This window comes from Elephas maximus, chromosome 9 (assembly GCF_024166365.1).
Source record: "Elephas maximus indicus isolate mEleMax1 chromosome 9, mEleMax1 primary haplotype, whole genome shotgun sequence".
In the NCBI taxonomy this organism is placed as follows: Eukaryota; Metazoa; Chordata; class Mammalia; order Proboscidea; family Elephantidae; genus Elephas; species Elephas maximus.
The window spans coordinates 123,479,949-123,624,127 of NC_064827.1; the positions used below are offsets into that span (position 1 = coordinate 123,479,949).

At 42.6% G+C, this 144,179-nt stretch overlaps 2 protein-coding genes, 1 long non-coding RNA gene and 1 pseudogene across 11 annotated transcripts; 1 reads left to right on the top strand and 3 right to left on the bottom strand.

Moving 5' to 3' along the window:
- Positions 1-6,283: 6,283 nt before the first annotated feature.
- SECISBP2 (SECIS binding protein 2) lies at positions 6,284-47,673 on the bottom strand. Of its 9 annotated transcripts, XR_007518625.1 has the most exons (18): positions 47,099-47,505; positions 46,153-46,298; positions 40,247-40,496; positions 39,872-39,995; positions 38,296-38,522; positions 36,266-36,347; positions 34,098-34,306; positions 32,489-32,611; positions 31,115-31,204; positions 29,307-29,439; positions 24,783-24,949; positions 23,981-24,104; positions 22,238-22,388; positions 21,349-21,569; positions 20,994-21,100; positions 20,586-20,708; positions 17,014-17,168; positions 16,540-16,627 (listed from the first exon to the last, which is right to left on the bottom strand). XR_007518625.1 is itself a non-coding variant. In XM_049895565.1 (17 exons), the coding sequence occupies exons 1-17, from the start codon at positions 47,576-47,578 to the stop codon at positions 15,837-15,839; spliced, it is 2,535 nt and encodes an 844-aa protein (XP_049751522.1). In that variant the 5' UTR covers positions 47,579-47,673; the 3' UTR covers positions 6,284-15,836. The 9 variants fall into 9 exon arrangements, 8 of the variants coding, with proteins under 8 accessions (XP_049751522.1, XP_049751516.1, XP_049751517.1 ...); XM_049895565.1 differs by lacking the exons at positions 20,586-20,708; positions 20,994-21,100; positions 47,099-47,505 and adding exons at positions 6,284-15,940; positions 47,543-47,673 and having other exon boundaries at positions 16,435-16,627; XM_049895559.1 differs by lacking the exons at positions 20,586-20,708; positions 20,994-21,100 and adding an exon at positions 6,284-15,940 and having other exon boundaries at positions 16,435-16,627.
- Positions 47,664-79,054, top strand: LOC126082729 (uncharacterized). Its single transcript, XR_007518628.1, has 3 exons — positions 47,664-47,748; positions 53,920-54,007; positions 77,776-79,054. It is a non-coding gene; the product is annotated as an uncharacterized LOC126082729 (long non-coding RNA).
- Positions 51,822-57,555, bottom strand: CKS2 (CDC28 protein kinase regulatory subunit 2). The gene is made up of 3 exons (XM_049895592.1): positions 57,353-57,555; positions 53,316-53,443; positions 51,822-52,164 (listed from the first exon to the last, which is right to left on the bottom strand). Exons 1-3 carry the CDS (start codon positions 57,409-57,411, stop codon positions 52,112-52,114), a joined length of 240 nt encoding a protein of 79 aa, XP_049751549.1. The 5' UTR covers positions 57,412-57,555; the 3' UTR covers positions 51,822-52,111.
- A 492-nt stretch (positions 79,055-79,546) lies between the features above and the next one.
- Positions 79,547-79,736, bottom strand: LOC126082534 (cytochrome c oxidase subunit 7C, mitochondrial-like; annotated as a pseudogene).
- Positions 79,737-144,179: the final 64,443 nt, after the last annotated feature.

Genomic DNA, 144,179 nt, shown 5'->3' on the forward strand with positions numbered 1-144,179 from the left:
GCCTGAGACAGGTGGGGTGCTTCCAGAGGCCCTGGCCGGGAGACGGGTGGAAGGAGGTTCATGGGTCAGCATTTGGACCTTTCTGGAGCCACATCTGTGGGCCAGGTGCCAGCTGACAGCCCAGTGCCCCCTGCTCAGATGCCTGGTTTAACTCTCTCCCTCTCTCTTCAATCTCCTGTGCATTCAGAATGAGGTGGATAGTTTTAAAAAGGATAATGGCACGTAAGTAACATTTTTAATACCTTCCTATGATCAAGTGCATGTCTAAAAATGCTGATGCTTACCAGTGTCCTTGTGCCAGGAGGTGTGTGTGCCACCTGCTTTCCGTACCTGGTGTGTAATGCCCCAGGAGCTGCAGGGTTTCTGGGAGGTTTGCTGCTGAGGTTTCTTGCCCGTGTGGTTCAGCTCAGGCCACTCAGATCCTTTGTCCCAGGGGCTCAGGTGCGAGAACCTTCCAGAATCCCTGGTGATCCATCTCTGTGGCCCCAGTCCTCCAGCTGGATCCCAGGGCATGTCACCTGTCAGACAGGGATATGAGAGGAGGGAGGAGATTATGCTTTTTTAGAACTGAGTCTCATGTCTATCCAAAGAAATATCTCTCATTACTTGATCAGGATAGCTCACGAGAGTCAGTATTTAAAATCAGAGTCTGCCTGGATGCCCATCGGAGCCCTGGTGGTGCATTAGGCTGCTGACCAAAAGGTCGGCAGTTCACATCCACCAGCAGCTCCTTGGAAACCCTATGGGGCAGTTCTGCTCTGTCTATAGGGTCGCCATGAGTTGGAATCAACTCGACAACAATGGATTTGGTTTTTGGTTTTGGTTGCCCATCAGTTGGGAAATGACTAGAGAAGATGTGATACCATAGATATTTTCAGTAGTTAAAAGGCAGGAAAAATGCATAATATACAGTTGTCCACGGCCTGAGTTCTAAACACTGAGTGGGAAAAACAAGTTATAGAATGACAGGGTTAAAAAAAAAAAAGCCTGCACAGAAAATAGCCAAACAAGCCCACCAGGGCTTGTCCACAAGGCGGGACCTTCAAAGCAGCCCTTAGGGGCTGGAAGAACGAGGCTGTTGTGCAAAACACCTTTGGACACACTTTTCAGAGTACCCTTGAGCATCTATGGCATGTACTTTTTTTTCCTTCAAAATAGCACTTTATTTTTTTGATTATAAAGCATAGTTGTTTGTTCTAGTGAAATTGGAAAATACAAAGAAAAAATCTCAGCAACCCTAAATTTAACTGTTTGGACACAGCCACCACCTGCACAATGGCTGTCTTCAGGCCTTTTCTCTGTGTATACATATGAGCCTGCGTGTAGGTGTGTACACACGTATGTATACACACACCTGTATGTACATACATGTATGCACACATGCATGTTCACGTTTTTTCATTTAACACAATGTTGTTGCACTTTGCCATGTTACTGAGTGTCCTTGAAGGAAACCCGTTTTATGAGAACCTCGCTGGCCATCGTGTCATTTATATGCCCCTGGTTGGGCATTTCCCACCTTCTCACTGATACGAGCAGGGCTCCAGTGACCTCTTCGGTATGGTCCTATCCTTTCCTCAGGATTCGTTCCTAGGATTGTCCAATTAAAGGATCTGAACTTAGGCCCTTGGGATGGGAGTTCGTGATGAACCAGAACTGTGTGAGTTATTGATCAAGGAGGTGGAGAGAGGTGAACAGCTGCCACATTTGGTGAAGACGGCAGTAGTCCTATGGGAAACTCCAGAATAAAAAGAACTTTAGTTAAAATGGAAAATACCTTCCTTAAAAAAAAAAATTGTGACAGAGAAATTGAAAGCCATCTCTGGCCAGCACCATGAGTCTTGATCACCGCGCCCCCCACAGGCAGCCGTGGGGACTTCCCCGCTCCCCAGCGCTCATGGCTCATGCGCGCGCTCCACACAGAGCCCTCCCAGGGGCAATGGCGGCGCTGTTGGTGCAGGATGGTTTTAATCCTGTCACTCTGCAATTGTTCTGCCTGCTCACTATTTTTGAACTCTAGCCACAGATACAAAGATCTAGGTCCTTCCTTTTAAGTACTGAATGTACTCCTGATTAAAAAAAAAAAAAAAAAACCGTTGCCGTTGAGTCAATTTGAGACTCACGATACCACTTATTTAATCATTCTCAGGTTGAAGGCATCTAGGTAGAATCTAATTTAAAAAACTGGTTCTCATGAGGTATGCTGACCATATAGTGGGGATATGGGGGATGTTTCTTTGAGCTGACACTAAAGTCAATTCTAGAAGTATAAAAAGGCCTTCCGTGCAGTGCTAGGCCCTGGGCTGTCGGCCTGACCTGTGTGTCTGTGAGAAAGGGAAGCTGCAGGGCATGTGGGCGGGACAAGCCCCCAGCCTTGGATGACACGTTTAGCTGGCCCCACAGCGCTACCCAGACTGGGAGCAGCAGGTACAAAACAGAAGGGACCTATTCCCCTTGGCCCAGGGTGGGGCCAGGATCAGAGCTCGGGATGTGAGGAAGGAGGCCGTGCCTACAGGCCACTTGAGGGCAGGTCTGGTTGCTTGGGCTGGCTGCTGGGCTGTCTGGGGCCCACCTGGCCCTGTCCAGCTTCCAGCTCAGCCCAGGGTCTGCACACCCTGGACAGGATTAGACTCACAGGAGCTCAACGAGTGTCAGCTTGGCTCTTTCACACCCTTCTCAGACCTCTCTTCAATCCAAGTCTATTGGGAGGCCCTGAGTGGAAAGCAGATTGAGGTGGAGTTGTCCGTTCTGGTATTTTATAGGGGCAAGGAGTTGAGTCCGTCTCGGCCCAGCTGGCTGCTCTCCGGGCCCAGCGTTAAGTCTGTGAATCACCCACTGCCCAGCCCCCACTTCCCAGATGAGAAAGTGGCCCAGGCAGGGAGGCGGAGAGCTGGGTCGCTGCTGGGTACCAGTGGGAGCTCTCGGACCAAGCTTCCCCCCACTGCACTGGAATTAATAAAACGTCCCTTGGCGGCCCTGCATGGGACCCTGCTGTGCTTAGGGTGGGGTTTCTGGAGGGGCAGCCCGTTCCCCCCCTGCACAGCTGGCCAGCGTGGCGTGTGGGAAACTGCCTTCCACAGGCCCGTCTGCTGCCTGGGCGAGGAAATGCCTGGATGCTAGCCTGCTCCTGGCCCCACCCCCCAGGGAGGAGACCTGGGAAACACCCCCACCCCACTCTGCCCATCAGACAAACCAGAGCCTGCCGGGCTGCACCCTCCTGGAAGGGCCCTCACCATCCTGGAGTCTGAGAAGCACTTAGAATAGTTGGCCTCCCTGTCTTTTTTGTAATTAAAATAAAAAGCCCCGAAAGAAAACAGGGGACTAGGCAGTGCTTAAAGAGCAGCAGCCGTGGTGCCGTGGTGCGGCTCCCATCCTAGGCCAGGAGCTCTGTCGCCAGTGGCAGAGGCAGGGCCCCAGGACACGTCAGTCCTGGCCCTGCAGGAGCCTGGCTGTGAACCTGTCGGTGGGCGGGCCTCCCTGGGGGCAGGGGCTTCTGTGGAGAGTGGGCCCAGCCTGTAGTATTGGTGCAGGTTCCCTATCGTCTTCCAGTTCCCAGTGCACGTTGACCACTCCCTCCAGCACTTCCCTAGGTTGGAGTGACTCATTTTGATGAACTGTGGGGTAGGCAGGACCTCGCAGGCGTTTCTCAGCACCCTGGCACCCTCTCCGGACACACTGGGAGACCCCTGGGTGATGCCCATTCTGCCCCACACCTGCCTCTACCTTTGGCTTGGGGGAGGCTCTCCATGCCTGGCCAGGGCCCTGTGCTACCCCCTCTGACGGTGCCGTCTCTGGGCCATGGAGAGCAGAATGGCCCTGGGGAGGAGAGGGCCTTTGGGGCGGAAGGAGGCAACATCAGGCCAGGTGGGACAGCGTGGAATACCCTGGTCCCCCAGAACAGTCACCAAGGCCTCCACCAAGGTGGGGAGGCCCTGGGAACTGCTGGCCCAAGTATGTTCTGCAAGACATGGGCCTGGCTCATGTTTTCTGAAGAAAGGCAGGGTCTATGGCACCACGAAGCCCATGGTGGAGTCAAGGTGCTGGGCACTTGACTGTCATCCTCTCGCTGCCCTCCAGGAGCCACAGCCTGGGAACCACCCCTGGGCCCCAGGCCCATGGGAAGTACCAGGCAGCTGAGTTGAGACCTGCCCTCAGTTAAGTTCAGGTCTAGCTGGGACAAGAGAGAGGATCCTCACTCCCCATGCCAGGGACAGTTCATGAGGCACCTGCATGGATGCTCAGGGGACACAGCAGGGAAACGGTTTGTGTGTCTCCAGGTCCTTCAGATGTTCGCTTTGTCTGGGAGAAGAATGGGCAAGAGCTGGAGACCTGTGTTCCTGTGCAGACCCACACGCTGTCCGATGGCAGGGCCCACGTGCTCAGCTGGCTGCAAGACTCCATCCGAGAGAGCTCTGAGTACCGCTGTTGGGTTCTGTCCTCAGCAGGAAACAGGACCTCAAAAGTGCGGGTCACTGTGATGAGACACGGTAAGTGGGTGCCTGGCCCTGCTCCCCACTTGCAACGTGTTATTAGTCTTCTACTAAGAAAGACGAGGATTTAGCTCTTTCACTGTCTTGGTCATATAGTGCTCCTGCAACGGAGATGCCACAGTGGGCGGCTTTAACAGACAGAGATTAATTCTCCCACAGTCTAGAATGCTGCAAGTCCAAATTCAAGGTATCGACTCCAAGGGAGGCTTTCGCTCTCTATCGGCTCTGGAGGAAGGTCCTCGTCGTCAATCTTCCCCTGATCTAGGAGTTCTCCCGCACAGGGACCCCGGGTCCAAAGGCTGTGCTCTGCTCCCGGCACTGCTTTCTTGGTTGTATGAGGTCCCCCGTCTCTCTGCTTGCTTCTCTTTTATATCTTACGAGATTGGCTCAAGACAAAATCCAATCCTGTAGATTGAGTCCTGCATTATTAACATAATGCCACCTATCCCACCTCATTAACGTCATAGAGATAGGATTACCAACACATAGGAAAATCACATCAGATGACAGAATGGTGGACAATCGATACTGGGAATCATAGCCTAGCCAAGTTGATACACATATTTTTGGGGGACAAAATTCAATCCATGACACCAACACACACACACACATGCTACCAGTCTCCTATTTTTCTCATGTACAAATTTGGGTTAGACTATTATTCAGTGTTTACATTACTAGGATAGCTGAGCCAAGTAGGTCTATTAGGATTTCCTTCCCTGCACTTACGGTTTTCCATGTGGTTAAAATTGTGCCGATTTTCATTGGCTTGTTTCTCAGTTACCATTTATCTACCACCACACTCTGCAGGTGCCTAAGTCTTTGCATAAATGCAGACATATTGGTGTCCTGTTGTTACCTCCCCCCGGAACCTCTGGTCACCTCTAATTGGACAGTTCGCACCCTGTACCAACTTGCCACCCTGGGACTGCCCTTAACCTTGAGGGTGGAGATTCTGTTTCTCTCCTGTTGGATGGTGTTTCCTGGCTCCCGGGTGTTCCTTCCTTGATTTACTCCATTTTTTTTTTTTTTGGTGCTTTAAGTTAAAGTTTACAAATCAAGTCAGTATCTCATACAAAAATTTATATACACCTTGCTATATACTCCTAATTGCTCTCCCCCTAATGAGACAGCCCGCTTCTTCCCTCCACTCTCTTCATGTCCATTCCGCCAGCCTCTAACCCCCTCTACCCTCTCATCTCCCCTCCAGATAGGAGATGCCAACATAGTCTCAAGTGTCTACTTGATTCAAGAAGCTCATTTTTCCCCAGCATCTTTTTCTATCCCATTGTCCAGTACAATCCCTGTCTGAAAAGTTGGCTTTGGGAATGGTTCCTGTCCTGGTCTAACAGAAGGTCTGGGGGCTATGAACACCGGAGGTCCTTCTAGTCTCAGTCAGACCATTAAGTCTAGTCCTTTACGAGAATTTGGCGTCTGCATCCCACTGCCCTCCCGCTCCCTCAGGGGTTCTCTGTTGTGTTCCCTGTCAGGACAGTCATCGCTTGTAGCCAGGCACCATCTAGTTCTTCTGGTCTCAGGCTGATGTCGTCTCCGGTTTATGTGGCCCTTTCTGTCTCTTGGGCTCATAATTACCTTGTGTCCTTGGTGTTATTCATTCTCCTTTGCTCTAGGTGGGTTGAGACCAGTTGATTCATCTTAGATGGCTGCTTGCTAACGTTTAAGACCCCAGACACCTCTCTCCAAAGTGGGATACAGAATGTTTTAATAGATTTTATTACACCAATTGACTTAGATGTCCCCTGAAAACATGGTCCCCAAGCCCCCGCCCCTCCTACACTGGCCTTCGAAGCTTCCATCTTTTTGCTATTGTAAACAGTGCTGCAATGAACATGGGTGTGCACATATCTGTTCCTGTAAAGGCTCTTATTTTTCAAGGATATATTCCCAGGAGTGGGATTGTTGGATCATATGGTAGTTCTATTTCTAGCTTTTTTAAGGAAGCACCAAATCGATTTCCAAAGTGGTTGTACCATTTTACATTCCCACCAGCAGTGTGTTAAGTGTCCCAATCTTCCACAGCCTCTCCAACATTTATTACTTTGTGTTATTTGGATTAATACCAGCCTTGCTGGAGTGAGATGAAATCTCATTGTAGTTTTGATTTGCATTTCCCTGATGGCTAATGATGGTGAGCATTTCCTCATGGATCTGTTAGCTACCTGAATGTCTTCTTTAGTGAAGTGTCTGTTCATATCTTTTGCCCATCTTTTAATTGGGTTGTCTTTTTGCAGTTGAGTTTTTGCAGTATCATCTAGCTTTTAGAGATCAGGCACTGATCGGGATTATCATAGCTAAAAACTTTCACCCAGTCTAGGTAATCTTTTTTACTCTTTTGGTGGTCTTTGAATGAGCATAGGTGTTTGATTTTTAGGAGCTGCCAGTTATCTAGTTTTTCTTCTGCATTGTTAATGTTTTGTATATGGTTTATGCCATGTATTAGGGCTCCTAACATTGTCCCTATTTTTTTCCCATGATTTTTATCATTTAAAATGTTATATTTAGGTCTTTGATCCATTTTGAGTTAGTTTTTGTGCATGGTATGAGGTATGGGTCGTTTCATTTTTTTTGCAGATGGATATCCAGTTATGCCAGCACCACTTGTTAAAAAGAACGTCTCTTCCCCATTTAACTGCTTTGGGGCCTTTGTCAAATATCAACTGCTCATATGTGGATGGATTTATGTCTGGATTCTCAATTCTGTTCCATTGGTCTATCTGTTGTTGTGCCAATACCAGGCTGTTTTGACTACTGTGGTCGTATTGTATGTTCTAAAATCAGGTAGAGGGAGGCCTTCCATTTTGTTCTTTTTCAGTAATGCTTTACTTATCTGGGACCTCTTTCCCTTCCATATGAAGTTGGTGATTTGTTTCTCCATCTCATTAAGAAATGTCACTGGAATTTGGATCAGAATTGCATTAAATCTATAGATCACTTTTGGTAGAATAGACATTTTTACAATGTTAAGTCTTCCTATCCATGAGCAAGGTATGTTTTTCAAGAGGTGTTTTGTAGTTTTCTTTGTATAAGTCTTTTACATCTCCGGTAAGATCTATTTGTAAGTATTTTGTCATCTTAGGGGCTACTTAAATGGTATTGATTTGGTGATTTCCTCTTCGATGTTCTTTTTGTTGGTGTAGAGGAATCCAACTGAGTTTTGTATGTTTACCTTGTATCCTGATACTCTGCTGAACTCTTCTATTGGTTTCAGTAGTTTTCTTCAGGATTCCTTAGGGTTTTCTGTGTATAAGATCATGTCATCTGCAAATACACTTTTACTCCTTCCTTGCCAATCTGGATGCTCCTTATTCCTTTATCTAGCCTAACTGCTCTGGCTAGGACCTCTAGCACAATGTTGAATAAAGTGGTGATAAAGGGCATCCTTGTCTGGTTCCCAATCTCAAGGGGAATGCTTTCAGGCTCTCTCCATTTAGTATGATGTTGGCTATTGGCTTTGTATAAATGCCCTTTATTATGTTGAGGAATTTTCCTTCTATTCCTATTTTGCTGAGAGTTTTTGTCATGAATGGGTATTGAACTTTGTCAAATGCCTTTTCTGCATCAATAAAATGTGATTCTTTTATTTATAATGATGGATTACATTAATTTTTTCTAATGGTGAACCATCCCTGCATACCTGGTATGAATCCCCTTTTCATGGTGAAGTATTTTTTGGTATGTTGTTGAATTCTATTGGCTAGAATTTTATTGAAGATTTTTGCATCTAAGTTCATGAGGGATATAGGCCTTTAGTCTTTTTTTGTGGTGTCTTTTTTACCTGGTTTTGGTATCAGGGATATGCTGGCTTTACAGAATGAGTTTAGGAGTATTCCATCCTTTCCTTTGCTCTGAAATACCTTTAGTAGTAGTGGTGTTAACTCTCCTCTGAAAGTTTGGTAGTGGGAAGTAAATGTTTTGAGGCCCCATGTTTCGTTTGTTTTTATACTTAAATGATAGCTCGAGCGGATATGTAATTCTAGACTGAAAGTCATTATTCTCCAGTATTTCACCCCGTGGGAGCTTGCATGATCTCCTGATTTTCAAGCAGTGTGAAATTTCATGATGCCCTGGTGTTTTCATGCCTCGTTTGGGCCCCGTAAGTGTGGAAACCCTTACCCTTCAATTCTGGAACGTTTTCTTCAATTCTGGAAAGTGATATCCTTCACTCCATTTCTGTTCTCTTTCTCTAGAAATGATTTTTCCAGATGTTAGACTACCTGGGGTGGTCCTCTGATTTCCTATCTTTTCTTTCCTATCTTTGCACTTTTTCTTCTTTTTGCTATTAGCTTTTCTCAACTTTTACTTCCAAACTTCCTATTGAATTTTCCTACTACCATAGAGATGAACAGGTGCCACACTGGTTGAAGAAGGGAGTAGTCCTGTGGGAAACTCCAGAATAAAAAGAACTTAGTTAAAATGGAAATTACCTTCCTTTAAAAAAAAAAAAATCAGAATGTGACAAATTGAAAGCCATCTTTGGCCAGCACCATGAGTCCTGACCATCTCACCCCTTCAAAGGCAGGTCTGTGGCCCTCCCAGCTCCCTAACACCCACGATGTGCACGCACACACGCACACACACTCCACAGATACCCTCCCAGGGGCAATGGCAGTGCTGTTTGTGCAGGATGGTTTTAATCCTGTCACTCTGTAATTGTTCTGCCTGCTCATTATTTTTGAACTCTAGCCACAGATACAAAGGTCTACTTCCTTCCATTTAACTGCTGAATGTACTCATGATACCACATCTTATTTAGTCATTCTCAGGATGAAGGCATCTAGGTAGAATCTAATTTAAAAAACTGATTCTCATGAAGTATCCTGACCATGTAGTGGTGATATTTCTTTGAGCTGACACTAAAGTCAGTTCTGGAACTATAAAAAGGCCTTCCGTGCAGTGCTAGGCTCTGGGCTGCCGGCCTGACCCATGTATCTGTGGGAAAGGGAAGCTGCAGGGCAGGTGGGCGGGCCAAGCCCCCAGCCTTGAATGACTGTGACCTTTCCTGGCTGGGGTAGTTCACTGAAAGGTCCCTGATACCTAGACCTTGCTACCCAAGGACAGACAGCATCCATACTACCAAGAAGCTCATTAGAAATCCAATTCTGGCTCTGCCCCAGACCTGCTGAATCAGACATTCTGGGGGTGGAACCTGTTTTTAACCAACTCTCCAGGTGATTTTTGCACACTGAAGTTAGAAAGTGGTCCACCCCAGCGTTTCCACACCGAGGGTCTTATTAAAAGGCAGATTCTGATTCAACAGATCTGGGCTGTGCCCTGATAGTCAGCATTCCTAAGGAGCTCCCAGGTGTTGGTGATGCTGTAGGTCCTAGAGGGTTTGGGTTGGGCCATCAGTGTTTCAGGACTTACATGGGGGAAAGAGGGGCGGGGCCTCATCTTTATAAATGTCCATCAAAACGGTCTGCTTTCAGTCCAGGACTCCTGCCCTCAGCAGCACTCAGCCCATACACCCCTTTCCTACTGTCTCCCAAAGAGCCTTCAGTTTACTTCTGAGTCAGAGGGGTAACCGTCTGTCTGGGCAGCACATGGACGGGGAGAAGTACTTATTCTCCACAGGCTTTCCGGCAGTCTGTCTCCGCACCTGCCTCTCCACCCCCGGAGCGGTCTCTGGCTGCAATGCCCCAGCTCACTGGGAACGTGTCGCTCCCATTTCCCTGTTGCCAGCTCAGGACCCAGCTTCCACTTGTCTAACTTCCATTTTTTGCTGTTTCTTCTATTCTCTGTCCTTTTACGAGTTTTTCTTTCTTTTTGAAGGCTCCCCTCATCACCATTTTAGTGGTGGTTTGGGAGAGAGCAACAGCAATTGTAAATGTTCACTCCAACACAGAGCCTTGGTTTTTACAGTTTCCGTAAAATGCCCTGCCTGTTCCACAGGGCTGCTGTCAGGATGAGATGTGCCTTACACTCTGTGAAATCTTACACAGAAGTTAGGCGAGCATTTCTGTCACCCAATGGCTTTGTAGTGACAACAATAAAAGCAACTCTGCAGCAGGCAGTTTGAAGCCCGTTCACATTTGGCCTCATCAAAAGGTTTGGGGCATGGGGTATCAAAAGATATAACCATGACTAAGACATCTCCGTTTTCTTGAAATCCTCCCTCCCCGCTCCTGTCTGTCGGAGGTACTGGCAGTGTGTGGGGATGACTGTCGGTGTGGGGATGACTGTTGGAGGTACTGGCGGTGGGGGGATGAGTGTTGACATGGTGTCCCCCACCCACCCACTCCCCTGTGGTGGCAGGATTAGAGAGGTCCTGCACTGCAAACCCTGTGGAGCATAGCTGTACCCTGACACCCGTAGGGTCGCCATGAGCTGTGTCCTCACTCCTCACTTAGAGCGTCCCCTGCTGTGGCAATCTGGGGTGCTGCTGCTGGGTGGAAGGTGGTATGTGGGGCACCTAGCATCAACACCAACAGCCAGTGGGGTATCACCTTGTTCTGTCCCACATGTCTGAAGGGCTCAGTTCTTAGAACGTACTTCTAAGATTAATGAACTCCTATGACCCTGTAGTCCAAAGGAATGATTACCTCAAATGTTCTGTTTGAACAGAGAAAAGATGGCTATTCAGGTTTGTAACCCAGTAGACCCTGTAAGTAACTTGCTTTCAAACACCAAGACAATAGACACCCAGGAGGCTGGAGACTGCAATACCAGGGGCTGTGATTTCTGAACACAGCTCATGCTGGCTTCCAGAGATGCCTGGCCCAGTTCACAGTCGAGCACCAACTTCTGAGCCTGAGCTCCTGGTCTTATTCAAGGGAAGAGGTGGCACTGTAGCAGGCCAGCCTGTCCCCAGAAGCAAGCCTGCCCATACCAGACCCAGGGTCTTGTCAACATCCCCGGGATGTGGGAAGTCAGCTACTCGTCTGCACAGGAACTGAAGATAACTAGGGCATGAATGACAGGTGCCAGTGTGGGCGTAAGGCCCCGGCACTGACCCTGTGGCCTTGGGGAGCAGCTGCTTTCAGAGCTGGTGCCCTGGAGGTGACGGGAGGGTGGTGGTGGGAGGACTGACCTTGGAACTGCTGGTCCGAGGGGTCATACATCTGGCCTTGCGCGTACCCTGAGCCCCACTGTGCCCGACTCCCCCTAGCGGAGAGGGCCTCACCTCCACCACTGCAGCTCACAGCGTGACCTTGGACCATGCCCTTTACCTCTCGTCTCCTTGGCACTTTCACATGAAATGAGGGAAGAGAATGGCCAGTGGACACAGAAGGGGCTCCAAAGGCCTGTCCGCGACTGTGAGCCCGCTTCTGTCTTCCAGAGGCAACCCACCAGGAGAAGTGGACCAGAGAGCTCGCTGCCTGGAGGACCATGGTTGGCGAGCACGATCGCATGCTGCAGAGCTGGAGGAAGGCATGGGTAAGCTGCAGGCCACAGGTGGACGTGGGGGCAAATGGTTGGCAGCCTGCTGCCTGCATCCAGGGCCAGGGCCGTACAGCCTTCCCCCTCCTGCCAAAAGACTGCCCTAGCTTCCTGCAGCTCTTGTTTCTTACCTGTAGAGAAGTTTGTTTTTCGAGAGCTCCACCCCAGCACCCACAGCCCTTCAACCCCAGGTGAACCTTGCCTCTTCTCTGTCACTGCCTGAGGGTGGAAGGTGGAAGGCAATTCAATGGTGGCCAAGTGGCCTGAGCTGGCCACTCCCTGGACAGGGCACTTAGCAGTGGCTGGCACAGCAGGTCAGAAGACCTCAAGTGGTGAACGCCTTCAACTAGAAAAACTGGAAGGTGGGGTGGTTAGTGCTGGTGAGCAGTGTCTGTCTTGGGCTGGCTTGTGACCTCGCCACCCTGGGGCCCGGCAGCTCTGGGCTAGGTGCTCCTGTTGCTGCACCCTGTGGAAGACAGGGAGCAGTGACTTCTTGAGCCCCAGTCCTGCAAAGGGCAGGTGATGGCACGCTGGGCGAGCTCCCCACCTGGTTCCCAGCCACTGAGGTCAGAGTTCCCAGGACAGCACCTCCCCAATGTTTATTACTGACATGCTGCCAGACACAGGGGCAGCTTGCAAAAGCGCAAGCCCCGGGTTTTAAAGGTTTCTGGCCTAAATGGCTACCAAAAGCCTCTCGAGTTGGTGCTAGCAAAGGGGGCATTTATAATCGATCTTTAAAATTAGTTTGGAGACAGGGCTTCCTGCTGAACAGGTTGGTGGGAGAGCAGGAGGGTGTCCTGGGAGCCCGGGCCAAGCGGAGACAGGGACTGGGAGCCATAGGACCATACTGCGTCCGCCTGCCCCTGCTCGTGGGACACTCATGTCTAAGACAGCGAAAGGAACTGACCACTACATGAGAAACTGAGTCAGAGAAAAGGCCCCTCTGTTCAGCTAAGAAATCAAAGACCTCATTGCTCTTTCAGGAAAGCTGTGACAAGGATACCTTTTAGCCACGAGGAGGCAGCTCCTGAGACAACCCTGAAGCAGACCCTGCCGCCCACCATGGTCCCTCGAGGCCCCACACCTCTGCTGTTCCAGCTCTCCCTGCTCAGAACGCGTCCCCACGCCTGTGCATACCGTCTCCCCCGTTTTTTTTTTTTAAATCAACTGCTTACCATGACAGGAGGGTCTCTCTGGCAGAAGCAGTTCAGTAGGCTACGAAGAGAAAGAAACTCTCATTAAGTTGAAACAGAATGCGTGTTTTAAAATGTTCTTTTCCTACAACATCATTGTGCTTTAAAAGTCATTCCTACAGGATCTGAATAATTTCGTTCTTTAGGAAAGGGCTACCCTCAGAACAGCCAATGAGAAAGTTCAAACAGCCCACTCTTGATTACTGGTTTTCACTAGACATAAATGGAGCCACCTCCCAATTTAGGCCCTTCACTCTAAGGTACACTACCAGGGTAGGAAAGGTGAGGCTCCAAATGGAGATACTTGCTCTCAAATCCTAAGTGACGATGAGGTTGGAACTGGGAGTGAAAATGAATATTCTAGAATTGTGTTATTCTTCACTAATGTTACCTGATTATGTTTTACAAGTGCTGTGGTTTACGCCTGTGAGTGTGTACCCCATTGACTCTCTGCTCCTGCCCACTGGTTCAGGCAGACAAGTTGAGCAGGTTAATTATGCAAACCCTCTGGTGCCATGCTACTTTTTTCCAACAACAGCCCAAGTCTGCTTTTGGGTCTCCCATTAAAGCAGAGACTGTGTCCCTGTGCACGTGAGCATGTGCAATGATATTTTTTAGGTCTATCATAAAACCCAAACGCCTGTTAAAATAAAGCTGCAGTTCCATTGTGATTCCTAGCAAGTCATGGGTGCCTTCTTTGCTGTATGATCACAGGCTTATCTCTAGACGCCATTCTTTCATCAGGCGATGGGCTGAATTCTCCAACAGCCTCTCGTAGATCAGCACACGTTCTCCTACCCGTCACGCCAAGGATCCACAATGAACAGGCAGCATTCTGAGGGCATGGTCAAAAGTACAAGACACCCTGGGGTTCACCTGTCCCTGGAACCCACCTGGAGTCTGGAGGGCTAACCACTTCCCAGGTACCTGCGTGTCCCCCTTGCCGAAGGATGCCGACTTTCCTCAGAGAACCACCACACACTTTTAACATCACGTTCTGTCAAACAGTCCTCGCTCTCACAGTGGTTCTTGCTCAGGGTGTGGCTTCAGCCATTGCCAGCTGCTGAGTGAACTGGCCCAAGCTCTGGGCCCTTATCCTTTGTGCCGTTCTCTTTAAGTCTGGATTTAGCCAGAGCATGCTTGTGTTCAACAAACACTTACACATGCCCAGGCGCCATGGTGTGGGGTGTCCTGTTGAGGAATGTAGCATGACAATGCATTTTGGACTCCTTGCACTGCTGAGAAAAGCCAGGCTCTGCCTGTGCTCAGGTGCCTGGTTCTGTATGTGGGAGCCCTGGCTCCCCGTGTACGCCATGTAGCACCATCTTTATGGTGTGAGTCACTCAGGTGCCCTCAGTGTGGCCACAAGGTGGGAGCTCCTCTATTGTCAGGAAAGTAACGTCATAACCAGAGTACCTGGTGAGAATGTGGGCTAAGCCAGTGGGAAGTAAAGGCTCCCAGTGGCTGATGGAGATGTTAAACTTCCACTGTCCACACAGAGTGCCATGGGGACTCATTATTCCCATTTTATTGGCTTCTCACAGGTCACTTACATCTCAGAGGGGGGTTAGTAAAATGTTTGGCATGACTGATTTCAATGAACAGTATTTTCAAAGCCAAAAAATTCTCCTGCTTGCTGGACAAGCTAAACAATGTAATTCCTTCTCTGCTGTTAACTGCAGTGGAAAAAAAAATGCAAGGCTAGGTCCCCAGCAGGCCTTTAAGTGGCACCATCAGCAGAGTCCACTTCAAGACATGAGGTATGGAAAGCACACCTCTCCCTCCTCGGTCCTCTCAAGTTCAGTGACCAGATTAACCACAATGGACAAAGAGACTAAGGAACAACCAATAACACCACAAAGAAGCCCAAGACCACTAGTCTTAAGCGAAATTAATCACTATTTATTCAAAATAAATAAGCCCTCTGAACTTACAGGGAAAATATGAAAGTGTATTTCTATCCCTCCTGTCTCAAAGATAGAAACCACATTCAGAATGTTCACTTAAAAAAGGAAAGAAGGGTTTCAGATTATCAAAACTGAAATTAGAACATCAATATGCATTGTTTCTTTGAAAATAAAGACTAAACAGAATAATTCATGTACAAAAAGTTACAGGTTAGAAAACATTTTTTCCTTCTGAGGCTCGTTTTAGCGAATTCTCCAAGTGTCTATCTTTAAATCTGAAAACATACATCCCCTGAGGAACAAACCTTTCACTGTACTCCTTTCTGCTCCAACGTGAGCATCACTAAAAGCTGCCTTGACGCTGCTTTCCTGCAGAGTGGTCATCCTTTCCCGGGAGGTGGAAAGTTAGGGTCGGGATGGCACCTCCCTCGAACCCCTGCCCCTTAGTTGTCCTGACCCACCTGGCACTCGGTAAACACGATGCCTGGCCTCCTGCAAACTAGCTAACTGGCTTGGTTTAGTTACTCTGCACGGGAGAGATGTGTCCTTAGCAGCCAAAGTACTCTAAGTACCATGTTTTCCAGTATCTTCCAAATCCACAGTGTGCTTTCAGAAAAGGTGTCAGCCAAGGAATCTGGGGGCCACTGACCCTCTGACGGGACTCACAGCCTGGTGCCCAGCGAGCTGAGTGTCTACAAACACACCCTTCCACGCTGGCTGGTTTCCATGCTGAACAGTCCAACACAATACAGTGGGTCAGTGAAGAACTGAGAGGAACAAGACACAGTCTTGTTCAACTCCCTTCCCCCTACCCCAAATACACAAAACACACATAAAGAGCTCTCTCCTTATAATTTCAAGTTCATCATTTGAGAGACTGAAGCCCCTAAAGTTTCTTCCAGTTCCTGGGCACATCGGTTATATGCTTCCAGATGTTTTCTCCAGATTTCAACTAGAAAAAAGAAAATGGTGTAAGTGATAAAAAGGCAGGAATGACAAGTACAAAACAGCACGAGGACACGGCGGCAAGCCCACTTGGGCAGCAGCGCACAGCGGTCCTGCAGCAGAGTCCCAGGGCACTTTGTTCCTGCCTGCTGGACCACAGGCCCCCTTTCATGAGTACCATCTATTCCATCTCAGAGAGCACAGCTCAGGAAACGCTCACCCTGAAAAACTTACCTGAGCTCCCTGAGTACCTGTCTTAGAGTCCCACCTGGCCACAGGCATCTTTAAGCCACCGTCTGTCAAGGTGACACTGACTCAAAGCCTGAGCCAGGAAGTTTCAGTCACTGACAAGGCCTGCAACTCACAAAGCCTGAGGAGATCACTTCAGGAAACGGCCTGGACCTGGCCAGGGCCTTGTCCTGGTCGGCCCCTGCCCTCTAGGTGACTGTGATAAAGAGCTGTGGTGTGCTGAGCCTGCACCATGCCACCCCCTGCACTCACTGTAACGTGGCTCTTCTTTCTCTGTCGGGGCTGGGCGTGGAACCTCTGCAGAGCAGCCTGGGCCCTGCGTGGGCGGGCTGGGTGGGCTGCCAGCCCTGGGCTCTTCGGCCAGCTCTTGACGCACACTTTCCAGCATGGTCTTGTACTCCTGCCGGGCTGCCATCGTCAGCTCGACCATCTTGTGGAACTGGTCCTGGGGCAGAAGACAGCATGGTGGTGATGCTCCGAGACCAACAACAAGGACACCAGCTCCCAAAACTCAGTGGCGGTGCCCTCGGAGAGCAGGGCCACACTGGGCATCACTGCTCACATGCCTGTGGGGCCAGGACTAGGGTGAGGCCAGGGTGGTGGCGACTCTGGAGTTGGCAGCAGCTGGCAGCTTCCTGGGCCTTGTTCAGGGAGCATGGCAAGAGCCCCTCTCAACACCTTTGGCCCGCAACAAGCAAAAGGACTCCGCTCTGCCACGGCCCTCTGTGGCTGCCAAGGGCACAGGTTACCATTTCATCAGGAGGCTCTGCCTTTGCGGCTGCCTCTCCTCAACACCGGCTTTCTCCCAAAGCAGCCTCTGCTCCACCTCACCTGGGCTCCGTCGTAGCTGAATATCCCCACCACACTGACAGGAACGGGTTTGTTCAGACTGCGCCCCAGAGCTTTGCGGTTGAGAGCAAACACGAACGGAATGTTCTGCTCGCAGGCGTAATCAATAATGGTATGCAAAGTGTCATCCAGTCCCCCTGGGTCAAAAGGAAATGACAAAGGAAATCCATTACACGGGACGTGGTGTTGTGCTGGCTGCAGACAGCAGCACTGTCCAGCCTCTTGTTTAACTGAAGCCAGTGGCCTGTGCCAGGTTTTCACCGGGGAAAAAGCCAAGTCATTGCATTCAAGTACACCAGTACAGATCTCAGGCGTTGAAGAAAACCGACTCCCCAGGGAGATACTTCCTTAAAGGGATAAATGTATCAACTCCCCACCTCAAATGCTAGTGCTATGCTTGGCGAGAAAAATAAAGCGTTCGCTGATATTCACAGAGTACTTACTAAGTGCCAAGTGCTGACCTAATTGTTCTGCATGTATTAACTCCAGCAGTTCTCACAAAAATCCTACAAGGCTGATTTCTGAATCCCTACTGACAGATAAGAAGCCAGAGGCACAGAGGGGTGACGTCACTTGTCCCCTGAGTTTCTTCTAGAAAGAGGCAGGCAAGCTGTGGCTCCCGTGAGTGCCCGCACACTCTGACATGACCAAAGGGCACAGCACCCCTCTGCACCCTGACCCTGCTTCTGCACTAAGCACCAGCCAAGGCCAGCGAGTAGAGGAGGGAAGGAGGGGCACCGGGTGCAGGGGTGCATCTGTCAGCCCAGAGAAGGCAGACAAATCACCCAGGAATTATCGCCAACAACAGAGTTACCTAAGGGCGTTTGTGCACAATGGATATGCAGAAATCACGAAGTACTTACACATTCAAAGAACAGCCAAGTAAAACGTATAAGGGAAGAAACGACTCCATTTACAACAGCAAATTACGTGGAGAAGAATAAATTTACCAGGAAACATGAAAGATCTATAGAAAAACTTCAACATGTCATTAAAGAACACGACAGGAATGTGAACAGGTAAAAAGGCATCTAGGTTCCCAGGTACAGTGATCCAAACGATACAGATGTCAACGCTGCACTAACCAAAAACTGTAAAACAGTGTGACTTACTACAAATGGGATTTTTTTTTTTTTGGTAAATAAAAAATAGGAAAAGAACACACACAAGTGAGAGCAGCCAGGACATTCTGGGAAAGAGCACTGATGTTGGGCCAGCTATGAAGCTACTCTGCTCTACACGAGGCGATGCAGACTGACAGAACCCATGTCCAGAATGGCCCACATATTTGAAACTTGAGCCTCTGATGCACAGGGCTTCAGGTCGGGGAGGAGGGGGAAGAAGGTGGATTATCCCACATACAACACAGGACGCTGAAGGGATTAACACTGTATTTCAGTCCAAAACACAGTCTCTCTCCCTCAACATGAAGAGGGGCGCAAACAGTTAAGCACTCAGTTGCTAACCAAAAGATTGGGGGTTCAAATCCACCCAGACACACCCTGAAAGAAAGGCCTGGCAATCTACTTTCAAAAAATCAGCCATTAAATACCCTATGAAGCGCAGTTCTACTTTGACACACACGGTATTATGGATTGAACTGTCTCCCCAAAAATGTGTGGCAACTTGGTTAGGCCATGATTCCCAGTACTGTGTGGTTGTCCTTCATTTTGTGACTGATGGAACTTTCCCATGTATTGTAAACCCTAATCTCTGCCTGTGATGAATGAGGCAAGATTGGATTATGTTAAAAAGGATTAAGGTAGGATGTAACCCCTTACTCAGGTCATATCCCTGATCCAATGTAAAAGGAGTTTCCCTGGGTGTGGCCTGCACCACCTTTTATCTTATAAGAGATGAAAGGGAAGTGAGCAGACAGTTGGGGACCTCATACAACCAAAAAAGCAAGGCTGGGAGCAGAGTGTGTCCTTTGGACCCAAGGTTCCTACACTGAGAAGCTCCTAGTCCAGGGGAAGATTGACGAGAAGGACCTTCCTCCAGAGCTGACAGAGAGAGAATGCCTTCCCCTGGAGCTGACACCCTGAATTTGGGCTTCTAGCTTCCTAGACTGTGAGAAAATAAATTTCTCTTTGTTAAAGCCATCCCATTCGCTTGTGGTATTTCTGTCATAGCAGCACTCGATGACTAAGACACATGGGGTCACCATGCACTGGAATCCACTTGACAACAACTGCTTTTTTTAATTTTTTAAAATTGTGCTTTGGATGAAGGTTTACAGAGCAAATTAGTTTCTCATTAATTAATACACATGTTGTTTTGTGACACTGGTTGCCAACTGCACAATGTGTCAACACTCTCCACCTCTCAACCTTGAGTTCCCCATGACCAGCTTTTCTGTCCCCTCCTGCCTTCTCGTCCTTGCCCCTGGGCTAGTGTGCCCCTTTAGTCTCATTCTGTTTTATGGGCCTGTCTATAATCTTTGAAGAGTGAACCTCGGGAGTGACTTCATTACTCAGCTAAAAGGGTGTCTGGGGGACATACTCTCGGGGTTTCTCCAGTCTCTGTCAGACCAGTAAGTCTGGTCTTTTTTTGTGAGCTAGAATTTTGTTCTGTATTTTTCTCCAGCTCTGTCCAGGACCCTCTATTGTGATCCCTGTCAGAGCAGTCAGTGGTGCTAGCTGGGCACCGCCTAGTTGTACTGGACTCAGTCTGGTGGAGTCTGTGGTAGGTGGGGTCCATTAGTCCTTTGGACTGATCTTTCCCCTGTGTCTTTGGTTTTCTTCATTCTCCCTTGATCCAGATGGGGTGGGACCAGTGGAGTATCCTAGACAGCCACTCATAGGCTTTTAAGACCCCAGATGCTAATCATCAAAGTAGGATACAGAACATTTTCTTTATAAACTGTTATGACAGTTGAGCTAGATGTTCCCTGAGACCATGGTCCTCAAAGCCCTCAGCCCAACAATGCCGTCCCTAAGAGAGTTTGAATGTTGTCTGTGGAGCTTCCATGCCTTGTACAGGTTGTGGTGGCTTCCCCAGTATTGCGTACTATCTTACCCTTCACCAAAGTTAGCACTTACCTATTGGTTAGGTTTTTTAAACAACAACAACAACAAAAAAATGAAAACATGGAAGAACTGGGGAAAAAACCAGATCAGATAAGTATCAATGGAGTAGGGAATGGCCTAAGAATGACATAAAACCTAGATGCCATAAAAAAAAAATATATCAAATACCAACCTACACAGCACCTAAAACCTCTGCATCCTTCCCCTCACCTCCCCACTAAAAGACAAACGACAACCACAAAAATAACTGCAACTCTTAAAGAGCAAACTTTCTTATTAAAAAAGTACAAATCAACATAAAAAAGAACTGTATGCACCCACAAGACAAATGGCAAAGAACCGACAGCTCACAGAAAATATCCAGCTCTGAAACAAGTGAAAAGATGCTCAGTCTCAGTTGTGAAAAATGCTAAGAAAACTCTCCAGGGGGCGGGGGGAGGTTGCAGGGGCCTCTGGGAAAGGCAGCATGGCAACAGGCGTTACAGTTACATGGGATACACCGTTCATTTCTAGGCACATACTCACACACGTCAGGCACTGACAGTTGTACAAGATGACCTTATTTACAGCTGTGGACGTGTGACAACAACCTAAGCATTCCTCAGTGTGGGGCTGCAGGGCACAGCCATTCGAGAAGGATGACAGGAGCTGCAGGACAGAGGACGAGGTCCATGTCTACCGCCCCAGCCAGCACATCACACTCGACAAAACAAACCTCAAATGGCAGAGTATTCCAACACACCCACACCTTTAATTAATGGACAGATCAGTTAATCACGGACTGAACAATTAAATTTAAATTTGACAGAAGCCCCATCTAGGTCCTGCACGGCAGCCAGGGACAAACACTCCATGGTGTCTGACAGGTTCTACTAAAGCTGAAGGTAAGTCTGCCCTGTGACCCAGCCATTACAGTCCTGGGCAAATAACCACCGGAGAAAGAGCTCTGGGCTGGGGCTCCAGCGGTAGAGCCAAGCAGGGGGCTCCGGGCTTTCTGCATGCAGAAGGCATCCCTTTTTCCGCTGCCAGAGGCTTCCTGGCTAAGGGGACATGGACCCATTAGGAACACACTATGCAAAACCCCAGAAGGCCTGCCTCCCTGATGAAGATTAGGTATTTGATGGTTAAGTTAAATGGACTTTGGAAACAAGCAGTCATTTAAAAAACCAAAGTGCACTGCCTAGTCCTATGGCACGGCTCTCAGCCACTGCTGGCAGTGGAATGGGCCTGTGGCACAGGCCCCACTGCAGAGGGGCTCCCGCTCCAAAGGGCAAACAGCTGCTCTCACCTTTGGACTGTATCTTCTCACAGTTGGGAGAAATGATGACACATTTCAACTTTTTGAGCTTCAGGTGTTTGAGAACCTCTCTCAGTCCCAACACGAGTCGGCGTTTGGTCTTGGCCTTGACTGGATCTTTCTGGTACATGCGGTCTTGGAAACGTACCAACTCTTTTAGAAGATCCGTAACACAAGCATCAACTTCTTTACTAAGCATCTGGCTGCAGTAACTGAAAGAAACATCCTGTAACCATCCCAGCACTACTCCCACCAAACCTTGAAGAGAAGAGGTGTAGACAGAAACCACATTTTGATGAGTAATACTAATGAAAAATGTGCAATTCCTGACTGACCTCATTTTATGAAAAGGCTGAGGCATTGTCCCCCGGCCCCAAGTACAAGGGAGGGACGAACACCTCTGCGCCCCCTGTGGTGAGCCACACCTCTCCTACAAGGAAGGGTCCTGCCTCCATCCCTGGCCCCTCCCCATTGTGAACACAAATCCCTGGAGAGTCTACCCAGGAAGAAAAGTCAAGGTAGAGAAGGCAGAGCAGGCCAGCGGGGCTAAAGGCATCCTTCCCCAAGGGATTACAGAGAATGACACCACCCTCAAGTGGGATCCAAGGGCGCCTCCTTCCACACATTACCAATAGGACAGAAACTTCTGTAGAAGCAGATACAGACACAGTCGTTAGCTATCTGAACAAGTGTTATAACGAGGTACTTGGCCACTTTAAACCACTAGGACAAAAAGATCGCGTGGCCCAACTATATATAGCTTTATGGTGTTGAGAATCCAAAGAGTGGAAGAAATAACTGCCAAATCAAACATAAGCATATGACTCCTCTCTTCAAATCATTAGCAGGGGCAAGGGTACAGGAACCAGGGCTTACTCACTCCCTGAACCTCCGGCTGTGGATCTTTGGGAAGCTGGCGGAGTGGAGACTGAGATGGCAGGCTTCTGTGTTACTCTGGGGCTCAGCTCTGAGCGGCTCTTCTGACCCGCTTTCCTCTACAAGGTTGGAGGAGACCGATTCTTCTGTTTCCCCTGGAGATTTACAAAGCAAAGCAATCATCCTGTACGGTGTGTGGAACACGGCACACAAACAAACATGGACCTACCGCCATGACATTCCCAACAGTGCCTACCCAAGAGTCTCAAGAATGCAACCTCCAACTGCACATACCCGTCACATTAATACACATTGGTGGCGAGTGCTTTTATAGACGGCAATTAAAGTAGATTAAAATGCCGTGGGAAAAGATGGAAAAATTAGTGGGGACGGACACAACAGCGTTCTGGTCTGTTTGCCTCTCCCTGCACTGCCACCACACCAACACCCAAATTTATTTTTTATTTTTGAAATTTAACCTTAAGACTCTCATATCAGAAAGTTCTAAGAGCCAGGATTTTAGTTCTGAATTTTTTTTTGCACTTTTGACCATTCAGTGATCAACTGACCCTTAAATGAGAGCTGAACTAAAGTATCTCAGCTATTAGACCCTCAGCAAGTGTGTTCAAACCTAGCAAGAGCTTAACATCCCCACCTGACCACTGCCAGGGATTATCAACATGCAAAGCAAGGTAACAGATCACTGAATGAAGAAGCTAAGGAGAGCACACTACACCCACCAGAAGGACATCATGAGACAGACAGACATGTGCCACAGGCTGGCAGGGATGTGGAGCAACGGCACATACTCCTGGTGGGAGTGTAACTGGTAAAAAACCTGTTTATTAGGTTCTACTAAAGCTGAAGATAAGTCTGCCCGTGACCCAGCAATTCCACTCCCGGGCAAATGCCCAACAGCAGCAAGTACTCATGTTCTCCAAAACAACACACCCTGTCCAAAGCGGCCCTGCTTTCAAGAGCCCCAAAGTGGAGACTCCCTGAATGCCTGTCAGCAGCCTGGTATGTCCACACACAAGAATCAGTATCATTCAATGATGAACACAATGAACTGCACTGACGTGGCACAAGACGGATGAACTCCACAAACATCGTGTGGAGAGAAAGCAGCAGACACACAAAGCACATACTGTATGACTCCACTGATGTGAAGTTCACAGACACACCCACGTGCTGCAGTCGGGGCATGCTGCCTCTGGGGAGGGGGTGGGAAGGCCTGTGACCAGGACAGTGGGGGTGTTTCTGGACTTCTGTTCTCTCTCTTGATCTGGGCTCTGTGTTCACTTTGTGAAGTCCTCAAGCTGTGTACTTTTGACTTGTGTACTTTTTTGAATGCGTATTTCAATAAATTTTACTTAAAAACATACAGACATTATTTGTTAGGCTACCCTGTCTTGCACACTTCTGGGTAAGTAGCTTTGTAGTCAGTGGTGTTAATCTCATAGCTATTCCAAGTTATGAGGACATCCAGTGCCATGCAGACCAAACTAGGTGGCCTTGCCTCCTCTGTCCTTCAGACTCCCAGGGCCGGGGTGCCAGAAGTCTGACCCTGCCATCCGCGTGTACTTTCTCTTATTACACACCCCTGACGTACAGCCCTGACTTGCTTTTTTACCACAAACGTGGATGGTATTGGCAAAGGTCCAGACAGTTTGCTGCACACGCGGCTCAGCTCCACCCCAGCTGCTCCCATCTCTGGGATTCTTTAAGACGCAAACAGGACCAGTACCTGAGGGGTCAGCCTGCTGAAGGGACTGGTCGCCTCCACTGCTCTCCATGTCCTGTACAGCGTCCTCTGAAACATTTTCCTGGAGACGCTGCTGCTTTCTCTCCTGCCGTTCCTTCAAAATAATCTTTAAAAAAGAAATGATTAAATCACCTAAATACTTCTGAAAATAAACTGCCCAACTCCAACTTGTTGACAACACAACTGTGTCCTTAAGAGTGTCACCACGCTCTCTTTCTCTGGGAGACCTGCCCGACCTCTGACCTTCAGTGTAGGGAGGGGTGGCCCGTGACAGAGCAGGGCATACGAGACCCCACTCTGAAGCCATGGCTGATGTACGACATTTTCCTAACCAAGGACAAGTTACTCAGTCCCTCTGAGTGACCTCGGGACCGACCACAGACCCCACAGGGCTACTGTAAGCATTCAAAGGGGGACGTCTGTCACAGGCCTAACAGAGAGGGCTTCAGAGTCAGTGAATCCGAATACAAGACAGATCATCTAGGGTAGGATGATGATAGACAGTGAATATAAGGAAAATATAACTTCCCTGTGTCTGTTTTTTTGTCCATGTCACTATAGAGTCAAACACAAAAACAAAACAAAACTTTCCCTCACAAGCAGTCGTGCTCCACATGTCCCATCAAGCTGGGGGAGCGGGAAAGTATTTTCACAGAATCACGAACACATCCTGATGCAACACTCACACAGTGTAAACCCTGAGGCCTACACAGACCTAAACGCTGAAAGAAGTACATGTGAACAGATGACATGAAGAAGCCTTCCAGTGCCTTGTTTTACTCACCTTCTTCAGGGAGGTTGGCTTCTTGGCCTTGGGAACCTCTCTCTGCTTCCCTTTCTTCCTCAGCGGGGCACTGGAGTCTAAGGGGTTGTGAGGGGTCTGCACCTGGTTCAAGTGGTGGTTCTTCATCCCCGATGTTGTTTCTTTGGAAAGGACTGGCACTGCACCCACTGAAACAGAGTGTGCGCCATGCGCCACACGCCGGCCCCACACGGAGCTCGCGCTACGCAGGCCGGAAGGAGCCCCACGCTGCCCGGGCCCCGGCCCCAGCCCCATTCGCGTCTTTGTCAAATGGCTTCCTAAGACAACCTTTTAACTGGCATGACTCTAAAAAACTCCGGGTAGCTTTTGGACATGATCCGCAAAACGTTATCAAATAATTGGAGACCTATTCTCCCATCCGTTTGATTAAATCTCCTGTTTCTTAGTAAAATCTAAAAATGTGTGTATTTCATTTCGAGACTAAAAATATTTCTCATCATTTTATATTAACTACTGCTATTGTGCCTAAGTCTCTCTTCATCATCACTTCCATCAAACTACTGATTTTTGTACGTGTATCTTCTATCTAGCTGCATTACAAGGCCCTTACGAGATTCCAATAAAGTTTCCAGTTGATTTAGTAGAGTTTTCCAGATGTACAAACCCAATCAGTTCCACTGGTGGCAACTGCTCTGCACAGTCAATGAAATATGATTACTACTGGATACTCCAATTTTATTTTCCTCTCCTGGTCTACTTCCTACCTTAGTAACCATTTCAAAGAAATAGCTAACTTCTGTTATTATTATTATTTTTTAACCTTTTACTAGGAAAATTGCCAAACATACATGTAAGAGTGAATGGTACAACCAACCCCCATGTACCCATCATCCAGCTTCAACCACCACCCATATTTTCCTAAATGTATTTTACCCACCCTCCTTTAATTATGGAGTATATTTTTTAAATTGGTGTTGCGCCGATCAGGTATGCCCATTAAATCTTACCTCGCCAATTACGTGCTTAACGTCAAAGAACCTTTTACTTGCACAAGTTACATAAACCTAAGCATAAAAATATTCCTACCATCCAAAATTATTATACCCTTCTTCCAGGCTGCTTAGCTAAAACACAACTGCTTATACCTTTGGAGACTTGCTCACATGGTATGTGACTGACTCTATTCTTCTATCAGCTGTTCGTAAAAAACAGCCCCCCCCCGCCCCCTCAATGCCCTGACAGAGAATCCCTGATGGAGCAGGAAAACAGTGGGATGCAGATCTCAAATTCTCATCAAAAGACCAGCCTTAATGGTCTGAGACCAGACGGACCTTGACAGTCATGGTCCCCGGACCCTTTGATAGCCCAAGACTGGAACCATTCCTGAAGCCAACTCTACAGACAGAGACTGGCCTGGACTATAAGATATACAATGATCCTGGTGAGGAGTGAGATTTTTGGCTCAAGTAGACACTTGAGACTATGTGGGCAGCTCCTGTCTGGTGGCGAGATGAGAAGGCAGAGGGGGACAGGAGCTGAATGAACGGACACAGGGAACACAGGGTGCAGAAGAGGAGTGTGCTGTCTCATTGAGAGAGCAGCTAGGAGTGCACGGCAAGGGGTGTGTGACTTTTGGTATAAGAGACTGACTTGATTTGTAAACTTTCACCCAAAGCACAAAAAAAAAAACCCTGCCCCCTCTACTGACCGAGCTCACACGTGCCACCTTTCTGTCACCCCCAAGGCCACTGCCAAGTTCAGCATCTCACCTGAGCTCCTGCAACAGTCTATGCTCATTCCCTCCAGTTTGACATCGTGCCGACCACCCACCGCCACCACGTGACTCTGCACAGGGCTGTAACCACATGACTCTGCACAGGGCTGTAACCACGAGACCCTGCACAGGGCTGTACTGTAACCACGAGACTGCACACGGCTGTAACCACGAGACTCTGCACAGGGCTGTAACCACGAGACTGTGCACGGGGCTGTAACCACATGACTCTGCACGGGGCTGTAACCACGAGACTGTGCACGGGGCTGTAACCACGAGACTGTGCACGGGGCTGTAACCACGAGACTCTGCACGGGGCTGTAACCACGAGACTCTGCACGGGGCTGTAACCACGTGACTCTGCACGGGGCTGTAACCACGTGACTCTGCACGGGGCTGTAACCACGAGACTCTGCACGGGGCTGTAACCACGAGACTCTGCACGGGGCTGTAACCACGTGACTCTGCACGGGGCTGTAACCACGTGACTCTGCACGGGGCTGTAACCACGAGACTCTGCACGGGGCTGTAACCACGAGACTCTGCACGGGGCTGTAACCACGAGACTCTGCACGGGGCTGTAACCACGAGACTCTGCACGGGGCTGTAACCACGTGACTCTGCACGGGGCTGTAACCACGAGACTCTGCACGGGGCTGTAACCACGAGACTCTGCACGGGGCTGTAACCACGTGACTCTGCACGGGGCTGTAACCACGAGACTCTGCACGGGGCTGTAACCACGAGACTCTGCACGGGGCTGTAACCACGAGACTCTGCACGGGGCTGTAACCACGTGACTCTGCACGGGGCTGTAACCACGAGACTGTGCACGGGGCTGTAACCACGAGACTCTGCACGGGGCTGTAACCACGTGACTCTGCACGGGGCTGTAACCACGAGACTCTGCACGGGGCTGTAACCACGAGACTCTGCACGGGGCTGTAACCACGTGACTCTGCACGGGGCTGTAACCACGAGACTCTGCACGGGGCTGTAACCACGAGACTCTGCACGGGGCTGTAACCACGAGACTCTGCACGGGGCTGTAACCACGAGACTCTGCACGGGGCTGTAACCACGAGACTCTGCACGGGGCTGTAACCACGTGACTCTGCACGGGGCTGTAACCACGTGACTCTGCACGGGGCTGTAACCACGTGACTCTGCACCGGGCTGTAACCACGTGACTCTGCACGGGGCTGTAACCACGAGACTCTGCACGGGGCTGTAACCACGTGACTCTGCACGGGGCTGTAACCACGAGACTCTGCACGGGGCTGTAACCACGAGACTCTGCACGGGCCTGTAACCACCTGACTCTGTGCAGAGCCGTAACCATGTGCCGACAGTCACTTCTGGCACAAAAGAGTGCGGAAGCAGAGAAAACTCTCCCCAAAAGCAGCCACGAAGTGGACAAAATGAAGTAATGGCCCCAAACTTCCCAAATCCGATGAAAATCTTTAATTTACAGAGCCCAAAACCACAAGCAACTCCCGTTGTTGCCGAGTCAATTCTGACTCAAAGGGACTCAAGCAATTAATTCCAGGTAGGATAAACAGATCCAAACCTGGGCACTATAGCCGAACTGCCAAAGGTCAAATGACGGATGGATAGATCAAGGGTCTGCGGCTTTTTATTAAAGAGCCAGATAATAAACATTTCCAGCTTTGTGGGCCACAGGGTCTCCGTTGCAGCTGCACTGCTGTGACGGCACAGGAACAGCCCCATCGGCTGCTGCAGAGCCGACCCCAGCCCAGGCGGCCCATGTGTGCTGGAGCAGAAGTACGCTCCAGAGGGTTTTCAATGGCTGATGTTTCAGCAGCAGATCACCAGGACTTTCTTCCAAGGTGCCTTTCGGTAGACTTGAACTGCCAACCTTTTAGTGTGCAGCCGAGCATGTTAACCATCTGCACGTTCATGAACCCCAAAAGCAGCCGCAGACAACACTTATGTAAGACCTACGAACAGAGACAGGCAGCTGGCAGGCCAGTCTGCTGACCCCTGAGGTAAGTTATGTGACAGAGCAGACACAGTGAGACACTAACAACTGTACATCCAGGTGGTCAGCATCAAAGTGTCCAACGCACAATTTATTTTGCTTTTCTGTGTGACTCAAAACTTTCCTGAGAAACATCTCACCTCTCCGGAAGAGGCACAATGTGTTCATCCCTTCTGGGACTAATGCCATCAAACCTGGCATAGTTTTATAGTCCCCTTTTTACAGATTACCAGGAAACTCAAAGACAGAACTCAACCCAAGCATTGAGTAAAAGCTTCTTTATCAATTCCATTGGGTACCTACTTTTTTCTTTTTACAAATGTAGTACACTTAAAAATAAATACTCTGCGCCTCAAAAGGAAGAAACACACCTAAAAGACTATCATGGCAAATATGCAGATTTCTTTTCACGACTTGGTGTCAATTTTACCCATCTTGGCTCTAGAACATGTTTTGGAGGAGAAAGAACAACTAAGTCAGTACTGACTCAACGCTGTCACTAGCTGTTAGCATGGACAGGTAATAACGTTCTATGCAGTGCAGCTTCCTCGCCTGCACCGTAGAGACCTCTGGAAAACTGGACACCGGAAAATGAGATTTTCAGGTACACAGTGTCATCATATCAAGTGGAAAATGCCTCGCTTTCTAGTAAGATCTACTTCGTAAAGGCCTATTTAAATAACTTTTGATTACGATCGAACACATTCACAAGATAGTTTAGCTGAAAGATCTTCACCCACCTGTCTGAGAGGAAAAAAGGCTCTCCTACCTGAGACCACCACAGGTTTGGAGGACTGCTTTGCATTCTGAGAGTGCTGCTTTTTCTCCAGTGCTGTGAGCATCCCGCCCAAATCCAGCTGAACTGGAATTTCACTCTTCTTTCGACTTTTTTTAAAGTTATTCTAAAGTTAAAAAATCAAAAGTTATATTGTATCTTACAAACCATGCTTTTTCATTTTATGACAAACTCATATATAAAGATCAAACAAAACGGTTTTAGAGACTATAAAAAACAGTTTTAGAGACTAAAAATAACATTACTAAAAAGCGATTAAGGAAAAAACCTAACCCTACATCATCTGCCAGCAATGCCATCATCGTTTATGTCATTCTTCCAGAATACCGGGTTTCCATTATCCCACCTATGTTTCTGTTCGCATCTGCGTTTTGAGTGACACTGTCCATCTACAGACAAGCAGCCATGGCTTGTAAGAAGTCTTTGGCTACAACAGTTTGTGAGCAAGGCTAACTGGTTAGTTTACTGCTCACTAGCATCAACCACTCTCCAACTGCCTAAATGAGCCAACCGTCATGAAATTATGGTGCTATGACCCAAATTTACACAAGTCCAAACCACATCCAGCAGGTGAGCACTAAATTTAGGCACAAAAACTGATACTTTAAACCAATACTATGTTTGAGTAGTTGTGATGTTTTGAGATTATATAAGAAGGGGTACAAGAAAGTCCCCTTAAGATGTCTAAAGCATGCTGTCTCATCTGCTTTAACATCTCCACCCAGCTCTCCTCTTCCCTGATCCCAAGCCCCTACCGCTGATCTCACATGAGGGGAGCGTACCGAGTGCAACAGCAGCAGGCTGCAGACACCTTCTGCAGGAGTGGAAGGTGACCAGACCATAACATGTAGATGAAAGTTAACTCCCACAAGGGTTTAGAATTTTATTTTTCATAAATGTGAAAATGTCCTGCCTTTGAACGGCAAAACGACAATGGAAATGCTAGAGAAGAAATGGTCAAAAGCATGTAAGTTCTCCATCCTGGTCACAAGTCGTAACTTCACTCCCAAGCCTATAGCAGAAGCAGGGCGCGAGGGAAGTTCTCTCCTCTCAGGCTTCTGTTTTGACTACAGCCATCCCTCGGTATCCTCGGGGAATTGGTTCCAGGACCCCCGCAGATACCAAAGTCCAGGGATGCTCAAGTCCCTCACGTGAAATGGTGCAGTCGTACATCCTCCCGTGTACTTTAAATCATCTCTAGATTACTTATAAAACACCTAATACAATGCAAATGCTATGTAAATATTTGTTATACTGTATTGTTTAAGGAATAACAAGAAAGTCTGTACGTGTTCATACACGTTCAGTACAGTACGTGTCAGCAACAATGTAACTTTTTTTTCCCAAGCATTTCTGATCCAGGTTGGTTGAATCCACAGATGTGGAACCTGCAGATATGGAGGGCCAACTGTACTTAAGATACTATTTTGCTGGCTCTCCTAGGTTTCTTCTGTCAGATAGTACCGCCTCACAATTCTGCGGCTTGCTGAATAAACTAAGTCAATGCATTTTTTAAGCAGAGTTTTATAACGCCGTTCTTGCCCCTCCTTCTGATACAGCAATAGCAGTTACCAACAATCTTATTACAAAAGCCACAAGCCGTTTCAGTTTAAAAGCAATTTTGTTTCGACATACTGGCCCAGTGTTCCAATGAAGGTGCGGACCCAAACAGATCCACCTGCTGCAGCATACAAGGAGTCTGAGAAGTAGTTTTTCTTAAGAGTTTAGTTTAGAAAGAAAAGTTAATCCTCAAACAAGTGTGGTTTCAATCCAACAATTACCTGTGGCTGCTGTTTAGATTGAAATTTTGTTGACTCTACTCTGTGTCTTCTTTCAGATGCAACCGCCAGATTGGGAAACTCCTCAGCATCCTAAGTAAACCAACCACACACGGGCCTTTAGCTCTTCATTCACCACGAGAATGCAAATATGCCCAAAGGCAATCTTTTGGTTGCCCATATTTCTTCTAATAAGCTCCCACAAAAGTTCTCAAAGGAAACATAAAACATCCCAAACCCTCTCACATAAGGACTTCTGCTTTAACCTTTAGAAGGTTACAAACTAAACACCACAGCGCTAACACTATGTGGCCCGGAAGGACAGTGCCACCAAGAATCTCGGTGCATCTCAGGAGTCTAAAGAGCTGACCCTTAACCACCTCCGCTGAGGATATTCAAACGCCAGTTCCTCAGCTCTGTTTATCACAGAGAAACCATCAAATCTAGATGCAGCAGGTTCAGGTATTCTGTGCTTGTGCTGAATGCAGGTTAGAACACAGGCAGTGTACCTGCTAGAAAACACTTTTTACCTCACTTAAAGATATTTTATGTCATCTTTATTAATATTTGAGGTGCCTCGGAGAAGTTATGTGGGAAATACAGAACAGAAAACATCATGAATTGTTCACTGATCTGAATAATGATGTTTCAGACATATAACCCAGTTTTTCCCAAATGGATATTCCAAGAACTCCGGAGTCCTTCCAGGTTTGTGGGGATACCTCAGGATGAGCATTTAGGCAGTAGCTCTGTGAGATTCTTCCCCTACACAAGCAGCCAGGTCACCTTACTCTGGTGTGGCCATGTAAGGAAAGGAAGCGGCCACCTGGGAAATGCGGCCAGAACCTAGGTGTATCCTGGGAGGACAGGTTATCCTTGGAGGAACATGGGGTCATGATTCCACAGCTCTTCTGGAAGCCATGACATTCTCCTCACCAGAACTCCCAATGGATCTATAGTACTCTCAATCTCTGTATGCTGAATCACATCATGAGATTTCTGGATAGAAAAGGAGGCCCTGCAAAAGTCAGCATTCTAAAGCAAGAGAAAAAACTGCTAAAGGAGATTCTGAGGTGTAAATATTAGTAACATGGCACACAGACTACTAACTCTAATATAAGCAGTTTGTCTCTAAACCCTTCATTCATTCATTCACTCACTGAACTCTTCACAGTGCCTGCTACAACCCAGGCCCTGTTCTGGGAAACAAAGGTGAAGTAAAGAAAGTGGCTTACTGCTCTTTTCTTTGGTACTAGGAAAATGATCATTAAAGAAAATGCTAGATATTTTCACTTAGGAAACTGGTAAGAACCCATGCTTCTACTAAGAAAAACACATTTACTACATCATACAAGGTGAATTATAATATAACTGTACTTCAATCCTTGGTGGCTCTTGAACTGTCAGGACTTCGTATTCTGATTTAGACTTTTCTTTCTTTTTCTTATTCTTTCTCAAGACTTCATTTTGCTCAGGGTTGCCACCTTGTATTGCTTTGGACTATAACAAAAAACAAATAAAACAACAACAACAAAAAAACATGGGGACATTCATTATAATGCTTTAATTCCATGTACTAGATAAAAATTAAGACATCGAGTTGTGTAACTCCATGACAATTTTATTCAGATTTGGACTTCTCATTCCCTATTTACAAAGAGCCAGCATTCAGGAAAATGATCCTGAAGGCGAAAAAAAACCAGTTAAAGTAGTTATAACACCCAAGTCATTTTGAAAACTGGTAGATTTGGGCATGGGAGAGATTCTTTTTTCCCAGAACTGTATCATTGGAGTATTACATGCATCATTTCCATATTTAAAAACTCATAATACAGAAAATTTTAAAGGAAAAAAAAACACTATGACCACTATCAGTCCAGTTTTATAAATTGTAAATCCATCAGTGATAAATTACTGGAAATGTTCATTTTTCTCCCCTACTTATCTTTCTTTTAGGAATTTCCTAAAATAAACTTCTCTTGCATGTATGATTTAAAAAAAAAAAAAGACTAGGAAAATAAACAAAATTTGTTAACTGTTGGAATGTTAAGTCCATCTTAGGAAAGTGGCCTGGATAGCGACTTGGAGGTATAGCAGAGCATCACACCAAGTGGGCTGTAGCTGTCCGGTCTGCACACAAACGCCTGGAGGACCTTGGAGAGAGCAGTGAGGGATCTCAAAAGGCATGAGGGCTCCACCACCAGCCAAGCTCTGTCAGTAAGCCAAAGGAAGGGATCATCACCTACACATACTGCTACTCTTCAAATGAATGTAGGAAATGGAGATGAATAAGCACTTATATCTGACATCACTGTAGGTTTTACTATTGTATTTTCCCATAATAATCACAAACACACAGCTCCCATTTATATGGGATGAGTTACGACATTTTTGGATATCAAAAAGTAGACTCATACTCAAAAAGACAAGAAACCACTGCACTAAACAAATAAGACTTTGTGTCAACCTAAAATAGTGTATAAGTACACAGTGAAAATTAAGAGCAAAATCTAGACCAACAAAAGTCTCTTGAACAATCAAGTCTAGGGATCAACAGAAATAACATCCGAATTAAAAGGGAAAAAAAAAATCAATTCTGAAATGCTATCTTATAATAAAGAAATAAACTGCAATTAACCTAGAACCAGTAACATAAACCAGATGATTACAAAATGTGGAATTCAATTATTTTGCTTCTAGGACCCTACTAGAGTATTCCAGAGACAAAAGACTGGAGGAAACAAAAGATGCAGTGAATTTACACAGCACCGCATGAACTTAACGCCAGCATCTCCTTTAAAGAATTCCAAACGGTTCACAGATACTCTGAAGACCACAGGAGGAGAATGCATACCCCTCCCCCATGTACAAAAGCTGTCATTTTATTCCTTGAATGATAATCTATTATTTTTTCAAGGTCCAAGTGAGAAAAAAGTGGAGCATCTAGAGGTACAGAGGAGCAACAGAACCAAAGTGTGATGCGTACCTTTTTAGAAGGATGAAGAATATGTTTCTCTTTGCTGCAGGAAGGGTCAGAAGACGAAACTTCAGAAGATACTACTTTAACGGTTTTAGGATTTGCTGACGAAGCAACTGTCTTTAGGTTTATCATGGAGGTAACATTTTTAGGGGCTCGTGACTGTTCTGTAGACAATGACTGCCGAACAACATAACCCATTGGTGTCCAAGATAACTCTGCTCAAAGACAACCAAAATTGTTGAACAATCCCAACAGCAAACAAAAATTCCTTAGTTACTCAAACATGCATTACATGAGGTAATTACCCAGAGCATAGTTAAATTTAAGCTACTGTTCAACACATCCTCTTGGAAACTACAGTATTCACTAAACTTGTTTTTCTTCTTGGAGCATGCATGTTGAATTTTTCCCTTTAACTTACAAGGTTAATTTTCACAGAAACTGGTCTTTTAACTTTGGAGGGGGGTAGGTACACAAACATTTTCAGTTAAGAAACAACAATCCACAATTATGTCCATGTGGCAGACACATAGAATTAACGAGCGAAGGATCAAATTCCAGCCCTACTAACCTGGATGTGTGCTTTTAACATCAGAAGTCAAAGATCACCAGACTTCAGCTATCACAACTGGCAATTTTTCTCGTTTGTTAGAGCACTGCGTTAAGTACAGCAGCACTACTTTTGAGGTGCCCATCAAACTCTATACAGACAAAACAGAACGACCAAAACCCCAAACCCACTGCTCTCAAGTCGTTCTGACTCATAGCAACTCTAAAGGACAGAAAACTACCCCATAGGGTTTCCAAGGCTGTAAATCTTTAGACAGAAGTAGACTACTGCATCTTTCTCCCACAGGGCGGCCGGTAGGTTCGAACTGCCAACCTTTCAGTTAGTAGCTGAGCACTTAGACACCGTGCCACCAGGGCTCTTAAAAAGGACATCCGTGATACTGGCAGATGACCTTTGGAAGCTAACACCTGTCAGCAGCTCATGGCTACACCACAAGGCATGAGACAGTTCTTATCAACACCTAGCTTTTAGCGTAGTTCAGCTGGCAGCCTCAGGGCAGTCCCCATAAGTGACGATTTTTACAGAACCACGTACGAACCAAACTTAAGAATGCAAAAAAAAAAAAAAAAAAGGCACCTGTAGGTAACTGTGGAATACCTTATGAAAAAATTCTTCTGACAGGACAGGCTACTGTGAATTTAAGAGGCAGAATCTACTAAAACTCTCCAAACAGGTTACTTCTTAGCTAGGATAAGACAGACCAGGAGTTTTCAAACAATGGGCCAAGGTCCCGAGAGCCTCTCGGGAGGCCCACATCACAACTATTTTCACAGTAGTCCTAAGGCCTGATTTGGCCTTTCCCTCTCAGGGTGTGCAGTATCCCTGGGCTGCCTGACACTGGCAGTGATGCAGACCCACAGGGTCAGATGCTGCAGAGACTGGAAAATGTCAAACAGTGACGGCGCCACTCTCCTCACTCTCTTTTCTTTTTGGGGAAACAGTTCTGCCTCATAAACACAGGTCACAAGGTCAACATGTAATGGGCTTATTACTGCTGTTTTTAAGGGAATTATTAAAAAATAATTTAAATTTCCCAGTTTTAACTTCTAATATGATAAATATTGATAGATATTGCTCCTTTGAGGCTTTCATTTTTTAAGAGTACTAAGGGATCCCGAGACAAAAAATATGAGATGCACTGGCATAGGTAATAGTGATTTCTGACTCCATAAAATTTTTTACTTAATTGCATAAACATTTTTAGATTTTCTCTTATTTTATACTCCTTTAAAGAAGCCCTGGTGGCAAAATGCTTAAGGGCTTGGCTGTAAACCACCATGGGAGAAAAGGCCTGGCAATCTGCTCCCATCAAGATTACAGCCTCCAAAACCCTATGAGGCAGTTCCACTCTGTCATATGGGGCTGCTGTGAGTCGGAATGGACTCAAGGGCACACAGCAACAACAACATACTCCTTAAGCACGGATGTGGGATCTCATTTACTTAAATTTTCTACACAAACATTGATGTCAGTTTATCCACAACCCATCAGCTGCCTTAAAGAAGACTTTAAAGCCAAAACATTTCCACTGCACTGGGGTTCAAAATGAACCTAGAAAATAAACAACCAATTTTTTAAAATAATATTTTGTAGCCACTCTTACCTCTTGTACATGAAGAACAACTGCTGGGAGCACTATCAGCCACAGACTCAGTGGGATTTTTATTTTTGACCACTATTTCACCCTAAAAAACAAGCCAGTTAATTTCTTACTATTTGAAATAGAAAGATATTTAATGTTTATGTAGTTTCCTTATCCTTCTTAAAATTTGCAAAACGTGTTAAATATTCAAATACACAAGTACATAACGTAAAAAGTTAGCTTCCTCTTTTTCGCACATCTCTCTCCCTAGAGGAAAGCTCCACCTTCGGTAGCAGCCTGTGAGAGAAATGTATGTGCATCTTTTCTATACGGATGTCAACAACGGGATCAAACCACACTAACTTTGTACAACTTAAAAAAAGTTATTACAGACAACTTCCCACATCAGCAGATATATGTCTGTCTACACGATCCCCCCCACCCTCAGGTCTGTCCAGGTTAGGCTAGGGTTAGATTTACGGTTAGGGCTAGGCATCCAGTTATGGTTTGAGTTAGTGTTAGGTATAGTTCTAGGGCTTAGGTTAAAGTTAAGTTTAGGGCTAGGGTTTTTTTTTTTCTCTCTCTCTCAATATTTTATTGCTTTCAGTAAAGATTTACACGGCACTTTAGGTTCCCATTCTACACAAATTGTTCGGTAACATTAATTACATTCTTCACGATGCATGAATATTCTCGTTATTTTCATTCTGGTTGTTCTGTTTCCATTAATCTAGTTTCCTTGTCCCCTTTTGTTCCCATCTTCGTTTTAAAGTAACTGTTGACTGTTTGGTGTCATGTATGTGGTTTTTTAAAGGAGCACAGTACTTAGGGGTGATAATCATTTTTTTAGACAATGTGTTATCTAGCTGTTTCACAAACTGAACATAGGACACATAATGACAGTATTTGGTGATGGGGATATATAAGCGTATTAAAACAGACACCTCCAATTGACCAACAACACTAGAGGCAAAAATAAATAAGTAGCTTCAGTGTTAATCCGTGAAGTAGACACCTGACTCAAAATTATCTTTAAAGCTAATATGCTTCATAAATTTACTCACTTTGCTATTTCATTGTATCTGAGCCCAGTAATAAAAACAAAACTGTTAGAACACAGCCTGATTTTTTAGTAAATGTAACTTTTACGCTCACCGAGGCCAGTGAAAAATTAGAAACAACTTACCTGTTCAAGAATGGATAAATAAATCACAGCAGAGTGATACGACAAATTCAATGGAACAATTGTTTTTAAGAAATGGTTACTGACATGGAAAAAAGTACCACAAAGGTTTCTAAAAATTCAAATATAAGACTATAAAAAAAAAAAAAAAAATTTTTTTTTATACATATGCATAATTCCAAATTGAAGGAAGCCCTATCCCACCCCCCATTCCCACAATATACTACAAAAAAAAGATTAGGTATTAGTCATGGTTTTCACATGGTTGCATGACTTCAGACAATTACATATATTTTTTTCTTAATACGTTTCTAGTGTTTCCAGACACTACTAATACAATCAAGAAAGAAAGATTTCTTTTGGAAAGAAAATTAAAAGAAAAAAAACAAAACAGTGGGACTACACAGTAAGGCAATCAGTGTGGTAAATCGTACATAAACATTATGTACTGTATACCTTACTGCATGTCCCAACGGTAACGCAAGTACTATGTCACCCTCCCAGCCCCCCACCCAAGGCTCCCACGCACCCTGTACCACTTCTCATGAGCTGTAAGTACCCACTGACTCTGGAGCAACCTGTGTCTCCCTCCCCTTGATGAAGACATGGAGTTCCAAGACTGTGCAGCCAGCACACATACCCAGGGCCAATGCCGGGCACGAAGGCGGTCGAGAATCTGCCCAAATAAAGTGGCTGCTGTAAATTCACCAGCCTCACCTCCCACAGCAATTTAACAGGAAAATGGCTTCTCGTAATGAAGGAAGGGTCAATGCACATCCTAGCAGATCTCAGGCAGACCAACCATAAGCCGTTACCACCGAAGACAGGGAAGAAGAGAAAGAGAAACAGAGAACGGACCTCAACTGACCTCTGATAACACTGCGGGTGCTTTGATTTCTCTCAGGAGAGAAATGCTGGGCGTACTGGAGCGCAAAGGGCCCCATTTGGGTTGCTTTGGTATCTCTAATATACCACTGCTCTCTGGACTCTGCAGTTCAGGAAAGTCCAACCTGCTAAATTCAAACTCAGGTTTGGAGGTAGATCCACTCTTTTCAGTGACTCTGGATTTCCTGTCTGTGCGTTTATGACAGACATCTGTAAGTGTAAAATGGAAAGTGGGTGTAAAAATTTAGATATGGCTTGTTGGTCTGTCCTCAAGCTTAAATTATACAGTAGAAAGTCTCTTGCTATTTATGCAACAGGTTGTTGTCAAAACACCCTAACTGTGGCAAGAGTTGTCACCCTTCTGTGTAATGGTGTAAAACATGACTGACCCCAAGGATCAATCACTCTGGTGAGGCCGCCATGCAGAATACCCAAACCCACTGCAAACCTGAGGGGTCCTTCTAAAGTGTATGAAATATCTACCTCAACTTCATGATGCAGCTGGACACTGTCATTATTCTTAGTAAACATTTTAAAGTTCTGCAAATTTAAAGGGACTCTAATACATTTAAGTGTATAAAATTTCTGTAGTTTTTCAGTTGACCTAGGTGCAGGAAAGCAAGTAGAGTTAAACTTGTAACCTTTTCCCCATTTTTCTCCTTTAAATGCAAATGAATGGTGAAGCAGGCTACCACACCATAAAGCCCCCGTATTTAATTATAAAGCAAGAGTTATTAGAATTAACAAGCAAACTTTCCTTTTACATTTCCATGTACCAGATGGTTCATGAGTGAAGCCAATGTAAAAAGACAAATTTATACACCAAGTAATATAAACTATACCTGTAAACAAAGTGGTAGACCATTCACAGTAAGCACATTAGTAGAAAGGTTTTCAGTTATTACATAAATAGGTGATGTCTGTGACCAAACTGCACTAGTGAATAACTTACTCACAGGAAAAAACCGGCAGACACCATGTGGAGTCGCTAACTCTCAGCCACAGACTGAAGAGTAGTTTTCAAGCCGAGAGCAGACATGACTTCTGGCACAGATAAAAACAGTGTCCCCTGAATAACTATAATGCCCCAGGTTTGGTAGTGTTTAGAATGGAACTGAAACCACAATCAAATTCTCCCTGCTGTCAGAAGAGCCCCAAGAGAATATCAGAGAAATTATTTCAGGAATGAACATGATCAAACACAACCAAAGGATTATATGTATATATTTTTGCTCTGATTTAAGGACATGATCTGAAAGCTCTGGTCACCACCTGCTTGCCATGTAACCCTAAACCAGCTCTTCGTGAATACTCACAGTTATAACATGGCAAGGGCCCACCACAGAGCCCACAACACAACAGGAGACGAGGCGTCCAGGAGGTGTGAGGAGCTGAGATCCCTGGACCTTGGAGCAGCCGCTATGAGCAACCCTACAGAGGTAGCCTGTATAGACAGCTGTGACTTCTCTGGTGGGTGGCTTAGGTTAACGCAACACTCTCATTCTGCCAGACACTTGGGAGTTTACTGTAGAGGTTTTTTCTTTCTTTTTATTTTTTACCTGATTTCAAGCTATTTTCTGCAGGAATGGATAGATGATGGGAACCTTTAGCTGATTTTGTATCAGATGATATAGTTCCATCAGCCCTTTTTTGATCAAACTTTGGCTCATGGTATGTTTTTTTCTGCAAGAAAGATTAAAAATAACAAGAAATAAGAAAGTGACCACTACGGGGAAAAAAGATCATAAATTATAAATTCACAATCATTCACCATTTAATCGTTTTTTAAAAAGTTAGAGCAAATTAATTCTTAAAAATCCAAGAAAAAGATAAGTGATGCTTAAATATCATGCATGAATTTACCAATGCCTGTACATCATCAACATTTAAGCGACCGGCTCACAGGCACAACAAAACCCGCAGCACATACTCACCTTAAGCAGACCTTTAGCCTCTTGAGGGAGACGGCACGTGTGCTCACTTCGGGCTGTAACTGTTTGGAAATCTTGGTAACAACCAGGTTGGCTGTACTCATACTGGGAGCCAGGCACTGAACAAACATTTTGTGTAGACTCAAAGGTGTAAGGAGAATAGGCGTATGGATGAACAGTTATGTCAGAAGATAAATACTGAGGTGGAAAAGCTGAAGCTCCAAAGGTCATATCTTCCGTATATATTTTCTGCCTAAATAAAGAGTGTAAATTTCAGTTGCAGATTTTATACCATAAACCAAGCAGCTTAATATTTTGTAAAAAACTAGTTCAAACTTTTTAATGCATTTGAGGTCATTCATCTTAACAGTGGAATATCCTTAATTAAAAGCCAAATAAAAGCATTTCTTTCTTAACACATAAAGGAAGCTGCTGACCTCTCCGTATTTTTTCACGAATGAGCCAGGAATCCCATGAGAGGGTTACACTATAATAAACAACAATATAGCTAGGAGATGCTCCAGCAACCTTTGGTCTCATTCTGTCAGCTCTCCTGACAAAATGGCCATAAAGACCAGACCATGTGCTTTTTATGGAGCACACGACTACCCAATCCAACTCCTACCCAACGACCTGCAGGGCCTGCCTCCCCGAGGCCTCCAGATTCCTGCAGATGGTCCTCTCCAGCGCCTGCTCTGCCTGAGCTCACCACACCCTGTGCTCTGCTGACAGTCAGGACCAGAGTGGCAAAGGGGGTGCTGCGCAGCACAGCAGTCTAAGACCCACACATCTTACTAATGAAACGGACCCCATCTCTGAAAACTGTTACTGGCCTCAATTTATTCATGCCACTAAACCAAAATATAATTTAACACTGGTTTTGTTTTTTAGCTAATTTGGTATACTGCTAGAGGTTTCAATCATTTCCCTATGTATGCTGATACAAGGACAAAATGCCCACGGCAGAGTTAAAATAGTTACAAAGCACAATCTTTTCATTCTTGTAAGTGAAAACCCCTCAAATCAGCACCAGCAGATGCTTCTGTGAATTCCCAGAGCTGAAAATTTTCTTGTAATAAACCAATGAAATAACAAAGTGCACTGGTACAGTGAAAGGCAGCAGAACCTAAATCTAGTCATGAAACCTCCTGTGTGTGTGACCCTCAGCCTGTTAACACTACCAAAAATCATATTTCTAATCTTCTGCAAGTAAGAGAGACTACAATGGAAAAGAAAGGCAGTCTCTCTACAGGCTCCACCCCTAACAGATTAACAGAATGTTTACCATGTTAGCTTGCCCTTTCGTTCAGTACTCGATCAATTCTACGTTGTCCTGTACCATCACTGCTCTATGTACTGTGGACTAAGTTTAGATCTTGTAAAGTCTGTTACTTACAGGTAATTAATTCTACCAGTGAGATATTCTCAATTTGAAGCCAAACAAAACTTTTTTACTGACCTTTTCTGCCCCCACAGAACACACAGTCTCATGCTGTTCGCAGTGTCTTGGAAACTCATTCTTTGTACAGAAGAGAGAAAAAGTCAAAAGCTTTGCCCACTCCCTAGATGCTTGTGGGCATCCCTCTTTTATTTTGTCTGATGCTTGGAAAATCTAATGGGAGGCAGCTTTCAGGTGCAGGTGAATAAGCTATTCTTCATAAGATAAGAAGGGTAGAGAAGATGGGTTGGTAGCAAACACAATTAAGAAAAGAATATTCCACATTCAAAAACGGACAAATAAACAGACAAACGGAATTTAGTAGCTAAAAAAGAAAGGAGGGGCATAGTTTAGAGGCACTTTAGGAATTTTCATCTGTGAATCAGGAGACCTTGGTTTGGGCCCCAGTTCTATCTAGTCATCAACTTTGGACAAATTACTCACGCATCCTTGGGTTTCTGTCCCCTCATGGGCCTTTCTCTGAAAAGTTAATTATTTTTCCTTTCCAAGAAAACAGAAACACAATAGAAAATATAAACCAGACAACCAACAGCAGTGTTGTGGCTTCAACTGCTTGTCTGGAAAATTCCAGTAGCCATAAACTTCCCAGATGAAGCCCACAGCAACATACCTTCTTTACATTCACCTTCTCAAACTACCTCCCCTTTTGTTATTAGGAGTTCACCTCCTAACGCCACCCTGTCCTGTGGATTTGTGCAGTACCCACTGATCTCTCAACTGCTCTATTTCCCCTGGCTCCTTTACCAAAGCCTCTGTGTCCCCCATGATCACCTTCTTGCCAAACTTAACAGCCTCTCCTTCAAGACATCAATCAGCTGGGTCTGCCTCTTCCATCATGTTGCCTGAAAAGCTCCACCAGCTGGTATTCTCAGCTCTTGTACTCCCAGCCTCACCCACTTTCCCATGGTGCCACCTCCTCTGCAGCCTCCCTATCTCAACTGTTAGACTCATCCCAAGTCTGAACCTCTCCTCCTGACTCACATATACACTGCCAATCCATCACCTTTGCCAACTCCAGGCCTCCAACTTAGAGGCCATTCCCATTTAATATTTTGCGTTTTCCAAATGCAATGGATATAAATCCAAAACTAACATGTAGTTCCCAAATCACCCCCATTTCCAGCTGCTGTTCCTACAAATGACCCTGCCACTCCTCCTGTGTGTTAGCCTGGAGACCTATCTAATTATAACCCACCAAAACCCATAGCAACCTTTCAATATTTGGAAACCTTTCTATATTTCTTTGAACAGATGTCTATTTCCGATGCCTGGAATCTAGTCAGAGCCTTCAAGTCCCCTCCCCTTAAAAATCCAGCCAGAATCCAGGAGTCATTATTACGACCCTATTCAAAATACCACCAAAAGTTCCCTTTTCCTACCCCAGCAAACCAAAGCTTTTCTGCTGTACTCTCTAGGCTTTCAACCAAGTGATGGCTTCACCAAACAATTACCCTTATTACTCTTCTCACAGACAGATCTTGTACCTTGTTCCTTCAGTCAGGCCAGTGCTGCGTGGGACACAGCCCCTCCTGCACCCACCCAGCTGACTGGAACCATGAACTTCAAAGCTCTGCCCTGTGCTATTCTGTACTGCTAGGCCCCATGCTAATCATCTCATGGTTTAAGATTTAAAAGCATTAACTGGTGCTTTCCAAAGCTTCCACACAAATATTAAAAGATGCTGAAAATGCTCAACAAACTCTTGCCAAACACAATAGCATCTTTGGGAAATACAATCAAGTTTGAGTCAGAAGAACCGAATGCTAACTCTTGGTCCTGGCATTTCCTACTTAAGTGGCTTCTGAAAAAAGTTTCTAACCTGTGTAATAATGACACCCCCCTGCCAACCTCACAGATTGTGGCAAGGATGAACAAAGTGGAAGGACATCATAACAAACACAACGTACACATCATCACAGCCTGTGTTACACGACTTGTCACACAGAGGAGGTGACTCTCAAAGCCACTGGCCTTGGACATCACCTGGAACAGAGAACTTACCTTGTTTGCATAGCCTTCTATTTATAGTTTGTTCATTATACCAGCCAGTAATCAGTATTTTCCAAACGTAGTAAATTCTATATCAGAACACTTCCCCTAGTATTTCCTTGTCTTGTCCTATTACAAAAATCTGGGGAGACTGGTACCTTTTCTTTCATCCTTATCAGTTCAAGTCTATAAAAACATGACCATGAGATAACCACTTTTCTCCTTAACATGTAGTGCTTTCCACAAAGAAACTTTTAATAATTAATTCTGAGTGAACATGTAAAATATATTTGAAGGCACTGCTTTGTGTGCTGGGGGTGGACAGTCTGTAAAAGGCTGCCGCATTTAAGTGAAGGGAAGGGAACATACATAGATGATTTAGGTTGCTATGGAGTGGAACAGTCCCTGAATGGCACAAACAGCCTGTGCTCAACTAGCCGAAAGGTCGGCAGTTCAAGCCTACCCGGCGGGGCGGCAGAAGTAAGGTCTGGTGATCTGTACCCATAAAATCACTGCTGAGAAAACCCCACGGAATACAGTTCCACTCCGATACACATGGGGTCAGAGGCACAGCAACAAGCGCCCAGCAGCAATCTCTAAGTTGTGTCTCCCCGACCCATTTCATGATGAACAGACGTTGACAGAGGGGATGTGTAAACAGAAACTTCTTCCCTCCTGTCTAGCTGCCTCAGCCAGGCACCCTTCGTATTTGTGGCACCTTAACTGGAACCCCTTGGGCTTGCACCGAGGGCAAGAACCCCCCCTCTGTACCCCCCACCCCCTCGAACCTCTGCACAGGGTACCTATGAGTCTCCACAGGCAATTGAGTGGTTTTATCTTTGTTTTGTTAGGCAGGAATATTGTGAGCCTATCTTTTCCTTGCTTATAATCATACGAAGCGTAAATTATTGTCAATCACACCATGCAGGCAAACACACAAAAAAGGCAACAAATTTAAACTGTATCAAAGGAATGTAACATACAAGGATTCTTACACAAGCACTAAAGCTAATGCTGACCTTACAAACAGATCTACACAATTAAGTGAAAGGTTAACAATTATTTTTCCAAATTCAAGTAATAGTGGAATGAATTTTTAGAAGGAAAAATTAAACTGAAACGAAAACATAAGCCTTCGTTCAACTCAAATATAGAATTTAAAGTCAAAATCTGTAACTGTGCAAAATCCATCTCCATAAGCATATATAAAGCATCTGGTTGAAAGTGAAACTCAGCAATTTCCAAAGAATTCATCACACAAAAAGGAGGCCACGATTACTAGCTCCAAGCAGTCCCGTAGCAAGATTTTTAAATGTTAAACCTTGAAAATGAAAAGCACGTTTATTTCTTTACTTAGCTTCTTCCTTTGCCATTTCCTGTCTATTAGAAACACTGTGTATTTCTAAACTTTATGCATAAGGGAATCTTAAAACTACGTTTACTAACAAATGCAATGCAGTCTGGTATCTTGTTTGCCCAAAATAATTGTGCATATGGAGGGATCAAAGAGAAAAATCAATGACCTCTTACTTTCATTTTAAGGTTTTTCTTACCCTTAACCGTAAAAAAATTCCTGACCCAAAATTAATCCTGCCATTGGCTTTTTTTCCACCTAAAGCTGCTATTCTTTTCTTTCCTGTTCAAAGCCAGGCTTAAAACAAACAAACAAACAAAAAACTAATTTCCTCAGAGCCAATTCCAACTCAGGCTTACTTAACTTACATTTCAAAAGGTAGCATGGCTGCAGGTGGCTGGAAGGCCAGAGACCACCTTGTGACCTGGTATCAGTTGATCTCACTAAGGGGGGGGAGGTAGGGTAAAATCAATCATTTTAAGATTAGCCAGTGGTTGATCTCCTATTCTTCTCCCTTCTTTTCTCTTTTTGAGTTTTATTGTAACTAGCCTCCTTCCAGACATTTGCTTTATTTTGGAATCAGAATGGTCCCCCTATATGCATATAGAAAACAGCTCAGAACAAACTTTATGTTTCAAATCTTTGAATTTTGATACTTTTAACAAAGAAAAAAACGGGGAGCACAGTTTAAAGTTTCAATTTTGCCTGTATAATACAATGAAGTTGTGTTACTGGCTCAAACTCTAGGCTGAGGAGCATATTTAGCCACTCTGCAAAATTTTAAAAGTGTGTTAGTTACAGCATATTTGGATGCCTAATCACCGTTGAAAGCCAAGAAATAAAGTCCCCTAGGTAAGGACGGACCAGTCCCTGGAGAAGGACATCAGGCCTGGTAAAGTAGAGCATCAGTGAAAAAAGAGGAAGACCCTCAAGGAGATGGACTGACACAGTGGCTGTAACAATGGGCTCAAGCATAGTGACAACTGTGAGGATCATGTGGGACTGGGCCGTGTTTCCTTCGCTTGGGCACAGGATCACTGAGTCAGAACCGACTCGAAGGCACCTGACAACAACAAGGTAAGGCATGATATTTAGAAAGATACATACTCAGTCACTGGCAGTTCCTGAACAAATGGATAGTAGGAGGCTGCGCAGCTGGGAAAGACACATGCTTCTGAGGACTCTGACCACGCCATGTTTAGCCCGGAAAGTTTGGGAACAAACGGTTTGACATCTGCTGATAACTTGATGCCCTGAAGTAAAAAAAAAAAAAAGTGTTTTTGGCTACACACATTGAGCTCAACGAAAAGCAAACAAACAAACAAACAGAGGGACTGGATTCTAACAGCCCCAGAAATACTAATCTAGGGTTCGTGATCACTCACTCACTTATGCCTATCAAAGAAAACAATATTTGCTAACAATTTCTCCCCAATGCTTTTTTATTAGAAAAAGTAGGCTTCGATATGTTAAAAATAAAACAACGATGTCAACAAATTAAAGTGGAAATAAGATTCAACCCTGATTACATAGTTAAAACCATACTGACAATGTTATTCCAAGACTTAAACTTGGAATAACGGTATTTTACTTTTCAGCTTTGGTTAGGAATAACCGAGGACTGTAAAACCGTTGCAAATACACCGGCGGAATGCTTAACTTAGCACTCAAAATGCACTGGAAAAGCTTATTTGCATGAAATTTCTCGTCACACAAAACGTCTGATTTTTACTGAGACACCAAGAGTCTCGTTTCGTGGATAAGCAAAAACACGCTTTGCTAGAAAACCATCCTGCCGCCATGAGCCGCTGGAATCGGAATTAAAAATTCGTAAATTTTTTTTTTTAGTAGTTTTTGATATATTAGAGATTTATTTGTACCAAGAATCTTACAGCCTTGACTTTTAATTAAAGCTTAAAACTAATTCATGCCATTGCCTGGGCTTCACCTAGGGTAGCGCTGAGTATGGAGAGCTAAAACTTTTAACGTTTTAAAAAACCTAAATTGCTTTAAAAATAAACTACCTCTTCTTAAAAATGCGGTAAAAGCGCACCATTTCACATGCCCTTACGAAATCCTCGGGTGTGGGCAGTCGGGAGTCAGTCAAGCTCATCCGCCGCCGTTAACTTAAACACAGTTCTCAACGCCGGGAGGTGTTTGCCAGCGCGACCATCCCCCTACCCCCGCCGAGGCTGGTGGCTGCCGGCCAGTCGCGCTTACGCACTGGCGCCGTCAGTAGCCTCCGGCCCACGCCCACCGTCGCCCCGGCGTCAGGACACATCGCAGGGTTCCTGCAGCGCCGTCACCGCCAGACGGAGACTCAGGGAGCTCCCGCCCCTTCGTCCGCCCGCCGCGGGTCAACTCAGGCACGGTGCGGAGCTGAGGCCTTGGAGAGAGCGACCATTGCCCCGAGGGACGGGTAGAAGGGGAGCCGCGGACTCCCAATCCCTCTCCGCCCATCCGCAGAGGGCTCGGGCAAACCCCTGGCTGCCCTCACCTCGCCTTCCGGCTCCCGTGGCCGCTCCGACGCCATGGCGAGCGGCTCGGAGGAGGCCCCGCCGGGAGAGGCCAGCAGCCGGCCCGACGGCTGGCGGGACCAGCGAGCGACCCGCCCTTCCTTCCCCCTGCTCTTCCGCCTTTGGAGGGGACGCCAGGAAGTGCGTCACAGAAACGCGACTCGTCCGTCTCTCCTCCCGGCCGGAAGTACGTGTTGAGGTAGTGGAGTAGCTCCACGCGGCAGTTGTTGGTGTCGCCACCCTTGGTTTAAAAAAATAAAAGCTCGTTGTTGTCGGGTTGATTCCGACTCATAGCGACCCTATAGGGCAGAGTAGAATTGTCCCGTAGAGTCCCCAAGGAGCGCCTGGCGGATTGGAACTGCCGACTTTTGGTTAGTAGTTTTAGCACCCACTACGCCACCTGGTTGGGTCTGGAAATGTGGTGCCCCACTGAGCAGTGGTAGGGAGTGCTGTGTCCGGGATCCTGCCGCTGACCCTTCCTTCGACCTTTCTGGTAGCCGTTTGGATTTGCAGCCTCTGCACACGTCAGAGGAGCCCTGAAGTGCTGGATTATATGAAGCAAAACCAGCAAAGGTAGCAGCAATTGAACAGATCTTGGATTAGCCAGGCCTGGAGGCTTTACTTGCGTCACCTGGCAGGTTCTGGCGTAAGAGATAGGGACAGGAGAGCTCCTTGGATAGGTTGAGCTGTTCCTGAAGAGGAGGAAAGAAGCTTCCTAACAAAAGATGCCTCTGCAGAGTCCTTGAGGCTAACTACTTTACACCCCACCCCCACCACACACCGCACTGCATTTCCTGAAGGTAGTGGATTCTGGTAATTGCAATCCCTGTAAAAGTTTTACAGACCTGGGAAACCAAGGCTATGGTTATTGGCATCCTAAATTTCCAGGAGTCCCTGGGTGTTGCAAAAGATTATCGTGCTCTGCTGCTAACTGAAGTGTTAGGGGTTTGAGTCCACCCAGGCGAAAAAAAAAAAAAACCAAACCCACTACCTCTGGAGTCAGTTCCAACTCAGGTGTTGTTAGGTGCCACTGAGACGGTTTCCAACTTGAAGCGACCCTATAGGACAGAGTAGACCTGCCCCATAGGGTTTCCAAGGAACGACTGGTGAATTTGAACTGCCAACATTTTTGGTTAGCAGCTGAGCTCTTTATCTCTACCCCACTACTCTGACACACACAGGGTTGCCATGAGTTGGAATCAACACCAGGGCAACTGTTTTATCCAGCTAATTGAATTTACAGAAATTTGAAGCAAAGTTTGGAGATAACCACAGAACAGAATTTAATTTCAAAATTGCTCAGTTTCTTTCAACAGCTATTGAACATAAAAATTGTGCTACGGTAAGCTAGAGGAAAAGCTAGAAAACTGTGATTTTTGTGAATTAAAAAAAGGCATCACAGGTTTGTTCTATATGAGGGTAGAATGCCTTAAGTACTATGAGAAATGTCACCAGAACATAGAGGTTGGCCAGAGTCACTGGGGGAGGTACCGTAGAGTGGATTTCCATAGACGGCGTTAAGAGGCCAGAGCAGAGTTGGAGAGGGTGAACGGCTTGCTCAGAGGCTTGAAGGAAGGTATGGGGTAGATTTAAAGGACGGAAATGATGTGCCTAGAATATAGGTTAAGGAGTAGAGGGTTAATTAGTTAAAAACCTTAGTCTGGAGAGGCAAAGTGTAGGGGGTTTTCCACCCTCCCCTGCGAATAAGACTTGCACTTACTGCCTGTTACCTTTATCTGTACTAAAAACTTGAAGGAAAGGCAGACAGCAGGCTTTTGTCCAGGATGTTACCCTAGGTTTACCAAACAGGCAGGTATCCATAGCTTTAGCAGGGGAGAGTCAAAGGCCTTAGGGTTCAGCAGGAATGTGTACTGGAGGTTGAGGTGGGTGGGAGCTGTCACTTCTCAATCCCTACAGTTGGGACGATTCCTCTGACCTACCCTAGAGCATAAGGGAGTTTGTTGGGTGCCATGGAGTTGAGTCCTACTCATAGTGACCCTACAGGACAGAGTAGAGCTGCCCCATAGGGTTTATCTTTCTTCCAGGGAGCAGCTGGTGGGTTTAAACTCCTGGCTTTCTGATTAGCAGCCACACGCTTAACCTCTGCACTACCAGGGCTGCTTTCCAAAGCGTTATTACTCTGGCCCTCTCTTGATGATGGGGTCCATGACCCTTCCTAGGCTGCTGCTCATCACCACCTTTAAAATATCATTGTGTCCACTGTGTATAAAGTACCCCTTCCTAAAGACAGGGACATAAAAGCCTGGAGGTCTTACGCTGAATGGCTCTCATTTAAAATGCTTCTCTACCATTAAAATCAATTAAGATGCATTTCCAGAGATATTTTTAAGCAGATGTAAAGTACAGGTGGCATGGAAGCTGTTTTACAACTTTTAAAAATGCTGTGATGTATGAGAGCACTACTGAAAAAACTCATGAAAAGGTTTACGTACAAAAAGAAACAATATTTGATGGTTACGAGGGAGGGGAGGGGTGGGGATAGAAAAACTTAATAAGTTGTAACTTTGGTGAAGGTTAAGACAGTACACAATACTGGGGGAAGCCAGCACAACCTGTACAAGGCAAGGCCATGGTAGCTCCATAGACACATCCAAACTCCCTGAGGGACCAAATTGTTGGGCTGAGGGCTGTGGGGACCACGGTCTCAGGGAACGTCTAGCTGAATTGGCGTAACAGTTTATAAAGAAAATGTTCTACATTCTACTTTGCCGAGTAGCACCTGGGGTCTTAAAAGCCTGTGAGCAGCCATCTAAGATACTCCACTGGTCTCACTCCTTCGGGAGCAGGGAAGAATGAAGAAAACTAAAGACGCAAGGGAAAGATTAGTCCCAAGGACTAATGCACCACATTTACCACGGCTTCCACCAGACTGAGTCCAGTACTAGATAGTACCTGGCTACCACCACTGACTGCTCTGACAGGGATCACAATAGAGGCTCCTGGACAGAGCTGGAAAAAATGCAGAACAATATTCTAACTTAGAAAGACGAAAATTGCTGGCCTGACAGAGACTGGAGAAATCCTGAGGGTGTTTGCCCCGGGACCTGCTTTCAGCTCAGTAATGAGGCCACTCCTGAGGTTCACCCTTCAGCCAAAGATTGAACAGGCCCATGGAACAAAACAAGACTAACAGGGCACGCCAGCCCAGGGGCAGGGACTGGAGGGTAGGAGGGAACAGGAAAGCTGGTAATAGGGAACCCAAGCTTGAGAAGGGAGAGTGTTGACATGCTGTGGGATTGTTAACCAGTCATACAACAATGTGTGTACTGTTTGATGAGGAACTACTTTGTTTTGTAATCATCTAAAGCTCAATTAAAAAGGTTTAAACACAGGAGCAAAAAAAAAAAAGCTCTGATATTTTATCCAACATTATATCCACTTAGCAAATGAATAAAAGGATAAAATAAGGGTTGGTTTCCCTAAAGCCACTAAATTAATGGTATTTCTTAGATAAAAGGAAACAGTTTAGACAGTATTAAGTTACTGAGTTGGGCTTCTTTCCTGTTCAAGGGGAGATTTTAGGTAATCCTCTAGCAACTGGACTAGGGAGTGAGCTATAAAATCTACTTTGGCCCTTTTAAACACCTTTGGCTCTTATGTTTCTTCAAAGTGAATTAAACAGGATCATAACAACCAGTCCCTAGTTAAAATATGAGCTTATCCTCTCACAGACATTAAGTACTCTCTGGGGCCCTAAGCAATACAAGATGGATCCTGCCCACAAAGGACTCTGGGAGAGAACCAGTGACCCGGGCCAGGAAAAAACCAAATAACTGACTTCGTGGTAACATCAATTGGAACCCATTAACTAGTACAAAAACAACCCACTTCCATCGTAGATTAGACATGTTTTTTTTCCTGGCTCCCCTGTACAAGGACTAGGTATGTAAACACCCACCCCTCACTGCTGTGTGCAGAACTCTACTCAGGATACCCAGCGTGTTGTCCTTCGGGCATCCTGACACCGACCACTGTAAGTTCCCTAATAAAAGCTACGTCTGATCAATCCGGTTTTTTCAACCTTTTTCAGAATCCAACCTGTGCTCCTCAGATCCACTCCTGCTGCTGGTCCAATGGGATGCAACAGTATTCCCATCATACCAAGCTATTTCAAATTCATTTAGCATTTTATTTTTTCGAAGTTTATTTCTTCAGTTCTAAAACTGTAAAACCAAAATCACCGAACAATATTAAGAATCACAAATTATGCTTTAGAAAATATAACTCAGCACAACTTCCAACAGTGATAAATGCAACATAGAAACTTTATTAAACAAAAGTAACAGGTAAAAGTCAAACAGGCACTTATATTAAGAGAAAAACTGACTGGAAGAATTTTTATCTGAGACACCGTACAGTAACCTACTTGCAGTTGCATTTAACTGAGCTCTGTTGCTGTGAAGAATACAGCTCATGCACAGGTATGGATGAAGGATTTGTACATTTTTCAAGTATTCACTGAATACTACCATATATACACATATACATTAAATTTGAAAAGGATTTAATTGGCGATCCCCAGATACTCTTCATTTTTGTTGATCTTTTGGAAGAGGTCGTCTAAAGAGAAGAATATGCGGTTCTGTGGAAACAAAGTGTTTATCATTTTAATATACTATGGTTAATTTTTATTCATTCAACAAAAATTCAAAGAAATCTCAAATGAACCGAATAAAATCATTTATATCTATGACTATGAATTTTGCTTCAAAGTCACTGTCAAGAGTAAAAAGAAAGCTCAACAATGAGAATATTCTCCCAGTGTTTTAGCTTCACCTACCTTGGAGAAAAAGCCAAAAGTATATAAAGCTCCTCTGGGAGAATGGTTTGCACTTTCAGAATGTCAACTCCAGTGAAATGAGAAAGAAAAACTCTTTATGGGGAGGAGAGCACTTAGATTTTGTTTCAGTAGATGGGGCCCAGGAATTAAGTTCCTCAGTTTGATTTTTTATTTTCTGGAGAAAGATCTTTTGAACTAAGATGATCCTATGTTGTAATCTGAAGAAAGCTATGTCTTTTCTTTAACAAGAGTTTTAGAAAGAAAGAAAGCTTCAGTTCTACCTAATTCAGCTTCTAGGGTATGCCTTCACGTTCTGTTCAACCCATCAGGGACCCTTTAAATCAAATTTGTTGAAATCCAAAAGTAGGATGTTGCCCCTCAAAATTTTAGTCTAGTTTACAGCAGTTCAAGCCCACCCACCGGCAGTCTGCTCCCATAAGGATCACACCCTAGAAAATCGTGAGTCAGAGTCTATTCAATGGCACCTAAAAACAATACCTTGCAGAAACGTACTGTCCAAATCTAGCATTTATAGGTAAGAGTTTGACATGCAACCCAAGTCTAACTCAGACTTGTTAATCAACTGTTACATTGCTTTCTCTTTGGCAGTACTGTTGCTGCTGTTAGGTGCTGTAGAGTTGGTTCTGACTCACAGCGATCCTGTGCAGAACACTATGAACAACAGAATATTGTCCCGTGCCACCCTCACAATTGTGGCTGTGTTTGAGCCCATTGTTGCAGCCACAGTGCCAATCTATTTCCCAGCCAAAACAGAGGCCAAAGGAAAAGACAAGTCACTTCCAACTACAATTTCTATGTACTTACTTTGTTTTAAAATTCTCAGTTTTAAAAGGGGACACTGACATTCTAGGTATACTTATCACAAAATGTTTTAAAATACTATGATCTTAACAATCACAACTATTACTATGTTAAGTTATGCAGAAACTTACCTGGTTCATGAATCATGTAATGCACCCAGCCCAGACTCTGTTGAACACCAAGTCTCCTCCACTCCTCTTCAGACATTAGATGGGTTTTGGGTACTTGTTTGGAAAGTTCTCTGGGTAACATGACGTGCCTGTTAAAAGATACAAGTATTATTGGTCTATGTCAACTTGGCTTTTCTACAATTACGACCACATGCATCTTTGTGATTTTAAAAATTGTGTGTTTTATCCTCAAAGCACTCAAGTTATTTAAATTAATATTACCATTGGTCTCAACCTTGAGAACCACTTTCTACTACCTTTAATCTGATTGTTGATGGCCTATGTTCAAATTACGAAGCCAAGAGCAGAAGGCATTTCATTCGAGAGAATGTTTTCCTAACAAACACTGCAAGTTATCTCAATTTTCAGGAATAAAACCCCAAAATTTAAGTTGGGCAGATGGTTACCCAAAACATTCCAATCTCCCTTGCAGCTAGCTAGCTCTGGCCATGCATGTGGCTACATCCTGGCCAACAGGATATAAGGAGAAAATATGCAACTTATGGAAAGTGTCCTCAAAGAGAAAAAAACGTGCCTATCTCTTTTTCTCCTTCCTGTTGGCTAGGATGCAGATTAATGTCACCAGGGAGCTAAACGCAGGACTCCAAGACCACAGAAGTCACTGTTAATTGTGGATGGCAAAGTAGCAAGAGGTAAGAAGGCTGGTACCTGATTGTAAAGCTGTCATTCCAGTCCTGGACTAGACTTACATGGCGGGGGGGGGGGGGGGGGGAATGGATTCTAATTTAAGCTACAGTTAATTTGGTTTCCTGTTACTCAACACTACGGATTTGTAGTAGATATGTCCTTGTATAGCCTTAAGTTGCTTTGTAGCTCAAAACTACTTTGCTTAAAATTAAACACATATACACTACACATGTGTGCCCTATAATTTCACAGACCTTCAGTTTTCCAACAAATGAGTTACGGACTTATTTCCAAAACTGTCTCTATTCAGTTTCCTAGACAGGCATGAAGTAATTCCTCAGTGTTAAGCCATCAAAAATTCTTTGTGCAATTCTTAAAAAACAAATGCACACTTCTCCTTTCTAGTGTTTGATTTCCATAAAAAAATAAATTGCCAGCCCCATTACCCGTAGTGGTAATAGGTTTAGAGGGAGCCATCAAACAAATTTTTTGACTAGTAAAGGGTATCTATGTTAAGTCCGCTGATTGAGAGCTAAGAAAGCTACAATCTGGGGCACACTTTCTGGCAAACAGAAAAACTGAATCCATAAACCCTTAAGCATCCAGCTGTCCTCAGCATATCTAACCAGCCTCAGGCAATATTTAAGTATCAATGTAGTACTGCTTGCAGTGCAAAAGTGAGCCTTAGAACAATTCTCTTACGTTACTAGATTGCCATGAGGCCACCAAGTCAAATTATGTTTACTTACTATCAGAGTCCCTAAATCTTTCACCAGTTACAGTCAACTACATGGTGACTCTTAGTAATACTTATCAGTCACCTCTGTCATTCTTTGAATGCTACTTTAACAACCACTTTTAGGGCTCTACAAGTAATCTGTTAACTTACCCTATTTCTATCTTCTACATTAATTGCTGGTTAGTCTGAAACAAAAATGTAATGCTAACTAGCTTTTGTATGCTTCTTTTGATTTTACAACAGTATATGTGTAAACACACACCTAACAACATACTGTTTAGAGAAGTTACAAATGACCCTACCTTCTCCATAAAACAAAGTCTAATAATAAGGAAATAATTTTTAAGTAGTTTTAAGCTCACACGGGAATTCTACCTATTTTATTGCATGTAGATAGCTTTCCAAACTATCTGTATTTCCAAAATTCAGTAGTACCACGGGCCTGTCATAGTGGGAGAAAGAATAAAGAAGGCCACCAATTAAATAGTAATGCTGGCATATTCCCCACCATGGGAGAGTTAATATCTACGACTTGAAAACTACAATCAGGATAAGTTACCAAAGATCTACTAAGGTTAACACTACAAAATGCAGTTAGGAGGGCAGACAGCAGACAGTATTTACGTCAGATGCTGTACCACCATATAAAAGCACCCTAGAAGCATGCCTTCAGTAGTTTATCAGTATAGATTTCCCGTCAAAAATACCTCTGGAGGTTAATTACTATACTGTTTCACATAAGGGTAAGTGGCTTGGTCAATTAAAGACCAGGTACTAAGTCAACTCTAATTTATATCGGATTACAATAAATCACTTCAGATGTCAGGATTTTCTTCTGTACATTATTATACAAACCACTTAGTAAATCAGGTCAAAATTTTGCTAACAGTCTAGCTTATTTAGGAGTTTATTATCAATGATTCTGCTAGTATTAGTACAACTAAGTACTAATCTAATTTTAATCGTATGCTCTAAAAGAAATTTATACAGGCCCACAGATCCTTAGTAAAAACATTTGGAGCCAGATGTGTTTCAGAATTAAGCTTTTCAGATTTTAGAAAGGTATTATACAGTTCAATATTGTCTGTTACCGGCACCCCCACTGGGCTCTGGGTAAACACCTCATAATTGAACACTAGTATTTCTAGTAAAATTCATGAATATTCATCCATACTTGAGAAAAAATAACAGTTTTGCAGGCAAATCTGTACCAAATTTACAAAACACGTGTTTTCACTTAATTTTTGAAAAACACATGAGATTTTTGCAGCTAGGAATAGAAAATAATGCAGGTATTACTAGTTTACAAAGCTGCCTAGAGGAACCCTCAGTTTGCCTGTGAAGGCAGACTTCATGATACTTCGCGGGGGGTGGGGTGGGGTGGTAGCAGGCAGACCATCTACTCTTAATGCCTTTCTTCCTCCAACAGCATTCCTGGACATCTATCCTAAAAGGGTAGGGCAGGAAACAAGGTCACTTAACTTCGCTGCGGACCTTAGTTAGGCTTTACCCCTCCTACATCTTGGTTGTTTCCCAGAATGCAACATTCTAGTTACTATCCAGTAAGACAATGGTTTGACTGGCCGTTGAAGCTCTGTCCCAAGTTTCTTGCATACAATAAGGATAGTAAATTTTAAGCTCTTCTCTCCCCACCCAATCCAATTTGCTAGATCATTTTCACAGGTACTGCGTTCTAGTGCACCATATCACAACTCAAAAGCATTTATTCCTTAAAATAAAAAATTATTTGGCCAATGTACACTAGCAAAAAAGAGAAAAAAATGTCCAACCCATGTTCTCGATTTAGTCTTAAAACGAAGACTAAATAAAGCTCTCAAATTATGATTTGTGTTAATGCACAGAAGACTCAGATAAACATTTTCGAGTCCCAATCAGGGCCAAATCTTAACTAATTTTTCGGGTTTCCCCGCAACGTAATTTTTAGTGCCACTAGCTTCAAAAGAAAACAAAATTAAGAATATCTCTGGTTATGTTAACAGACCAATTACCCCCCTCAGTTACTAGAAGTGCCACTGCCGCGGTGGTGACTGGGCAAACGAAACAGTTTTGCATGATTGCCAAGTCGCCACTGCTTACAAACGACTGTGAATACTAGAGCGTGGCCGCAAAGCAGACGCCCGGAGTTTCCAGGCGGGTTTCGGGGAATCACTGTGTCGCTCAGGGAGTCGGAACTCGGACGACACCGCCATCTGCTACCACACTTGCCGCCGATCACCCCCGGAGACGCTGCCGAAGCTGCGCCGCAGGCTTTACGCCGGCGTTCGTCTGTGCGAGTACTGTTCAAGGAAGGAACTAACCGGGCACGAAAAAGTGGTCCTACGGCAGAATGCTCCTTTATACTTCAAACGGACGGGAACAAAGGGCGCGAACGGACCGAGTGCAGCACGCAAACACCGCGCACACCTAATCCCCGCGACCTCGCGGAAACGCGGTCCCGGCGCCGAAAACTGGCCCGCGGGGCCGGAAGCGCGGGGCCGGGGCCGCCTAGAGTCGCCGCCGGCGCGCCCCAGGTCTTCTCCTCGGCCTTCCGCCCCGCCTGGTGCCCGCCGCCCCGCTCGGAGCCTGCGCCCGCCACCCCCGGGTTGCTCACCGGTACTCGTAATGCTCATCGAAGTATTTGTCCGAGTAGTATATCTGCTTGTGGGCCATCCTGCCAGCAGCGCAGCGGGGCTAGTAGGTCAGAACCGCAGAGACCGGGAGCGCCACCCCACAGGTCCGAGGCACAAGAGAGCAACGACACAACTAGGCTCAACCGACCGCAGGCCGAACGATCTGGGTTTGAATCAGACAGCCCGACGCTGATTGGACGGCAACGCCGACCAATCACCTTACGCGCAAACTGCGCGGAGGCCGGGGCTGGCTCCAAGCCTATCGTAGCCTCGCCTCCGCGTGGTTAGTTTCCACGATCAACCAATGAGAGGCCTGTTGCTAAGCCACTCGAAGGAACAACTGGAAGATTGGTATGGCGTGGGGGAGGGGAACGCCCGTAGGACAGGGGCGTGGTTAGCAGAGGGCGGTGTCCGGACGTTAGGTGGCTCAGAGCGCGTGCGCAGGAGTTTAGAATGTTCCAGTGCGGCCGAGCCGTTGGGGCGGGCGGACCTGAGGGTGGCTCGGGTATCGCGGAGTTTGGCAGTGGGGGCGGGGTTAGGGGCGTTGCCGGGCGTGAGCCAAAACCGAGGCACGGGAGCTCCGGACCGACTGGGTTGGAGTTCCCTAGGCGTGGGCTCTCGGAGTTAGTACTGTGCCTGCATAATTTTCCTCAGCCTTTACCTCCGACGTTTAATTTTCCTCAGACTTTACCTCGGACGTTTAATTTTAACCTCCTCCCCCCCTCAAAAAAGAGTCGGGGCGTGTCGTTAGTGTGGCCGGCTGTGGGGCGGGGCGCAAGCACGTGCTCCTTGTCGGCCGAGGAAAGAGCTGGTGTCCAGCCCCCGAGGGAGATCGGAGAGCGACCGGGCTGTAGAGGGCCGGGGAGTGCTGCGGTACAGTGCGGAAGACAGCCCCCCGCTGCGGCCAGAGTGGGTTGGGGAGGGTAGCGGAGAAAAGAGAGAAAGGAGCCCGTTGCCCAAGTTCAGCAGGGGGATGATTGCCGGGACTAAGAGGGCCTCTGGCAAAGGAAATGGAGCGGAGGGAATCTGTTGAAGTGTTTGAGACACTACTGATGCCTTGGGTGGGGAGGAGAACCTGGCTGGGTAGTGGTGCCATGTACCGAGATGGGAGAGACTGAGGAAGGGATCTGGAGGTTAATGGACAACTCTTAGTCAGATGTGACGGGCCTGGGAGGCAGGGAGCAGGCAGCCAGAGGGAGCTCCCGCCTGGGCCCGCACATAGGCCCCAGCCCTCAAAGGCTTGTCAAACCAGAAGGGTTCAGACTCAGCGACCCCATACCACAGAGTAGAACTGCCCCATAGGGTTTCCAGAGAGCCCCTGGATTCCAACCGCCAACCTTTTGATAAGCAGCTGAGCTCTTAACCAGAGTACCATCAGCCCTCCGCATATCGCAGCTACATGTATATGTACAGGTGGGTGCAGTGTTAAGAGCTTTTGGATGGCAATGGGTGACCAATGGGCATATGTATCTGTATACCCATATCTCAGTCTTTATATATGTATGTGTGTGTGGAATGAACTAGGAGGTAGAATAGAAACACAGAACATGTTACTGGGCTAGTTAACTAGGATGTCCCACAAAACCATGACCCTAAATCTCCAAACCAAGGAACCAAATCCCGTGAGGCGTTTGGTTGTCCACAAGCAGTTTTCGCTGTTTTTTTTTTTTTGCTTGTTTTTGTCATTGTAAATATGTCTGTCCCACAACTCTTGCCAATTCAACTTTTTGTAGGTGAACAACTTACTGACAGTACTTAATAATCAGCTGTGCAACCCTATTCTAAATATGATTTTTCCATCACCGTAAGCCAAAACACTACTCCATAAACAATAATACCCCCCTTTACCCTCCCTCCTGCCCGTGGTAACTTCCGATTTTCTTTAGTGTGTATGCATTTGCCTTTCCTTGTTCTTTTGTTGTTACTGTTGAGAATATATACAGCAAAACCTACGCCCATAATTTCTACATGCACAATTCAGTGACATTTATTACATTCTTTGAGTTTCACAGCCATTCTCGTTCTCCTTTTCTGAGTTTTCCCTACCCCATTAACATATACTTACTGGCCCCTAAGATTTCTATCTAATCTTTTGAGTTGCTTTGTCACTTTGATCCCATATAGATCTTAAAAGAGCATAATGGTCAAAGCAGATGTTGTTTACTAGTTAAGCTAGACTACTGTTTGGTTTTAAGAAGACATCTGAGGATATTTTTGGTTTAAGGTTTAAAAATTATCTCAGGGCAATAGTTTCAGGGGTTCATCCACCCTCCGTAACTCCAGAAAGTGTGGCATCTATCTTACTCATCCAGCGCTGCTATAATAGAAATACCACAAATGGGTGGCTTTAACGAAGAGAAATTTATTCTCTCACGGTCTAGTAGACTACAAGTCCAAATTCAGGGAGCCAGGTCCAGGGGATGGCTTTCTCTCCCTGTCAGCTCTGGAGGAAGGTCCTTGTCATCAGTCTTCCCTTGGTCTGGGAGCATCTCAGTGCAGGAACCTCAGGTCCAAAGGACGCGCTCTACTCCTGGTGCCGCTTACTTGGTGGTATGAGGTCCCCAACTCTGTGCTTACTTCCCTTTTATCTCTTGAGAGAGAAAAGGTGGTGCAGGCCACACCCCAGGGAAACTCCCTTTATATTGGATCAGGGAGGTGACCTGGTAAGGGTGTTACAATCTCACCTTAATCTCTTTAACATAAAATTACAATCACAAAATGGAGGGCAACCACAGAATACTGGGAATCCTGGCCTAACCAAGTTAATACACGCATTTTGGTGGGGGGGGCATATAATTCAGTCCATGACAGAATCCGTGAGAATTTAAAACTCTGCATTTTCCCCTTTTGATGTGGATTCTTCTATAGAATCTTTGATCAAAATGTTCAGTAGTGGCAGCTGGGCACCATCCAATTCTTCTGGTCTCATGGCAAAGGAAGCAGTTGTTCGCGGAGGCAATTAGCCACACGTTCCATATCCTCCCCTTATCCCTGACTCTCCATCTTCCTTTGTTGCTCCGGGCAAACAAAGGCCAATTGTCATGCCTTGGATGGCTGTTTGCAAGTTTTTAAGACCCCAGGCAACATGTAACAAACTAAGAGGTAGAACAGAAGCACTAAACATGTTATTAGTCCACTTAACTGGGATGTCCTTTGAAACCATGACCCCAAACCTCCGAACCAAGGAACCAAATCCCATGACGTTGCTCGTTATACATAAACAGCCTCAGCATCTACTCTCTTGTTGTAAATATATCACACAGCTTTTGCCAATTCAACTATTTACAGGTGTTCAACTTAACAGCAGTTACAACAATCAGCTGTACCACCCTACCCTTAGTGCCATTTTTCCGTCACCATTAGCCCTGTGTTCTCCTGTGGCCCTAATACATCGCACCATGTTTTCTCCTTTTCAAAATGGATGATAGAAAGCTTGACATTACTAACACCAAAATCACACCCTAAGTAATCTGTAAGGTTTTTTTTTTGGAATTTTGTATACTCTCATTTTCTATGTCCTTTTTTTAAAATTATACCAGCTGCACTGGTATCTTTCCAAAGGGCTGCGGGGACTTCTGGCTCTTGAGGCCTTGGTCTCCCTCCTTTTCTTTGTTCTCTTGGGAGATGGCCTTTAGGCTGCAAGACGGCAGCTAGGAAGGCTGCCAGGTGCTTTTGGCCTGTAATTTTCTTCTTGCTCAGAATAAACTTGGCAGGCCAGTTCCACTAGCTGAGAGATTTTTATGTGTTTTTTTTTTTTTTCTTTTGCCTGTTACAAACATAAAGATTAGAGTCTAAGTGTCCAACATGCATATCTTTAGTTTAATAAAGAGTTTCTTATAATTGTTTTGTGATATATACTCATCTGACTGTCTGTGGGCTAACCTAATCCTTGCAAAAATGGTATATAAACTCTGATGTAGATACTGCTTTTTGGGACTCCATAAAGACAGCCTGCATTGCTGCCACACTCCTCATTGGTGTCACCTCCTAATAAACTTTCTCTTTCTGATTTGAGGTACGTTTCATCGGCTCAACTGCTCCAGGGCATGGACTCCAATTGGGTAAACAACCCTCCCTCATGCCCTTGGTAACCACTAATAAACTTTGGTTTCTATACGTTTGCCTGTTCTTGTCTTTTTATATAAGTAGGGTTATACAATATTTGTCCTTTTGTGATTGACTTATTTTACTCAACATAATATCTTCAAGTTCCATCCATATTGCGGCATGTATCGAGACTTCATTCTCTTACTGGCTGAGTAGTGCATTGTATGTATGTACCACATTTTGTTTATGTATTCATCTGTTGATAGGCATTTAGGTTGTTTCCACCTTTTGGGTATTGTGAATAGTGCTGCAATGAACATTGGTATACAAGTCTGTGTTTGAGTCTATGCTTTCAAGTCTTAAGGGTATTTACCTAGGGGTGGAATTGTTAGGTCTTATGATAGTTCTGGAAACCCTGGTGGTACAGTAGTTAAGAGCTACAGCTGCTAACCAAAAGGTCAGCAGTTCGAATCTACCTTGGAAACTCTATGAGTTGGAATTGACTTTACAGCAATGGGTTTAGAGTAGCCCTATTTTTCGTTTTTTTAGGAACCACCACACTGTTTTCCACAGTGGCTGTACCATTATGCATTCCCATCAGCAATGGATAAATGTCCCAATTTCCCCACATACTTGACAACATTTGTTATTTTCTGTTTTTTCTTGGTTTGAAGATTTACGTCATCTATCAGATTGGGAATATTTTCTGTCATTATTCCTTCAAATATTCTTTCTGTCTCTCTCATCTCCTCTGGAATTCCTATGATGTGTATATTAGGTCTCTTGTTGTTCCATAATCCCTTAAACTGTGTTCACCCTTCTTGAGCCTCCGTTCTTGTTGCTCTTCAACTTCCGTAATTTTAGCTATCTTATCCCCTAATTTCCTGATTCTTTCTTCTGCCTGATTAAATCTGTTGGCAAGTCCTTCTGTTTTTCCTTTCAGTTATTGTCTCAGTTGCGATATCTTTTTAGATCCTCGTTTTGTTCTAGCATTGTTGTCTTTAATTCTTTTTAGCTCTTTGTCTATGTTTTCCTTTAAGTCTTTAATTATGTTTAAAGTTGTTGTATTCTTCCATTTTTTTCATTATTTGGTCTTCCCTAGATGCACTTTCATTCCCTTTGTCATGTTTATTTTCATGGAACATCATTTCTCTTTTCTTTGTGTGTATTGTGATTTTTTGTTGGGGCGTTGGGATTTTTGAGAGTGTTAATTTTCTCAGTTCTCCCCAGTATTTGGTGTTTTTGCTTGCTCTACTTTCTGCAAAAAACTCTTAGGCAGAGGCTTTGGCCTTTGCTTACCATTTCCTCCCTCTCTGTAATGGCTCCTTCTCCCTCCCTATTTTAATTAGGATTCAAAAGTTCCAGACCTTGGTTTTCAACTTTCAATATCTTCCAAACACACCAGAGAACACACTGTGGTCAATCTGTCCACCAGTGGGCATTGCCACTCAGGTGAGATATCATGTACTAATCAGTCTGTCCACCAAGGGGTGCAGTCCTTTCTCTCTGGTTAATACTCCCTTCCCTTCTTTGTTTCTGCAGTCACCTTTTCAGTTGGAAAACCCACGTTCACTGAGCCCCTTTTAGGGCTGGGTGTTGCTCTCAGTTTTGCCTGAGGCTTTCTTCGCTGCTCTGTGGGGGCTACTTATATCTGCGTGGGTATTCAGGGGAAGCACAGGAAGACTTTCCTCTGTTTCCGGAGGAGGAGGGGCTGCAACTCCCCAGAAGGACCTCTGAGAGATGTGTCTTGTTGGTTTCAGAGCCCCAGTGGCCCTGTGGTAGTTTAGGGGATCAGTCTCTACTTAGGTGATCCACCTCCTGGCTCCACTGTATGTAGGGAACATTCTGTAGGAGTTCATATCAGTTTAGCATCCAACAGTTACCAGGTGGGTCGTGCTGCAAATGGACCCCAGGGAGGTCTGCCTCGTTGCACAGCCCACCCTTAGTATGCTGGCTATGGTATAGCCTCCACTCAAGGTGCCTGCTTCCTAGCACACAGCAGCCTCAGTCAGTAATCCTCAGTGCCAACAGCAAAGGGGAGTAGACAGACCCAACTGATCCCTGGAGAGTTCTATTCTGTTGGCTTCAGAGACCTAAGCTATGGGGTGCATAGGGAGGCTGGTAGAGCGCTGACTATGGGAGTAGACTCCACTGTAGGGGCCTTCTGTAGCAATTTGCAAGAGCCTGGCAACCAACAGTTACCAGCTTGGGGGGCAGGATATCATGCTCTGGCTAGATCCCCACTGAGATCTGCCTTGCTACTATCAGAGCCACCCCCCTGCCATAGATTGTTGGCTAAGAGTGCAGCCTCCACTCAAGATGCCTGCCTCTTAGCACACAGTAGCCTCAGTCAGCAGTCTGCAGCACCAACTGGAAGGGGGGACAGACAAACAACCACTGATGCCCAGGTAGGTTTGTCCTGTTAATTTCAGAGGCCTGAGGTATGGGGTGTGCAGGGAGGCAGGTAGAGTGCTGACTATGGGAGCAAACTACACTGCAGGGGCCTTCTGTAACAATTCACAGCAGGCTTACAGGGTACAGTGTCCAGGTGGAGGTATGTTTGTCATGTTCCAAATAGACCCCCAGGGAGGTTTGCCTTGTTGCTATCAGAATACCCTCTGTAGTATGTTGGCTGTGGGTGTAGCTTCCACTCAAGATGCCTGCTTCCTAGCACACAGGAGCCTCAGTCAACAGTCTCAGCCCAACTGGAAGGTGGAACAGACCCAAACTGACCCCCAGGAAGGTCTATCCTGTTGGTTTCAGAGGCCAAAGCTATGGTGTGCACAGGGAGGCAGGTAGAATGTTGAGTATGGGAACAGACTCCGCTGCAGGGAACTTCTATAGCAATTTGGGGTAGGCTTGCAGCCAACAGTGTCCCGGTGAGGAAGGTGCTGGCACACTCCAAATGGTCCTCCAGGAGGTGTGCCTTGTTGATTTTAGAGGAGATGCTTGGGGTTCTGTCTCTTTGTGTTACCGCAAAACACAGATTCTAGCCACCTGCCGCAAAGCCAATACTGAGTCAGGGTGAGGTAAGCAGCAAGAGGGCTTTATTGTATACCAGTATACAAGAGACAGATGGGAGTGGGCTCCTCCAAAGTCTATCTGTCTCTCAGAGACTGACCAGACAGTTTTATAGGGTTAGGGATTAGCCTTGAAAAATCTGGAGAATGGCAGTTCCCCTTTGAGGTGGGCATGTGGACCATATTTCAGACACGTTGACCTTCCGTGGGCATTCTTAGGGGTCCTCTGACACCATCCTGGTGTCAGTCACAAGATGGGCCCCATTGTCTGGTTGTCTGTCCCAGATCTTATTGATTGTTGTTCTGCTTCTTTAAGAGGAAAATAGGTTAATTTTAAATTTTATAGAATCATGGAGAATGGGAGAGGGAAGGGAGGAAACAATCCACAAACCACAAAATCACCAGGGTATGTAAAAGCTAACTATGTAAGCCATGCGGAATCAATGCTACAATACCCAGGATGTTAGGCGCCTACAATCTTTTTCTCAGGCTGCCCCTTTCATTTGTACAGGCAGGGGGTGTGGTGGGTTAGTGAAGCAGGCTCTTCCCTGGGGCCACTTCTCTAGTTCACAGCAGATGGTTGCCATGTGACTGGGGGGAGGGGTAGAGAAGGGGAGAGAAGCGATTTTCCTACCATCTGTGACTCATCATTGATTTACAGTGGCCAATACCAGTCCATTTCATCTCACTAATACCTAGCATATTGATGTTTGTACGTTCCATTTCATGTGTGTCAGAGTAGACAATTTCCAGTTTTCCTAGATTCATACTTTGTACGTTCCACGTTCAGATTATTACTGGATGTTTGCAGCTGTTTCTTCTCATTTTGAGTCGTGCCACATCAGCAAATGAAGGTCCTGAAAGGTTGACTCCATCCATGTCATTATGGTCAACTCTACTTTGAGGCAGCTCTTCCCCAGTCATCTTTTGAGTGCCTTCCAATCTGAGGGGCTCATCTTCCCACACTATATCAGACCATGTTCTGCTGCTATTCATAAGGTTTTCACCGGCTAATTCTTTTCAGAAGTAGACTGCCGGGTCCTTCTTCCTAGTCTGTCTCAGCCTGGAAGCTCTGCTGAAACCTGCCCGCCATGCGTGACCCTGCTGGTATCTGAATACCGGTGGCATAGCTTCCAGCTTCACAGCAACATGTAAGTCCCCAAGGTAGGGCAAACTGACAGACACGTGGGGATTAGTATTCTCACTGAAACATTTTCTGTTAACAATTTTTTTACATGTAAAAGATCGGGTTCTGCTAAAGATTTTTATCAGTTACTTTTCTGACTATGGAATCTTTCTAATAAAATTACTGAGAAAGATGTGAATGGAAGAAGAAAAGAAGCTGCATCAGAAAATAGCTTTTAAGAACAGTGTTTCTCAAACTAGAATCCACAGATCTTCAGGACCCTCACGTTCTCTGCCAGACTCTCTAAATTTTGCGTTTAAAATTCCACGAACAAATTCATTTAAGTATACTCTGCCTCATCTGTGTGACTACTTAATAGCAGAGCCAAAGCTTGTGTTTTGTGTTTATTAGCCCTCCTTTAATTGTTGTGGGCCATTGACAAGAATTGATGGCTTTGAAATATGTTGGCAAAGAATATTGAATATACGATGGACTGCCAGAAGAGCGAACGAATGTGTCTTGGAAGAAGTACAGCCAGAATGTTCCTTAGAAGCAGGGATGGCCAGGCTTTGTCTCACATCAAACATGTTATCAGGAGGGACCAGTCTCTGGAGAAGGACATCGTGCTTGATAAAGTAGAGAGCTGGTGAAAGAGAGGAAGACCCTCAACAAGATGGATTGACACTGTGGCTGCAACGATGGACTCACAAATAGCAATGATTGTGAGGATGGTGCAGGACCAGACAGTGTTTTGTTCTGTTGTACATAGGGTTGCTATAGGTTGGAACCGACTTGACGGCACCTAACCACAACAACAACGTTGAGAAAAGAACAGAGTCAGACTTAATATGTCAAATGAAAACCAAAGGTTATAAGACTGCTCCATATGAAAATTTTGCAGTTGTTAGAATATAATGGTAAAGGATTTGAAGTATTGAAGAACCCATAGTTGTTAAGTCATGCTGACCTCAAAAAAACCTACCATATTTATGCTGACAGTTATGATTGGTTTCAGCAAAACATCATCTATCACATTAAATTTGAATTGATTTAATTTGTGTTTAAAGTGAAGTTAGTTTGCATTTAATCAATTTTTGTTGCTTTAATTACGAGACATAAGCATGATTAATTCTATCTTTGTATGTATTTAAGTAACATAATAAAATTAAAAAAAATTTTCTTTGCCCATATAATGGGTATAGTTAAATGGGATCGCTATACTTCTCAAGTTTGATTCGTAGGTGGGGAGAAGGAAGTAATTTTGGACAGTGGGGTACTGGAAGGCCTGAGGCAGGCATAGGGTGGCATGATAGTAGGGGCTTAGGGAAGGGGGCCACTGAGAGACTGGAAGGGGTATTACATTCCAGAGTAGTTGAGGAAATGAGGACAGAGTATGCTGAAAACGAGCTTCTTTTTATAAAAAGTTGCTTCTATTTTCTGCTCTCCCTTCTCTATTGAATAGTCTTTTGTCATCACAGACCTTAGATGACTACTGTTCATCTTACAATTCATCTTCCTTATGGGTTAAAATCAGGGATCCTTAACCTGGGTTCAAAGGTTGCCTAAGGAGTACATGGGTAGAATTCAAGGAATTCATGGCTTTGGATGGAAAGAAAAATTCCTTTTTATTTTCATAACTTCTAACCGAAGCCTAGAATTTTCTTCAATTATGAATTTTAGGGACAAAACACAGTAGTATTAGCTATATTAAGTTGTTGCAGATATCTTGAACTATCATTGGCATTCATCGCTACTTCAGAATTAGAGTAGTCGTTAGACTTTTTGATAGACTGTTATTTAATCCCTTAAAGAAGCATGTACATGATGGTCACACATTTGTTTTTTTAAATATTTTGATAACTGTCTTTCCATATAATAGGATTTGTTTGAATATGTATTTTATTTATGCATTTCAAATATTTTTTCTGAGGAGGTACTCATAGGCTTCACTAGACTGCCAAAGGGACCCCTGGCACAAAATGGATAAGAATCCCTGGACTAATTAGACTTTACGGACTAACCTTTTGTTTTCCTCGCCTTCCCTTACTTTAAAAATGAGAGCGCTCAACACCCCAGTGCTCTTGCAGTTAGGAATGGGCACGTGTCTCAGCTCTGGTGCACCAGGTGTGGGGGGGATGGGGGACAGAAGGGATGGGCAATGAGACCTTTCATGGGAGAAATTTCCTTCAGGAATAAAATAACAAAGCCTCTTGAGGATAGGCTTTTTTTGCCCTTCTCCGTCTGTCTTTCTGACTGGATCATGGATGCAATGCCTGAATTTGGAGCAGCCATTTTGCAACTCCAAAGTCACTTTTGAAAGGAAGTAGTGTTGGCAGTGTTGCAAGCTGCTGTGCAGGCCTTGTTAGATGAGGGAAATCAGTCCCTAGATGGAAAAGCCTTTGTGATCCAGTTTCTGTTATTTGCAGCTGAAAATCAAACCTGGCAACGAAGACCCATGTGTAACAGTGCTTTCTCAAAGTGGGGTCCCCTGATACATGGAATCCATGAGTATGTTCTGGAGAGTTTGAGAGATCTGTGACAATGTTTGTAGTGTTGTGTGTTTATTCTGATGATAACCCAAAATATATACATAGATTTATCTGTTATAAAGACTAAAATTTCTTACAATGATAATTTGCACCTGTAAGACATTTTTATAGACTAAAAGGTGAAGTCAGTGTTTCTTAAGCTGTGGTCTATTTTAGGGATCTGGGCATGCATTTCTAAGTATCCTTGAGGAATTATTTTCCTCTTAAGTAGGATCTCTATTTACCAAGTTGGAGAAACACTGATTTATGACAAAACTCCTGGGGAAAATGCAGTCTGAGTGCCAAGCTAACAACTTAAAAATAATCTGGCAAACAGTCCCATGCTTAAATCAGTGTCTTTCAAGGGAGTGTTAGGAGCATGGGTTGGGGAGTCCACAGCTGTGGATCTGAGGCCTGGCTACAGCACTTACCAGCCCTGTAGCCACGAACACAGCCTGTAACTCTGTGAAACTTGTGCCTCTTTATGTCGGGATAACACTTGTTCTTACTTTACAGAGTTGTTATGTTGTGAAGATTAAATGAAATAATGAGTATTGGGAGCTTCAGAGTCCAGCACACAGCAGACACTCAATAAATGTTGATTATTGTGATATCAAATATCTAGTGAAGAATCAACTCAAATTACGCCCCCCCCCCTTTTTTTAAAGAATTACTTTTCTATTTGAAAGTTGTGAAAATAAAAAAGAAATAATGAAATATTTCTTTTCTCATTGTATGGGCCATGAGAACAGGCTGGCAAGACTGCTAAGCTCTTTAGAAAGAAGGAGAAGGGGCAAGGCAGTTGTTCATTTATCTGATCTTCTCAAGGTGCCCAAAGAGTACAGAGCTGCAGAATGGTGCTCAGGGAATCCACGGCTTAGATGTAATGATGTCTCCTTTCTGACTCTGTTAAATATCCCGGGAAGTAATTTTTGTGTGCTGAGTCATATGCAGAAAGATCCTTTTCCTTGTTCTGATAGTTTGGTAAAGTGTCTGACATTTCACCTGATTAAAATACTATTACTAATTAAAGATTGAAACTATAAATTTTCATCACAATTTATTAATTACAAAGGGAAAAATGGTAATTACAAAGAGGATAAACTCTACGATATGCTAACCAAATGATCAAAATTAACAACACCTCTAAGGGGCAAACGAAATCACGTGCTTTCAGATTGCAGCCCTGAGAAAGCCACATGACTGCTGAAGTGGGGTTGCAGCCAATAGCACACACATAAATCTAGTCATGAAGTAACATCAAACAACTGGAGCGGTCATCAATAAAACAAATGGATGGTAGTTTACCAAAATGTCAATAATATGAAAGACAAAGACTGATGAACTGCTCCAGACTAAAGGACACCAAAGGGGCATGACAACTAAATGCAATCTGTGACCCTGTATCAGAAAAACTGCTGTAAAGGATATTTTTGAGACAAAGCATGGTAGATCACATACAAATATTGTGTCAATGTTAGATTTCCTAAATTTGTTAAGTGTAATGTGTTTAGGTAAAAGGATGTCCTTGTTATTAGGAAATACGCACTTCAGGGTTAAGAAGTAAAGGAGAATGGTGTCTGCAACCAATGCTCAAGTGGTTCAAAAATACGGATCTATTATACTGTATATGTGCACTTACGTATCACAAACATATATTGTATTTCCTAAGAACAAAGATGTTCTTTTGTGTGTGTGTGTGTGTATAGAGTGAGAGAAAGACAGAGAAAGAGAAAGAGAATGATAAAACAAATGTAGCAAGGTGTTAAAAACTGGTAAACCTGGGTCAAAGGGTATACCATTCTCCAAACTTTTCTGTAAATTTGAAATTATTTCAAAGAAAAAAATTCTTAAAAATCAGGATGAATGATAAATACAAGCACGGTTTTATGAAGAGAACAGTGACTGTAGCATGCCATTGGAAGCACCTGCTGCAAAACTGGAGTTGAGGGACCTTAACATTTATACACACCCTGGGAGTCCAGAAGCCAGGGCTCCACCCTCAGCTCTGGCCCCTAGTGGTGAAGCCTGGACAAGCTCCTGGTGTGTAAGCACTGCCTCCTCTCATAGATGGGAGCTAAAAAATTCTCATGTAGTTCATCTCTGTTTTAATACTTGAAAGTGGAGCTCACAAAATCTCCCTGCTTCCTCAGAAGGCCTTAAATCTGATAAGAAATGAGGAGACCACTGAATAGGCTGGTCTCTGGTCACTTTCATTCCTCTATCTGGAAAGTCTCTTCTATGAATCATCTGTAGCTCTTCTGGTGTCCATCTTCCTCAGCTTAGTGCCTTGTAATTGTGAGAGCCCCAGACTGGGCAACCTCTATTTCAGTGGGTGTCCTAGGGGCGTTCAAAAAATACTGTGACTCAGACTCTGGTCGAAGCTAGGATTTGTCTAAGGAAGGGGAGCCAGAATGGACCGAGAAAGTTTCAGCTACATGTAATCTTGTGTTATGGATTGAATTGTGTCCCCCCAAAATGTGTCAACTTGGCTAGGCCATGATTCCCAGTATTGTGTGGCTGTCCACCGTTTTGTCATCTGATGTGATTTTCCTATGTGTTGTGAATCCTACCTCTATGAGGTTAATGAGGCAGGATTAGAGGTGGTTATCTTAATGAGGCAGGACTCAATCTACAAGATTAGGTTGTATCTTGAGTCAATCTCTTTTGAGATATAAAAGAGAAAAGTGAGCAGAGAGATGGAGGAACCTCATACCACCAAGAATGAAGAACCAGGAGGGGAGCAAGTCCTTTGGACCTGGGGTCCCTGTGCTAAGAAGCTCCTAGACCACGGAAGATTGATGACAGGAACCTTCCCCCAGAGCTGACAGAGAGAGAAAGCCTTCCCTAGAGCTGGTACCCTGAATTTGGACTTCTAGCCTCTTAGACTGTGAGAGAATAAATTTTCTCTTTGTTAAAGCCATCCACTTGTGGTATTTTTGTTATAGCAGCACTAGATGACTAAGACACCTGTGTCTAACTGAGTTGAATCTATAAACCTAGATTTGCCCGATCGGTACATACAGACGTGTCTAGTTTATCTTCACTCATTGGGGAATGTGTTCTTGCATATAACTGGTTCTGATGACTGTCCTCAGGGTTGGGGGGACACAATTCCCACAGCCCCAGGATTAGTATATATTTTTAGTTTTTTTTTGGGGGGGGCAGTTCGTATATTGGTCCCGAACTTTCTTCCTTTCTATTCTTGTCAAATTCCTACTCTTCCCATAGGAAGTCTCATATATACTATTACTTTCTCCGTGAAGTTTTCTTTGGACATTCTTCTCTCTATTCCAATTGAAATGGATTTATTCCCTCCTTTTGGCTTTCTCATTACTTTCTACTCACCCCCATGTTGTTGTTGTTGTTAGGTGCCCTTGAGTTGGTTCTGACTCATAGCGACCCTATGCACAACAGAATGAAACACTGCCCAGTCCTGTGCCATCCTTACGATCCTTGTTATGCTTGAGCTCATTGTTGCAGCCACTGTGTCAATCCACCTCGTTGAGGGTCTTCCTCTTTTCCGCTGACCCTGTACTCTTCCAAGCATGATGTCCTTCTCCAGGGACTGATCCCTCCTGACAACATGTCCAAAGTATGTAAGATGCAGTCTCGCCATCCTTGCCCCCATAATAGCCCTGTAATGAACACCTTCTATTTTTTATTTCCTAGTACGTCTTTCTTTGGGGAGCTTCCATTTGATTCAAGTTGGTCACTAAACCTGGGTCCTAACCCTCAGCCACATGGGAGAACACATGGTATAATCTAGGCAATTTAAATTCTCTCTTCTGGGCAGCTAGCTGAATGTTGTGAGGTAACAAGGGAAAGCAGATGAACCTAAGTCATCAATGGCAATCCATAAAAATGGACCACAGATTTCCTTTCCCCTGAGATCCCTAGAGCCACTCGTGTTCCTCTTCTCAGCTTTCTCTCTGAGCCTATGAGTAGCCCAGTGATAATGTCCTTTTTTAGATAGCTTGTTATGGATTAAATTGTATCCCCCCAAATATATACTGGAATCTTAACCCTTATACCTGTAGATATAATCCTATTTGGAAATAGTATTTTCTATGTTATGTTAATGAGGTCACTTCACTGTAGATGTGTCCTAAACCTAATCACTTCTGAGTTATAAAAAGAGCAGATTAATACCTCGTGGGATTTGATTTCTTAGTTTGGAGGATTAAGGTCATGGTCCCATGGGACGTCCCAGGTAATTGATCTAGTACTGTTTTTAGTGCTTCTTTTCTACCTCCTATTTTTTGGCATAGTGCCTGAGGTCTTAAAATCTTGCAAGTGGCCATACAAGGTACAATTGGCCTCTATTCTCCTGCAACAGCAGAGGAAGAGGGAGAGTCATGAATAAGAGGAGAAAATGCAATGCATGCCTAAGCACCTTCGTGAACAACTGCCTCCTTTGCCACGAGACCAGAAGAACTGGATGGTGCTGGTTATAATTACTGGATATTTTGATCAAAGCTTTCTGTGGAAGAATCTTGATAAAAAGCAGGAAAAATGTGGAACTGAATTCCAAATTTTCATGGAATCTAGACTTTTTGGAACCATTGAAGCTGGACGAACCCCTGAAAGTGTTGGTCTGAGACAATCTTTAACCTTAAACTTCAAATAAAAAGTATTCCCTGAAGTCTTTAAACCAAACAATAGTTTAGTTTATTTATTAAAGAATGATTGCACTATACAAAGAAAACTACAAGACACTACTGCAAGAAACCAAAAGAGACCTACCTAAATGGAAAAACATACCTTGCTTATGGATAGGGAGACTTAACATTATAAAAATGTCTATTCTACCAAAACCCATTTATAGATACAGTGCAATTCTGATCCAAATTCCAACAACATTTTTTAATGAGCTGGAGAAACAAATCACCAACTTCCTATGGAAGGGAAAGAGGCCCCAGCTAACTAAAGCATTACTGAAAAAGAAGAACAAAGTAGGAGGCCTCACACGGCCTGATTTTAGAACCTATTATACCGTCACCGTGGTCAAAACAGCCTGGTACTGGTACAACAACAGATACATAGACCAATAGAACAGAATTGAGAATCCAGACATAAATCCATCCACATATGAGCAGCTGATATTTGACAAAGGCCCAAAGTCAGTTAAATAGGGAAAAGACAGTCTCTTTAACAAATGGTGCTGGCATAACTGAACATCCATCTGCAAAAAAGTGAAACAAGACCCATACCTCACACCATGCACAAAAACTAACTCAAAATGGATCAAAGACCTAAATATAAAATCTAAAATGATAAAGATCATGGAAGAAAAAATAGGGACAATGCTAGGAGCCCTAATACATGGCATAAACAGGTACAAAACATTACTAACAATGCAGAAGAGAAACTAGATAACTGGGAGCTCCTAAAAACCAAACACCTATGCTCATCCAAAGACTTCACAAAAAGAGTAAAAAGATTACCTACAGACTGGGAAAAAGTTTTTAGCCATGACATTTCTGATCAGCATCTGAGAGCTAAAATCTACATGATACTGCAAAAACTCAACTACGAAAAGACAAATAACCCAATTAAAAAATAGGCAAAGGATATGAACCAACACTTCACTAAAGAAGACATTCAGGTGGCTAACAGATACATGAAAAAATGCTCACGATCATTAGCCATTAGAGAAATCCAGATCAAAACTACCATGAGATACCATCTCGCTCCAACAAGGCTGGCATTAATCCAAAAAACACAAAATAATCAATGTTGGAGAGGTTGTGGAGAGACTGGAACACTTCTACACTGCTGGTGGGAATGTCAAATGGTACAACCACTTTGGAAATCGGTTTGGCGCTTTCTTAAAAAGCTAGAAATAGAACTACCATATGATCCAGCAATCCCACTCCTTGGAATATATCCTAGAGAAATAAGAGCCTTTACACGAACAGATATATGCACACCCATGTTTATTGCAGCACTCTTTACAATAGCAAGAAGATGGCAGCAACCAAGGTGCCCATCAACAGATGAATGGATAAATAAATTATGGTATATTCACACAATGGAATACTATGCATTGATAAAGAACAATGATGAATCCGTGAAACATTTCAAAACATGGAGGAATCTGGAAGACATTATGCTGAGTGAAATTGTCAGTTGCAAAAGGACAAATATTGTATGAGAGCACTATTATAAGAACTTGAAAAATAGTTTAAACAGAGAAGGAAATATTCTTTGATGGTTACAACAGCAGCGAGGGAGGGAAGGAGAGGGGTTTTCACTAATCAAATAGTAGATAAGAACTATTTTAGGTGAAAGGAAAGACAACACACAATACAGGAGAGGTTAGCACAACTGGACTAAACCAAAAGCAAAGAAGTTTCCTGAAAAAACGGAATGCTTCGAAGGCCAGCGTAGCAGGGACAAGGGCTTGGGGACCATGGTTTCAGGGGACTTCTAAGTCAATTGGCATAATAAGATCTATTAAGAAAACATTCTGCATCCCACTTTGGAGAGTGGCACCTGGGGTCTTAAATGCTAGCAAGCGGCCATCTAAGATGCATCAGTTGGCCTCAACCCACCTGGAGCGAAGGAGAATGAAGAACACCTAAGACACAGGGTAATTATGAGCCCAAGAGACAGAAAGGGCCGCATAAACCAGAGACTACATCAGCCTGAGACCAAAAGAACTAGATGGCGCCTGGCTACAACTGATGACTGCCCTGACAGTGAACCAACAGAGAACCCCTGAGGGAGCAGAAGAGCAGTGGGATGCAGACCCCAAATTCTTGTACAAAGATCAGACTTAATGGTCTGACTGAGACTAGAAGGACCTCAGAGGTCATGGTCCCCATACATTTTGTTCCTTCCTATTCCCGAAGCCAACTCCTCAGACAGAGATTGGACTGGACTATGGGATAGAAAATGATGCTGGTGAAGAGTGAGCTCCTTGAATCAAGTAGATGCATGAGACTATGTGGGCATCTCCTGTCTGGAGAAGAGATGAGAGGGGAGAGGGGGGTAGAAGCTGGCCGAATGGACACAAAAATAGTGGAGGGAAGGAGTGTGCCGTGTCTCATTAGAGGGAAAGCAACTAGGAGTATATAACAAGGTGTATATAAGTTTTTCTGTGAGAGACTGACTTGGTTTGTAAACTTTCACTTAAAGCACAAAAAAATTTTTTTTTTAATTTATCAGACTTGTTTCATATTGTTCATATATAGACATGAAAAATCTGCACTTCCATTATTACTTCTGATATTTTCCAGAAAGAGAATCTGTGGTATAACATAAAATGAAATAACATAAAATAGTAATATGTACATACACTATAGGCTTACAATGTGCTGGGTGCTTTTCTAAGTCTGCTATCAACCTATGGTATCACATTACAGATAGAAAACTGATGCTTAGAGAGGTGGTGGAGTTGTGATCAAACCCCCCACAAGTCTAGATTCCAGACACTACACTCTCAAACATTAGAGAGGCATTATACTACCTCTATTAGACAGAGAAAGAGGAAGGAAGGAAGGAAGTCAGGCAGGCAGGCAGGAAGCCAGGGAGAGAGGGAGGAAGGAAGGAAGGAACCAGGAAGGAAGGAGGGAAAAAAGGAAGGAAAGAAAAAAGGAAGGAAAGAAAAAAGGAAGGAAGGAAGGAACTGAATGAAAACACAAATCAAGTTATTGTATTTATGACTGGAAAAATGTTATAGTAATTAATTCTTATTTTTAATTTAAGCTATGTGGATTTAAAAATACTCGCTTTAATTTTTTTTTCCAAAATGAAATATATATATTCAAAAATCTCCCATACTAACACCTATGTACAGTGTAGGGAACAAAACAAAAAATAGGCTAACATCTGTTAAAGAAAAAAAAAATGATCGCATTGAACATCAGCTCTTTTGAAGAACTATCTATATGGGATCAAACTGATAACAGCAATTGAAAAGGTCACATAGAATGCTTGGGGGGCAGTGAGTTTGTGTTTATGGGGGAGGAATAATTCAGAAAAGGAGGGAGTTTTAGGCTGAATTCTCTAGAGGAGCAAAACAAATGAAGTGTATATATAAATATACATAGATTTATTTAAAGGAAATGGCTCATGCAATTAGGGAGGCTGGAAAGTCCCAAATCTGTGGATTGGGCAGCAGGCTGGAGGCTTCTCCTGACTCACATGATTGCAGGGGCTGATGAACGCAAAATCTGCAGGTTAGGTGGCAGGTGCTGGCTCACGGGGTTGTGGGAGCTGGCAAATCCAAAATCTGCGGGTCAGGTGGCAGGTGCTGGCTCATGGGGTTGTGGGAGCTGGCAAATCCAAAATCCGCAGGTCAGGTGGCAGGCTGAAGGCTTCTCACATCCCAACAACCAAAGGTCTGAGGATGATGAGACAAATGAAGGATTGAGGGAGAGTGCATTCTTAGCTGTTGGATGCAGGCCACACCCGCAAGGAAACGCCCTTTCCAACTGATTGGCTGTTCATATCAGATGACAAAATAGAGGACGATTACATAATGTCTGCCAAGCCACTGAGAATCATGGCCTCGCCAAGTTGACACATAACATTAACCATCACAGAAGGTGAGAATTGTTGCACAACTTGGAGAATGTAATCAGTGTCACTGAACTGTACACGTAGAAATTGTTGAATTGGTGCATGTTTTGCTCTGTATACTTTCAACAATAAAATAAAAAAAGATTAGCTACACAGATTAGACCCGCGGATTAGACACACAGGCATATGCACCCAGGGAAAGACAGATATCATGTGAGGATTGCTCAGAAACCAAGGAGTGCCCTAGGTTACTAACAAGGAAGGAATTGACACAGCCATCATCCTGATTAGGACATTAACCTCTAGAGCTGTGAGAAAATATATTTCTGTCCTTTAAAGCCACCCATTGTGGTATTTGTGTTACAGCAGTACTGGGAAACTAAGACAACCTTAAGGAGACAACGTTAATGATTAAAAGACAAGTTCACAGGAGTGCATTACAGGCAACAGATCCCAAAGGAAATGTCAATGTTTGGAATTGTTTATTTGACTGAGATGTGATTCCCATTCATTCTTTGGGGTATGAATGGAGTTGCTTATGGTGCACAGTGGTAAGCCAGCTAATCAGGTTATTTATTGCCTTTGGTTCCCTGAGAGTAGGAATATACTGAAGGAGAGCTGAAGACCCCAACTAATTACTACACAGACCACTTTATGGCAGATGAGAGCAGCTGAGGTTGTAGGGTATCATTATTGCTTCTGACTCATGAGCTGATTTAAAGTGAGAAAAGAACACTGAAAATCTCAATTATCTTGAGAGGCATGACATAAATATCAGGGTCTTTACTTGGTGTCCTGATAGAATCCTTGGTGCTTTGGCCTTGACATCTGAAAAGTCAATATTAGACTGTTTTGCAGGTTCTGGAATTAAAGCTGAATTCACAATTTCACCAAGATTCTTAAATAAAAGTAGAGCACTGGTGAGGAGAGGATGGGCTTCCTGAAATTGGCATGGTATTATCTGGGAAGATTAGGAAGACTGGAGAACCCCGGATTCTCTCTTATGGCCCTCCTTATGCTTCCCTAGCTGGGTGAAGCTGTCTCTCCTTGGAGCAAAAGCCAAAAGTTGCCCTGCTCTAACAGCAGCTAAATAGCCAGAATTTAAACTTAACCTGTCTGGTTTGTGTGTGTGTGTGTGTGTTCATGTGCTACAGATTCAGAGTAAGAGAGAGAAGGAGCTGCAGGAATTCACTGATTTATGTTACCGAAGATCTGAGGAGCACTTGAGGAGATAGACTTCAGTGGTGGCAGACTGAGAAAGGTACACCTCATTTTGCATCGGGCGGACGTTGTTTACGTCCTGTCCTCACCAGAGCTTGCAACTGGCTGTGAATCTAGCAGTATGCTGGGTTGGTTGATACAAACCTAGACCAAATTCTGGCTCAAGCAAAGTGACATCATAGGCCCAGAGATCTTGACATAACATGTAGAGGAAGGAGTTAAATGTGGCAGTAAAGGCTTGTGGATATGCATCTATGATGAGTGCAGACTTCATCTGTGCTCGCAGGCTCAGGTGGTCCCAGCTACCCACCATTATTTGGGCTCTAATTTATTAGCCTAGCCTTAAAATTGACTGTGTCCAGGAATACTGCATCATCATGTGGAAGCAGTAAATACTGTAGTGGGTCTGATAAGTCCCTGAAAACACAATGGATGTGTGGGTGTCATTGGATGGCATCATTCACACTCTCTAGGTGCCTATGTCCCACTGCCGTTCCTCCAGCTTTCCCTCAACCCACATATGTGGCTGCGCGAAGCGATCCCTACTACCAACAAAGGGACCTGATGTAAGGATATGGCAGCACATAAAAGAAACGGACAGCTGAGGCATTGGATCCATGTTTGGTGACTCTGAAGGACAACAGAGAAGGAAAGAAGTCTTCTTTTACCCTGCCACTTTGCTGAATCCTTCTATTAGAGCCAGTAACTTTCTTATGGAATTCTGGGGTTTTCTATGTGTAAGGTCATGTCTTTTGAGAATAGAGATAGTTTTACCTTTCTTCCTTTCCAATTTGGATGCCCTTTATTTCCCTTTCTTGCCAAAACTTCCAGTACAATATTGAGTAAGAGTGGTGACAGTGGTTTTCCTTGTCTCATTCCCGTTCTCAAGGGGAAGGCTATTGGCCTTTCTCCATTAAGAATAATGTGTGCTGTTGGTTTTGCATATATGCCCTTATGTATGTTGAGGAACTAAAATTTTTTTATTGTGGTAAATATATAGGTAACAAAACATTTACCATTTCTATGTTCTTCACATGTACAGTTCAGTGGCATTAATTATGTACACCGTGCTGTCCAACCATCACCATTAACCATTCCTGAATTTTTCCATCACCCTCAACAGAAGCTCGGTGTCCTCCAAGAATTGTGCCTTCCTTTCCCCCTCCCTCCACCACCCCTTGTAACCACTAATAAGGTTTGGTCTCTTGCCTATTCTAGATATTTCATCTAAGTGACTCACTTATTTCACTCAGCATAGTGTATTCAAGATTCATTACTGTTGTAGCATGTATCAGGACTTCAGTTCTCTTTATTGCCGAGTAATACTCCATTGTATGTACGTACCACATTTTGTCATTTTGTTTATCCATTCATCTGTTGATGGACATTTAGGCAGTTTCCACCTTTTGGCTATCAAGGATAGTGCTGCAGTGAGCATTGGTGTACAGGTTTCATTTTGTGTACCTACTTTAAGTTATTTTTGGGTATATACCCAGGAGTGGAATTGCTGAATCGTATGGTAATTCTATGTTATGTTTCCCATGGTGTCTGTACCATTTTTTTTTAAGCATTCATGTAACAAGTTTATTTGCAAACATAACCAGTATGCTATGTGAGTTCAACATAGTTTAATCCAGTTTTCAAAGGCTAGACTTCTTAAAATGCTCCTCTTCTTATCTGTTTCATGCATGAGCTTAAACATCCTTATTTCTTATGCAGTTGGTGTCTTACTATAAAGAAAGATGCAGCGAATCCAGCTCCAGAGTAGAGTCATCATAATTAATAACCACCACTTGTTTTCCATTGAAAATGGCAAATCCTTCCCTGGGCCCTCCTCAGAGTGGCTCCTACGGACCACAGAGGTGGGAAATTTCCACATGCTCTACCCCAACATGGTGCCGTTGGAGGCTCTGCCAGTGTTGGTACCGTTTTACATTCGCACTAGCAATGGATGAGGGTTCCATTTTCTCCACGTCCTCGCCAATGCCTGTTGTTTTCCGTTTTGTAATCATAGCCACACTAGTGGGCATGAAGTGATAGCTCGTTGTGGTTTTGTTTTGCATTTACCTAATGACTAATGATGTGGAGCATCTTTTCATATGCTTGTTGGCCATTTGTATTTCTTTAGTGAAGTGTCTATTCAAGTCCTTTGCCCATTTTTTGATTGCGTTGCTTGTCTTTTTGTTGTTAACTTGTGAGTGCTCTTTATATGTTCTAGATGTTAAACTCTTATCTGATATATGACTTCAAAAACTTCTTCCCAATTTGTAGGTTGTCTCTTAATTTTCTTTTTTTCAATTTATTGTGTTTTAGTGTTAAATTTATTCTGACTTCATAAAATAAATTAGGGAGCATAGTTCATGGACTGAATATTTTAAGGAACACTGGAATTACTCCTTCTTGAAAGGTTAGATAGAACTAATCATGAAATCGTCTAGGCCTGGGATATTTTTCAATCATAGATTTTTAATCACTTTTCCAAATTGTTTAATGGTAATTGTTCTAACAACTTTTCTACTTCATATGACAATTTCCGTAACTTATATTTTGCTAGAAAAGCATCTATATTGTGTTTTAAAATATGTTGATCTTGAGTTGTATGAGGTATTTTTTTTCTATTTATCGTGCTTTAAGTGAAAATTTACAAATCAAGTCAGCCTCTCATACAAAAACTTATACACACCTTGCTATGCACTCTTAGCTGCTCTCCCCCTAATGAGACAGCACACTCTTCCTCTCCAAGTTATATTCACTGTGTCCATTCAACCAGCTCCTGTCCCCCTCTGCCTTCTCATCTTGCCTCCAGACTGGAGCTGCCCACATAGTCTCATGTGTCTACTTGAGCCAAGAAGCTCATTCCTCATCAGTATCATTTTCTGTCTTATAGTCCAGTCCAATCCCTGTGTGAAAAGTTTGCTTTTGGAATGGTTCCAGTCTTAGGCTAACAAAGGGGCAGGGAACCATGACCTCCGGAGTCCCTCTAGTCTCAGTCAGACCATTAAATCTGGTCTTTTTATGAGAATTTGAGATCTGCATCCCACTGTTCTCTTGCTCCATCAGGGGCTCTCTGTTGTGTTCCCTGTCGGGGCGGTGATTGGCGGTAGCCAGGCACCACCTAGTTCTTCCAGTCTCAGGCTGATGTAGTCTCTGGTTTATGTGGCCCTTTCTGTCCCTTGGGCTCATCTTTACCTTATGTCTTTGGTGTTCTTCATTCTCTTTTGCTCCAGGTGGGCTGAGACCAGTTGATGTATCTTAGATGGCTGCTTGCTAGCATTTAAGACCCCAGATGCCACTCACCAAAGTGGTATGCAGAATGTTTTCTTAGCACATTTTATTATGCCAATTCACCTACATGTCCCTTGAAACCATGGTCCCCAGACCCAATCCCTGCTACTCTGGCCTTCAAATTATTCAGTTGTATTCACAAAACTTCTTTGCTTTTGGTTTAGTCCAGTTCTGCTGACCTCTCCTGTACCGTGTGTTGTCTTTCCCTTCATCTAAAATAGTTCTTGTCTACTAATTAGTGAATTCCCCTCTCCCTCCCTCCCCACCCTTGTAACAATCAGAGAATATTTTCTTCTGTGTTTAAACTTTTTTCTTGAATTCTTATCATAGTGGTCCTATACAATGTTTTGTTTTTTTATATATACAGTGTTTGTCCTTTTGCAGCTGACTAATTTCACTCAGCATAATGCCTTCCAGGTTCCTCCATGTTATGAGATGTTTCATGGATTCATCATTGTTCTTAATTGTGTAGTATTCCATTATGTGAATATACCATAATTTATTTATCCATTCATCTGTTACTGGGCACCTTGGTTGCTTCCATCTTTTTGGTATTGTAAACTGTGCTGCAGTGAACATGGGTGTGCATGTATCTGTTCATGTGCAGGCTCTTATTTCTCTAGGATATATTCCAAGGAGTGGGATTGCTGGATCGTATGGTAGTTCTATTTCTAGCTTTTTAAGGAAGTGCCAAATTGATTTCCAAAGTGGCTGTACCATTTTACATTCCCACCAGTAGTGTGTAAGTGTTCCAGTCTCTCCACAACTTCTCCAACATTTTTTATTTTGTGTTTTTTGGATTAATGCCAGCCTCGTTGGGGTGGGATGGCATCTCATTGTAGTTTCGATCTGGATTTCTCTAATAGCTAATGATCGTGAGCATTTCCTCATGTATGTTAGCCACCTGAATGTCTTCTTTGGTGAAGTGCCTGTTCATATACTTGCCCATTTCTTAATTGGGTTATCTGTCTTTTTGTAGTTCAGTTTTTGCAGTATCATGTAGATTTTAGAGATCAGATGCTGATCGGAATTGTTGTAGCAAAAACTTTTTTCCCAGTCTGTAGGTAATCTTTTTACTCTTTTGTTAAGTCTTTGGATGAGCATAAGTTTTTGATTTTTAGGAGCTCCCAGTTATCTAGTTTCTCTTCTGGTGTTTGTACTTCTTTAGTAATGTTTTTTATGTTGCTTATGCCATGCATTCTGGCTCCCAGCGTTTTCCCTAATGCTTTACTTTTCCGGGGCCTCTTCTCTTTCCATATGAAGTTGGTGATTTGTTTTCCATCTCGTTAAAAATGTCATTGGTATTTGAATTGAGATTGCATTGTATCTATAGATTGCTTTGAGTAGAACAGACATTTTTACAATGCTGAGTCTTCCTATCCATGAGCAAGGTATGTTTTTTCACTTACGTAGGTCTTTTTTGGTTTCTTGCAGTAGTGTCTTGTAGTTTTCTTTGTATAGGTCTTTTACGTCTCTGGTAAGATTTATTCTTAAGTAATTTATCTTCTTGGAGGCTATTGTAAATTGTATTAATTTGGTGATTTCCTCTTAGATGTTCTCTTCATCGGTGTAAAGGAATCCAACTGATTGTTGTGTGTTTACCTCATATCCTGATACTTTGCTGAACTCTTCTATTAGTTTCAATAGTTTTCTTGAGGATTCTTTAGGGTTTTCTGTGTATAAAATCGTATCATCTGCAAATAGAGATAGTTTTATTTCTTCTTTGCCAGTTTGGATGCCATTTATTTCTTTATCTAGCCTAATTGCTCTGGCTAGGACCTCCAGCACAATGTTGAATAAGAGTGGTGATAAAAGGCATCTTTGTCTGGTTCCCATTCTCAAGGGGAATGCTTTCAGAGTGTCTCCATTTAGGATGATGTTGGCTGTTGGCTTTGTATAAATATCCTTTATTATGTTGAGGAATTTTCCTTCTATTCCTATTTTGCTGAGAGTTTTTATCATGAATGAGTGCTGGGCTTTGTCAAATGCCTTTTCTGCATCAGTTGATAAGATCATGTGGTTCTTGTCTTTTGTTTTATTTATATGATGGATTACACTGATTGTTTTTCTAATGTTGAACCATCCCTGCATACCTGGTATGAATCTCACTTGATCATGGTGAATTATTTTTTTGATATGTTTTTGAATTCTATTGGCTAAAATTTTGTTGAGGATTTTTGCATCTAAGTTCATGAGGGATATAGGTCTATAATTTTCTTTTTGTGTGGTGTCTTTACCTGGTTTTGGTATCAGGGTATTGCTGGCTTCGTAGAATGAGTTTGGGAGTATTCCATCCTTCTCTGTGCTCTGAAATACCTTTAGTAGTAGTGGCGTTAACTCTTCTGTATGAGGTATCTTGTATCCTTCTTTTACTCACTTCTATATTTGTGGTTATGACTGTTTCTCATTCTGAATCAGGCATTTTTAAAAGGGGGCAAATCTTGAACAATGTAGGTTCCAAGTAGCCATTTTTTTTCTTGTATGGATGACATGGCAGCTCAGGGAAGCAGAAAGACTTTTTTAAAACTTGAGATTTAGTGTCCAGGGTGTTCGCAAGGAAATATAAGGAAGATAAATGGAAGTTGCTGAATTAATTTGCAAAAGATAAAGAAATTCTCCTTCCTTGGTCTCTGCATGAAACATTTCTGAATTATAAGACCCATGCAAAGAGTGTTGCTTCTACTAATATGTCGTATGCTATTTTAAGCAAGACTAAGAAAAGAGGAATTGTGCACAATATACCAGAGTCACACTACTTTTTGTCAAACAGTCAATGTGTTGAGTAATCAAGTTTACTATATTTTGTTCTGTCAATATCAGGTTGTGAAACTAGTCCTTAACTTCACATTTTCAACATTAGTACCTATGTTTTTAATAAAGTGTTCTGCTAAGTTAACAGAAGACTTATAACAAAACATTGTTTTATTATTTAGGAAAGGGCTCAATAACAACTGCTATCGCTACTAACATTTATTATGATTAGGTGGAGAAAATGTAGGTGGTATATTAAAGTTATTTTTAAATAGCTGACCATATTATTCAAATTATTATTATTGGTTTTTATATATTTATGACACCAAAAGACATTGGTGATATTTAGTGTAGAAAACTTTGCTGATGGTATTCTATGTACAATATGGCATGTGTGTTTGATATTCACAATTTATGTTAAATTCATATTTATAATTCCAAAATAGAAATGGTGCTTGTTATGTAGCTCACTGCAGAATGTAGCACAATACAACTTTAAGTCTCATCACCTATATTTCTTATTCTATTGTCCTTCCAATTGATACATTTTTAAATTTTCATATGCCAGAGTGACCATTTCTATAGTTTATAAAGTATCTTCTATAAAAGTCTGTATCACAATTGGAGCATGAGTTCTGTTATGGCATAACACTTTGCCCAAATTCATTAAATTGTTAAGATTCCTTCTAAGGATGAATTCCATGATACACAATGAAATTGGATATCTGGCTCAAGGCTTTCCCACAATTACTAGATTTTCATTCCTGTAGGCATTGTTCCTAGCATGAATTTTCTGATGTCTACTCAGGTTTGGCTTCCGCTAGAAAGCTTTGTGGCATTCGTTGCACCTCTAGAATTTTTCTCCTGTATGAGTTCTCCAGTGTTTATTGAGACATGACTTTTGATAAAGAGTTTCCCACATTCCCTGCAATGATAAGGTTTTTCTCTTGTGCGCATTTTTCTATGTACACTGAAGAGTGACTTCTCACCAAATGACTTCCCACATTTGCTTCCCACAAAATGTCTCTCTCTTATATGTGTCTTCTGATGTTCTGTGTGGTGTGACTTTTGGATAAGGCGTCCCCACATAAGAGACATTCAAAAATTCTTGCCCTGGTGTAAATTCTCAAGTATTTAATGAGGGCTGACTTATGTGAAAAGGCTTTCCCACAGTCAGTGCATCCATATGGTTTCTCCCCAGTGTGACTTCTCTGATGCCTAAGAAATTCAGACTTATAGCAAAAGGCCTTCCTGCACTCAGTACAGATGTGGGGTTTCTTTATAGGTGGAATCCTCTCCCATTTGTACACAAGAAAATTGGTAACTGCTGGTTTATACCTAAGTGCTGGGTTATGGCTGAAAAGTTTATATCATTCACTGCATTCCCAGGGTTTTTCTCCATTAGATCTTCTATCATGATTCCTAAACTGTAACAATTTTCCATATCTGTAGCATTCACCTTGCTTTTTTAAACAGTTTCTTTTAAAACCAATCCAGTTTAAATTATGTTTCAAGCTCTTTCCACATGGGTCCCTGTTATTGGGGCTTTGAATTGAAAGAAAAAGTTCATTTCTCAGAAGAGATATTTTGCCAAACTTATTACATCCATGGATTCTTTCCTTGGGCAATGTTTTCTTGATGATGAATGCACCTTGTCTCGAAAGTAGGTCTTGATGTCTTTTCCTGTGGACATTAACTTCCCAGAAGTCTTCCTGACAGTAGCAACCTGGACATGCTGTCTCAGAAATCCAGTTTGAGTACCACTCCTGGCTTGGTGCCTTCATAACCTGTCCCAGGGAAATGATACAGACCTTGTGCTGAGCTCCTTGTTGTTCAGGGACCACTGAGACAAGGTTGCTGTAGGTCTCCAGTGTTACATCCCAGTACAGGGCCCTATGAGCAGGGTTGAGCCAGTGCCACTCCTCTTGGGTGAAGCCCACAACCACATCCTTGAATGACACAGATCTCTGCTGAAGCTGACAGTCAATCATTTTCTGCAATTCTTGGAAAAACAGCTGTGACTTCTGTAATCTTGGGGATGTCAGAAAGCTGGATACTTCTTTGGTGGATGGATCCTTCAGCTACAGCCCCTGGCAGGGCCTTCTGTAGAGGTGACCAAGGTTCAGTGCCCTGAGGACTGGCAGGGGCTGGAGAGTGAGGTGACAAGATCTAAGGGTCTGCAGGACACCCAGGGAACTCAGTAAAATCTTTGTTTTCTAACCATAGACAAGGTCACATCCATCCTAGCAATGGAGTCAGAATGGATTTCCAGAAACCAGGCTCATTCCTCAATGCTGTCACAGATGGCCACGCTTTTTCCAGAAAGAACCATGGTATCAGTTGTGCCCATCTGGAGTGGCTGGTGCACAGACTCAATTGTGACTTTTTTGTTTAATTTTCTTGGTAAAGTCTTTTGATGAACAAAAGCTTTTTATTTTGGTGAGATCCGTTCATCTATTTTATCTTTCGTTGCTTGTGCTTTAGGTGTCATATCTAAGATTATCAGAAATTAGAGCCTAAAGCATTATCCCGACATTTTCTTCTAGGAGTTTTATGAATTCAGATCTTACATTAAGGTCTTCAATCCATTTTTAGTTAGTTTTTGTATATGGTGTGAGGGTCCAGGTTTATTCTTTTGCTTGTGGAAATCCAGTTGTCTCTGCACCATTTATTGAAGAGGCTGTATTTTCCCTATTGGATGGACTTAACGCCCTTGTCAAAAATCAATTGACTACATATGTGTGGTTTATTTCTGGACTATCAATTGTATTCCATTGGTCTATACGTCTATTGTCTTAATTATCCAGTGCTGCTATAACAGAAATACCACGAGTGGATGACTTTCACAAACAGAAGTTTATTCTCTCATGGTCTAGTAGGCTAGAAGTCCAAATTTAGGGCATCAGCTCCAGGGGGAGCCTTTCTCTGTTGGCTCTGGACAAAGGTCCTTGTCATCAATCTTCCCCTGGATTAGGAGATTCTCTGCGCAGGAACCCCAGGTCCAAAGGACGTGCTCTGCTCCTGGCTCTGCTTTCTTGGATAGTATGAGGTCCCCACTCTGCTAGCTTCCTTTTCCTTTTGTCTCTTGAGAGATAAAAGGTGGTGCAGGCTATGCCCCAGGGAAACTCCCTTTACATTGGATCAGGGATGACCTGGGTAAGGGTATTACATCCCAACCTAATCCTTTTTAACATAATTTAATCTTGCCTTATTAACCACAGGCGGAGGTTAGGATTTATAACACACAGAAAAATTACACTGATCGCAAAATGGAGGACAACCACACAGTAGTGGGAATCATGGCCTAACCAAGTTGACACATAATTTTGGGGGACACAATTTAATCCATGACATCTATCATTATACCAGTGCCAGACTGTTTTGATTACTGTAGCTTTATACTATGTTTTAAGATCAGGAAATGTGAGTCCTCCTACTTTGATCTTCCTTTTCAAAATTGCTTTGGCTATTTGTTGTTCCTTGAAGCTCCATATATGTTGAGAATTGGCTTTTCCATTTCTGCAAAGAAAGCTGTTGGAATTTTGAGAGATATTGCATTGAATTTATAGATTGTTTTGGGGAGTACTGACAACTTAACAATATTAAGTCTTCCAATCTATAAGCACGGAATATCTTTCCATTTGTTTGTGTTTTCTTTAATTTCTTTCAGTAATGTTTTACAGTTTTCAGTGTACAAGTCTTTCACTTCCTTGGTTAAATTCATTCCTAGGTATTTTATTCTATTAAATGTCATTGTAAATGGAATTATTTTCTGAATTTCCTTTTCACATTGTTTATTGCTGGTGTGTAAGAACCCTGCTGATTTTTGTGTGTTGACCTTGTATCCTGCCACTTTGATGAATTCATTTATTAGTTCCAGTGGCTTCCTTGTGGGTTCTTTGGGCTTTTCTATATATATAAATAAGATCATGTAATCTGTGAGAAAGGATAGTTTTACTTCCTTCTCCCCAATGTGGATACTTTTTTTTTTTTTTGCTTGATTGGTCTGGCTAGAACTTCCAAACAGCAGTGGTGAGAGCGGGCATCCTTGTCTTGTCCCTGATCTTAAGGGGAAACTTTTTAGTCTTTCTCCATTGTGTCTGATGTTAGCCATGTTTTTTTCATAAATGCCCTTTATCATTTGAGGAATTTGCCTTCTATTAGTAACTTGTTCATTGTTTTTATCAAGAAAAGACATTACATTTTTGTTAAATGCCTTCTCTGCATCAATTGAGATGATCATGTGGTTCTTTCCCTTTATTTAAAACATTAAAAAAAAAACGATTTTATTGTGGTTTAGGTGAAAGTTTTAAGAGCAAATTAGTTTCTCATTCAAAAATTTATACACAGGTTGTTTCGTGAGATTGGTTGCAATCCCTGCAATGTGTCAGCACTCTCCCCCTTTCCACCCTGGGTTCCCAGTTTCCATTTGTCTGATTTCCTGCACCTTCCTGCCTTCTCATCTTTCTTTTGGGCAGGTGTTACCCATTTGGTCTCGTATACTTGATTGATCTAAGGAGCACCTTCCTCATGGGTGTTATTTCCTTTATAGCCCTCTCTAATTTTTTTTAGCTAAAAGGTGGACTTTGGGAGTGGCATCAGTTCTGAGTTAGAAGGGTATCTAGAGACATAGTCTTGGGGGTTCCTCTAGTCTTTATCAGACCAGTAACTCTGGTCTTTTTTGTGAATTTGAGTTTTGTCATGCATTCCTTTATTCTATTAATGTGGTATATTACATTGATGGATTTTCTAACGTTGAACTACCCCCATAGTCCTGGGATAAATCCAACTCGCTCATGGTGTATAATCCTTTTACTATGCTTTTGGATTTGATTTGCTAGTGTTATGGACTGAATTGCATCACCAAAAAATATGTGCTGGAATCATAACCCCTATACCTGTGCATGTAATTCCATGTGGGAATAGGGTTTTCTTTGTATGTTGATGAGGCTATATTGGTGTACAGCGTGTCTTCAACTTACTTTTTTTTTTTAATTTTTATTTTTGTTTTTATTTTTATTTATTTATTTTTTTAAATAACTTTTATTAAGCTTCAAGTGAACGTTTACAAATCCAATCAGTCTGTCACATATAAGTTTACATACATCTCACTCCCTACTCCCACTTGCTCTCCCCCTCTTGAGTCAGCCCTTTCAGTCTCTCCTTTCTTGACAATTTTGCCAGCTTCCCTCTCTCTCTATCCTCCCATCCCCCCTCCAGACAAGAGTTGCCAACACAATCTCAAGTGTCCACCTGATATAATTAGCTCACTCTTCATCAACGTCTCTCTCCCACCTGCTGACCAGTCCCTTTCATGTCTGATGAGTTGTCTTCGGGGATGGTACCTGTCCTGTGTCAACAGAAGGTCTGGGGAGCATGGCCGCCAGGATTCTTCCAGTCTCAGTCAGACCATTAAGTTTGGTCTTTTTATGAGAATTTGGGGTCTGTATCCCACTGATCTCCTGCTCCCTCAGGGGTCCTCTGCTGTGCTCCCTGTCAGGGCAGTCATCGATTGTGGCCGGGCACCAACTAGTTCTTCTGGTCTCAGGATGATGTAGGTCTCTGGTTCATGTGGCCCTTTCTGTCTCTTGGGCTCTTGGTTGTCGTGTGTCCTTGGTGTTCTTCATTTTCCTTTGCTCCAGGTGGGTTGAGACCAATTGCTGCATCTTAGATGGCCGCTTGTTAGCATTTAAGACCCCAGACGCCACATTTCAAAGTGGGATGCAGAATGATTTCATAATAGAATTATTTTGCCAATTGACTTAGAAGTCCCCACAAACCATGTTCCCCAGACCCCCGCGCTTGCTCCGCTGACCTTGAAGCATTCATTTTATCCCGGAAACTTCTTTGCTTTTGGTCCAGTCCAATTGAGCTGACCTTCCATGTATTGAGTGTTGTCTTTCCCTTCACCTAAAGCAGTTCTTAAAAAAAAAAAAAAGTTCTTATCTACTGATTAATCAATAAAAAACCCTCTCCCACCCTCCCTCCCTCCCCCCCTCGTAACCACAAAAGTATGTGTTCTTCTCAGTTTATACTCTATTTCTCAAGATCTTATAATAGTGGTCTTATACAATATTTGTCCTTTTGCCTCTGACTAATTTCGCTCAGCATAATGCCTTCCAGGTTCCTCCATGTTATGAAATGTTTCAGAGATTCGTCACTGTTCTTTATCGATGCGTAGTATTCCATTGTGCGAATATACCACAATTTATTTACCCATTCATCCGTTGATGGACACCTTGGTTGCTTCCAACTTTTTGCTATTGTAAACAGAGCTGCAATAAACATGGGTGTGCATATATCTGTTTGTATGAAGGCTCTTGTATCTCTAGGGTATATTCCTAGGAGTGGGATTTCTGGGTTGTATGGTAGTTCTATTTCTAACTGTTTAAGATAACGCCAGATAGATTTCCAAAGTGGTTGTACCATTTTACATTCCCACCGGCAGTGTATGAGAGTTCCAATCTCTCCGCAGCCTCTCCAACATTTATTATTTTGTGTTTTTTGGATTAATGCCAGCCTTGCTGGTGTGAGATGGAATCTCATCGTAGTTTTAATTTGCATTTCTCTAATGGCTAATGATCGAGAGCATTTTCTCATGTATCTGTTAGCTGCCTGAATATCTTCTTTAGTGAAATGTGTGTTCATATCCTTTGCCCACTTCTTGATTGGGTTGTTTGTCTTCTTGTGGTTGAGTTTTGACAGAATCATGTAGATTTTAGAGATCAGGCGCTGGTCGGAGATGTCATAGCTGAAAATTCTTTCCCAATCTGTAGGTGATCTTTTTACTCTTTTGGAGAAGTCTTTAGATGAGCATAGGTGTTTGATTTTTAGGAGCTCCCAGTTATCGGGTTTCTCTTCATCATTTTTGGTAATGTTTTGTATTCTGTTTATACCTTGTATTAGGGCTCCTAGGGTTGTCCCAATTTTTTCTTCCATGATCTTTATCGTTTTAGTCTTTATGTTTAGGTCTTTGATCCACTTGGAGTTAGTTTTTGTGCATGGTGTGAGGTATGGGTCCTGTTTCATTCTTTTCAAATGGATATCCAGTTATGCCAGCACCATTTGTTAAAAAGGCTATCTTTTCCCCAATTAACTGACACTGGTCCTTTGTCAAATATCAGCTGCTCATACGTGGATGGATCTATGTCTGGGTTCTCAATTCTGTTCCATTGGTCTATGTGTCTGTTGTTGTACCAATACCAGGCTGTTTTGACTACTGTGGCTGTATAATAGGTTCTGAAGTCAGGTAAGGTGAGGCCTCCCACTTTCTTCTTCTTTTTCAGTAGTGCTTTGCTTATCCGGGGCTTCTTTCCCTTCCATATGAAATTGGTGATTTGTTTCTCTATCCCCTTAAAATATGACATTGGAATTTGGATCGGAAGTGCGTTAAATGTATAGATGGCTTTTGGTAGAATAGACATTTTTACTATGTTAAGTCTTCCTATCCATGAGCAGGGTATGTTTTTCCACTTAAGTATGTCCTTTTGAATTTCTTGTAGTAGAGCTTTGTAGTTTTCTTTGTATAGGTCTTTTACATCCTTGGTAAGATTTATTCCTAAGTATCTTATCTTCTTGGGGGCTACTGTGAATGGTATTGATTTGGTTATTTCCTCTTCGGTGTTCTTTTTGTTGATGTAGAGGAATCCAAGTGATTTTTGTATGTTTATTTTATAACCTGAGACTCTGCCAAACTCTTCTATTAGTTTCAGTAGTTTTCTGGAGGATTCCTTAGGGTTTTCTGTGTATATAATCATGTCATCTGCAAATAGTGATAACTTTACTTCTTCCTTGCCAATCCGGATACCTTTTATTTCTTTGTCTAGCCTAATTGCCCTGGCTAAGACTTCCAACACGATGTTGAATAAGAGCGGTGATAAAGGGCATCCTTGTCTGGTTCCCGTTCTCAAGGGAAATGCTTTCAGGTTCTCTCCATTTAGAGTGATATTGGCTGTTGGCTTTGCATAGATGCCCTTTATTATGTTGAGGAATTTTCCTTCAATTCCTATTTTGGTAAGAGTTTTTATCATGAATGGGTGTTGGACTTTGTCAAATGCCTTTTCTGCATCAATTGATAAGATCATGTGGTTTTTGTCTTTTGTTTTATTTATGTGATGGATTACATTAATGGTTTTTCTGATATTAAACCAGCCTTGCATACCTGGTATAAATCCCACTTGATCAGGGTGAATTATTTTTTTGATGTGTTGTTGGATTCTATTGGCTAGAATTTTGTTGAGGATTTTTGCATCAATGTTCATGAGGGATATAGGTCTATAATTTTCTTTTTTTGTAATGTCTTTACCTGGTTTTGGTATCAGGGAGATGGTGGCTTCATAGAATGAGTTGGGTAGTATTCCGTCATTTTCTATGCTTTGGAATACCTTTAGTAGTAGTGGTGTTAACTCTTCTCTGAAAGTTTGGTAGAACTCTGCAGTGAAGCCGTCCAGGCCAGGGCTTTTTTTTGTTGGGAGTTTTTTGATTACCGTTTCAATCTCTTCTTTTGTTATGGGTCTATTTAGTTGTTCTACTTCTGAATGTGTTAGTTTAGGTAGGTAGTGTTTTTCCAGGAATTCATCCATTTCTTCTAGGTTTTCAAATTTGTTAGAGTACAATTTTTCATAATAATCTGAAATGATTCTTTTAATTTCGTTTGGTTCTGTTGTGATGTGGTCCTTCTCGTTTCTTATTCGGGTTATTTGTTTCCTTTCCTGTATTTCTTTAGTCAGTCTAGCCAATGGTTTATCAATTTTGTTAATTTTCTCAAAGAACCAGCTTTTGGCTTTGTTAATTCTTTCAATTGTTTTTCTGTTCTCTAATTCATTTAGTTCAGCTCTAATTTTTACTATTTGTTTTCTTCTGGTGCCTGATGGATTCTTTTGTTGCTCACTTTCTATTTGTTCAAGTTGTAGGGACAGTTCTCTGCTTTTGGCTCTTTCTTCTTTTTGTATGTGTGCATTTATCGATATAAATTGGCCTCTGAGCACTGCTTTTGCTGTGTCCCAGAGGTTTTGATAGGAAGTATTTTCATTCTCGTTGCTTTCTAAGAATTTCCTTATTCCCTCCTTGATGTCTTCTATAACCCGGTCTTTTTTCAGGAGGGTATTGTTTATTTTCCAAGTATTTGATTTCTTTTCCCTAGTTTTTCTGTTATTGATCTCTAGTTTTATTGCCTTGTGGTCTGAGAAGATGCTTTGTAATACTTCGATGTTTTGGACTCTGCAAAGGTTTGTTTTATGACCTAATATGTGGTCTACTCTAGAGAATGTTCCGTGTGCGCTAGAAAAAAAAGTATATTTTGCAGCAGTTGGGTGGAGAGTTCTATATAAGTCAATGAGGTCAAGTTGGTTGATTGTTGGAATTAGATCTTCCGTGTCTCTGTTGAGCTTCTTACTGGATGTCCTGTCCTTCTCCGAAAGTGGTGTTTTGAAGTCTCCTACTATAATTGTGGAGGTATCTATCTCGCTTTTCAATTCCGTTAAAATTTGATTTATGTATCTTGCAGCCCTGTCATTGGGTGCATAAATATTTAATATGGTTATGTCTTCCTGATCAATTGTCCCTTTTATCATTATATAGTGTCCTTCTTTATCCTTTGTGGTGGATTTAAGTCTAAAGTCTATTTTGTCAGAAATTAATATTGCTACTCCTCTTCTTTTTTGCTTATTGTTTGCTTGATATACTTTTTTCCATCCTTTGAGTTTTAGTTTGTTTGTGTCTCTAAGTCTAAGGTGTGTCTCTTGTAGGCAGCATATAGATGGATCATGTTTCTTTATCCAGTCTGTGACTCTCTGTCTCTTTATTGGTGCATTTAGTCCATTTACATTCAGGGTAATCATAGATAAATAAGTTTTTAGTGCTGTCATTTTGATGCCTTTTTATGTGTGTTGTTGACAATTTCATTTTTCCACATACTTTTTTGTGCTGAGACGTTTTTCTTAGTAAATTGTGAGATCCTCATTTTCATAGTGCTTGACTTTATGTTAGTTGAGTTGTTACGTTTTTCTTGGTTTTTGTCTTGAGTTATAGAGTTGTTATACCTTTTTGTGGTTACCTTATTATTTACCCCTATTTTTCTAAGTAAAAACCTAACTTGTATTGTTCTATATTGCCTTGTATCACTCTCCATATGGCAGTTCAATGCCTCCTTTATTTAGTCCCTCTTTTTGATTATTGTGATCTTTTACCTATTGACTTCCATGATTCCCTGTTATGTGTATTTTTTTTTTTTAATTAATCTTAATTTGTTTGTTTTTGTGATTTCCCTATTTGAGTTGATATCAGGACGTTCTGTTTTGTGACCTTGTGTTGTGCTGACATCTGATATTATTGGTTCTCTGACCAAACAATATCCTTTAGTATTTCTTGTAGCTTTGGTTTGGTTTTTGCAAATTCTCTAAACTTGTGTTTGTCTGTAAATATCTTAATTTTGCCTTCATATTTCAGAGAGAGTTTTGCTGGATATATGATCCTTGGCTGGCAGTTTTTCTCCTTCAGTGTTCTGTATATGTCGTCCCATTCCCTTCTTGCCTGCATGGTTTCTGCTGAGTAGTCAGAACATACTCTTATTGATTCTCCCTTGAAGGAAACCTTTCTTTTCTCCCTGGCTGCTTTTAAAATTTTCTGTTTATCTTTGGTTTTGGTGAGTTTGATGATAATATGTCTTGGTGTTTTTCTTTTTGGATCAATCTTAAATGGGGTTCGATGAGCATCTTGGATAGATATCCTTTCGTCTTTCATGATGTCAGGGAAGTTTTCTGTCAGGAGTTCTTCAACTATTTTCTCTGTGTTTTCTGTCCCCCCTCCCTGTTCTGGGACTCCAATCACCCGCAGGTTATCCTTCTTTATAGAGTCCCACATAATTCTTAGGGTTTCTTCATTTTTTTTAATTCTTTTATCTGATTTTTTTTCAGCTATGTTGGTGTTGATTCCCTGGTCCTCTAGATGTCCCAGTCCGCATTCTAATTGCTCGAGTCTGCTCCTCTGACTTCCTATTGCATTGTCTAATTCTGTAATTTTATTGTTAATCTTTTGGATTTCTACATGTTGTCTCTCTATGGATTCTTGCAACTTATTAATTTTTCCACTATGTTCTTGAATAATCTTTCTGAGTTCTTCAACAGTTTTATCGGTGTGTTCCTTGGCTTTTTCTGGAGTTATCCTAATTTCATTTGTGATATCATTAAGCATTCTGTAAATTAGTTTTTTATATTCTGTATCTGATAATTCCAAGATTGTATCTTCATTTGGGAAAGATTTTGATTCTTTTGTTTGGGGGGTTGGAGAAGCTGTCATGGTCTGCTTCTTTAAGTGGTTTGATATGGATTGTTGTCTCCGAGCCATGACTGGGAAACTAGTTTTTCCAGAAAATCCGCTAAAAAAAAAAATGCAGTCAGATCCCTATCAGAGTTCTCCGTCTGGCTCAGGCTATTCAGATGTTAATGAAGCTGCCTGGGGAGGGTGGGGGAGGGAACAGAGAGATAGGAGAGTAGCACCTCAGAATATAGCCAGAGTTGCTTGTCTTGCTTGGAATGACTATTATATCTGAGATTCCCGCGGGCGCGTCGCCTATGTGTGCTGGCTGTGTGGAGAGTGCCCCCGGGGGGTCTGGCCCGCTGGAGTCACGGTCAGATCCTCCGCTTCCAGCCCCACGCCCAGCGTCAAGGCTCCCCTACTGGGACGATGCACTCTCGACTCCAAAATCAGTCGCTGCCTCCCGGGGACTTCTCATCCCTCCCGCCGCGTGGCCGTGCCGCCTCCAAGAACCAGTTAGGCCTCCTCCCGGGGTTAGTTCAGATGGACGGAACAGCTCCCCGTGCTTGTGCCGTGACCGAGTGTCCCGGCTGGGACACTGTTCTCCCCGCTCCAATACCAGTCGCTGCCTCCCAGGGACTTCTCCTACCGGCTGCGTCCCACGCCGCCCTCGCGACCCGGCTGGTCCCCTTCCCGGGGTTAGTTCAGGGGGGTGGAGCAACTCTCCGTGTTTATGCTGTACCTGCGTCCAGTCCAAATCCCTGCGGGATGGTTCCCCGGCTTGGACGGTGCTCTTTCTGCTCCAAGACCAGTCACTGCCTCCCGGGGACTTCTCCTACCGGCTGCGTCCCACGCCACCCGTGGAACCGGCTGGTCCCCCTCCCGGGGTTAGTTCAGGGGGGTGGAGCAGCTCTTTGTGCTTCTGCCCTATCTGACTGGTACGCTGGCTCCAGGCTCTGGAAAAAATCGCTGCTTCCCCGTATTAGTTCATTCTCCGTCTCTAAATCTGTGTTTGTTGTTCAGGGTTCGTAGATTGTTATGTATGTGATAGATTCACTTGTTTTTCCGTGTCTTTGTTGTAAGAGGGATCCGAGGTAGCATCTGCCTAGTCCGCCATCTTGGCTCCACCTCCTCTTCAACTTACTTTTGAGATATAAAAAAATTAAAATAAAAACAGATTAGACACAGAATAGCAAGCAAAACGGAGAAAAGATAGATGCCAGATGGCGATCACCAAGGCACACTGAGAAGAATGCTTGAGAAGCTGAGACAAGTATTATTCCCCGTAGTGAACAGAGAGAGCCTCTACTCAGAATCCATAAAGCATGGCCAATGCTCATAGTCTGGAGGGTGGGGCCATTGCTCAGATGGTCCTGGAAAACCTAGGATTACTTTCAAACCTTGAGAGTTAATGAAATTTGCTCTGCTTGGTTTTGGAGTTGTTTTGGTGCCTGTAAACCCTTCTTTCCCTCCAATTTCTCCCATTTTAAATGGAAATGTCTACCTTTTGCCTGCTCCACCATTGTTCTTTGGAAGCAGATAACTTGTATTTTAGGTTTCACAGGTTCTCAGATGGGGAGAAATTTTGTCCCAGGATCAAATATGCCCAGAATCTCACCCACACTTGAGTTAGATGACTCAGAAGATGAGATTTTGGATTTAGAGTTGATGCTGGAATGAGATAAGTCTTATGGGATGTTGGTGATAGGGTGAATGTGTTTTGCATGTGGGAAAGACACGAATTTTGGGGGGCCAATGGGAGGAATATTATGGATTGAATTGTGTCCGCCCAAAATATGTGTTGGAATCCTGATCCCTTATCTGTGAATGTAATCCCATTTGGGAATAGGGTTTTCTTTGTTATGTTAATGAAGCCATATCAGGGTAGGCTATGTCTTAAACCGATTCACTTTTGAGATATAAAAGAGCAGATTAGGCACAGAGAGACAAGCAAAATGGAGGAAAGATAGATGCCACATGGAGATCCCCAAGGACACTGAGAAGAATACTTTGAGAAGCTGAAACAAGGATTTTACCCCTGTAGTGAACAGAGAGAGCCTTTCCCTACAGCCAGTGCCCCGAATTTGAACTTCTAGCCTCCCAGACTGTGAGAAAATAAATTTCTGTTTGGTAAGACTCCCTGTTTGAGATATTTCTGTTATAGCAGCTCTAGCTTACTAAACAGCTAGAAGGAGCCCTGGTAGCACAGTGGCTAAGGGCTTGTATTTTGTTAAGGATCAAGTAGGTATAATTTTGAGTAGAGTATCTCAACGTCTACTTTGTCAGCAGCCAAGAGGAGCTTCAGGTTTATGCCTATACTAGCATCAAAAGAAAATGAGTGAAGTGACTAAACAGAGGTTAAAGGCCTTATTCAGCTGCTGTATGCCAACTGACGCCCTGGATGAGGCAAGGTCAGGGTGTTTATAGGGTGGAGAAAGTACAGTACATGTTCTGGCACTCTTGGCTTTGGCGGCAGTTTATTTTAACCAAAACTCATGGTTGAGATCATTCCTGTTTCCATGCCCCTTGTTTGTGGTTGTTGACTCAATCTTGATAATCATGAGACTAGTATTTACTTAACTACTCTTTTTGCAATCCTTGTGGTTTATTGGCTAGTGACAGTTCACAGGATGTGGGAAGTAGATAGCAAGAATGAAAGAAAGGGGGGAAGTAGAAGGCAAGAGGGAAACTAGAAAATCTCTCTTATGCTTGTTTAAGTCCTCTTACACTGTACTTGTCAATGGTCAGGCACTTCCACCATCACCCACTGCTGTTGAGTCGATTCCAACTCATGGTGACCCCACATGTGTCAGAGCAGAACTGTGCTCCAGAGAGCTTTCAATGGCCGACTTTTTGGAAGTAGATCACCAGGCCTTTCTTCTGAGGTACCTCTGGGTGAACTGGAACCACCAAGCTTTTTTGTTAACAGCTGAGTGTGTTAACCATTTACATATCCAGGGACTCTTCTCAGGTACTTGAAGGACCAAAATTGGAGGCGTGATGGCAAGAAGACCAGAGGAAGGAATGTGCGACTAGGTCTCTTGGAACAGACCTAGAACCCGGGAATGGTTATGCTTAATTTCAATGCTAAATAGAAGTTCCTTACTGCTGGAGAGACTGTCAATAATTAGGTGGAGTCAATAATCAAGTATTAAAAGATTCTTTTGTTGTCTTGGGCTCAAAAACATGGACTTCTGTTTATAAAGCTCACCTGACCGCAAGCAAGTATCCAGATGGTCAGCAACATAATCTAACCTGTATCTCTCCATTTGGTGTGATATCTGGCCTCTGGATGCAGGGTCAGCAACATAATCTAACCTGTATCTCTCCATTTGGTGTGATATCTGGCCTCTGGATGCAGGGTCAGCAACATAATCTAACCTGTATCTCTCCATTTGGTGTGATATCTGGCCTCTGGATGCAGGGTCAGCAACATAATCTAACCTGTATCTCTCCATCTGGTGTGATATCTGGCCTCTGGATGCTGTTGCTGGACGTCATTTTGGGTAGTGTTCCATTGGGGAGTGTGTGTATGGTATTTGCATTTCATTAGTCAGAGGCCTCTTGGGAATATCTGTATGAAAAGAAGATTCTTTCTGGCTGCCTCCAAGACAAAGGGTGTAATGGGTGTTTTTTGTTTTTGTCTGATTCTTTTTGGAAATATTCCGTTCTTCAATCCTTACTCCATGTGAATGGTAGGATGCCCTGACCTCTGTGGTCCCCCTGACCACAGAGGTTGATATGTAACTCAAGGTAGACTAAATTTTTTTTTTTTTCCCTTATAGTGAATCTCAAGCAAAGACCCCCAGAGATGGGAGACAGTTGGAACTGAATTGTCGAATGACAGCCACCATAGTTGACAGCATATGAGTTCTTGTTACTGGAGTCTTTGGAGTTGCTTTTGTTTCCCTTTTGAAGCCTGGTTGAACAGATTGGCCACCAATACCCCTTTTTGCTGAGGTTAGCCTGAGTCAGTTTCTGTTGCTTGTACCAAATAACTATACTTGATACTTTTTTTTCATTATATTAAATTTAATAACATGTTTGTCTTCATATACAGCTTGCGTATATCCTGAGGGCAAAGACAAAGTCTTATTCATTTTTGCCTCTTTATGGGTGTGAACGAAGAGGGTGATTTTGTAGATTTATACTCAAGATTTTGTCTTACAAACCTCTTGATGTCTTTGGAATGTAATCAACAGTAGAGAGGAAAAGGAGTCCCTGGGTGGTGCAAAGAGTTAATGTGCTCAACTGCTAGTCAAAAGATTGGCAGTTCAAGTCCTCCCAAAAGGGCCTCGGAAGAAATGGCTGATGGTCGACTTTCAAAAAATCAACTATTGAAAACCCTACAGAACACAGCTCTACTCGATACACTTGGGGTTGCCATGAGTCAGGGTCAACTCAGTGACAAATGGTTTGGTTTTTCGGTCTTGGGCATAGAAGGTGAGGGAGTGGGAAAAATCAGGGAATATGCCCAGGTTTCTGCTTGGTAACTGGGTACATGGTAGTGAGATAAATGGAGATGGAGAAGCGTAAGGAGACCTGCCATCTGTGGTTTATGGCACCTTTTTCTGTGGGAATCCAGTTCAGAAAGGAGGCAGGGCCTGGTCCCCACTTCAGAAACAAAGGAGCAGAGGTCCTGGCTGCTGACTGACCAGCGGGTGTGTGTCATGAATTGACTTGTGTACCCCCAAAATGTGTTTCAACTTGGCTAGGCCATGATTCCCAGTATTGTGTGGTTGTCCTCCACTTTGTGATTGAGTCAGTCTTGATGGCAACAGGTTTGGTAGAGAGGGAAGAGAAATAGGGAAATCTGTGCCTTCTGTCTGCACCATCAATTGTTAGTGTAGACGGTTATTGTTAGCCCCCAACCCATGACGACTCCATGCACATCGAAATCGGACCATCTGATCCACAGAAATAGATTGCCAGGCCTTTCTCATTAGTCCGTCTTAGTCTGGAAGCTCCACGGAAGGACGACATCCTCTACTGACAGATGGGTGGTAGCCGCGCGTTGTTGGCTGAGAGTAAAACCCTGGTATCCTGCATGGAAGGCCAGAATTCTACCATTGAGCCACCAATGCTCTTCAATGTAGACTGGTAAAGCTTTAAATACTGCCCATGGGCCCTTTTCTCTCCTCCTAGCTCTTCATGATTTTCAGAAGACAGGGGGAAATCCTGGCAAGGATGAGAAAGAAAATTAGAAAGAACAGATAAGAAAGAGCACGTGGCATATTAATATCCTTCGAGGTGCTTGCCCTCGTTATCTCTCTATTTCCAGCCATCTTCTCACACTCGGGACAGTACAAACAATGGTCAGACGTACTTTGCTGACCTCTTGCACGTTTTCAGCATCGTGGTAATGATTGCAAGTTCTTCTCTATTCCGCAGATGGTTTCAGGTTACATGGGGTTGGGTTTCAATTCATCACCTAAATAGAGATTTTAAATTTATATTTTCAAATGGCATGTGCCTTCAGTGAGTCATTATAATGAATGTAAACTGAGGACTAGTTAACCACTTCCTAACTTAAATGACTTTGATAGCTTAGCAAATATCCTTAGTATATTTATTTCTCTTGATAGTGGCCTTCCCTTCAATTTCAAGGAGACATAGAAATGCTGGAGTATTTTTTTAAAAAATAAAACATGAAAAATATTTTTTAGTCATTTTTTAATCAGGAAGATGCAAGGTAAAGAAACACATAAATAAAACTATTTTAGGAACAAAGAGACCTCAAGTGGGAGGTCTCTAGCTCCACCACAAGTGACTCACACATAGCGTTTGTAGCACATTATTTCTGTAATGACATTTAAAATAAAAAACACTGCCTGCAAGATGCAATATGATATCTTTTTATAAAAACAGTTTGTAGCATATATATTTTAATGCTAAGACATGTAAGTGCTATAAATATAGACTCTTCTAATTCAAATACTTTTTCTTTTCACAGAGTGCCAAAGGATAATCTGCAAGTTTGAAACTGTTATTCAGAGGGAGCTTTTATATTAAAAACATTTTTTTTTCAAAATTATTCTAGGAGATAATCCCGGGATGGGGGAATAAAACCAGGCAAGTCCTGGACAAACCACGATGCGATGGTTACTGTTACGGATTGACGCGTGTGCCCCCCCAAAAAGTTATGTTGAAGTCCTAACCCCTGTAAAAAACCCCTGTACCTACCTGTAAATATGACCCTGCTTAAAAAGCAGAGTTTTGTTGTTGTTGTTGTTATATTAGTGAGGTCATATCAGTGTAGGAGGGGTCCTTAACCTAATCACTCCCGAATGTTGTGTTACAGAAAGAGCAGAGGAAACAAGGACACGCACGTGGGAAGCAGACAGGTGCCAGAGAATGCCCAGGCACTCCCAGGCTGCTACCAAGGAAGGCTCCTCCCTGAGAGCCGATGCCCTCCTTGGGACTTCAGCCTCCGAAACTGTAGGACAATAAATTCTGTTCTCTAAAGCCACCCACTTGTGACATTTGTGTTACAGCAGCACTAGACTGCGTTAAGACAGCCTCTCTACACCCAGATTGAAAAAACAACCAAGCCGCTTGCCGTCACACCGATCCCAACTCATGACGATCCCACGTGCGTCAGAGGAGAACTGTGACCCACAGGGTTGTCGATGGCTGTGACCTTTCGGAAGTAGGTTGGCGGGTCTTTCTCCTGAGCCACCTCTGGGAGGATTCGAACTGCCAACCCTTCAGTTAGTAGCTGAGCACTTGACTGTTTGCTGCACTCTGGGACCCCATAACCATGGATGAGGGGCTGGACTCCCAAGGCTTTTGCTGTGGACGTCTGTACCTTCCCAAAGGTTCCCACCAGGTGCTGAGGCAGACAGTGGGGAGTGCTGTGTGGGCATCTGTACCTTCCCAAAGGTTCCCACCAGGTGCTGAGGCAGACAGTGGGGAGTGCTGTGTGGGCGTCTGTACCTTCCCAAAGGTTCCCACCAGGTGCTGAGGCAGACAGTGGGGAGTGCTGTGTGGGCGTCTGTACCTTCCCAAAGGTTCCCACCAGGTGCTGAGGCAGACAGTGGGGAGTGCTGTGTGGACGTCTGTACCTTCCCAAACGTTCCCACCAGGTGCTGAGGCAGACAGTGGGGAGTGCTGTGTGGACGTCTGTACCTTCCCAAAGGTTCCCACCAGGTGCTGAGGCAGACAGTGGGGAGTGCTGTTAATAAGGCAGACGCCAAGTCTACACAGACCTCGTGTTCTACTGGAGCCCTGGCGATGCAGTGTTTAGGGGCTTGGCTGCTAACCCAAAGGTCAGCAGTTCGAATCTACCAGCTGCTCCTTGGAAACCCTATGGGGCAGTTCCACTCTGTCCTATGGGGTTGCTGTGAATTGGAATCCACTTGACAGCAACGGGTTTGGTGTTTTTGGTTATGTTCTACTGGGTGTATCAGACAAACACAAAACAAACAGGTGATTTCAGATCGAGGTAAGCGGCCTGAAGAAAACACAGCAAGGCAGTGTGACTGACAGTCTGCTGGGGGGGTGGGGGGCATTCATTCAGAGCAGCAGCCCAGAAAAAACCCCGCTGGGGAGTGGCCTTTGAGCTGAGACCTGCAGAAGGGGAGACAGGAAGGCAGGGAGGCTGGAGCAGGGCTAGGCTGCCCAGGGCCTGCGGGACTTGGTGAGGCATTTGGATTTTATTTTAGATACAATGAGAGATGACTAGGGGGTGCTAAGCAGAGAATGGTCTGATATGGTTGTGTTTTAATATGCAGCTTCGGCTGGCCCTCATTCCTCACAGAGGCTGATCATGCTGCTCAGGGACACAGGCAGTTTGAAGGTGCCCCACCTTCCCGATGCCTGGCTACAGTAACAAAGAAATATAGGTTCTTGAAAAGAAACAGTACAGCACTTGCTACACTAAAGCAATGGGGCAGTGGTGGTAGAGTTCTTATCTTCCATGCCAGAGGCCTGGGTTCGATTCCTGGCCAATGCGCCTCATGCTAAGCCAATGTCAGCCACCTCTGCTCTGTCAGAAGCTTGTGTGTTGCTATGATGCTGAACAGGCTCCAGCGGAGCTTCCAAGTTGGATTAGGAAGAAAGGTCTGGCAATCCACTTCTGAAAATCAGCCAGTGAAGACCCTGTGGATCGCCAACGGTCCAGTTCGCACTGATCGTGGGAATGGTGCAGGACCGGGCAGCGTTTCTCCCGCCTTCGTGCATAGGGTCACTGTGAGCTGGGGACCAACTCAAAGGCGGCTAACAACAGTAACATACTAAAACAAAGAAAAACCTACTCTTAATAAAATGTTATTTACAACCCCTAAGAGATTATTCAGCCCTGGTGGCACAGTGTTTAAGAACTTGGCTGCTGACCAAAAGTTCGGCAGTTCGAATCCACCAGCCGCTCCTTGGAAACCCTGTGGGGCAGTTCTAGTCGGTCGTATAGGGTCGCAATGACTCGGAATCCACTCGGTGGCAACGGGTTTGGTTTGGTTTTGGTTAAGAGAGATCTAAGTGGTGTTCCTTGGGTCATTTGAGGAAAGCCCTGCTCACAGGCAGGTGACATTGGACAAAACATTTGACTACCATTCTAAAATACGTTTGGGATTAAATCTTGATCATTTCCCACATCTTCTCATCCTCTGCAATTCTGACAGCAGCCACGAGAGGGCCTGCTGTTCCTATTGTTTATAAATAAGTGGTTTCTCGTTTTTCTTTTCCTTTTGCTGAGGGGTCACAGGCATGGTACTGTGTTTGACAGCAGGTTCTGGAGGGCCGGAGGAAGCCCTGGTTTGTAACCTTTGCCTATTTCCTTTTTTTTTAGTTGAACAAATAAAAATTTTTAATAGGAGATAATTCATTACACAGTTAAATAACAATTGTTAAGTAAATGTAGTTAAGTAAATGTAGTGGGGAGAATTAGTATATTGGTATAAATAAGGCAGTTTTTTTTTTAGGTAACATTAATTGAGCCATTATTATTTGCCTGGGATTGCAGTAATGCTTTACTTAGAGATTCTCATTGAATCCCCAAGGCAATCCTTCTTGTTGCTCTTAGCTCATGGCTACTTCATGGGTGCAGGGTGGAACTGCTCCGTAGGGCTTTTTAAATAATTTATTTCTGTTGTTGTTGAGAATATGCACAGCACAACATACACCAATTCAGCAATTTCCACATGAACAGTTCGTTGACATTTATTATATTCTTCAAGTTGTACAACCATTCTCACCCTCCTTTTTTGAACTCTTTTCTGCCCCGTTAACATAAACTCACTGCCTCCTGAGTTTCCTAACTAATCTTTTGAGTTGCTGTTGTCAATTTGACCTCATACAGAAAGTTCCTTAAGCCAGCACAATGCTGTAGGCAGACAGTCTTTAGTAATTAAGCTAAACAATTGTTTGGTTTAAAGAAAACTTCAGGGGATAGTTTTGTTTTAAGGTTTAAATATTATCTCAGGACAATAGTTTCAGTGGTTCATCCAGTCTCCACGGCTCCAGAAAGTCTGTGATCCATAAGAACTTGAAATTCTGTTCTACATTTTCCCCCTTTTGATCAGGATTTTTCTATAGAGTCCTTGATTAAAATGTTCAGTAATGGTAGCTGTGGACCATCCATTACTTTTGGTCTCATGGCAAATGAGAAAGTTGTTCATGGAGTGAGTTAGCCACACATTCCATTTTCTTCTCCTTTTCCTGACTCTCCTTCTTCCTCTGTTGCTCCAGGCGAGCAGAGACAAATTGTTGTGCCTTGATTGACTGCTTGCGAGCTTTTAAGACCCCAGGCACTATGCAGGAGTGGTAGGAGGTAGAAGAGAAGCACTGAAAACAACATTAGGCCAGTCAACTGGGATATCCCATGAAATCATGACACTAAACCTCTAAACCAAGACATCACATTCCCTGAGGTGTTTGGTTGTACATAAGCAGCCTTAGCAGCTACCCTTTTTTGTATTTTTGTAAATAAATTTATCACACATTTGCCAATTCGACTATTAACAGATATACAAATTCCTAACATCAGTTACTTTATTACCTGTGCAACTCTTACCCTTAACCAACATGAATTCTCCTTCACAATCAACCAAAACTCAGTACTTCATAAGCAATACCCTCCCTTTCCCCCTCCCTCCCACCTTAAAGTAAATAAATAACCACTAATTAACTTTAATTAACTTTGGTCTCTATACTTTTGCCTGCTCTTCTCTTTTTATTTAAGTGAGGTCATACAATATTTATCCTTTTGTGATCGATTTATTTCATTCAGCATAATGTCTTCAGCCAACGTTCACCTGTCCGTTTGCTGTACTGTAGTGGCTTGTGTGTTGCTGTGATGCTGGAAACTATGTCATGGTATTTCAAATACAGCAGGGCCACCCTTGGTAGACAGCTTTCAGTGGAGCTTCCAGACTAAGACAGAGTAGGAAGAAGGACCTGGAGATCTACTTCTAAAAATATTGACCAGTGAAAACCTTATGAATAGCTGTGGAACATTGACTGATGTAGTTCCAGAAGATGAGCCCCTCAGGTTGGAAGGCGCTCAAAATACAACAGAGGAAGAGCTGCCTCCTCAGATTAGAGCCGACCTTAATGGTGCGGATGGAGTCAAGCTTTCGGGGCCTTCATTTGCTGATGTGGCATGACTGAAAATGAGAAGAAACAGTTGCAAACATCCATTAATAATCGGAACATGGAATGTATGAAGTTATAAATCTAGGACAATTGGAAGTCGTCAAAAATGAAATGGAATGCATAAAGGTCAATGTTATGGACTGAATCGTGTCCGCCAAAAAATGTGTGAACTTGGCTAGGTCACAATTCCCAGTTTTGTGTGATTCTCCACCATTTTGTCATCTAATGTGATTTTCCTATGTGTTGTAAATCCTAGCGATGATGTTAATGAGATGGGTTTAGTGGCAGTTATGTTAATGAGGCAGGACTCAGTCTACAAGATTAGGTTTTGTCTTAAACCAATCAGTTTTGAGATATAAAAAAGAAGCGAGCAGAGAGACAGGGGGACCTCATACCACCAAGAAACAAGAGCCAGGAGAGAATAGCACATCCTTCGGACCCAGGGTCCATGGACTGAGAAGCTCCTTGAACGGGAAAGATTGATGACAAAGACCTTCCCCAGAACCAACAGAGAGAGAAAGCTTTCTCCTAGAGCTGGACTTCTAGCCTCCTAGACTGTGAGAGAATAAACTTCTGTTTGTTAAAGCCATCCATTTGTGGTATTTCTGTTATAGCAGCACTAGATAACTAAAGACAACCAATATCCTAGGAATTAGTGAGCTGAAATGGTCTGGTATTGGCCATTTTGAATAGGACAATCATTTGGTCTACTATGCCAGAAATGACAAATTGAAGAGGAATGGTGTCACCTTCATTGTCAAAAAGAATATTTCAGGATTTATCCTGAAGTATTTTTTTTTTTTTATAACACTGTTAGTGATCGATAATATTCATACATCTACTAGGAAGACCAATTAATATGACTATTATTCAAATTTAGGCACCAGCCACCAAAGCCAAAGATGAAAAAAATTGAAGATTTTTACCAACTTCTGCAATCTGAAATAGATCAAACACGCAATCAAGATACATTGATAATTACTGGTGATTGGGATGCTAAATTCGGAAACAATGAAGAAGGATCAGTAGTTGGAAAATATAGCCTTGGTGATGGGGTAATAGTGACTGATGCCAACCCCATTTCCACCCCTTGATACCTGGACCCGTGAATCCTGGCTATGGGTGAAACAGCACCATATATTGGATGCTAATTTAGGGTATATACAGCTTCTTGGAGAACAACTGCCTCAACACTGCAAGGTATTGCCACCTAGTTAGTGCCGTACTTCTGTCTTTAGAAGGTTATTCCACCATCCCATCAAGCCACCTGCTTCAGGATGATGGGGAACATGGTAAGATCAGCGAATTCCATGATTATGGGCCCATTGCCTGCACTTCATTTGCTGTGAAGTGAATCTCCTGATCTGAGGTGATGCTGTGTGGCATAACATGACATTGGATAAGGCATTCTGTAAGACCACGGATGGTAGTTTTGGCAGAAGCATTGTATGCAGGGAAGGCAAATCTGTATCCAGAGTGTCTATTCCAGTAAGAACGAAATGCTGCCCTTTCAATGATGGAAGCAGTCCAATGTAATCAACTTGCCACCAGGCTTCTGGCTGATCACCTCGAGGAATGGCGCCATATCACGGATTTAGAGTTGGTCTGCTGCTGGCTGATTGAGCACTGAGTAATAGCTGTAGCCAAGTCGGCCTTTGTGAGTGGAAGTCCATCTCGCTGAGCCCATGCATAACCTCCATCCCTGCCACCACGGCCACTTTGTTCATGAGTCCACTGGGCAATGATGAGAGTGTTTAGGGAAAGAGGGTGACTGGTTTCCACAGAATGTGTCATCCTATCCACTTGATTTTTAAAATCCTCCTCTTCTGAGGTCACCCTTTGGTGAGCATTAATATGAGACACAAATATCTTCACTTCTTTTGTCCATTCAGAGATGTCTATCCACATACCTCTTCCCCATACCTCCTTGTCACCAATTTTCCAATCATGTTCCTTCCGTATCTCTGACTATCTAACCAAACTATTGGCCACAGCCCATGAATCAGTACACAATCACACATTTGGCCATTTCTCCTTCCAAGCAAAGTGAACAGTCAGGTGCACTGCCCAAAGTTCTTCCCATTGGGAGGATTTCCCTTCACCACTGTCAAAAAAAAAAAAAAAAAGAAAAAAATTTTTTTTTTTTTTTACTGTCCTTCAGGGAGGTCCCCAAAAGGGGCTGTAGCGCCACCACTGTCCACTTTAGAGTGATGCCTGCATATTGCACAGAACCATCAGTTGAACATAGATGTGAGGGTTTCTTTCTGGGCTCTCATTTCTGTTCCACTGGTTTATGTGCCTACTGTTATACCAGTACCAGGCTGTTGTTATTACTGTAGCTATATATGTTTCACTATGAGTTGGAATCGACTCGACAGCAGTGGGGATTATATATGTTTTGATATCAGGAAGTGTGAGTCCTCATACTTTGTTCTTCTCCATAATTGCTTTAGCTATTCAGGGCCTCTTTCGATTCCATATAAAGTTGAGATTTTCTTTTTCATTACTGTACAGAAGGCTTGGATTTTTGTTCAGGATTGCGTTGAATCTATAGATCACCTTGGGTAGCACTGACATCTTAACAATATAAGTTTTCAAATGCATGAACATGGAACATCTTTCTATTTATTAAAGTTTCTTTAATGTCTTTTAGCAGTGTTTTATAATTTTCATTATATAAGTCTTTCACATTCCTGGTTACATTTATTCCTAGATATTTTATTTATTTATTTATTGTGTTTTAGATGAAAGTTTATAGCACAAATTACTTTCTCATTCAAAAATTTATACACAGGTTTTTTTGTGTGTGTGTGTGTGTGACATTGGCTGAAATCTCCACAATGTGTCAGCACTCTCCCCTTTTCCTTTCCATACTGGGTTCTTCATTTTCATTCATCCATTTTTTTCTGTCACTTTCTGCCTTCTCGACTCTGCTTTTGGGCTGGTGTTGCCCATCTTGTCTCGTATATTTGATTAAAATAAAAAGCATGTTCCTCACGTGTGTTATCGTTTGTTTTTTCAGCCTGTCTACTCTGGCTGGAAATCCTGGTGTAGTGGTTAAGTGCTACAGCTGCCAACCAAGAGGTCGGCATTTTGAATCTGACAGGTGCTCCTTGGAAACTCTATGGGGCGTTTCTACTCTGTCCTATATGATTGCTATGAGTTGGAATTGACTCGAACGGCAGTAGGTTTTTTTGTTTTTGGTTTTGGTAACCTTTGGCTGAAAGTTGGTCTTTGGGAGTGGCTTTAGTTCTGAGTTAGCAGGGTGTCCATGGACCATAGTCTTGGGGATTCCTCCAGTCTCCGTGAGACCAGTACCTAAGATTTTTTTTGTGTGAATTTGAATTTTGTTCTACATTTTTCTCCTGCTCTGTCCAGGACCCACTATTGTGATCCCTGTCAGAACAGTAGGTGGTGGTAGCCAGGCACCATCTAGTTCTTTTGGGCTCAGGCTTGTAGAACGTATGGTTCATGTGGCCCAATAGTCTTTTTGACAAATATTTTTCTTGCATCTTTGGTTTTCTTCATTCTCCTTTGCATCAAATGGGATAGGGTCAATAGATTGTACCTTAGGTGGCTGCTCACAAGTTTTTAAGACACCAGATGCTACTCATCAATGTAGGATGTAGAATATTTTCTTTTTGACTATGTTCTGCCAGTTGATCTAGATGTCCCACAGGACCGTGGTCCCCAACCCTCAGCCCCAGTAACTCAGTCCCTCAAGATGTTTGGGTGTGTCTAGGAAGCGTCTATGACTTTGCGTTGGTCAAGCTGTGCTGATTTCCCTAAATCATCCATTGTCTTTCCCTACACCAAAGTTAACACTTGTCTACTGTCTAGTTAGTGATTTCCCCTTTCCACCCTTCCCCTCCCTCATAACCATCAAACAGTGTTTTTTTCTGTGTTCTTTTCTTGGATTTTTATAATAGTGGTCTCATACTATATTTGCCCTTTTGTGATTGACTTATTTCATTCACCGTGATGTCCTCCAGATTCATCCATGTTGTGAGAGGTTTCATGGATTCTTCATTGTTCTTTATTTTTGCATAGTATTCCAATGTGTGTAAGTATCATAATTTGTTTATCCATTCATCTGTTATTAAGCACTTAACTTGTTCCCGTTTTTTGCTATTGTGCATCATGCTGCAAAGAACATTGGTGTGCATATGTCTGTTCATATAACTGCTCTTATTTCTCTAGGATATATTCCTAGGAATGGGATTCCTGGATTATATGGCATTTCTATTACTAGCGTTTTAAGGAAGTGCCATATTTCCCATAGTGGCTGTACCATTTTACATTCCCACCAGCAGTGCATAAATGTTCTAATCTTGAACTTCTGGCCAACATGGCACCATAGACAGAAGCACCACACCTTCCCGCCACAGAAAAGACCCGAAAAACTAAGTAAAACACAGAGAAACATCATTCCTGGAACCTGAAGTGCAAAATGAAGAGAAAGAGAACTCAGCCAAACACCGAATGGAATAAGAAAATGAAAGAGGATGGAGAGCGAGTGGATATACGTGCGGAGGGCCCCATCAGCTGTCCCAGCAGGGATCCACCATCTTGGGCTCCAGTTGGGGAGTGGTAGACAGGGAACATGGGAAAGTAGCTTCCAGGAACTCCCAGCAGGAGACAGACCACCCAGTAACCAGGGATGCACACTTTCCCACCCCCCATTCTCTCTCCGCTGCTCTCCCCCCGAGCTTCCTGGCTGGCTGAAGTGGCTCCGCCAGCTGGGAAGTGCAGCATCCTTGCTGCTTGGATTCGCCCCACCCACGTCGGAGATCAGCGGACAGGGAGTATGGGAAAGCAGCTTCATGAAGTTCCCAGCAGGAGACAGAGCACCTGGTAATGAGTGATACACACTTTCCTAACCGCCCCCTTCGGCCTCCTCTGCTTCCCACCAGCCACAGTCTCTTTGCCCGGAGGCAACTGCTTTGGCCTCAGGCTGCTTGGATTCGCCCTGCCCACACTCGCTGGGCCCCTGAGCTGGTATTGCTTCTTTCGGTCTCATTTGGTTTCTTCTGTTCCTCCTACCACCTCCTCCTCCTTTCTCTGGAACACCTGGCTCAGTGTGCCATCTTTGCTTCTTGAAAGGCTGCGAAGCCATGCTGAACTGGGGAACCACTCCCCTGGCCTGTGACAGCACGCTTGTGGGATCCCTGGGGCTTCCCCCCCCCCACCCCGCCCGCCCTTGTTTTGTTTGTTTTCTTTTTTGCAGCTTGGGAGCCCCTTCTAGCTAGGCTGCACTGCACAGCTTAGGAGCCACTCCCACAATCTGTGCAGCTGTGTAGGTGGGATCCCTGGGGGCATTTCTCTTTTTTCTCTTTTCTCTCTCTTTTTCCCTTTCTGTCTGTCTTCATTTCTCAGTGCTCGTTTCTCTACACTTACCTTCTTTTCCTGTCTCCTGAATACCTGGTGCTGTGTGACATCTATACCCCCTCTACCCAAGCTATACTGTGCAGCCTGGGAGCCAGTCTTAGCAGCCCGACCAGTAGGTCTCTGGGACTCCTGGTGGCTTTTCTTTTCCAAATTTTTATCTAGTTATTTTTTCTTTCTTTTTCTTTTCTCCTTTTCTCAGTTTCTCATCTCTCCACTCCAATGGCAAGCTCCCTTAACACTCTTTTTTTTCTTTCTTTTGTTTGCTTGTTTGTTTTTGGCTCCTGTTTTTCTCTCCTCTGTCTCCTCTTTCCTATACCCCTATTAGCTCCACACATTACAATCTCCTCCCTCTTTCCTGCCTACTGCACCGTGCACTGAACTTCACATCTCCAAGCAGCACAGGCACAGCCTATTGGGACCTGCCCAGTGCTGATTCCTCACCCTCCCTGTTGGCCCTAGTGTGAGCCACAAACAACCCATCCCAGGCCCTCCCCTTCAGCTGGACCTGCCCTGCTGCATCATAGCTGAATGATTGGCCCTGCCCATTGGACAAAGAGGTGACAATATCATGACTACAGACAGGCAAACAACAAAGAATACACAGCCCGCCTGCTCAGATATAACCAAATAAAACAAAAAAGCAGGACGAAACAAACAAATCTACAATCAAGAAATGAAGAAAATAACTACTGAATGTCCTGAAGACAGCAGACGATATCAAAACATATAAAAAAAAAACAGGACAGGATGGGTCCAGTAGGCATCCAAAATAAAACGCCAGATGACTTTCCAGTAGAAGAAAAGGCAGTAGAACTACCTGACAGGGAACTTGGATCTCTAATATTCAGAGAAATCCAAGGGTTGAAACAAAAAGCAGACAAAAATGAGGAAAAAATAGACAAATTTTTGGAAAAGGCAGACAAATTCATGGAAAATACAGACAAAAAAAAATGGAACAATTCAGGAAAGTAACACAGGAACAAAATACCAAAATAAACTCACAACTAGAAACCATACAGAAAAAAAAACAATTAGAAATCCAAAAGATAAACAAGATTTCAGAAATGGGCAGTATTATAGAAGAGCTGAAAGCAGGTTAGAAACGATGGAAGACAGAATCAGGGAACTTGAAGACAAACACTTGGATACAGCTCTGTTTGAGGAAAAATCGGAAAAAAGAACAAAGAAAAATGAAGAAACCCTGAGTCATGTGGGATGCAATCAAAAGCAAAAATTTGTGAGTGACCGGAGTTCCAGAACAGGGAGAGAAAATGGAAAACACAGAGAGGGTCATTGAAGAATTGCTGACAGAAAACTTTCCCTAATGTCATGAATGATGAAAATCTGACCATCCAAGAAGCTCAACAAACCCCATATAGGATAGACCCCAAAAGAAAAGAAAAACACCAAGTCATATCATGATCACACTCACTAAAACCAAAGACAAAGAAAAAATCCTGCAAGCAGCTCGAGAAAAACAAAAAGTTACATACAGAGGAGAAACACTAAGACTAAGCTCTGATTATTTGGCAGAAACCATGCAGGCAAGAAGGCAATGGGATGACATGTATAAAACCTTAAAAGAAAAAAATTGCCAACCAAGAATGATATATCCTGCAAAATTTTTGTTCAAATATGATGGTGAAATTAGGACATTTCCAGAGAAAGAGAAATTAAGGGAATATGTAAAAAACAAACCAAACTTACAAAAATTATTAAAGGAAATCCTTCAGTCTGAGAACAAACAACATCAAACCACAGCCTGAATCTGGGATGCAAGGTTGTACCAGCCAGATACCAACGTAGGAAATGAACTCTCAGGGACTATCTAAAACCAAAACAATTGCAACAGGGAACCAGAGAGGTTAATCTGTAAATGACAACAACGTCAGAATAATAAAAGGGGGAATAAATGGTATAAGTATAGAACTTTCTAATGGAGAGGAATGCAAGTTGATACCAAATAATAATAGACTGGTTCAAACCTAGGAAGATAAGGGTAAATTTCAAGGTAACCACAAAGAAAGTTAACAAACCTATACATCAAAATAAAGAAGAAAAACAAAGTCTCAATAAAAACAAAATCTACAAAAACAAAAGAAATGAAAAAGAAAACCACAAACAAATGGAACTGAGCACAGGAGAGTAAGAGGAACAAAGAAAATGTCAGCACCACACACACAAAAAAAAGTAGTACAAAATGACAGCAATAAACTCAACGATAGAGAGCAACGATGAATCTGTGAAGCATCTCATAACATAGATTAATCTGGAGGGCATTACGCTGAGTATAATAAGTCAATCACAAAAGGACAAATATTGCATGAGACCACTACTGTAAAAATTCATGAAAAGGTTTACATACAAAAAGAAACAATTTTTGAAGGTTATGAGGGAGGAGAGGGGTGGGGATGGAAAAACACTTAAAAGATAAGTGGTAACTTTGGTGAACGGTAAGACAGTACACAATACTGGGGAGTTCAGCACAACCTGTACAAGGCAAGGCCACGGTAGTTCCATGTTGTTGTTCTTATTAGGTGCAATTGAGTTGGTTTTGACCTTATGCACAGCGGAACGAAACACTGCCCCGTCCTGAGCCATCCTCACAATCGTTATGCTTGAGCTCATTGTTGCAGCCACTGTGTCAATCCACCTTGTTGAGGGTCTTCCTCTTTTCTGCTGACCCTGTACTCTGCCAAGCATGATGTCCTTCTCCAGGGACTCATCCCTCCTGACAACATGTCCAAAGTATGTAAGACGCAGTCTCGCCAACCTTGCTTCTAGACACATCCAAACTCCCTGAGGGACTGAATTGCTGGGCTGAGGGCTGTGGGGACCATGGTCTCAGGGCAAATCTAGCTCAACTGGCATAAAAGAATTTATAAACAAAATGTTCTGCATTCTACTTTGGTGAATAGTGTCTGCGGTCTTAAAAGCCAGGGAGCGGCCATTTAGGATATTCCACAGGTCTCACCCCTTCGGGAGCAAGGAAGAATGAAGAAAACTTAAGACACAAGGGAAAAATTAGTCCAAAGGACTAGTGGACCACATCTACCATGGCCTCCACCAGATTGAGTCCAATACAACTAGATGGTGCCCAGCTACCACCACTGACTGCTCTGACAGGGATCACAGTAGAGGGTCCCGGACAGAGCTGGAGAAAAACGTAGAACAAAATTCTAACTCAAAAAGAAAGACCAGACTTGCTGGCCTGACAGAGACTGGAGAAACCCTGAGAGTATGGCCCCCGGGCACCCTTTCAGCTCAGTAAGGAGGCCACCCTGAGGTTCGCCCTTCAACCAAAGATTGAACAGGCCCATGGAACAAAACAAGACTAAAGGGGCACACCAGCACTGGGGCAGGGACTGGAAGCCAGGAAGGAACAGGAAAGCTGGTAATAGGGAACCCAGGGCTAAGAAGGGGGAGTGTTGACATGTTGTGGGGTTGTTAACCAATGTCATACAAAAATGTGTGTGCTAACTCTTTGAGAACTGTTGAGAAACTAGTTTGTTCTGTAAACCTTCAGCTAAAGTTCAATTAAAAAAAAAAAAAGATTACAACCAAAAAAACCCTATGGGTGGGGAAAAAAGAGTTCTCATCTCCTGTAACCTCTCCAACATTTGTTATTTTCTTTCTTTTTTCATAACAGCTAGTAATGTCAGGGTGAGAAGTATATCATTGTAGTTTTGATTTGCATTTCTCTAATGGCTAATGCTAACTGCTAACCAAAGGGCTGGCAGCTCAAATCCGCCAGGTGCTCCTTGGAAACTCTATTGGGCAGTTCTACTCTGGCCTATAGGGTCGCTATGAGCCGTAATCAACTCCATGGCACTGGGCGAGCTGGGAATGGCTAATGACAGAGAGCATTTCCTCATGTGTCTGTTGACTGCCTGAATGTCTTCTTTGGTGAAGCATCTATTCATGTTCTTTGCCCACTTTCAAATTGTATTATTTGTCTTTTTGTTATTGAGGCTGAAGTATAGATTTTATAGATTAAATAAATCTAATCTTATCAGATATGTCTTTGCCCAAAAAATTTCCCAGTCTGTATGTTCTCTTTTTACTTTTTTGGTGACTTTTTTGATGAGCAAAAGTGTTTAATTTTTAGGAGCTCCCAGTTATCTAGTTTATCTTCTAGTGTTTGTGCATTGTTAGTTATGGTTTTTATTCTCTTTATACCATGTATTAGGCCCCTAGCATTGTTGCTATTTTTTCTTCCATGATCGTTATTGCTTTATATTTAGATCTTTGATCTGTTTCAAGCTAGTTTTTGTGTATGGTGTGAAGTGTGAGTCCTGTTTCATTTTTTTTACAGATGGACATCCAGTTTTGCCAGAGCCATTTGTTAAAAAGACCGTCTTTTCCCATTTAATGGGTTTGCTCCTTTGTCAAAGCTCAGCTGACTGTACATAGCTAGACTTACGTCTGGGTTCTCGATTCTGTTCCATTAGCCTATGTGTTCGTCATTTTACCAGTACCAGTCTGTTTTGACTACTGTGGCTATATAGTAGGCTCTGAGATCAGGTAGTGAAAGCCTCCTACCTTGTTCTTTTTCTTCATTAATGCTTTGCTTATCCGGGGCCTCTTATTTTTCCATGTAAAGTTGGTGATTAGTTTTTCCATCTCGTTACAGAATATTGTTGGTATTTGGATCAGGACTGCATTATATTTATAGATTGCTTCAGTTAGAATTGACATTTTCACAATGCTGAGTCTTCCTATCCATAAGCATCGTATGTTTCTCCATTTATGTAGGTCTCTTGATTTCTTGTGATAGTGTTTTGTAGTTTTCTTTGTATAGGTCTTTTATGTCCCTGGTTAGATTTATTCCTAAGTATTTCATCTTTTTAGGGGCTATTAAAAATGGTATTGTCTTCCTCATTTCCTTTTCAAAGTTCTTTTTGTCAGCGTATAGAAATCTAACTGATTTTGGTATGTTGATCTTGTGTCCTGCTACTCTGGTGAATCTTTCTATTAGTTCCGGTAATTTTTTTGTGGAATCTTTGGGGTTTGCTCATATAGTATCATATCATTTGCTTATACGGATAGTTTTACTTTTTCTTTTTCAATTTGGATGCCCTTTATTTCTTTTTCTTGTCTTAGGGCTCTAGCTATGACTTCCAGCACAATATTAAGTAGGAGTGGTGGTAAAGGACATCCTTGTCTTGTTCCAGTTCTTGGGGGAATGCTTTCAGCCTCTTTCCATTGAGAATGGTGTTTGTTGGCTGTTGGTTTTGGTTTTGTATAGCTGCATTTTATTATGTTGAGGGATTTTCTTTCTATTCTTATTTTATGGAGAGCTTTTATCAAGAATAGGTATAAGATTTTGTCAAATGCCTTTTCTGTGTTGATTTAGATGATCGTGTGATACTTTTGTTCTACTTATGTGGTAGATTACATTGATTGATTTTTCTAATGTTGAACCATTTTTACATGTTGTAAACCAACTAAGAGGTTGGCAGTTTGAATTCACCAGGCACTCCTTGAAAACTCTATGGGGCAGTTCTATTCTGTCCTATAGGGTCACTATGAGTTGGAATTGAACTCCATGGCAGTGGGTTTGGGTTTGGTTTTGGTTTTGGTTGGTGTGAGCTCTTCTCTGAATATTTGGTAGAATTCTCCAGTGAAGCTGCCTGGGCCAGGGCTCTTTTTTTTGTTGGGAGTTTTTTTTTTAACCTCCTCCATCTCTTGTCTTGTTATGGGTCTGTTCAGATTTTCTATCTCAGTTTGTGTTAGTTTATATAGTGTGTTTCTAGAAATTTATCCATTTCCTCTGGGTTCTCCCATTTGTTGGGGTAAAATTTTTACTTAGTATTCTGTTATGATTCCTTTTATTTTAGTTGTGTCTGTTGTAATGTCCCCCATGTCATTTCTTATTTGGTTTATTTACTTCCTCTCCTGTTTTTCTTTTGTCAGTTTATCCAGTGGTTTGTCAATTTTGATGATCTTTTCAAAGAACCAAATTTTGGTCTTGTTGATTCTATTGTTTTTCTGTTCTCTAGTTTATTTCTGCTCTATTGTTTATTATTTCCATTCTTCCAGTGGCTGAGGGCTTCACTTGCTGTTCTTTTTGTATTTGTTCAAGTTGTAGGGCCTACATTTTGATTCTGGCCCATTCTTTGCTTTTGACGAGTGTGTTTATTGTTATAAATTGCCCTCTGAGCAGTGCTTTTGATGTATCCCAAAGGTTTTGGTAATTTGATCCTGGAAATTTTTTGATTTCTTCTATTCTTCTATTACCCAGGTGTTATTCAGTTTTCATGTATTTGGCTTTTTTACTTGCTTTTCCTGTCATTGATTTCTACCTTTGTTGCTTTGTATTATTTTGATGTTTTGGTTACTTTGTGACCTCAAATGTGATCTATTATGGAGAATGTTCCATGTGTATTGGAAAAGGACGTATACTTTGCTGCTGTTGGATGGAGTGCTCTGTATTTGCTATAGATCAAGTTGATTGGTTCTGGCCTTTAGGTCTTCTGTATCTTTGTTGAGTTTCTTTCTAGATGTTCTGTCCTTTACCATGAGTAGTGTGTTGAAATCTACTGTTATAGTGGAACTGTCTGTTTTTCCTTTCTGTGCTGTTAGAGTTTGCTTTATGTGCTTTGGAGCCCTGTCATTGGGTGTGGAAATTTTTATTAAGGTTATTTCTTCTTGGTGGATCTCCTGTTTAATTGTTATATAATGTTCTTCCTTGTCTTTTATGGTTGATTTTGCCTTAAGGTCTATTTTATCTGAGTTTAGTATTGCCACTCTTGCCCTTTTTTGGTTACTGTTTGCTTGATATTTTTTTCCGTTCTTTGATTTTTAATATATATGTCTTTGTTTCTAAGGTGTGTCTTGTGTAGATAGCATATTGATAAGTTGTGCTTTTTTTATCCATTCTGCCACTCTCTGTCTCTTTACCGGTATATTTAAGCCATTTATATTCAGTGTAATTATCACTAGGTTTAAGTTTATATTGTACTTTTTTTGTAATGCTGATGTTTTCTTTGTTCCTTTTAGTTTTCTGTGTTGAATTCCTTTTGTTTGTGGATTTGCTTTTGTTTTCTTTCATTAGTATTGATTTTGTGTTTGATGAGACTTTATGTTTTTCTTCTTTTTTATTCTGATGGGTAGGTTTGTTAACTTTATAGTTACCTTGAAATTTTACCCTTATCTTCCTAAGTCTGAAGTAATCTTTTATTACTTGTTATCACCTTAACTTCCTCTCCATTTGAAAATTCTATACCTATACCATTTATTCCCCCTTTTATTGTTTTGACATTGTCATCATTTACAGATTGACATCTCTGTTTTAGTCTTTTAGCTTTGATTTATTATAGAGAGTTCTTTTCCTAGGTTGGTGTCTGGCTGATGTCCTGTGTCCTAGACTCCAGTTGTTGTCTGGTGTTGTTGGTTCTCTAACCAAAGGACTCCCTTTTATGTTACTTGTGAGTTTGTTTTTTGCAAATTTCCTTAATTTTTGTTTATGTGGAAATATCCTAATTTCACCATTGTATTAGAGAGAGACTTTTGCAGGCTATATTATTTTTGTTAGGCAGTTTTTTTTTTTCTTTCATGGTTTTATATATGTCATCCCATTGCCTTCTTGCCTGCATAGTTTCTGCTGAGTAATCAGAGCTTAGTCTTATTGTTTTCCCTTCATAAGTGACTTTTCATTTTTCTTGAGCTGCTCTCAGGATTCTTCTTTGTCTTTGGTTTTGGCAAGTGTGACTATGATATATATGTATTGTATCTTTGGCTGGGTTCTCTAGAGAAGCAAAACCAATAAAGCATATATATATATATATATAAATTTATATCAAAGAAATGGCTCATGCAGTTGTAGAGGCGGGAACATCCCAAATTTTTGGTCAGGCTGGAGGGTTGTCATGATTCATGTAGACGCAGAGGCTGGCAAACCCAAGAATGGCAGGTCAGACAGCAAGACTCTTGCTTACAGGCTGTGAAGACCAATAAATCCCAAGATAGGCAGGCAAGACAGCAAGTAAGCTGCTAGCTCAAGTCCCAAGACCTGGAGGTCAGATGAACAGGAGCCAGCTGCAGGACCAGAGCAAGCAAAAGCCCACGAGCCTTGCCAGAAAGTCTACCTATATTGGATTTAGGCCACAGTCTCAAGGAAACTCCCCTTTAACTGATTGGCTCCTCACAGCAGATTCCATCATGGAGGTGATCACATATCAAATCTCACCATGGAGGTGATGACATCATTATAAGACCTCCAAACTACATCATAACTGCCAAACCAATGAGAATCATTGTCCAGCTAAGTTGACACACAGCCTTATTACTGCAGTCCACCCATTGTCAACTTGGCACCTGTACATATCTTCTTAAACCATACATAATCTCTGAATAAAGACAATTATCGTATCACACTTGCATCTAACATGATACAACTAAGACACACACAACTGCAAATACACTAGCTCTGTTTACTTCTTATATTTTAGAAGTAGAAAGCAAAAATATTTGATGCACAAAATACAAGGCCGAAATACTCATAAAAATTACAATCTTTGCTTCTGCAACTGGTCACTTGGTCATAACTGGTATTTAGAACTACCTTCTTCCACCACTCATTCTGTATTCCCTTTGCACTTAGCAAGCACTTCACCAGGTTGTGGTTCTTCACCTGGTAGGGTGACCAAAACCTTCATTCCTGAAGGGTCTGGGCCGTTAGTAGTCATGTCAGAATTGTGTTGCTGTAGTTTTCCATTTGCATTAGTCACAGGGTGTGGTAGTACTAAGAGATGCATGCCAGACACGCTCTTCTTTACCTCTATTATGTAATATCAATCTGATTTTCTCTTGGTAATCAGGATCAATAACAACATGGTAACTGCCTTCTTTACCTGTTGATTCAGAGTCATAAGGAGCCCAAAATGGCCAGGTGGAATTCTTAACTTCCAGTTCAATGGAATCAGTGATGTGTCTCCAGATGAGTGCATTCCTCCCTTTGGGACAAACACCTCTAGACTTGCAGAGCATAAGATTGGGGGACAGGAAGCAAAAATTTTGTGAGAGCCTCATTAGGGGTAATAGTGAGTGGTGCCACTCCCATTTCCACCCCTTGATTCCTGGACCCGTGAAACCTGGCTATCAGAGAAACAGCATAATATATTGGATGATGGTTTAGAGCATATACAGTCTCCTGGAGAACATTGCCCCAACCCTGCAAGGTATTTCCACCCAGCTTGCACAGTAATTGTGTTTATCAAACCAGTTGCATCAGGATGATGGGAAACATGGTAAATAGACTGCAGTAGCACACCCAAATGAGGAATATGTTGCCTCCAAAATCCAAAGAGGCCCATTAAGAGTCGTGCCTCCTTTTTAGTTGTGGGAGGGCCAGGTGCAATAACTTATCCTTCACTTTAGAAGGAATATCTCAACATGCTCCATACCACTGGATCCATAGAAATTTCTCTGAGGCAGAAGGCCCTGAATTTTTGTCAGATTAATTTCCCACCTTGTAGTATGCAAATGTTTTTAGCAATAAGTCCAGAGTCATTGACAATTCTTCCTTACTAGGCCCAATCAGCAGAATGTCATAAATGTATTGGATCAGTGTGACGTCTTGTGGAAGGGAAAGGTGATCAAGGTCCCTGTGGACTAAATTATGATATAGGGTGTAGAGTTGATATAGTGTTGAGATGAGACACTGAAGATGTAGTGCTGGCCTTGTAAGCTGAAGGCAAACTGCTTCTGGTGCTCCTTTGAAACAGGTTTGGAGAAAAAGGCATGAGCCAGATCAATAGCTGCAGACCAGGTACAGGGAGATGTATTTGTTTGCTCAAGCAATGAAACCACATCTGGAACAGCAGTTGCAATTAGAGTCACCACCTTGTTAAGTTTTCGATAATCCACTGTCATTCTCCAAGATACATCTGTTTTTTTCACAGGCTGAGTAGGAGAGTTGAATGCGGATGTGGTGGGAATCACCACCCCTGCATCCTTCAGGCCTTGGTGGTGGCAGTAATTTCTGCAATCCCTCCAGGAATGTGGTCTTGCTTTTGGCTTACTATTTTCCCAGGCAGGGGCAGTTCTAATGGCTTCCACTTGGCTTTTCCTACCATAATAGCCCTTACTCCACTTGTCAAGGATCCAGTGTGGGGAACTGCCAGTTGCTGAGTGTATCTATTCCAAATTATGCATTTTGGAACTGGGGAAACCACTACAGGATGGATTTGGTGACCTACTGGACCTGCTGTGAGATGGACAAGAGCTAAGACTCATTAATAATCCAACCTCCGTATGCCCCCAAACTGACTAGTGGGCCAGAGTGACATTTTGGGTCTCCTGGGATTAGTGTCTGTTCAAAGCCAGTATCCAGTAATCCCCAAAAAGTCTGATTATTTCCTTTCCTCCAATGAACAATCTCGTAAAATGTCATAGTTCCCTTTGGGGAAGCCTGGGAGAAAGATTAACAGTATAAGTTTTTGGCAGTGTAGTGAACCCCTTCCTCAAGGGGACTCGGCCTCCCCTTCGTTCAAGGGGTTGTGGGTCTTTAACTCACTCAAGTCGGAGAATTCTGGTGATTTGAGTTTGACTGCTGTTCACTTGACCTAGAATTCATCTGCTTGTACAGATCAAGTAAATATTTAGTAGATTTCCTATCTATTTCACTCCAAGGGACCTATGACTAAATAGCCAATGCCATGAGTCCATATGAGTCAGGCTATTCTGATTACTGCTTTGACTTCACTTTCCAATACAGTAACCATGCTCACCTTGTCTTTGTTGATTGAGTGCCACCACTTGGACCTTACTACCATGGGGTCCATTCAGACCCATTGTAGTTAGGTGCCTTAATTCAGTTAGGGCAGTTCCCATTGTCAAATCTGACTTGCATAAAATAGCAATCACATCAGTCTTCAAGGATGCCGGGGCTCCCTTCACAAACTTGCTCTTCACTGTTGTGGTAAAAGGTGTATCCTCTGGGCACTCTATGTGTGGGTCTGTGAGTCTAACCTGATAAATCTACTCTAACGTGCCAATTTCTCTAAGCCTTTGGATACCTTCTTCTACAGTATAATCCATGCTTCAGCGACCCAACCAAATAAATTATTAAATCCTTTCTTAATCTCTTGAGCTGAAACATTAAAAGATGAATCTGTGATTAGTGGGCCCATATCAATAAATTCAGAGTGATCCATCTTTATGCTCCATTCACCATTATTGCACACCCTTAATAGCCATTTCCATGCATTTTGCCCAGGTCTCTATTTGTACGTATTAGAAAAGTCAAGCAGTTTTGTTGACTGTAGTATACCTCGTCATGGGTTACACTTTGAACTTCACCTTTTGGGCTCAGTGTCCCCAGCTCCCTGATTATCTGCCCACATGTTCCCATCCCAAGTTTCAGGATCCCATTTCTTTGCAATCATTGCCCTCACTTTAACTTCAGACACCACTCAAAGATAGGAATTTAGTTGGCATTGTAATTCAGCCACTCTTGCGATAAGATTCTGGGTTTGGTTTCTGGCACTATCAGCTCTATAACTACAAGAAATAATGCTTTCTTTCAAGGCACAAGTGGAAACTTTGAGGTTGTTTATGCAGTACTTAAGCTTTGAGTCTGAAGCCCTGAGCTCATCTCTTTCTCTCACCACTTTGTCTAGTGGAAGTAGGGCCAACCAACCAGCTTACTTATACTTCTCATTATGACAAAATTGTAGAAAGGTATCAACCATGTGATCACCAATAGCCTCACCTGTCACCAATACCTGATCTATTGGTGGTGATATTTTGTGTATTTCCATTGCCACCTCAGGCTATGGATTAGCAGAGCCCTCTTTACTACTAGATTCAAGTAATCAACATCTTTAAGACTAACCAGTCTTGAGAACCCATTTTAGAAAACTCAACCTTACAATCTTGTTTCTCTAGAACTACCCTAGTACCAAATGTCTTAGGCTGGGTTCTCTAGAGAAGTAAAACCAGTAAAGTGTATTAAAAAAAAATATATATATATATACACATGTACATATATGTATGTATATATATACATATTCATAAATATATAATATATATATTTGTATCAAGGAAATGGCTCGTATGGTTGGCAGTAAGTCCATGGGTCAGACTGAAGGCTTCTCATGATTCACATAGTGTCAGGGGCTGGTAAATCCAAGATCAGCAGGTCAGACAGCGGAGCTCTTTCTCACAGGCTGCAAAGACTAATGAATCCCAAGATTGGCAGGCAAGATAGGAGGTAAGTCGCTAGCGGAAGTCCCAAGAACCAAAGGTCAGACAAACAGGAGCCAGCTGCAGGATCCAGAGTGAGCAATAGCCCCTGAGCCTTGTCAGAAAGTCAACCTATATTGGATGCAGACAACACCCCCAAGGAAACTTCATTTCAACTGATTGGCCACTCACAGCAGATCCTATCACATTATATCAAATCTCATCATGGTGGTGATCACATAATTATACCACTGCCAAACTACCTCATAAGTGCTAAACCATTGAGAATCATGGCCCAAGTAAGTTGACAAACAACCTTAATGATTATGTCTTGGTTTCTTTCTTTTGGAGTATCCTATATTGTGTTCATTGAGCTTCTTGAATGGTCAGCTTTTTACCTTTCATGATATTTGGAAAGTTTTTTGCCACAAAATCTTCAGCAATCTTCTCTGTGTTTTCCATTTTCTCCCCCTGTTCTGGAACTCTGATCATGCACAGATTTTTGCTGTTGATTGTGTCCCATGTAGTTCTTAGGTTTTCTTCATTTTTCCTCTGATTTTTTTTCTCAAAAAAGTGGCCTCCATGGATTTGTCTTCAACCTTGCTGATTCTGTCTTCCGTTATTTAAAATTTGCTACCAAAACCTATTTGTCCATTTCTGAAATTTTGTTGTTCTTCTTTTAGATTTCTAGTTGCTGTTTTTTTTTATGATTTCTAATTATTTATTTATTTTGACAGTTTGAACTTGTATTATTTTCCTGAATTCTTCTATTGCTTCGTCTGTGTTTTCCTTGATTTTGGCTTTGTTTTTGTTGGTTCTGTCTGTGTTTTCCATGATCATGTCTATTTTTTTCTTGGTTTTGTTTATTTTTCCTTGTTCTCTATCCTAATCTCTTGGAGAGCCCTAAATGTTATTCTTTTGACTTCCATATCCGATAGTTCCACTGCTTTTTATTCTACCAGAAAGTAATCTGATTCTTTATTATTGTCACTTGTTGGAGCCATCTTGTTCTGCTTTTTTTTTTTTTTTTTTTTTAATGTTTTCATATTGTCTGCTCTCTCCAAGACAGTTAGGTAGTATTGTATTTCTTGGTTGTATGTTCATTTATTTTGTCTTTTTTTCTTCTTCTTCCTTTTTTTTTTATGTGTCTGTGGATATGATTGCTCTCACATCCTTGTCCAAGTGGACAGGGCAACATCAGGCAGGGTAAGCCCCCTTCAATGTATATTGGTTTGGCGAGTTGGCTGAGGATGGACTGAGTGGGTACTGCCTGCCTCCTGATGTTGTTTCTGTGCTGTGGGAATGTTCCCTGCCCCTCACCAGATAGATGGATGTGTCAGAGTGTTATGGGCTCACTTTCCAACATTCAGCAGCTTGTCGAGTGGTGGGGGGGGAGGGTCGGTGTGGTCTGTGTGGCCGCAGACCTGAGCACCAGGGATGCTCTAGCTGTGGTGGCATGGCAGAGGCTGGCAGAAAGGGTGGGGTAATGTCCAGGGTGAGGTTGAGGGGAGGGAGAAAGAAAAGAGAGAGAAAGAAAAAGCATAGCTAGAGGGTGGGGGGCAGACCTGGGTGCTGGCTGGGAAGGGAGGGAGGTGGTGTAAGAGTCTAGGTGGGAGGTAGAAAGAAAAGAATGAGAGAAAGGGAAAAATTATAAAACAAATGGCAGAGCAGTGGGAACTGTTGTGTGGGATCAGGGTGAACTTGGGGCATCACTGGGCCAGTAAACCAGTGGTAGTGTACCTGTGGTGGTGCAGTGGGGCCGGTGGGAAGGCGGAGGAAGTGGCATATGGGGCTAGGTGGAAAGGTAAAAAAAGTAAGGAAGGAAAAAAGAAAAAAAATAGTGGCGTGGCAGGGGCTGGTGAGTGGGGACAGGGTGGGCCTGAGGGCTGATGGGAAGGTAGAGGAGACAACTTACTGGGCTAGGTGGAAGGAAGAAAGGAAAGAAAAGAAAGAAAGAGGCTGTATGTTGAGCGCCACAGTGTGTGGGGTGGACTTGGGGCAGTGGTGGGCTGGTGCCCTTGTGGGATCCAGTGGGAAGGGGGGAGGTGGTGTAGAGAAGTAGGTTGAAGAGAGAAAGAAAAGGATGAAAGAGATGAAATAAATAAATTAAAAAACTGGCTGCACCTTGGGGGCTGGCGAATGAGGACAGGGCAGGCCCAAAGGCCAGAGGGAAGGGAGGGGAGGTTATGTACTGGGCTAGGTGGGAGAGATAAAGAAAAGGAGGAAGAAAAAAAAAGGTGGCGTGGCAGGAGCTAGCTGGCAGGTAGGGGCAGGGTGGACGTGGGGCAACAGCATTCACCTGACCCTGTATTTGTAGTGGTGTTGCGTAGCCCGGCAGGAAAGAGGAAATATAGCGTACTAGGCTAGGTGGGAAGGAGAAGGAAAAGGAAGAAAGAGAGAAAATTAAACAATGGTATGACAGAAACTGGCAAGTGGGGATAGGGTAGACCAGGTGTGGTGGCGGGCTGGTGGCTCTCTAGTCGTGGTGATACAGCGTGGCCTGGTGGGAAAGGGTAGAGGTGGGTTATGGGGCTAGGTGGGAGGGAGAAAGTCAGGGAAGAAAGGGAAAAAAATGTCATGATTGGAGCCATCAGGTGGGGGTAGGGAGGGCCAGGCAGCAGCAGGACAGTGGCTCTCTACCTGTGGTAGTACGGCATGGCCCAGTGGTAAGGGGTACATGTGGCACACAGGGTGAGTAGGAGGAAGAAAGAAAAGGAAGGGAAAAAGAAATGCCATGGCAGAAGCCAGTGGGTGGCTATGGGGCAGACCCGGGGTGGCAGCAGGCCGGTGGCTCTCTAGCCAAGGCAGCATGGTGTGACCCATCAGGAAGGTGTAGAGGAGGGGTACAGGGATAGGCGTGAGGGAGAAAGAAAGGGGGAAAAAAAAGGCAGGGCAGAACCCGGCAGGTGGGAGCAGGGTGGTCCAGGGTGCTGGGGGGCTGGTGGCTCTCTAGCCAAGAGGCACAGCGTGGTCTGTCAGGAACAGGTAGAGGTGGCATACTGAGCAGAGGGGTGAGTGGTGGGAAACTGTGTTTCTCTGGTTCCCAGATGCTGTCCCCTGTTGGGAGCTCTGTGAATTTGCCTTTCTGTACTCCCTGTCTGGGTTGTTGCTGGCTGTGTTCCAAGATGGAAATGCTGTGCTGTGTTAGTTGGCAGGGCACCTCCACTCCATATCTCTCATTGTTCTCTGTTTTCCTTCAGTTTCTTCTTCCATTTGGTGTTTGATCTAGTTCTTTATCCCTTCATTTGATGCTTAGGGTTCCAGGATTGAAGTTTGTATCTGTTTTACTTAGTTTTTTGAGTATTTGATACAGAGGGATGGCATGGTATGTCTGTTTAGAGGGTCACGTTGGCTTCACCCAGGTATTTTATTCTTTTGGATGTTATTGTACATGGAAATATTTCCCTAATTTCCATTTCTGATTTCTCATTACTGGTGTATAGAATCCCAGATGATTTTTGTTTGTTGACCTTATATTCTGCAACTTTGCTAAATTCCTCTGTTAGCTATAGAAGCTTTCTTGTGGATTCTTTGGGTTTTCTATATATAGGATCATGTCATCTGTGAATAGAGATAATTTTACTTCTTTTCTCATCTAAGCTTTTTATTTAATTTTCTCTTATTGCTCTGGCTAGGAATTCTAATACAATTTTGAATAGAAATGGTGAGACTGGGCACACTTGTTCTGGATTTCAAGGGAAAGATTTCAATCTTTCTCCATTTAGTATACCGTTGGCTGTTGGCTTTTCACATACACCTTAATCATACTGAGGAACTTCCCTTATATTCCAACCTTGCTGAAGGTTTCCATCAAGAAAGGTGTTGGGGAGGTGAGTGAAGATTGTGGAGTAGCCAGTCGCTTCCTGCAAACACTCTTACAAGTATGACCTGAAAAAATGAGTGAAATGGTTATGACAACCTAGGAGCCCTGAACATCAAAAGCAAAGTTAGAAAATGGACTGAGTGTCATGGGGAGAGACAGTTCAGAATCGGAGAGGAGTTGCTGGACCTGAATCACTGGGATCCCTCGGGCACCATTCCTGGGAGCAGCTGCGGCGGGCTGGTAGTAGTGTTTGGCTGCAGTTTCTGCAGGGAGAAGCAGCGAGCTGCACAGACTAGTCACACCTCTGGAACCAGAGAAGAATAGCGCTCTTGGCAAAAGGTAAGTACTTGCGTATATTTTAGTGTGCCCCCCACCCCCTAGCCAGCTTCAGTGGCTGTGGATTTCCTCGGGCCTGAGATAGGCCCTGTTGAGCACCTGGAGCCATCCTCCTGGCCTTGGAGAAGGGAAAAATTCACATTTGGGGGAAAAGATAATTTGCCAGCTCCACTAACCTGGGAAGCTCCAGAAAGAACTGGCTCCTGTCCAGGCATAAATGCTCCATGGACTTTGAGTACCTTACCCCCGCTGCATTGATCTATGTAGGCCTATTTCAGGAGAATAGGCCCTTGTTGGCAGACTACAACTGTTTCAGCTGTGCAGTGGAGAGGTGAGTGTTTGATATTTGACACCACTTTGCCTATTAAAGAGGGTCTTCACCTACCCACATCAGGGGCCTAAGGACTGGTGGCTCCGCTCAGGTCACCCAGCCACTCATGACAGGGGTCCAAGGATAACTGGTGCCTCCCAGTCCTTACAACCAAAAACATTGGGTGCCCATGGTCCATCTGCAGAACCCACCCACCTGTACGCTCTAGGGAAGAGTAACACACTTTCCTCAGAGACACTAGGGGGATGATTCTCAGCCCCTTGCCTTGTTCACGACATGACCTCCTGCTGCAATCAGATACCAGTACCTACACCAATCACCCCTACACCTCTAAGACTGTAGGACAGAGCCTGTACAACACACTTGATGATCAGCTACCTGGACACCAGAGCTGAATTCCTACAAGAAAACTGAATGGACTCCTAGGCTCATATACTTGGTAACAGCTCTAGCCATCTGGGGACAGGACATCAGAGCTCCAAAAGTGAAAATAATCAAGCTAGCTCACTCAAGCAACCCATCTGGGCATATCAAAACAAAACAAAGCAAGAAGCAAGGATACAGTAAGCAAACATAAAATAAACTAATATGATAACTTATAGATGACTTGGAAACAAGTCAATATCAAGTCACATAAAGAAACAGACGATGATCATCGCAAAAAGCTCTCAGAACAAAGAATCAACAAATATTCTGCGTTAAGGTGCCTTCCTGGAATTACCAGATGCAGAATTCAAAAGATTAATACACAGAACTCTTCAAGAAATCAGGAATGAAATTAAGAAGGAGATCAGGCAATATGCAGAATAAGCCAAGGAACACACAGATAAAGTAGTTGAAGAAATTAAAAAGGTTATTCAAGAACATAATGAAAAATTTAATAAGCTTCAAGAATCCATAGACAGCAATCAGAAATTCAGAAGATTAACAATAAAATTAGAATTAGACAACTCAATAGAAAGTCAGAGGAGCAGAATTGAGCAAGTGGAAGGCAGAATTGGTGAACTTGAAAATAAAGGACTTGGTACCAATATATTTGAAGAAAAATCAGATCAAAGAATTTAAAAAATGAAAAAATCTTAAGACTCATGTAGGATTCTATCAAGAGAAATAACCTATGAGTGATTGGAGTACCAGAACAGGGAGGGATAAGAGAAAATACAGAGAGAATTGTTGAAGATTTGTTGGCAGAAAATTTCCCTGCTATTGTGAAAGATGAGAAGATATCTATCCAAGATGCTAATCAAACTCACATAAGGTAGGTGTTAAAAGAAAGTCACCAAGACATATTGCAATCAAACTTGCCAAAACCAAAGATAAGGAGAGAATTTTAAGAGCAGCTAGGGATAAACGAAAGGTCACCTACAAAGGACAGTCAATAAGAATAAGCTCGGACTACTTGGCAGGAAGCATGCAGGCAAGAAGGCAATGGGATGACTTATATAAAGTATTGAAGGAAAAAAATTGCCAGCCAAGAATCATATTCAGCAAAACTGTCTCTCAAATTATGAAGATGAAATTAGGACATTTCCAGATAAGCAGAAGTTTAGGGAATTCATAAAAACCAAACCAAAACTACAAGAAATACTAAAGGGAGCTCTTTGGATAGAAAATCAATAGTATCAGGTATCAACCCCCGACTAGGACACTGGACAGAGCAATCAGATGCCAATCCAGAGAGGGAAATCACAAACATAAACCAAGAAAAAAAAACACTCAAACCAGGGAAACAGCAATGTTGTTACATAAAAGACAATATTAGAATGATAAAGGGAGACTAAGAAATGTAGTCATAGATCTTTCATATGGAGAGGAAGACAAGGCAATATAAAGAAATAAAAGTTAGGTTTAAACTTAGAAAAATAGGGGTAAATATTAAGCTAACCACAAAGGAGACTAACTATCCTACTCACTGAAATAAAACACAAGAAAAAAATAGAGACTCAGCAGAAACAAAATCAACAACAATGAATATAACGAAAAGACAATATATAAAGATAAACTACTCAGCACAAAAAATTAAGTGGGATACAGAAACTGTCAACACACAAAAAAAGACCTCAAAATGACAGCACTAAATTCATACCTATCCATAATTATGCTGAATGTAAATGGACTAAAAACAGATAAAGAGACAGAGAGTAGCAGAATGGATTAAAAAACATGATCTCTCTATATGCTGCCCACAAGAAACACACCTTAGACTTAGAGACACAAACAAGCTAAAACTCAAAGGTTGTAAAAAAATATATCAAGCAAACAACAATCAAAAAAGGTCAGGAGTGGCAATATTAATTTCTGACAAAATAGACTTCCAAATTAAATCCATCACAAAGGATAAGGAGGGACACTATATAATGATGAAAGGGACAATATACCAGGAGGATATAACCATATTAAATATTTATGCACCCAATGACAGGGCTGCAAGATACATAAAACAAGCGCTATCAGCCTTGGGAAGTGAGATAGACAGCTCCACAATAATAGTACAAGGCGTCAACAAACTACTTTCAGTGAAGGACAGGACATTCAGAAAGAAGCTCAATAAAGACATGGAAGATCTAAATGCCACCATCAACCAACTTGACCTTAGGGACATATACAGAACACTACACCAAACAGCAGCCAAGTATACTTTCTTTTCTAGTGCACATGGAACATTCTCTAGAATAGAGCACATATTAGGTCATAAAGCAAGCCTTACCAGAATCCAAAATATTGAAATATTACAAAGCATCTTCTCAGACAATAAGACCATAAAAGTGGAAATCAATAACAGAAAAATCAGGGAAAAGAAATCAAACACTTGGACTGGGTTATAGAAGACATTAAGGATGGAATAAAGAAATTCATAGAATCCAATGAGAAGGAAAACACTTCCTATCAGAACCTTTGGGACACAGTGAACGCAGTGCTCAGAGTTCAATTTATATCAATAAATGCACACATACAAAAAAAGAAAGGGCCAAAATCAAAGCATTATCACTGCAACTTGAACAAATAGAAAGAAAGCAACAAAAGAAACCCACAGGCACCGGAAGAAGGCAAATAATAAAAATTAGAGCAGAATTAAATGAAAGAGAAAACAGAAAAACAATTGAAAGAGTTAACAAGACCAAAAGCTGGTTCTTTGAAAAAATTAACAAAACTGATAAACCATTGGCCAAACCGACAGAAGAAAAACAGGAGAGGAAACAAATAACCTCAATAAGAAATGAGATGGCGATGTTACAAAAGACCCAACTGAAGTTAAAAGAATCATATCAGATTACTATGAAAAATTGTACTAAAGAAATTTGAAAATCTAGAAGAAATGGATGAATTTCTAGAAACACTCTACCTACCTAAACCATCACAAACAGAGGCAGAACAACTAAATAGACCCATAACAAAAGAAGAGATTGAAAAGGTAATTTAAAAACTCCCAACAAATAAAGCCCTGGCCCTGACGGCTTCACTGCAGAGTTCTACCAAACTTTCAGAGAAGAGTTAACACCACTACTACTAAAGGTATTTCAGAGCATAGAATAGGAAGAAATACTCCCAAACTCATTGTATGAAGCCAGCAAAACCCTGATACCAAAACCAGGTAAAGACACCACAAAAAAAGAAAATTACAGACCTATATCCCTCATGAACTTAGATGCAAAAATCCTCAACAAAATTCTAGCCAATAGAATTCAGCAACACATCAAAAAAATAATTCACCATGACAAAGTGGGATTCATACCAAATATGCAGGGATGGTTCAACATTTTTTATGCAGGGATGGTTCAACATTAAGAAAACAATTCATGTAATCCACCACATAAATAAAACGAAAGACAAGAATCACGTTGTTTTATCAATTGATGCAGAAAAGGCATTTGACAAAGTTCAACACCCATTCGTGATAAAAACTGTCAGCAAAATAGGAATACAAGGAAAATTCCTCAACATAATAAAGGGCACTTATAGAAAGCCAACAGCCAACATCATCCTAAGTGGAGAGAGTCTGAAAGCATTCCCTTCGAGAGCGGGAATCAGACAAGGATGCCCTTTATCATCACTCTTATTTGAAATTGTGCTGGAGGTCCTAGCCAGAGCAATTAGGCTAGATAAAGAAATAAAGAGCATCCACATTGGCAAGGAAGAAGTAAAATTGTCTCTATTTGCAGATGACATGATCTTATACACAGAAAACCCTAAGGAATCCTCAAGAAAACTACTGAAAGTAATAGAAGAGCTCAGCAGAATATCAGGATACAAGATAAATATACAAAAATCTGTTGGATTCCTCTACACCAACAAAAAGAACATTGAAGAGGAAATCACCAAATCAATACCATTTACAGTAGCCCTTAAGAAGGTAAAATTAAAAAAAATAGGAATAAATCTTACCAGAGATGTAAAAGACTTATACAAAGAAAACTATAAAACACTTCTGCAAGAAACCAAAAGAGACCTACTTAAGTGGAAAAACATACCTCGCTCATGGATAGGAAGACTTAACATTGTAAAAATGTCTATTCTACCATAAGGGATCTATAGATATAGTGCAATTCTGATCCATATTCCAATGACATTTTTTAATGAGATGGGGAAACAAATCATCCACTTCATATGGAAGGGAAAGAGGCCCTGGATAAGTAAAGCATTACTGAAAAATAAGAAGGAAGTTGGAGGCCTCACTCTAACTGATTTTCCAACCTATTATACTGCTACAGTAGGCAAAACAGCCTGGTACTGGTACAACAGATACATAGACCAATGGAACAGAATTGAGAATCCATATATAAATCCATCCACATACGAGCAGTTGATATTTGACAAAGGAATCAGTTAAATGGGGAAAAGACAGCGTGTTTAAAAAAGGGTGCTGGCATAACTGAATATCCATCTGCAAAAAAATGAAACAAGACCCGTTCCTCACACCACGCACAAAAACTAACTCAAAATGGATCAAACATGTAAGTATAAAATCTAAAATGACAAAGATTATGGAAGAAAACAAAGGGACAATGTTAGGAGCCCTAATACATGGCATAAACAGTATACAAAACATTAACAATGCAGAAAAGAAACTAGATAACTGGGAGCGCCTATAAATCAAACACTTAAAGAGTTCACCAAAAGAGTAAAAAGACCACCTACAGACTGGGAAAATTTTTTAGCTATGACATTTCTGATCAGCACCTGATCTCTAAAATCTACATGATACTGCAAAAACTCAACTACAAAAAGACAAATAACCCAATTAAAAAATGGGTAAAATATCTGAACAGGCACTTCACTAAAGAAGACATTCAGGCAGCTAACAGATCCATGAGGAAATGCTCACGATCATTAGCCATTAGAGAAATGCAAATCAAAACTACAATGAGATTCCATCTCACTCTGGCATAATCCAAAAAACACAAAATAATGAATGTTGGAGAAGTTGTAGAGAGACTGGAATACTTACGCACTGCTGGTGGGAGTGCAAAATGGTAGAACCACTTTGGAAATCTATCTGGCACTTTTTTAAAAAGCTGGAAATAAAACTACCATACAATTCAGCAGTCCCACTCCTTGGAATATAACCTAGAGAAATAAGAGCCTTTACACAAATAGATATATGCACACCCTTAGCAAAAAGACGGAAGCAACCAAGGTGCCCATCGACAGATGAATGGATAAATAAATTATGGTATATTCACACAATGGAATACTATGCAATAATAAAGAACAGTGAGGAATCTGTGAAACATTTCATAACATGGAGGAACCTGGAAGGCATCGTGCTGCGTGAAATTAGTTGCAAAAGGACAAATATTGTATAAGACCACTATTATAAGAACTTGAGAAATAGTTTAAACAGAGAAGTATGTATTCTTTGATGGTTACAAGAGTGGGAAGGGAGTAAGGGAGGGAGAGGCATGTTCACTAATTAGATAGTAGATTTTAGGTGAAGGGAAAGACAACACACAGTACAGGTGAGGTCAGGACAACTGCAAAACAAAAGCAAAGCAAAAGCAAATAAGTTTCCTGAATAAACAGAACGCTTCAAAGCCCAGTGTACACCGGGCTACCCTGCTACACTGGGCTTGGAAGGATTCAGTTCATTCAGGAAACCTCTTTGCTTTTGGTTTAGTCTTAAGGGACATCTAAGTCAATTGGTATAATAAAATCTATTAAGAAAACGTTCTGCATCCTACGTTGGAGAGTGGCGTCTGGGGTCTTAAGCACTAGCAAGTGGACATCTAAGATGCATTAATTGGTCTCAACCCCCCAGAGCAAAGGCAAATGAAGAACACCAAAGGCACAAGTTAATTATGAGCCCAAGAGACAGAAAGGGCCACATAAAACAGAGACCAGAAGAACTAGATGGTTCCTGGTTACAACCAAGGACTGCCTTGACAGGGGACACAATAGAGAACCCCTGAAAGAGCTGGAGAGCAGTGCGATGCAGAACCCAAATTCTCGTAAAAAGACCAGACTTAATGGTCTGATTGAGACTAGAAGGACCCCGAAGGTCATGGTCCCCAGGCCTTCTGTTAGGCCAAGACAGGAACCATTCCCAAAGCCAGCTCTTCTCTGTTATGGTCAGAGAAAATACTTTGTATGATTTCAATCTTTTTAAATTTATGAAGACTTGCTTTGTGACCTAACATGTGGTCTATCCTGGAGAAAGATCCATGTGCACTGGAGTAGAGTGTACATTGTGCTGTTGTTGGGTGAAGTATTCTATGTATGTCTATTAAGTCTAGTTGTTTTATAGTGTCATTCAGGTCCTCTGTTTCCTTGTTGGTATTTTTAGATGTTCTGTCCAATATTGAAAGTGATGTATTGAGGTCTCCAACTATTTTTGTAGTGCTATGTATTTCTGCCTTTAATTCTATCAGTGTTTGCTTGTATATATACGTGCTTTGTTGTTGGGTACATATATATTTATGATTGTTAAATCTTCTCAATGAATTGATCCTTTGTCACTATAAAATGCCCATCTTTATCCCTCTGACAGATCTTGTCATAAAGTCTACTTTGTCTGATAATGATATTAAGATTGCCACCCCAGCTCTCTTTTGGTTATCGTTTGCAGGGAATATATTTTTCCATCCTTTCACTTTTGACATATTTGTGGCCTTGGGTATATGGTGTGTCTTTTGTGAACAGCATGTAGTTGAATCATTTTTTTTTTTTTTAATCCATTCTGTCGTTCTCTGCCTTTTGATTGGAGCATTTGGTCCATTTACATTTGTTTAATTACTGACAAGGAATGACTTATTTTTTGCCATGTTGTTATTTTATTTTTTGTGTGTCCTAAGCGTACTTGTCTTTGTTTTTTACTAGCTAGCTTTTGTGTTTTGTTGGCTTATTGTAGTGAGTGATTTTTTCTCCTTCTTTCCTTTCGTGGGTTTTTTAGATATTTCATTAGTGATTACCACAAATATTACATTTTACATCTTGCATTTATAATATCCTTGGGTAAGTTGATACAACCTTAACTTCAGTAACTTACTGGAAATTCTTTACCTGTACCATTCCTCCCCCCTCCCTGCCCACTTTGTTAGTATTCTAAATTACATCTTTATATTTCATGTGACCTGTAACATAATTTTATCCTTTTTTATACATTTGTCATGAAAAAGCATGGAGGACTAAACAATTAGAATTATCAAGCATGAATACCTTATTGGTAGTCCTTCCACTTGTCCACACAATTACCTGTACTAGAGATCTTTCTTTTTATGTATGCCTTTGGATTACTTTTAGTATCTTTTCTCTTCCCTCTGCAGGACTCTTATTAGTATTTTTTGGAGTGCTGGTCTTGTGGGGTTGAGTGCTCTCAGCTTGTCTCCCTCGTTTTTGAAGAAGTGTTTTGTTGCATCTAGTGTTCTTGTTTGACTTTTTTTTTTTTTTTTCTTTCAGCACTTTAAACATATCATTATACTGCCTTCTGGCCTCCAATGTTTCTGAAGAGAATTTGGCGCTTATCCTTTAGGGATCTTTTGTATTTGACAGCTTCTCTCTCACTGCTTTCAGAATTTTCTCTCTATTCTTACCCTTTGAGATCCTGACTATGATGTGTCTCAGTATATATTTCTTTGGGTTTATTCTGCTTGGAGTTCTCTAAGTTTCTTGGATTTTTAGATTCATGTCCTTTGTCAGACTTGGGAAATTTTCTATCTTTATTTCTTCAATTTTCTTTCTGTCCCTTTCTCTCTCATCTCCTTCTGGAATTCCCATGATATGTATATTAGGTCTTTTCTTATTTTTTGAGGGGGGAGAGTCATTTGCATTTTTTTAATTGCATTAAGTGAAAGTTTACAGCTCAGGTTAGTTTCTCATCCAAAATTTATACACACATTGTTGTGTGACCCTAGTTACTCTCTCTATAACGTGACTGCACACTCCTCCTTTCCACCCTGGATTTCCTGTGTCCATCCAACCAGCTCCTGTCCCTTTCTGCCTTCTCATCTTGCTTCCAGACAGGAGCTGTCCATTTAGTCTCATGTACCTACTTGGACTAAGGAGCACACTCTTCATGAATACTATTTTATGTTTTATAGTCCAGTCTAATCTTTGTCTGAAGAGTTAGCTTCAGGAGTGCTTTTAGTTCTGGGTTAACAGAGAGCCTGCAGGCCTTGTCTTTCAGGGTTCCTGCAGTCTCAGTCAGACCATTAAGTCTGGTCTTTTTACTAGAATTTGAGTTCTGCATCCCACTTTTCTCCTGTTCCATCATATTTTCTTTGTGTTTTTGGTGTTCTTCATTCTTTGCTCCAGGTGGATTGGGACCAACTGATGCATCTTAGATGACCACCTTTTCTGCATCAGTTGATAAGATCATGTGGTCCTTCAGTGATGAATCTGTGAAATATTTCATAACATGGAGGAATCTGGGAGGCATTATGCTGAGTGAAATTAGTCAGTTGCAAAAGGACAAGTATTGTATAAGACCGCTATTACAAGAATTCAAGAAATAGTTTAAACAAAGAAGAAAATATTCTTTGATGGTTATGAGGGGGGAGGGAGGGAGGGAGGGTGGGAGAGGGGTATTCACTAGATAGTAGATAAGAACACTCTATGTGAAGGGAAAGACAACACACAGTACAGGTGAGGTCAGCACAACTGGACTAAATCAAAAGCAAAGAAGTTTCCGGAATAAACTGAATGCTTCGAAGGCCAACGTAACAGGGGCAGGGGTTTGGGGACCATGGTTTCAGGGGACATCTAAGTCAACTGGCATAATAAAATCTATTAAGAAAACATTCTGCATCCCACCTTGGAGAGAGGCATATGGGGTCTTAAATGCTAGCAAGTGGCCATCTAAGATGCATCAATTGGTCTCAACCCACCTGGATCAAAGAAGAATGAAGAACACTAAGGACACAAGGTTAATTATGAGCCCAAGAGACAGAAAGGGCCACATAAACCAGAGACTACATCAGCCTGAGACCAGAAGAGCTAGATGGTGCTCGGCTACAATCAATGACTGCCCTGACAGGGAACACAACAGAGAATCTCTAGGGGGGCAGGGGAGCAGTGGGATGCAGACCGCAGGTTCTTGTGTGAAGACCAGGCTTGGTGGTCTGACTGAGACTGGAGGGACCCCAGTGGTCATGGCCCCCAGGCCTTCTTTTGGCCCAGGACAGGAACCATTCCCAGGGCCAACTCCTCAGACAGGGATTAGACTGGACAGTGGGTTGGAGAGGGATACTGGTGAGGAGTGAGCTTCTTGGATCAGGTGGACACTTAGGACTATGTTAGCATCTCCTCCCTGGAGGGGAGATGGGAGAGTAGAGGGGGTTAGAGGCTGGCAGAATGGACAGGAGAGGAGAGAGTGGAGGTAGGGAGCGGGCTGTCTCGTTGGGAGGAGAGCAGTTGGAAGTGTGTAGCAAGGTGTATGTGTGTTTTTGTGTGGGAGACTGACTTCCTTTGTAGACTTTCACTTAAAGTGCGATAAGGATTAAAAAAAGATCATGTGGTTCCTGTCTTTTGTTTTATCTATGCAATGGATTACATTGATTGTTTTTCTAATGTTGAACCATCTCTGCATACCTGGTATGAATCCCACTTGGTCATGATGAGTTCTTTTTTTGATGTGTTGTTGAATTCTATTGGCTAGATTTTTGTTGAGGATTTTTGCGTCTATGTTCATGAGGAATATTTGTAATTTTCTTTTTTTGTGGTGTCTTTAACTGGTTTTGGTATCAGGGTTTTGTTGGCTTCATAGAATGAGTTTGGGAGTATTCCATCCTTCTCTATGCTCTGAAATACCTTTAATAGTAGTGCTGTTAACTCTTCTCTGAACGTTTGGTAGAATTCTCCGGTGAAGCCATCAGGGCCATGGCTTTTTGTTGTTGTTGTTGTTTTTGGGAGTTTTTTGATTACCTTTTCAATCTCTTCTTTTGTTATAGGTTTATTTAGTTGTTCTACCTCTGTTTGTGTTCGGTAGGTAGGTAGTGTGTTTCTGGAAATTTGTCTATTTCCTCTAGATTTTCAAAATTTTTAGAGCACAATTTTTCATAGTATTGTTATGATTCTTTTAAGTTCAGTTGGGTCTGTTGTGATATCACCCGTCTCATTCTTATTCAAGTTATTTGCTTCATCTCCTGTTTTTTTTATATTGTCAGTTTGGCCAATGGTTTGCCAATTTTATTGATCTTTTCAAAGAACCAGTTTTGGTCTTAACTCTTTCCATTGCTTTTCTATTTCATTTAATTCTGTTGTAATTTTTATTATTTACTTTCTTCTGGTGCTCGAGGGCTTCCTTTACAGCTCTCTTTCTATTCATTTGAGTTGTAGGGTTAATGTTTTAATTTTGGCCCTTCTTTTTGTATGTGTGCATTTATTGCTATAAATTGACTTCTGAGCACTGCTTTTGCTGTGTCCCAAAGGCTCTGGTAGGGTGTGTTTTCATTATCATTCGATTCTGTGAATTTCCTTATTCCATCCTTACTTTCTTTTATAACCTAGTAGTTTTTGAGGAAGGCGTTGTTCAGTTTCCATGTGTTTGATTTTTTTCCTCACTTTTTCTGTTATCAATTTCTACTTTTAGGGCTTTACGGTCAGAAAAGATTGTAATATTTCGATGCTTTGGATTCTGTTAAGGGTTGCTTTGTGGCCTAATATGTGGTTTATTCTGGACAATGTTCCATGTGCGTTGAAAAAGAAAGTGTACTTGTCTGCTCTTGGGTGGAGTGTTCTGTATATGTCTATGAGATCAAGTTGGTTGATTGTGGCATTTAGATCTACCATGTCTTTATCGAGCTTCTTTCTGGATGTCCTGTCCTTCACTGAAAGTGGTGTGTTGAAGTCTGTTACTATTATCGTGGAGCTGTCTCTTTCTCTTTTCAATGTGGCTAAAGTTTGTTTTATGTATTTGAAACCCTGTCATTGGGTGCATAAATATTTATTATGATTATGTCCTCCTGGTGTATTGACCCTTTAGTCAGTATATAGTGTCCTTCCTTTTTCTTTGTGGTGGATTTTACTTTAAAGTCTATTTTGTCAGAAATTGATATTGCCACTCCTGGTCTTTTTTGATTGTTATTTGCTTGGTATATGTTTTTCCACCCTTTTAGTTTTCATTTATTTGTGTCTTTAAGTGTAAGGTGTGTCTCTTGTAAGCAGCATATGGACGGATCATGTTTTTTTAATTCATTCTGCAACTCCCTGTCTCTTTATTGGTGCATTTGTCCATTTACATTCAGTGCGATTATTGATAGGTATGAGTTTAGTGCTGTCATTTTGATGACTTTTTTCGTGTGTTGTTGACGGTTTCTTTGTTACACTTAATTTTCTGCGCTGAGTCATTTTTCTTTACGCATTTTCTTTGCATCCTTTTCATTGTGGTTGATTTTGTATTTGCTGAATCTTTGTTTTTTATTTTGCTGTGTAAATTGTTAGTTTCCTTTGCAGTTCCCTTAATATTTACCTCTGTTTTTCTAAGTTTAAACCAATCTCTTATTTCTTTATATCACCTTGACTTCCTCTCCATATAAAAAGATCTATGACAACATCATTTAGTCCTCTTTCTTGTTTTAATGTCCTCTTTTACATATTGACATCTCCGTTTCCCTACTTCCAGTGTTTTAGCTTTGATTTATTTTTGTTACTTCCCTATCCAGGTTGATATCTGGTGGTTCTGTCCTGTGTTCTAGTCTTGGGTTGATATCTGATAGTATTGATTTTTCTAACTGGAGGACTCCCTTTAGTATTTCTTATAATTTTAGTTTGGTTTTTACAAATTCCCTAAAATTCTGTTTATCTGGAAATGCCCTAATTTCACCATCATTTTGAGAAACAGTTTTGCTGGATATATAATTCTCGGCTGGCAATTTTTTTCCTTCAATACTTTATATAAGTCATCCCATTGCCTTCTTGCCTGCATGGTTTCTGCTGAGTAGTTAGAGCTTAATTTTATTGACTCTCCTTTGTAGATGACTTTTTGTTTATCCCTAGCTGCTCTTAAAATTCCCTATCTTTGGTTTTGGCAAGTTTCATTATAATATGTCTTGGTGACCTTCTTTTGAGATCTACCTTGTGTGGGGTTCGATGAGCTTCTTGGATAGATATCTTCTCATCTTTCATGATATCATGGAAGTTTTCTGCCAACAAATCTCCAACAGCGCTCTCTGTGTTTTCTGTTCATTTGCCTTTGTAATGCAAATAATATTTTATTGTGTTTTTGGTGAAAGTTTACATAGCAGTTTAGGTTCAGCAATTACTACACAAACTGTTCAGTGACTTTGATTACAGTCTTCACAATTTGTGACCATTCTTAATATCTATGTTCTGGTTGTTCTGTTTCCACTAATCTAGTATCTCTGTCCCCTTACATTCTCGTCTTTGTTTTAAACTATTTTTTGACCATTTGGTCTCATATAGATGATTTTTTAAAGGAGCACATTATTCATGGATGATATTCTTTATTTTGCAAGCCAATCTGTTATTTAGCTAAAAGAAGACCTCAGAGGCTAGTTTTGGTTCAAGGTTTAAAGAGTATCTCAGAGCAATTGTCTTTGGCAATTCTCTGGTCTAAAGTGGTCCGGTAACTCTGATGCATATAAGATCTCTTGATGTTGTCCTATAATTCCATTGAACGCTCTAAGCAATCTCGAGCCTCCATTTTTGTTGCTCTTCAGCCTCGCCAATTTTGACTATCTTATTCTCTAATTTGCTGGTTCTTTCTTCTGCCTCATTAAGTCTGTCATTAAATACTTCCATTGTGTTTCTCATTTCAGTTATTGTCTCTTTTCATTGGTATATGTCTATTTGGTTTCTTTTAATCTCTTTTTTTTAATGTTCATTTTTTCCATGCATTGTTTTCCTTATTTCTTTGAGATCTTTGTATCTTCCCTAAGTTATTTGATTATGTTTAACTTTGTCGTATTATATTTTTCTATTATTTGGGCTTACATAGTTGTGATTTTATTCCCTTCATCATGTTCATTTGGATGTGCCATCATTTCTCTTATCTTCGTGCTTGTGATTTTTTGTTGGGGAATTGGAATTTTCGAGGCTGTTAACTTCCTCCGTTCTCCACAGTATTTGGTGTTTTTGCCCATGTGACTGGTGGGAGGGGCAGGGACAGTGGGAGAAACAATTTTCCTACCGCATGTGACTCGTCATTGATTCGTTGGTTCTCGCCCATCTGCAGTTCCCCACTGCTGTCCTGTGCTCCTTGATTTAGAGTTCTTCAAGGCCTAGCATGCTTTTCTTGTTGTAGTTATTGTCGAATTTGCAGAGAAGGGCTGGAACAGTGATCTGCTTATGCTATCATCTTCCCAGAGTCTCCATTGCATATTTCCTTGAAGTATATACCCCCCCAGTGTTTGATTTTAGGCTACTAATGATTTAACTATAGGTTTTCAAGATTACTAAAAATTGAATCATCAGCCCCCACTTGCTGCCCCAGGCTGCTTCAGCACATCTATAGTTGTAGAGTGCAGGGAGTAAAAAGAAGTGATGAAGATAGATAACTTGACACTCTTAGGTAACAGCGTTGTTGGTAGGAGCAGATAATTGAAAATGTCTTCTTCTGAAACTAAAGCCTTTAAAAATAGCATATAAAATATCTAACAGGCAGAGGGGAAAAGCCGAAAATAAGGGGATAAAGGGGATAGTTTTCTTTAATCCAGTGTTAAAGACACTTAACGGGAAATTATAAGTTCTTCCTAGGAATTGTTGTTGCTAGGTGCTGTTGAATTGGTTCTGATTCATAGCAAACCTATGTAAAACAAAACAAAACACTGCCTGTTCTTGCACCATCCTCACAATCATTGTTATGCTTGAGCCTGTTGTTGCAGCCACTGTGTCAATCCATCTCATTGAGGGTCTTCCTCTTCTTCACTGACCCTGTACTTTACTAAGCATGATGTCCTTCTCCAGGGACTGATCCCTCCTGACAACATGCCCAAAGTATGTGAGACATAGTCTCGCCATCCTTGCTTCTAAGGAGCATTCTGGTCGTACTTCTTCCAAGACAGATTTGTTCATTCTTTTCACAGTCCATGGCATATTCAGTATTCTCCAACATCACAATTCAAAGGCATCCATTCTTCCTTGGTCTTCCTTATTCATTGTCCAGCTTTCACATGCATATGGGGTGAATGAAAACACCATGGCTTGGATCAGACGCATCTTAGTCTTCAAGGTGACATCTTTGCTTTTCAACACTTTAAAGAGTCCTTTCACAGCATATTTGCCCAACGCAGTGCATCTTTTGATTTCTTGTCTGCTGCGTCCATAGGTATTGATAGTGAATCCAAGTAAAATGAAACCCTTAACAACTTCAATCTTTTCTCCATTTATCATGATGTTGCTCATTGGTTCAGTTGTGAGGATTTTTGTTTTCTTTATGTTGAGGTGTAATCCATACTGAAGACTGTGGTCTTCGATCTTCATCAGTAACTGATTCAAGTTCTCTTCACTTTCAGCAAGGTTGTGTCATTTGCATAAGGCAGGTTGTTAATGAGTCTTCCTCTAATCCTGACGCCCTGTTCTTCTTCATATAGTCCAATTTCTCATGTTATTTGCTCAGCATGCAGATTGAATAGGTATGGTGAAAGAATACAACCTTGATGTACACCTTTCCTGACTTTAAACTAATCTGTATTCCCTTGTTCTGTTCGAACGACTGCCTCTTGATTTATGTACAGGTTCCTCATGAGCACAATTAAGTGTTCTGGAATTCCCGTTGTTCTCAACGTTAGCCACAATTTGTTACTAAAAACCTTGAATTATATGTGTGTAAATTTCTAATAAACTACAACACTTTTTAAGCTGACATAATTAGACTTATTTCAGATTTTTGTTGGTGTCTTAATAAATAGCTGAATCCAGATGAAGAACTGTAGAGAATTTAGTTAATTTTGGTATACTAAAGTTAATTTCATACAAATAAAGTTAAATTTGGTGTAATAAATATGCCTATTATTGCAATATAAATACAAATGCTGAGATTCAATGTGTTAGGTGAAAAGGTTCTAAAGTTTATCATTTAATTATTTTATTTTCTAATGATTTGCCCCAGTAAACTGGGGGCATACAAAACTTAAAACATAAAAAAAAAAATTTAAATGAAAATTAAGTGACGAATATTAGAGCTAAAGGAAAAATAATTTCACAAAAGAATGAACATAATGCCTTTGAAAGCAGAAAACAGCTCATCGTGGCATGTAATCAGTGTGAGACCACATAATAAAATAGTAGCACAAATAAAGATGTTGAAGGTAAGAATGAATGTTTTAGAGCACAGGTTCCCAACATGTGGCCTCTGAAGCCTCAGCAACATCACCTAGGCTGTTGTTAGAAATGCAAGCTCTCAGGCCCACCCCAGAGCTTCTGAATCAGAAACTCTGGGGAGGGGTCTAGCACTCTGTATTTTAAGAAGCCATTTCAGTGATTAGGATGCCTGCCAAAGTTTCAGAATCACCAGGTCTGGTGGATTTTTTTTTTTCTCTGAATTGTAACATTTTTCTCCTTACTCTATATTGATTTGAGACCATTTATGCTTTGAGAGTGGGGTTGCTTCTTCTTCCTCCCCTTCCTTCCCCTTTGTTTCCGCCTCTTGTTACTGCTTCCTTCCCTTCCCTTTACCTCTCCCTCACGCTGTTTTTACTTCTTTGAAATGCGGTTATGAAATAAATCCTAGATACAAAGACCGTATTTAATGTATATATAGTTAACAGAAGGATAAAAAAAAATTACCACTCATGTTCTCAGCACCCAATTTAGGAACTAGAATATTACTAGTGTCTTTGAAGTTTGTGATGCATCTATCTCCAAACAATTTTTTTTTTTCAAGGTAGAGGGCATTGGTAAGTGAGGTACTTTTTATTGATTTATTTAACATCTTTTTTTTTTTTTTTATTACTTCAGTGTCTACATTATTAGTTAGTCCTAAGCCATTTCAAGGTTGA

Coding starts and splice junctions, on each gene's coding strand:
- SECISBP2 (XM_049895558.1), bottom strand. CDS start 47,158: ATGAGCTTGACTGACTCCCGACTGCCCACACCCGAGGATTTCGTAAGG. Junction 34,307..36,265: donor TTGTTCTTCATGTACAAGAG/GTAAGAGTGGCT, acceptor GTCTTTGAGCAG/AGTTATCTTGGACACCAATG. Junction 16,628..17,013: donor TCAGCTACGACGGAGCCCAG/GTGAGGTGGAGC, acceptor CTTCTGCCCCAG/GACCAGTTCCACAAGATGGT.
- CKS2 (XM_049895592.1), bottom strand. CDS start 57,411: ATGGCCCACAAGCAGATATACTACTCGGACAAATACTTCGATGAGCAT. Junction 53,444..57,352: donor GATGAGCATTACGAGTACCG/GTGAGCAACCCG, acceptor ATCTTTTAACAG/GCACGTCATGTTACCCAGAG. Junction 52,165..53,315: donor TTACATGATTCATGAACCAG/GTAAGTTTCTGC, acceptor TTGTTTCCACAG/AACCGCATATTCTTCTCTTT.